Source organism: Mustelus asterias, chromosome 2, assembly GCF_964213995.1.
Source record: "Mustelus asterias chromosome 2, sMusAst1.hap1.1, whole genome shotgun sequence".
In the NCBI taxonomy this organism is placed as follows: Eukaryota; Metazoa; Chordata; class Chondrichthyes; order Carcharhiniformes; family Triakidae; genus Mustelus; species Mustelus asterias.
The window spans coordinates 123,381,523-123,525,701 of NC_135802.1; the positions used below are offsets into that span (position 1 = coordinate 123,381,523).

Consider the following 144,179-nt stretch of genomic DNA (forward strand, 5'->3'; position numbering starts at 1 on the left):
TCCTGGCATGGAGATTTGCTGGAGCCACTCGGAAGGGTTTAAACTAGTTTGGCAAGGGGGTGGGACTCAAAGCAGTAGGGAGACAGAAGAAAGGTTGAGGACAGCACAGAAGTTAAAGAGAGCACATTAAGTAGGAAAGGCAGTGTCAGTAATCCTAGTACGAGATAGATCAGGCAAAAGCAAGACAGAGAGCAAGGGAAGTCCTGATTAAATTGCATTTATTTCAATGCAAGAGGCCTGATGGGCAAGGCAGATGAACTCAGGGCATGGATGGGTACATGGGACTGGGATACCATAGCAATTACTGAAACATGGCTAAGGGAAAGACAGGACTGGCAGCTCAATGTTCCAGGGTACAAATGCTATAGAAAAGATACTGAGAGGGGATATTTCTGAGGGTTTGCCCACTGAGTCTATGGGTAGAACTGAGAAATACGAAGGGGGAAATCACTTTGATAGGGTTGTACCAGAGGCCCCCAAATAGACGGTGGGAAATTGAGGAGCAAATATATAAAGAGATTACATATAGCTCTAAGAAAAATAGGGTGGTACAAGTAGGGGATTTTAACTTTCCCAACACTGACTTCCCAGACTGCCATAGTATTAGAGGGTTGGATGGAGAGAAATTTGAGTGTATTCAGGAGGAATTTCTCATTCAGTATGTGGATGGCCCGACTAGAGAGTGGGCAAAACTTGACCTCCTCTTGGGAAATAAGGAAGGGCAGGTGTCAGAAGTGTTAGTGAGGGATCACTTTGGGACCAGTAACCATAATTCCATTAGTTTTAAGATAGCTATGGAGAATGATAGGTCTGGCCTGAAAGTTAAAATTCTAAATTGGGGCAAGGTCAATTTTGATGGTATCAGGCAGGAACTGAGGCTTTCAAAATGTGTTAACCATTGTTCAGGGTAAGCACATTCCTCTTAGAGTGAAGGGCACAGCTGGTAAGAAGTATGTAACTCTGGATGACTCGAAATATTGAGGCTCTGGCCAAGAAGAAGGAGGAGGCATATGACATGCATAGACAGCTGGGATCAAGTGAAGAGTATAGAAGGTGGAGGAGTAGAGTTAAGAGAGAAACCAAGAGGGCAAAAAGGGGAATGTGATTGTTTTGGAAGATTAGGCAAAGGAGAATCCAAAGAGCTTATACAAATACATAAAGGGCAAAAGAGTAACTAGGGAGAGAGTAGGACCTCTTAAGGATCAACAAGGTCATTTATGTGCAGATCCACAAGAAATGGGTGAGATCCTAAATGAATATTTCTCATCCGTATTCACTGTTGAGAAAAGCATGGATGTTAGGGAACTTGTGGAAATAACTAGATGTCTTGAAGAGTGTACATATAACAAGGAGGAGGTGCTAGAAGTCTTAAAGCGCATCAAGGTAGATAAATCCCCGGGACCTGATGAAGTGTATCCCAGGACATTGTGGGAGGCTAGGGAGTAAATTGTGGTTCCCCTAACAGAGATATTTGACTCATCGATAGTCACAGGTGAGGTGCCTGAAGATTGGAGGGTGGCAAATGTTGTGCCTTTGTTTAAGAAGGGCTGCAGGGAAAAGCCTGGGAACTACAGGCTGGTGAGCCTCACTTCTGTAGTGAGAAAGTTGTTAGAAGGTATTTTGAGAGACAGGATCTACAGGCACTTAGAATCTTAGAAACTCTACAGCACAGAAAGAGGCCATTCGGCCCATCGAGTCTGCACCGACCACAATCCCACCCAGGCCCTACTTCCATATCCCTACATATTTTACCCACTAATCCCTCTAACCTACGCAATCCAGGACACTAAGGGCAATTTTAGCATGGCCAATCAACCTAACCCGCACACCTTTGGACTGTGGGAGGAAACCGGAGCACCCGGAGGAAACCCACGCAGACACGAGGAGAATGTGCAAACTCCACACAGACAGTGACCCAAGCCGGGAATCGAACCCAGGTCCCTGGAGCTGTGAAGCAGCAATGCTAATCACTGTGCTACCATGACACAAGGACTGATTCGGGACAGTCAGCATGGCTTTGTGAGTGAAAATCATGTCTCACAAATTTGATTGAGTTTTTTGAAGGGGTAACCAACAAGGGAGATAAGAATCATAGAAACCCTACAGTACAGAAAGAGGCCAGTCGGCCCATCGCGTCTGCACTGACCACAATCCCACCCAGGCCCAACCCCCTTATCCCTACATATTTTACCCACTAATCCCTCTAACCTACGCATCTCAGGACACTAAGGGGCAATTTTGTAGCATAGCCAATCAACCTAACCCGCACATCTTTGGACTGTGGGAGGAAACCAGAGCACCCGGAGGAAACCCACGCAGACACGAGGAGAATGTGCAAACTCCACACAGACAGTGACCCGAGCCGGGAATCGAACCCAGGTCCCTGGAGCTGTGAAGCAGCAGTGCTAACCACTGTGCTACCGTGCCGCCCTAAGGGCACATAAGGGCAGTGCAGTTGATGTTGTCTACATGGACTTCAACAAGGCCTTTGACAAGTTACCACATGGTAAGTTGTTGCATAAGATTAAATCTCATGGGATCCAAGGTGAGGTAGCCAAATGGATACAAAATTGGCTTGATGACAGAAGATGAGGGTGGTTTTAGAAGGTTGTTTCTCAAACGCGAGGCCTGTGACCAGCGGTGTGCCTCAGGGATCGTTGCTGGGTCCACTGTTATTTGTCATTTATATTAATGATTTGGATGAGAATTTAGTAGGCATGGTTAGTAAGTTTGAAAATGACACCAAGATTGGTGGCATAGTTGCCAATGAAAAAGGTGATATTGGATTGCACCGGGATCTTAATCAATTGGGCCAGTGGGCTGACGAATGGTAGATTGAGTTTAATTTAGATAAATGCGAGGTGATGCATTTTGGTAGATTGAACCAGGGCAGGACTTACTCAGTTAATGGTAGGGCGTTGGGGAGAGTTACAGAAATAAAGATCGAGGGGTACAGGTGCATAGCTTCTTGAAAGTGGAGTCGCAGGTGGACAGAGTGGTGAAGAAGGCATTCGGCGTGCTTGGTTTCATTGGTCAGAACACTGAATACAGGAGTTGGGACATCTTGTTGAAGTCGTACAAGACATTGGCAAGGCCACACTTGGAATACTGTGTACAGTTCTGGTCACCCTATTATAGAAATAATATTATTGAACTAGAAAGAGTGCAGAGAAGATTTACTAGGATGTTACCGGGACTTGATGGTTTCAGTTAGAAGGAGAGGCTGGAGAGACTGGGACTTTTTTCTCTGGAGCGTAGGGGGCTTAGTGGTGATGTTATAGACGTTTATAAAATAATGAGGGGTATAGATCAGCTGGCTAGTCAATATCTTTTCCCAAAGGTAGCGGAGTCTAAAACTAGAGGGCATCGGTTTAAGGTGAGAGGGGAGAGATACAAAAGTGTCCAGAGGGGCAATTTTTTCACACAGAGGGTAGTGAGTGTCTGGAACAAGCTGCCAGAGTTGGTAGCAGAGGCGGGTATAATTTTATCTTGTAAAAAGTGTTTAGACAGTTACATGGGTAAGACGGGTATAAAGGGATATAGACCAAAAGTGGGCAATTGGAACTAGCTTAGGGGTTAAAAAAGGGGCGGCATGGTCAAGTTGGGCCAAGGGGCCTGTTTCCATGCTGTAAACCTCTATGACTATTACTCTAATTAAAAGTGATGACCAGGTTAATTCGTATTGTGCCACTACAGGTGAAATTCTTTAACTGACACAAGATGAACAAAAGCAAAGGCATTTACCAAGAATGTTCAATTGATCAAGAATGAAGGTCGGAGGTTTGAAGACTATCTGATAGCATCGTAGTTCTGACCATAAACAATACTAGCTAAGATCTGGCGGCATTATTCCCATGACCTGCAAAGCAACTTCAGGGTGACAAAAATCTTTGATTTCTGGGGGTGGTGTGGTTGCAAAACTGAAACTTGAAGACATTGACAAAAGGGCACCACCAGGAATGGAGACTGTGGCTTAATTTGAATAAACACAGTGAACATCACCCAGCCTGGACATGGAAAGGATTAACAATTTAATAGCACTTACTTAATTCTGTGCTTGGCTGTCCTTAGTTAGTGGAATGCTTTGTCTGGTTAATTCTAATAATTCTAATAATGAATTCCATGCTAAATAGTTCAGCGAACACCCTGCCTTCTTCCCCTCCCCCCCCCCCCCCCCCACCCACCCCCCCTCCCCCCCATAAGAACATAAGAAATAGGAGCAGGAGTAGGCCATCTAGCCCCTCGAGCCTGCCCCGCCATTCAATAAGATCATGGCTGATCTGACGTGGATCAGTACCACTTACCCGCCTGATCCCCATAACCCTTAATTCCCTTACCGATCAGGAATCCATCCATCCGCGCTTTAAACATATTCAGCGAGGTAGCCTCCACCACCTCAGTGGGCAGAGAATTCCAGAGATTCACCACCCTCTGGGAGAAGAAGTTCCTCCTCAACTCTGTCTTAAACCGACCCCCCTTTATTTTGAGGCTGTGTCCTCTAGTTTTAACTTCCTTACTAAGTGGAAAGAATCTCTCCGCCTCCACCCTATCCAGCCCCCGCATTATCTTATAAGTCTCCATAAGATCCCCCCTCATCCTTCTAAACTCCAACGAGTACAAACCCAATCTCCTCAGCCTCTCCTCATAATCCAAACCCCTCATCTCCGGTATCAACCTGGTGAACCTTCTCTGCACTCCCTCCAATGCCAATATATCCTTCCTCATATAAGGGGACCAATACTGCACACAGTATTCCAGCTGCGGCCTCACCAATGCCCTGTACAGGTGCATCAAGACATCCCTGCTTTTATATTCTATCCCCCTCGCGATATAGGCCAACATCCCATTTGCCTTCTTGATCACCTGTTGTACCTGCAGACTGGGCTTTTGCGTCTCATGCACAAGGACCCCCAGGTCCCTTTGCACGGTAGCATGTTTTAATTTGTTTCCATTGAGATAGTAATCCCATTTGTTATTATTTCCTCCAAAGTGTATAACCTCGCATTTATCAACGTTATACTCCATTTGCCATATCCTCGCCCACTCACTCAGCCTGTCCAAATCTCTCTGCAGATCTTCTCCGTCCTCCACACGGTTCACTTTTCCACTTATCTTTGTTTCGTCTGCAAACTTCGTTACCCTACACTCCGTCCCCTCCTCCAGATCATCTATATAAATGGTAAATAGTTGCGGCCCGAGTACCGATCCCTGCGGCACGCCACTAGTTACCTTCCTCCAACTGGAAAAACACCCATTTATTCCGACTCTTTGCTTCCTGTCGGATAGCCAGTCCCCAATCCACTTTAACACACTACCCCCAACTCCGTGTGCCCGAAATTCTTCAGCAGCCTTTTATGGGGCACCTTATCAAACGCCTTTTGGAAATCCAAAAACACCGCATCCACCGGTTCTCCTCCATCAACCGCCCTAGTCACATCTTCATAAAAATCCAACATGTTCGTCAAGCACGACTTTCCCCTCATGAATCCATGCTGCGTCTGATTGATCGAACCATTTCTATCCAGATGCCCTGCTATCTCCTCTTTAATAATGGATGCCAGCATTTTCCCTACTACAGACGTTAAGCTGACCGGCCTATAGTTACCCGCCTTTTGTCTCCTTCCTTTTTTAAACAGCGGCGTAACATTAGCCGTTTTCCAATCAACCGGCACTACCCGAGAATGCAACGAGTTTTGATAAATAATCACTAACGCATCCACTATTACCTCTGACATTTCTTTCAATACCCTGGGATGCATTCCATCCGGACCCGGGGACTTGTCCACTTTCAGTCCCATTAGTCTACCCAGCACTGCCTCTCTGGTAACATTAATTGTATTAAGTATTTCTCCTGCTGCCAACCCTCTATCGTTAACCCCCACCAACCCTCTATCGTTAACCCCCACCAAGCAGTCCGCATACAACTTCTTAGAGGGCTGGTGCCATACAACCACATGCAATTGAGCAAAAACAGGTCCGTGATGCCCTTTAGATGTTCTGGGCTACACTCATGTGAAACTGAATGGGTCAGCATATGCCTACCCTACACTGTCAGGTGCGGATAAGCTGTTGAACCTCATTACATAGAAACATAGAAAAGCTACAGCACAAAACAGGCCCTTCGGCCCCACAAGTTGTGCCGAACATATCCCTACCTTTTAGGCCTACCTATAACCCTCCATCCTATTAAGTCCCATGTACTCATCCAGGAGTCTCTTAAAGGACCCTATTGAGTTTGCCTCCACCACCACTGACGGCAGCCGATTCCACTCGTCCACCACCCTCTGTGTGAAAAACTTCCCCCTAACATTTCCTCTGTACCTACCCCCCAGCACCTTAAACCTGTGTCCTCTCGTAGCAGCCATTTCCAGCCTAGGAAAAAGCCTCTGAGAGTCCTCTCAACATCTTATACACCTCTAATAGGTCTACTCTCATCCTTCGTCTCTCCAAGGAGAAAAGACCAAGCTCCCTCAGCCTATCCTCATAAGGCATGCCACTCAATCCAGGCAACATCCTTGTAAATCTCCCCTGCACCCTTTCAATCTTTTCCACATCCTTCCTATAGTGAGGCGACCAGAACTGAGCACAGTACTCCAAGTGGGGTCTGACGAGGGTCTTATATAGCTGCATCATTATCCCCGGACTCCTAAACTCAATCCCTCGATTGATAAAGGGCAGCACACCATACGCCTTCTTAACCACCTCCTCCACCTGCGGGGCCGATTTTAGAGTCCTATGGACCCGGACCCCAAGGTTCTTCTGATCCTCTACAGTACTAAGAGTCTTTCCCTTTAGATTGGGCTCCTTCATCCCATTTGACCTGCCAAAATGGACCACTATGCATTTATCTGGGTTGAGGTCCATCTGCCACTTCTCCACTCAGTCTTGCATCCTATCTATGTCCCTCTGTAGCTTCTGACATCCCTCCAGACTATCCACAACCCCACCAACCTTCGTGTCGTCGGCAAACCTACCAACCCATCCCTCCACTTCCTCATCCAGGTCATTTATGAAAATGACAAACAGCAAGGGTCCCAGAACAGATCCCTGGGGCACACCACTGGTGACCGACCTCCATTTAGAAAAAGACCCATCTGTACCCACTCTCTGCCTCCTTTGGGCAAGCCAGTTCTGGATCCACAGGGCAGCAGCCCCTTGGATCCCATGCCCTCTCACTTTTTCTAGAAGCCTTGCATGGGGGACCTTATCGAATGCCTTGCTAAAATCCATATAAACCACATCTACCGCTTTCCCTTCGTCAATGTGTTTGGTCACATTTTCGAAGAACTCCACCAGGCTCGTAAGGCACGATCTGCCTTTGACAAAGCCATGCTGAGTATTACATTGCAATTATTTCCCATAATCTAGGAGTTCCCAGTGTGTGTCATAAGCTCACCTTGATTAAGTCCTTGCCCTTTCTAGTCAATGCCCATCATTTCGACTGGTTGTAAGGTCCTCGGATTGGCCCTGGTGGAGACAGAACGCCGAGAACACAATCAGACTTGATTATCTTGAGGAAGTAAATATCATACAGTTTCTGTAGGTGAATCATTCTCTCTCTCTCAGTCTGTGGCACGGAGGCCACTCCCTGCTTGCCTGGCAGGTGTGGGACATATCAAGTACCTTTTTCTGACAACACTCCAGAGCCCAAGTCTTTCTGATCCAGGCTTAGCCTGTTGATGGTGTGAGGCCGGTAGCGGCCCCTGGCTCATTGGGATTGAGTGTTCTCAGAGTCATGTTGCTCATGAATACAATGCAAAGCACACGATAAAGTCCAGCTATGGCTAAATACAAAGAAAAGAACAAAGAACAGTACAGCACAGGAAACATAGAACATAGAACATAGAACATAGAACATTACAGCGCAGAACAGGCCCTTCGGCCCACGATGTTGCACCGACCAGTTAAAAAAAAAAACTGTGACCCTCCAACCTAAACCAATTTCTTTTCGTCCATGAACCTATCTACGGATCTCTTAAACGCCCCCAAACTAGGCGCATTTACTACTGATGCTGGCAGGGCATTCCAATCCCTCACCACCCTCTGGGTAAAGAACCTACCCCTGACATCGGTTCTATAACTACCCCCCCTCAATTTAAAGCCATGCCCCCTCGTGCTGGATTTCTCCATCAGAGGAAAAAGGCTATCACTATCCACCCTATCTAAACCTCTAATCATCTTATATGTTTCAATAAGATCCCCTCTTAGCCGCCGCCTTTCCAGCGAAAACAATCCCAAATCCCTCAGCCTCTCCTCATAGGATCTCCCCTCCATACCAGGCAACATCCTGGTAAACCTCCTCTGCACCCTCTCCAAAGCCTCCACATCCTTCCTGTAATGTGGGGACCAGAACTGCACACAGTACTCCAAGTGCGGCCGCACCAGAGTTGTGTACAGTTGCAACATAACGCTACGACTCCTAAATTCAATCCCCCTACCAATAAACGCCAAGACACCATATGCCTTCTTAACAACCTTATCTACTTGATTCCCAACTTTCAGGGATCTATGCACACATACACCTAGATCCCTCTGCTCCTCCACACTATTCAAAGTCCTCCCGTTAGCCCTATACTCAACACATCTGTTATTCCTACCAAAGTGAATTACCTCACACTTCTCCGCATTAAACTCCATCCGCCACCTCTCGGCCCAACTTTGCAACCTGTCTAAGTCTTCCTGCAAACTACGACACCCTTCCTCACTGTCTACCACACCACCGACTTTGGTGTCATCAGCAAATTTGCTAATCCACCCAACTATACCCTCATCCAGATCATTAATAAATATTACAAACAGCAGTGGCCCCAAAACAGATCCCTGAGGTACACCACTTGTAACCGCACTCCATGATGAATATTTACTATCAACCACCACCCTCTGTTTCCTATCCGCTAGCCAATTCCTGATCCAATTTCCTAGATCACCCCCAATCCCATACATCTGCATTTTCTGCAGAAGCCTACCATGGTGAACCTTATCAAACGCCTTACTAAAATCCATATATACCACGTCCACTGCCTTGCCCCCATCCACCTCCTTGGTCACTTTCTCAAAAAACTCAATAAGGTTAGTAAGGCACGACCTACCTGCCACAAAACCATGCTGACTATCACCTATCAATTCATTACTCTCCAAATAACTATAAATCCTATCCCTTATAATTTTTTCCAACATCTTGCCGACAACAGAAGTGAGACTCACCGGTCTATAATTCCCGGGGAAGTCTCTGTTCCCCTTCTTAAACAATGGGACAACATTCGCTAACCTCCAATCTTCTGGTACTATACCAGAGGCCAACGACGACCTGAAGATCAGAGCCCTTCGGCCCTCCAAAATACTGACTCAAGACTGATTGTCAACAAATACCAGAAGGGAAAGTTGAAAAGGGAACTTTGAAGATTGCATGAAACCATTAAGAGGGTGAAGGCTGCTGGGGGGCTCACCACTGGAGCGATAAGCCACCTTCCCCAATGGCCTTGCCAGCCGACTCAGAGATGATGATGGCACACACCAGCAGAGGAAATGGACCTGGGAATAGCTGTGTCTGCACAGGAGGTGGTTCCAACAGAGGAGATCCGCCCAGCTTTGATGCATCTGACATGAGCGAACTATTTGAATCCTCCAGACTGCATGGACCCCATCCTTCAATGATTTTAGCATTTTGAGTGACTGGACACTTGTTTCCAAAATGGCTCTCACTGCTTTTGAGTCATTTTTGGGAAAGTCTTAAGATGGCGGCTAAATGCTTATCACAACAAGTGAAGCATTTTGATTGACTCCACACTCATTTCCAATGTGCTGTCTCTGCCTTTGAGTCAGTTTTGTAAAAAGGCTGATGGTGCTGCAAAGTGCTTACATCAACACATTTGAGTGATTCCACATTCATTTCAAAGTGACTCTCTGACTTTGTGTCATTTTCCTATTTCAGCAAAATGTGAAAATGCCAGCATTGGACTGGAGTGTGCACAGTAAGAAGTCTCACAACATCAGGTTAAAGTCCAACAGGTTTATTTGGTAGCACGAGCTTTCGGAGCGATGCTCCTTCATCAGGTGAGTGGAGAGTTGGGTTCACAAATGAGGCAGCATGATGGCACAGTGGTTAGCACTGCTGCCTCACAACTCCAGGGACCTGGGTTCGATCCCCAGCTTGGGTCACTGTCTGTGTGCAGTTTGCATATTCTCCCCAAGTCTGCGTGGGTTTCCTCCGGGTGCTCCGGTTGCCTCCCACACTCCAAAGATGTGTGGAATAGGTTGATTGGCCATGCTAAATTGCCCATTCGTGTCCCGGGATGCATAGGTTAGAGGGATTAGTGGGGTAAATATGTGGGGTGACGAGGATAGGGCCTAGGTGCGATTGTTGTCAGTGCAGACTCGATGCGCTGAATGGCCTCTTCTGTAGTATACGGATTCTATGAATATCCATGTCATGAGAACCTAAAGAATGTGTTTTGAATGCATTTGGCACCATATGAATAATGACTGTAATAACAAGCTGATCTTCTACTGCTCTCTTGGTATGAACACAGGCTTGGGTACAATAGACAAAGTCTCACATACAATTGTTTGTTTCATACTTTAAAATGGGGGCTTCGACCTGAGTATGTTGGACTTCACCTAGGGCCAGAATTGCGATTGATGCCAGGACCTTTCCAGCTCCAAACCAGCCATCGTTACCAGGTCCCCCGATGGGCAGAAGGGCACGAGACTCATTGCTTATATTTCTCTTATATTGTTTATTCTTTTGCAATAAACCATTATAACGGTGGCACAATGGTTAGCACTGCTGCCTCACAGCGCCAGGGACCCGGGTTTGATTGCCGGCTTGGGTCACTGTCTCTGTGGAGTTTCCACATTCTCCCTGTGTCTGTGTGGTTTTCCTCCAGGTGCTCCAGTTTCGTCCAACAGTCCGAAAGATGTGCTGGTTAGGTGGATTGGCCGTGCTAAATTCTCCCTCAGTGCACCGGAGTGTGGCAACTAGGGGATTTTCAGTAACTTCATTGCAGTGTTAATGGAAACCTACTTGTGACACGAATAAATAAACTAATAAATAAATAACCTCGAGATTATAATCCTAGTCTGTCTCTTATTTAACATTCTCCCAGATCATTAATTTGAGTCATTTTTGGACAACTCTTGATATTGCAGCAAAGTGCTTATCCCAATGAGTTAAGTATTTTGAGTGACTCCATATTCATTTTCAGTGTGACTCCCTCTGGCTTTGAGTCATTTTTGCCAGAAGGCTGATATTGCTGCAAATTGCTTATCTCAATGAGTGAAACATTTTGAGTGACTTGACACTCTTTACCAAAGTGTGGCTTTACTAAAGTCTGGCTTTTAGCGTTTTTTTTGACAAAAGGCTGATATTACTGCAAAGTGCTTATCTCAATGAGTGACTCAGCATTTAGAGTGACTCAGCACTCATTTCCAAAGTGGCTCTGTCAGTCTTTGTGTCATTTTGGGAAACAGCTTATATTGCGGCAAGGTGCTTATCTCAACGAGTGTAGCATTCTGAGTGACTCCACACTGTCAACGAATGAAGCATTTTGACTGACTGAAAGGTCCAATGCCTGGGCATACAGGGCATCCATCACCTACAGATGCACCTGTGCACTGAAGATTGCAAGATTCCACACATCTCAAGCCCTGGAATGATCCAATGGCAAGAAAGTTCAGAAATTCACAGAATTCCCACTCACCTGAAGAAGGAGCTTAAGGCTCTGAAAGCTTGAGGCTTTTGCTACCAAATAAACCTGTTGGACTTTAACCTGGTGTTGTTAAACTTCTTACAGCACAGCCATGACTTTCACAGCCACCACGAATGAGTGTCCTCCTTTTTGTCAGGTGGATGAGAACCTGGCACAGATACCTCACTGTGTCCCTGCGATAGCATTGTCATCAGCAACATGTGGACGGCACGGTGGCATAGTGGTTAGTGCTGCTGGCTGATAGTGCCAGGGACTTGGGTTCGATTCCCGGCTTGGGTCACTGTTTATGTGGAGTCTGCCCATTCTCTCCGTGTCTGTGTGGGTTTCCTCCAGGTGCTTCAGTTTCCTTTCACTGTCCAAAAGACATGCTGGTTAGGTGCATTGGCTAAATTATCCTTCAGTGTACGTGAACAGATGCCAAAGTGTGGCGACTCGGGGATTTTCACAGTAACTTCATTGCAGTGTTAATGTAACAGTAATAAATAAACTTTAAAGCCCACCACCTCTTGTAGACTCATGGCATGAATTTTGCTGTTGTCTCCTCCTTCCCCCTTGGCCTGATGGACAGCCGGCAGCTGAATCTCTGCTGAATTCAGTTAGAATAGGACCACAGAATCTCTACAGTGCTGAAAGAGGCCATTCAGCCCATTGATGCTTCTGGGCTGGCATCTGTGGTGCTAGTTCATGCCTCTGCTGGCCCTGGCGCTCTTGCCACCGCCAATTAATTTGGCAGCAGTCACCTGGTTTAATGGGAGTTGGCATGGCTTGAGTCCAAAAATCATCTTGAATCTGTTAGGATGTGGAAAGTAGAGGCAGAGAGGCATTCAGCAATGTTATCCATTCTTTAACCCTCAAGTTCTCCCTAATCCTATTGTGATTCAGCGTTTGAAGGCCGACCAACCCTTGCCCTTCCTGCTGCCTAGCATCAGGTGCTTCAGTTGCCCACTACAACTAGCTTGCACAGTCATGGAAACTGACCCATGGCCCCTCATCTTGGTTCATGGCCTCTGGCCCAGATCATTCCTTCCATCAATTGATTAGTTGGTGCGCATCATTTTCTGCTGAATCAATGGTCCCATGGCCATGAGCCTCAGGCAAGCTGTGACTGCCTCTTCCCATGAGCCTTAATGATGTTTAATGCCTGGGGTGATCGCTGAATTATCGCGTCTGATGGAGAGCTGATAGGAGAATCAGGGCAAGCATGAACATGAGAGGGCACAGCTGCTCTCTGGGGTGAGGAAGGATGCCTGATGGAACCTCCTGCCATCTTCTTCTAGGCAAGTGGCCAGAGATGGGCGAACATGTTTTGACCTAGCATATAAGGATCAAGTGCTGGGACACGATTCTGTCTATCACCTTTCCCAGTAAGAGTTTTAACAACACCAGGTTAAAGTCCAACAGGTTTGGACTTTAACCTGGTGTTGTTAAAACTCTTACTGTGTTCACCCCAGTCCAACGCCGGCATCTCCACATCATATCACCTTTCCCTCCATGCCTAAAACCCCAACCCTTTACAGGACATAGAGAGCTAACGTTACAACCCTGTACCATTCAGGGATTTGCTGGCCATCCCTTGGTCTAAAAAGCTACAGTGCTCACAATCCCTCCCACACACACATGAGAAACCAGTGGGCTCAACATTTTTTTGCAAAACGCTCTGTGGCCCTTTTCCTGAGTTTCCCTGGGAGTCCATGAAGGTCCCTTGTGCCTTTTTGTCAAAGCTGTGGCAGTTGTTTGTGTGGTGCAGATGTTAATTCCGTGCAGGCAGATCTCCTTCTGAGAATCTGATATGGTGCCACAGAGTGAAGAATTTTGTCACTGAGAGAAGTGTTCTTTTGCTGAAACCTTTACAGTGCTGAATGAAAGAGCCAATGTTCACAATAAGTGACTTGTCAGAAAGCACTTGTGATTGCCAAGAAGGGTCTGAGATTATCAATGTTATCCAACGGAATAAGGTTGAAGCCAGAGTGATCAGGTGCTGGGCAGAGGGAGAACACATAAACATTCACTGATTGTGTCAAATTTAGATTTTTGATGTGACATGGACTGTCTGCCAACACATCTTTCCACTGCTACTGCAATTCCTCTCCCTCATCTGCCATGGGGCTATCAATGAAAGGGGTTCCAAGAAGTCAACATCTTTGGCTCACTCAGGCTTGAAATGGAGAGACCCTCAGTTGAGACTAACATTTCCTGTGAGCGAAAGGGGTTCAGGAAGGGCTGCCAAGGGTCATGAAATGAACCAAGGGCTAGGACAGATTGTGAGTGGATTGCTGAAATAACCATGCAGGTTTCCAGATGGCTAGGGTACGTGGAGTTAGAACATAGAAAAAATACAGCACAAACAGGCCCTTTGGCCCACAAGTTGCGCCGGTCATGTCCCTACCTACCTAGGCCTACATATAGGCTTACCTATAACCCTCAATTCCATTAAGTCCCATGTACTCATCCAGAAGTCTCTTAAAAGACCCTATCGAGTTTGCCTCCACCACCATTGACGACAGCCGATTCCACTCACCCACCACCCTCTGAGTGAAAAACTTACCCCTAACATCTCCTCTGTACCAACTCCCCAGCACCTTAAACCTGTGTCTTCTCGTAACAGCCATTTCAGCCCTGGGGAAAAGCCTCTGACAATCCACCCGATCTATACCTCTCAACATCTTGTACACCTATATTAGGTCACCTCTCATCCTTCGTCTGTCCAAGGAGAAAAGACCGAGCTCCCTCAGCCTATCCTCATAAGGCATGCCACCCAATCCAGGCAACATCCTTGTAAATCTTCTCTGCACCCTTTCAATAATTTCTACATTATCACTGAGCAAGAGACCTCACAGCTGTTACAGGACACAACGAGGAATGAACACTTTTACCAGTCAGGTGCCTTAAGTTCTGCACTCTGATCCCACCATCTCGTGGTGTTCCATGTGCCCAAAGATAAGCAGGTCGAGAATTGACCTGTTCAGTCACATGAAGATCCATGGCAGAAACTCTGAGTGGACTTCATCCTCGAATGGAGGAACAGCCGACCACAAAGTCACCTTTTCAGTCCCAGTGTAACTCTAATTCAATTTTATTTTACATCTATGAGGTTTTATTTTCTCATTTTCGGTTTAAGTTGTATCAACTGATATTTTTTTCTACTTAATGTTAACTATCATAGTGCCTCTGTGATTTTGATACACATTTGTCCTTTTATCTCTGCATCTACAAAAGGTCGTGAATATAGTCCAATCCATCACGCAAACCAGCCTCCCATCCATTGACTCTGTCTACACTTCCTGCTGCCTCGGCAAAGCAGCCAGCATTATTAAGGACCCCACGCACCCCGGACATTCTCTCTTCCACCTTCCATCAGGATGTGTTGACTGGGAGTGTCTCGGAGGGGAGTGTTGAACCGTTGGAGAAAATCTCCATTACAAAGGAGGAAGTGTTAGGTTTGTTAGAGAATATAAAGACTGACAAATCCCCAGGGCCTGATGGAATCTATCCAAGGCTGCTCAGGGAGACGAGAGGTGAAATAGTTGGGCCTCTGACGCAAATCTTTGTCTCGTCACTGGACACAGGTGAGGTCCCAGAGGATTGGAGGATAGCCAATGTGGTCCCGTTATTTAAGAAGGGTAGGAAGGATAACCCGGGTAATTATAGGCCGGTGAGCTTGACGTCCGTAGTGGGGAAGTTGTTGGAGAAGATTCTTAAAGATAGGATGTATGCGCATTTAGAAAGGAATAAAGTCATTAACGATAGTCAACATGGTTTTGTGAGAGGGAGGTCATGCCTCACGAACCTGGTGGTGTTTTTTGAAGAAGTGACCAAAATGGTTGACGAAGGAAGGGCCGTGGATGTTGTCTATATGGACTTTAGTAAAGCATTTGACAAAGTCCCTCATGGTAGGCTAGTGAAAAAGGTTGGATCCCATGGGATAAAGGGGGAGGTGGCTAGATGGGTGGAGAACTGGCTTGGTCATAGAAGACAGAGGGTGGTAGTGGAAGGGTCTTTTTCCGGCTGGAGGCCTGTGACTAGTGGTGTACCGCAGGGCTCTGTATTGGGACCTCTGCTGTTTGTGATTTATATAAATGATCTGGAAGAAGGAGTAACTGGGGTGATCAGTAAGTTTGCGGACGACACAAAACTGGCAGGACTTGCAGATAGTGAGGAACATTGTCAGAGGCTACAGAAGGATATAGATAGGCTGGAAATTTGGGCAAGGAAATGGCAGATGGAGTTCAATCCTGATAAATGCGAAGTGATGCATTTTGGTGGGAATAATGTAGGGAGGAGCTACACGATAAATGGAAGAACCATAAAGGGTGTAGAGACGCAGAGGGACCTGGGTGTGCAAGTCCACAGATCTTTGAAGGTGACGTCACAGGTGGAGAAGGTGGTGAAGAAGGCATATGGCATGCTTGCCTTTATAGGACGGGGCATAGAGTATAAAAGTTGGGGTCTGATGTTGCAGATGTATAGAACGTTGGTTCGGCCGCATTTGGAATACTGCGTCCAGTTCTGGTCGCCACACTACCAGAAGGACGTGGAGGCTTTGGAGAGAGTACAGAGGAGGTTTACCAGGATGTTGCCTGGTATGGAGGGGCTTGGTTATGAGGAGAGATTGGGGAAACTGGGGTTGTTCTCCTTGGAAAGACGGAGGATGAGGGGAGACTTAATAGAGGTGTATAAAATTATGAAAGGCATAGATAGGGTGAACGGTGGGAAGCTTTTCCCCGGGTCGGTGGTGACGTTCACGAGGGGTCATAGGTTCAAGGTGAAGGGGGGGAGGTTTAACACAGATATCAGAAGGACATATTTCACACAGAGGGTCGTGGGGGCCTGGAATGTGTTGCCGGGCAAGGTGGTGGAGGCGGACACACTGGGAACGTTTAAGACTTATCTAGACAGCTATATGAACGGAGTGGGAATGGAGGGATACAAAAGAGTGGTCTAGTTTGGACCAGGGAGCGGCGCGGGCTAATTGTTCCTGGTTTCTCGTTTCAAGGCTTCATTCTACGATCATCTTGCTGGTGCCAGTACAGAGTGAGACTGCGGATAGTTGGGAACCTGTCTCGGGGGCAGGGAATTCATATGGTGTTCGTGGAAGTGGAAATGACTAGGGTTGGGAAGCATTTTCCGATCGGGGCCATTGTGATCTCCTGGACTCGTTTCGATCGCCTCAGGGGGTCGGAGAGGAATTTCCCAGATTTTTCTTTCCCCATATTGGCCCTGGGGTTTTTCACTCTGGGTTTTCGCCTCTCCCTGGAGATCACATGGTCTGGAATGGGGGGGTGGGGGTAAGTTAATAGGTTGTAATGAACAAAGCATCGTAGCTGTGAGGGACAGCTCGGTGGATAGGATATTGGTATGTAGATAGGCTGGAAAATTGGGCGGGGATCCTGGATCAGGATTCAATCCTGGACCGGGGAGCGGCGCGGGCTTGGAGGGCCGAAGGGCCTGTTCCTGTGCTGTATTGTTCTTTGAAAAAGATACAAAAGTCTGAGGTCACATACCAACTGACTCAAGAACAGCTTCTTGCCTGGGGCCATCAGACTTTTGAATGTTACTGAATGTTAAGTTAAGTTGATCTTTCTCTACACCCTAGCTATGACTGTAACACTACATTCTGCACTCTCTCGTTTCCTTCTCTATGAACGGTATGTTTTGTCTGCAGAGCGTGCAAGAAACAATACTTTTTACTGTATGCTACATGTGAATAATAATAAATCAAATCAAATCCAACTGCTGGGAAGCTGTCTCAGGGCGGATAGAGGCCAAGAGTTCCCAGAGCCCTCAGCGAGATGACAACCCCCCCCCCCTCGGGGCAGGAGGCAGCTCTGCGCATGCGCCAGAGGTCACTTGGTGCCGTGCAAGATGGCGATAGACTGGCTTGGTTTTGGATATGCGGCGTTGGTGGCGTCAGGAGGCTTGCTTGGTTATGCCAAAGCTGGTAAGAAGTTTGTGTTAATGAGCAACGGTGCCCCTCTTCTTTCCGTTTGTGACTTGGTGAAGTCTGTGGAGGGTTTTTCGGGTCTCCTCTTGCCCACTGATGTTTCCCTGATGTTGAATGAAACCCTGAATAGCTTAGCAAACATATAACGTGCAAAAAGGTTAACTAGGTAAATAGTTGTGCCTATTGAGAATCAAAACGGAAATCGTCGCGGTTAAAATATAAAATCAATTTTCGTAAATTTTCACAGAGGTGAATGATGTGATCATAAAGAGAGCAGAGGTAGGAGGCATCTTCCAAACCTCATTTACCGAAGTCAAGGCAGAGAATTACTAATGTTAAACCATCGTTTAAGTAAGGGGGGGGGGAAACATCAGGAAACTGCAGGCAGTCAGTCTTAAGTGCATCAGTGGTAGGAAAGTTTTGGAAACCGATATGAGGACAAGATAAAGGATTTTAAAAAAATTTTGCAACAAAAACAAAGTGGTTAGCACTGCTGCTTCACAGCTCCAGGGACCTGGGTTCCTGGCTTGGGTCACTGTCTGTGTGGAGTTTGCACATTCTCCTCGTGTCTGCGTGAGTTTCCTCCGGGTGCTCCAGTTTCCTCCCACAGTCCAAAGATGTGCGGGTTAGGTTGATTGGCCATGCTAAAATTGCCCCTTAGTGTCCTGAGATGTGTAGGTTAGAGGGATTAGCAGGAAAATGTGTAGGGATATGGGGGTAGGGCCTGGGTGGGATTGTGGTCGGTGAGACTCGATGGGCCGAATGGCCTGTTTCTGCACTGTAGGGATTCTATGATTCTATGAAAGAACAATACAGCACAGGAACAGGCCCTTCGACCCTCCAAGCCCGCGCCGCTCCCTGGTCCAAACTAGACCATTCTTTTGTATCCCTCCACTCTATGATCATGTTCTATGATTCTATGATTCCCACTCCGTTCATGTGGCTATCTAGATAAGTCTTAAACGTTCCCAGTGTGTCCGCCTCTACCACCTTGCCCGTCATTTACATTTGTAGAGAGCACAGGTTGGAGCAGGAGACAGTTACAGCTCACTTGTGTGGCCAGAAGGGATACTTCTCCAGTTTGGTTGTAGGGAAAGTATCGTTCAGATCCTCAATGGTCATCTGCTCAAATGGAACCATGCTGTTGAACTTGGGCCAGTTCCTTCTCATATTTAGAATTCTGTTCCTTAGAAGCTTAGGAAAGGACTGAGAACTCTTATCAGTTTCTTGTTCTGGATCTAGTTCTGGGAAATGAGCCTGGTCAGGTCGTCAAAGTTTCGGTTGGGGAACATGTGGCAAATAGTGACCACAACTCTGTTAACTTTAGGATAGTAATGGACAAGGACGAGTGTTGTCCTAAGGGTAGGGTGCTAAATTGGGGGAAGGCTAACTATAGCCGGATTAGGCAGGAATTGGTGGCCGTTGATTGGGAGAGGCTGTTCGGGGGTAAGTCCACGTCTGGCATGTGGGATCTTTTAAGGAACAGTTGATAAGGCTGCAGGAAAGGCATGTGCCTGTAAAAAGGACGGATAGGAAAGGTAGGATTCGAGAGCCGTGGATAACCAGGGAAATTGAGGATCTGATCAAAAAGAAAAAAGAGGCGTACGTTAGGTCCAGGCAACTGAAAACAGATGGAGCTCTGGAGGAATACAGAGAGAGTAGGAAAGAACTCAAACGGGGAGTTAGAAGGGCAAAAAGAGGTCACGAAATGTTCTTGGCAGACAGGATTAAGGAGAATCCTAAGGCATTTTATTCACATGTTAGGAACAAAAGAGTTGTCAGGGAAAATGTTGGACCTCTCAGGGACAAAGGAGGGGAATTATGCTTAGAACCCAAGGGAATAGGGGAGATCCTAAGTGAATACTTTGCATCGGTATTCACAAAGGAGAGGGACTTGTTGACTGGGAGTGTCTCAGAGGGAGGTGTTGACCTGTTAGAGAGAATCTCCATTACAAGAGAGGAAGTGTTAGGTTTTTTAGGTAACATTAAAACTGATAAATCCCCAAGGCCCAATGGCATCTATCCTAGACTGCTCAGGGAGACAAGAGATGTAATTGCTGGGCCTCTGACGGAAATCTTTGTCTCTTCATTGGACACAGGTGAGGTCCCTGAGGATTGGAGGATAGCGAATGTGGTACTGTTACTTAAGAAGGGTAGCAGGGATAACCCAGGTTATTATAGGCCAGTGAGCTTGACGTCCGTGGTAGGGAAGTTGTTGGAGAGGATTCTTAGAGACAGGATGTATGCGCATTTAGTACGGAACAATCTCATTAGTGGCAGCATGGTTTTGTAAGAGGGAGGTCGTGCCTTACAAATTTGGTGGAGTTTTTTGAGGAAGTGACAAAAACGGTTGACGAAGGAAGGGCCGTGGATGTCATCTATATGGATTTCAGTAAGGCATTTGACAAAGCCCCTCATGGCAGTTTGGTTAAGAAGGTTAAGGCTCATGGGATACAAGGAGATGGGTAGAAAACTGACTTGGCCACAGGAGACAGAGGGTAACAGTCGAAGGGTCTTTTTCCAGCTGGAGGTCTGTGACCAGTGGTGTTCATGATGTGGAGATGCCAGCGTTGGACTGGGGTAAACACAGTAAGAAGTTACTTCTTACTAGTGGTGTTCCACAGGGCTCTGTACTGGGACCTCTGCTATTTGTGATATATATAAATGATTTGGAAGAAGGTGTAACTGGTGTTATCAGCAAGTTTGCGGATGCCACGAAGGTGGCTGGACTTGCAGATAGCGATGAACGTTGTCAGACAATACAGCAGGATATAGATAGGCTGGGAAATTGGGCGGAGAAATGACAGATGGAATTTAATCCAGATAAATGCGAAGTGATGCATTTTGGAAGAGCTAATGTAGGGGGGAGTTATACAATAAATGGCAGAGCCACACAGGTACCTAGGTGTGCAAGTCCACAAATCCTTGAAGGTGGCAGCACAGGTGGTGAAGGTAGTGAAGAAGGCATATGGTATGCTTGCCTTTATAGGACGGGGTATAGAGTATAAAAGCTGGAGTCTGATGATGCAGCTGTATAGAACGCTGGTTAGGCCACATTTGGAGTACTGTGTCCAGTTCTGGTCGCCGCACTACCAGAAGGACGTGGAGGCGTTAGAGAGAGTGCAGGATGCTCCATACCAGGATGTTGCCTGGACTTGTTCTCCCTGGAAAGACGGAGAATGAGGGGAGACCTAATAGAGGTATACAAAGTTATGAAGGGCATAGACAGGGTGAACAGTGGGAAGCTTTTTCCCAGGTCGGAGGTGACGATCACGAGGGGTCACGGGCTCAAGGTGAGAGGGGCGAAGTATAACTCAGATATCAGAGGGACGTTTTTTACACAGAGGGTGGTGGGGGCCTGGAATGCGCTGCCAAGTAGGGTGGTGGAGGCAGACACGCTGGCATCGTTTAAGACTTACCTGGATATCACATGAGCAGTCTGGGAATGGAGGGATACAAACGAATGGTCTAGTTGGACCAATGAGCGGCACAGGCCTGGAGGGCCGAAGGGCCTGTTTCCTGTGCTGTACTGTTCTTTGTTCTTTTGTTCTTTGTTTGTGGGCATTGATCCTATCCTTCTGTGTCAACCATCATACCAACTTTCATAATCGTTTTCCGGCAATAGCTCCAGTCAATGGCCGGAGGTTTCTCCGGAAGCGACGTTAACCTGCTAGAAAGAGCATCGCTTCGGGTTTCCTTGTTGGGTGGGATCCGCTCACCAAACACCAACCAGTAACAACAACATAGCAACATCTTCGCAGTCTGTCCCCACCACATCTGAATCCACCAAGGGCGGCAAAGTAAATTATGTATGACTAATTTGTTTAAATTCTTAGAGGTAACCGGTTGCTCCAAGTAATGGAATAGATTCTTACGTGGACTTTGAAAAGTGTTAGTCGGTTAGGATTATATTCACTGGAGTTCAGAAGAGTGAGAGGGGATAGAAACATAGAAGATAGAAGCAGGAGGAGGCCATTTGGCCCTTCAAGCCTGCTCCGCCATTCATTACGATCGTGGCTGATCATCCAACTCAGTAGCCTAATCCTGCTTTCTCCCCATAACCTTTGATCCCATTCACCCCAAGTGCTCTATCTGTCTGCCCGTGTCACAGCACCAGGGACCTGGTTCACTGTCTGTGTGGAGTTTGCATGCTCTCCCCGTGCCTCTTGAACACACTCAATGTTTTGACATCAGCTACTTCCTGTGGTAATGAATTCCACAGGCTCATCACTCTTTGGGTGAAGAAATGTCTCCTCACCTCCATCCTAAATGGTCTACCCCGAATTTTCAGACTGTGACCCCTGGCTCTGGATTCCCCCACCATCAGGAACATCCTCCTTGCATCTACCCTGTTGAGTCCTGCTGGAATTTTATAAGTCTCTCTGAGATTTCCCCCTCATTCGTCTGAACTCCAGCGAAAACAATCCTACCCTCAGACATCAATATCTCCTCATACATCAGTCCCGCCATCCCTGGAATCAGCCTGGTAAACCTTCGTTGCATTCCCTCGAGAGCAAAAACATCCGTTCTCAGAAAATGAGACCAAAACTGCACACAATATTCTGGGTATGATTTCACCAAGGCCCTGAATAATTGCAACAACACATTCCTGACCCTGTACTCAAAACCTCTCGCAATGAAGGCCAACATACCATTTGCCGCCTTTACTGGCTGCTGCATCTGCATTCTTACGTTTAGCGACTGGTGCACAAGGGCACCCAGGTCCCGCTGCACACTCCCCTCTCCCAATTTACAGCCATTCAGGTAGTAACCTGCCTTTTTTTTTGCTTCCAAAGTGAATAACCTCACACTTATCCAAATTATATTGCATCTGCCATTGATTTGCCCACTCACCCAACCTGTCCAGATTATGCTGAAGGATCTCTGCACCCTCGTCACAGTTCATCCTCCCACCCAACTTGGTATCATCTGCAAACTTTGAGATGTTACATTTTGTTCCCTCATCCAAATCATTCATATATATTGTGAATGGCTGGGGTCCCAGCACCGATTCCTGCGGCACAGTAGCACAGTGGTTAGCACTGCTGCTTCACAGCTCCAGGGTCCCGGGTTCGATTCCCGGCTTGGGTCACTGTCTGTGTGGAGTTTGCACGTTCTCCTCGTGTCTGCGTGGGTTTCCTCCGGGTGCTCCGGTTTCCTCCCACAGTCCAAAGATGTGCGGGTTAGGTTGATTGGCCAGGTTAAAAATTGCCCCTGAGATGCGTAGATTAGTGGGTAAATATGTGGGGGTAGGGTCTGGGTGGGATTGTGGTCGGTGCAGACTCGATGGGCCGAATGGCCTCCTTCTGCACTGTAGGGTTTCTATGATTCTATGATTTCACCCCACTAGTTACTGCCTGCCAATTTGAAAAGGACCCATTAATTCCTACTCTCGTAGAATCTTATAAAATTCTGACAGGGTAGATTCGGAAAGAATGTTTCCAATGGTGGGGGAGTCCAGAACTAGTTTGAGGGTATCATAGAAACCCGACAGTACGGAAAGAGGCCATTCGGCCCATCGAGTCTGCACCGACCACAATCTCACCCAGGCCCTACCCCCATATCCCTACATATTTACCCACTAATCCCTCTAGCCTACACATCTCAGGACACTAAGGGCAATTTTTAGCATGGCCAATCAACCTAACCTGCACATCTTTGGACTGTGGGAGGAAACCGGAGCACCCGAAGGAAACCCACGCAGACACGAGGAGAATGTGCAAACTCCACACAGACAGTGACCCAAGCCGGGAATCGAACCCAGGTCCCTGGAGCTGTGAAGCAGCAGTGCTGACCACTGTGCTACCGTGCCGCACGGGGTAAACCTTTTCGAACTGAAGTGAAGAGAAATTTCTTCACCCAGAGTGTGGTGAATGTGTGGAATTCACTGCCACAGAATGTAGTTGAGGCCAAAACGTTGTCTGATTTCAAGAAGAAATTAGATATAGCTCTTGGGGCTAAATGGATCATGGGATATGGGAGGAATGGGCGATCAGAATATTGAATTTGATGATCAGCCATGATCAAAATGAATGTCGGAGCAGGATCAAGCTGTGTCTGCGTGGGTTTCCTCCGGGTGCTCTGGTTTCCTTCCACAGTCCAAAGATATGTGGGTTAGGTTGATGGTAGGCAAGGTGGCACAGTGGTTAGCACTGCTGCCTCACAGTACCAGGGACCCGGGTCACTGTCTGTGTGGAATTTGCACGTTCTCCCTGTGTCTGCATGGGTTTCCTTTGGGAGCTCCGTTTTCCTCTCTCAGTTCAAAGCTGTGTGGGTCAGGTTGATTGGCCATGCTAAATTGAGCTTAGTTTTAGGGTGATTAGCAGGGTAAATATGTGGGGTTATGGGGATAGGGCGTGGGTGGGATTGTGGTCGGTGCAGACTCGGGGCCGAATGGCCTCCTTCTGTTTCTATGACTCATATTTCTATAAAGGGCTGAATGGCCTACTCATTGCATGGGAGTCTTTCAAATGTCAGTTGATTTGAATTCAGGACCGACGGGTACCTGTGAGGATGAAGGATAAGTGTGGCAGGTATTGGGAACCCTGGATAACAAGGGATATTATGAGACTCGTCAAAAAAGAGAAAGGAAGCATTCATAAGGCTTAGGACAGGTGAAGCCCTTGAAGAATATAAAGGACGTAGGAAGGAACTTAAGGAAGGAGTTAGGAGGGCTAAAAGGGGTCATGAAAAGTCCTTGGCAAACAGGATTAAGGAAAATCCTAAGGCATTTTAGACGTATGTAAACTGCAAGAGGGTAGCCAAGGAAAGGGTTGGCCCACTCAAGGATAGCGGAGGGAATCTATGCATGGAACCAGAGGAAATGGGCGCGATACTAAATGAATACTTTGCCTCAGTATTCAAAGAACAAAGAACAGTACAGCACAGGAAACAGGCCCTTCGGCCCTCCAAGCCCGTGCCGCTCCTTGGTCCAACTAGACCAATCGTTTGTATCCCTCCATTCCCAGGCTGCTCATGTGACTATCCAGGTAAGTCTTAAACGATGCCAGCGTGTCTGCCTCCACCACCCTACTTGGCAGCGCATTCCAGGCCCCCACCACCCTCTGTGTAAAAAACGTCCCTCTGATGTCTGAGTTATACTTCGCCCCTCTCAGCTTGAGCCCGTGACCCCTCGTGATCGTCACCTCCGACCTGGGAAAAAGCTTCCCACTGTTCACCCTATCTATACCCTTCATAATCTTGTATACCTCTATTAGATCTCCCCTCATTCTCCGTCTTTCCAAGGAGAACAACCCCAGTCTACCCAATCTCTCCTCATAGCTAAGACCCTCCATACCAGGCAACATCCTGGTAAACCTTCTCTGCACTCTCTCCAATGCCTCCACGTCCTTCTGGTAGTGCGGCGACCAGAACTGGACGCAGGACTCCAAATGCGGCCTAACCAGCGTTCTATACAGCTGCATCATCAGACTCCAGCTTTTATACTCTATACCCTGTCCTATAAAGGCAAGCATACCATATGCCTTCTTCACCACCTTCTCCACCTGTGTTGCCACCTTCAAGGATTTGTGGACTTGCACACCTAGGTCCCTCTGTGTTTCTATACTCCTGATGACTCTGCCATTTATTGCATAACTCCTCCCTACATTATTTCTTCCAAAATGCATCACTTCGCATTTATCCGGATTAAATTCCATCTGCCACCTCTCCGCCCAAAGAGAAGGACTTGGTGGATGAGGAGCCTAGGGTAGGGTGTGTAGATGCTTTGGGTCATGTCGATATCAAAAAGGAGGTGGTGTTGGGCGCCTTGAGAAGCATTAAAGTAGATAAGTCCCCAGAGCCTGATGGGATCTACCCCAGAATACTAAGGGAGGCAAGGGTGGAAATTGCTGGGGCCTTGACAGAAATCTTTGTAACCTCATTGGCTACAGGTGAAGTTCCACAGGACTGGAGGATAGCCAATGTTGTTCCATTGTTTAAGAAGAGCATCAGGGATAATCCAGGAAATTATAGGTTGGTGAGCTTTACGTCAGTGGTAGAGAAATTATTGGAAAAGATTCTTGGGGACGGGCTTTACTCACATTTGGAAACAAATTGATTTATTAGTGATAGACAGTATGGTTTTGTGAAGAGAATGCCATGCCTCACTAACTTGATCGAGTTTTTCGAGGACATAACGAAGATGATAGATGAGGGAAAGGCAGTGGATGTTGTGTACATGAATTTCAGTAAAGCCTTGACAAGGTACCTCATGGTAGACTGGTACAAAAGGTGAAGTCACATGGTATTAGAGGAGAGCTGGCAAGACGGATACAGAACTGGCTTGGCCATAGACGACAGAGAGTAGGAGAAGAGGGGTGCTTTTCAGAATGGAAGACTATGACTAGCAGTGTTCATGATGTGGAGATGCCGGCGTTGGACTGGGGTAAACACAGTAAGAAGTTTAACAACACCAGGTTAAAGTCCAACAGGTTTATTTGGTAGCAAAAGCCACACAAGCTTTCGAGGCTCTGAGCCCTACGGACAAGCCCTCCGTATACACAGGATCTGCTCGGATGAGGAGGATCGCAACAGACACCTCCAGACGCTGAAAGATGCCCTCATAAGAACAGGATATGGCGCTAGACTCATTGATCAACAGTTCCAACGCGCCACAGCGAAAAACCGCACCGACCTCCTCAGAAGACAAACACGGGACACAGTGGACAGAGTACCCTTCGTTGTCCAGTACTTCCCCGGAGCGGAGAAGCTACGGCATCTCCTCCGGAGCCTTCAACATGTCATTGATGAAGACGAACATCTCGCCAAGGCCATCCCCACACCCCCACTTCTTGCCTTCAAACAACCGCACAACCTCAAACAGACCATTGTCCGCAGCAAACTACCCAGCCTTCAGGAGAACAGTGACCAAGACACCACACAACCCTGCCACAGCAACCTCTGCAAGACGTGCCGGATCATCGACACAGATGCCATCATCTCACGTGAGAACACCATCCACCAGGTACACGGTACATACTCTTGCAACTCGGCCAACGTTGTCTACCTGATACGCTGCAAGAAAGGATGTCCCGAGGCATGGTACATTGGGGAAACTATGCAGACGCTGCGACAACGGATGAATGAACACCGCTCGACAATCACCAGGCAAGACTGTTCTCTTCCTGTTGGGGAGCACTTCAGCGGTCACGGGCATTCGGCCTCTGATATTCGGGTAAGCGTTCTCCAAGGCGGCCTTCGCGACACACGACAGCGCAGAGTCGCGGAGCAGAAACTGATAGCCAGGTTCCGCACACACAAGGACGGCCTCAACCGGGATATTGGGTTTATGTCACACTATTTCACATAAATATTTCTGCTTTTTTCCTCCTGAGTCTTTATCATGCGATCCTAGAATCAGAATTTATGTCACACTATTTGTAACTCCCACAGTTGCGTGGACCTGCAGAGTTTCACTGGCTGTCTTGTCTGGAGACAATACACATCTTTTTAGCCTGTCTTGATGCTCTCTCCACTCCCATTGTTTTGTTTCTTAAAGACTGGATTAGTTGTAAGTATTCGCATTCCAACCATTATTCATGTAAATTGAGTCTGTGTCTTATAAGTTCTGTTTGTGAACAGAATTCCCACTCACCTGAAGAAGGGGCTCAGAGCCTCGAAAGCTTGTGTGGCTTTTGCTACCAAATAAACCTGTTGGACTTTAACCTGGTGTTGTTAAACTTCTAGCAGTGTTCCACAGGGATCAGTTCTGAGACCTTTGTTGTTCATAGTATATATAACTGATTTGGAAGAAAATGTAGCTGGTCTGATTAGTAAGTTCACGGATGGTACAAAAATTGGTGGAGTTGCGGATAGTGAAGAGGATTGTCAGAGGATATAGCAAGATGGGGCGGCACGGTAGCACAGTGGTTAGCACTGCTGCTTCACAGCTCCAGGGTCCTGGGTTTGATTCCCGGCTTGGGTCACTGTCTGTGTGGAGTTTGCACATTCTCCTCGTGTCTGCGTGGGTTTCCTCCAGGTGCTCCGGTTTCCTCCCACAGTCCAAAGATGTGCGGGTTAGGTTGATTGGCCAGGTTAAAAATTGCCCCTTAGAGTCCTGAGATGCATAGGTTAGAGGGATTAGCGGGTAAATATGTGGGGGTAGGGCCTGGGTGGGATTGTGGTCGGTGCAGACTCGATGGGCCGAATGGCCTCCTTCTGCACTGTAGGGTTTCTATGATTCTATGATATAGACGGGTTGGAGACTTAGGTGGAGAAATGGCAGATGGAGTTTAATCTGGCCAAGTGTGAGATAATACATTTTGGATGGTCCAATACATGTAGAAATTATACAGTAAATGGTCGAACGCTTAGGAGTATTGACAGGCAGAAAGAGCTGGGCATACATGTCCACCGGTCAATGAAAGTGGCAATGCAGGTGGATAAGGTAGTCAAGAAAGCATACGGCATGCTTGCCCTCATCAGTCGGGGTATTGAGTATAAAAATTGGCAGGTTATGCTGCAGCTATACAGAACCTTAGGCTTCATTTAGAATTTTGTGTACAATTCTGGTTGCTACACTACACTGTGGATGCTTTGGAGAGGGTACAGAAGAGGTTTACCAGGATGTTGCCTGCTCTGGAGGGTATTAGCTATGAGGAGAGGTTGGATAAACTTGGTTAGTTCTCACTGGAATGGTGGAGGTTGAGGGGTGACCTGATAGAGGTTTACAAGATTGAGTGGCATGGACAGAGTGGATCGTCAGATGCTTTTTCCTAGGCTGGAAAAGTCAAGAACCAGGGGACATAGGTTTAAGGTGCATGGGGAAAAGTTTAGAGGAGGTATGCAAGGCAAGTGTTTTACACAGAGGGTGGTGAATGTCTGGAAGATACTGCCTGGGGAGGTAGTGGAGCAAGTACGATTGCAGCATTGAAAGGGCATCTGGACGAATACGTGAATAGGATGGGAATGGAAGGATACGGACTCGAAGTGCATACGGTTTTAGTTTAGGCAGGCAGGCATGATCGGCGAAGGCATGGAGGGCTGAAGGGCCTGTTCCTGTGCTGTACTGTTCTTTGTCTTTGTTGAGGAAACTATTGGAGATTCTGTCCTACAGAATTTTCTATCTCCACTTGGCAAGGTTTAGTCAGCATGGCTTTGTAGATGGAGGTCATGCCTAATAAATATTTGTTTGAATTCTTTGAGGCCGTGACTAGGTACATAGATGAGGGTAGTGCAGTGGATTGTATGGATTTCAGCAAAGCTTTGGCAAGGTCTTACATGGGAGACTTACAAAGAAAGCAAATGCACATTGAATACAGGGTAATTTGATAAGGTAGATTCAAAATTGGCTTAGTTGTCGGAGACCGAGGGTAATAAGAACATAAGAAATAGGAGCAGGAGTAGGCCATCTAGCCCCTCGAGCCTGCCCCGCCATTCAATAAGATCATGGCTGATCTGACGTGGATCAGTACCACTTACCCGCCTGATCCCCATAACCCTTAATTCCCTTACCGATCAGGAATCCATCCATCCGCGCTTTAAACATATTCAGCGAGGTAGCCTCCACCACCTCAGTGGGCAGAGAATTCCAGAGATTCACCACCCTCTGGGAGAAGAAGTTCCTCCTCAACTCTGTCCTAAACCGACCCCCCTTTATTTTGAGGCTGTGTCCTCTAGTTTTAACTTCCTTACTAAGTGGAAAGAATCTCTCCGCCTCCACCCTATCCAGCCCCCGCATTATCTTATAAGTCTCCATAAGATCCCCCCTCATCCTTCTAAACTCCAACGAGTACAAACCCAATCTCCTCAGCCTCTCCTCATAATCCAAACCCCTCATCTCCGGTATCAACCTGGTGAACCTTCTCTGCACTCCCTCCAATGCCAATATATCCTTCCTCATATAAGGGGACTAATACTGCACACAGTATTCCAGCTGCGGCCTCACCAATGCCCTGTACAGGTGCATCAAGACATCCCTGCTTTTATATTCTATCCCCCTCGCGATATAGGCCAACATCCCATTTGCCTTCTTGATCACCTGTTGTACCTGCAGACTGGGCTTTTGCGTCTCATGCACAAGGACCCCCAGGTCCCTTTGCACGGTAGCATGTTTTAATTTGTTTCCATTGAGATAGTAATCCCATTTGTTATTATTTCCTCCAAAGTGTATAACCTCGCATTTATCAACGTTATACTCCATTTGCCATATCCTCGCCCACTCACTCAGCCTGTCCAAATCTCTCTGCAGATCTTCTCCGTCCTCCACACGATTCACTTTTCCACTTATCTTTGTGTCATCTGCAAACTTCGTTACCCTACACTCCGTCCCCTCCTCCAGATCATCTATATAAATGGTAAATAGTTGCGGCCCGAGTACCGATCCCTGCGGCACGCCACTAGTTACCTTCCTCCAACCGGAAAAACACCCATTTATTCCAACTCTTTGCTTCCTGTCGGATAGCCAGTCCCCAATCCACTTTAACACACTACCCCCAACTCCGTGTGCCCTAATCTTCTTCAGCAGCCTTTTATGGGGCACCTTATCAAACGCCTTTTGGAAATCCAAAAACACCGCATCCACCGGTTCTCCTCCATCAACCGCCCTAGTTACATCTTCATAAAAATCCAACATGTTCGTCAAGCACGACTTTCCCCTCATGAATCCATGCTGCGTCTGATTGATCGAACCATTTCTATCCAGATGCCCTGCTATCTCCTCTTTAATAATGGATTCCAGCATTTTCCCTACTACAGACGTTAAGCTGACCGGCCTATAGTTACCCGCCTTTTGTCTCCTTCCTTTTTTAAACAGTGGCGTAACATTAGCCGTTTTCCAATCAACCGGCACTACCCCAGAATGCAACGAGTTTTGATAAATAATCACTAACGCATCCACTATTACCTCTGACATTTCTTTCAATACCCTGGGATGCATTCCATCCGGACCCGGGGACTTGTCCACCTTCAGTCCCATTAGTCTACCCAGCACTGCCTCTCTGGTAACATTAATTGTATTAAGTATTTCTCCTGCTGCCAACCCTCTATCGTTAATATTTGGCAAACTATTTGTGTCCTCCACCGTGAAGACCGACACCAAAAACTTATTTAAAGACTCAGCCATATCCTCATTTCCCACTATTAACTCCCCCCTCTCGTCCTCCAAGGGTCCAACATTCACTCTAGCCACTCTATTCCTTTTTGTATAATGACAGAAGGCTGCTTAAGTGACTGGTAGCCAGAGCTCAGTGGCGTACTGCAGGGACCTGTGCTGGGTCCCCTGTTCGTCATTCATATACATGACATATAAATGACAATGTGGGAGTAGCATTAGTAAGTTTGAAGATGACACAAAGATTGGCCTGGTGGTTAACAATGAGGCTACGTGTCTAGGGCAACAGGAAGATAGAGACAGAATGGTCAAATAGGCAGCTAAGTGCCAGATAGAATTTAACCTTGAAATGTGTGAGGTGATACATTTTGGAAGGAGTAATTTGACAAGGAACAGCATGACCCTACCAAGATCTGAGGAACAAAGGGATCATGCCCTGTTTGTCCATAGATCTCAGAAGGTGGAAGGGCATGTTAGTGGGGTGGTGAAAAAGACACTTGACCATCAATCAGGCATTGATTAGAAAAGCATTAGGGGGGGCTTCTTCATGCAGAGAGTGGTGGGAGTGTGGAATGAGCTGCCGGATAAAGTGGTAAATGCGGGGTCACTTTTAACATTTAAGAACAACTTGGACGGGTTCATGGATGAGAGGGGTGTGGAGGGATATGGTCCAAGTGCAGGTCAGTGGGACTAGGCAAAAAATGGTTCGGCACAGACAAGAAGGGCCAAAAGGCCTGTTTCTGAGCTGTAATTTTCTATGGTTCTATGGTTCATGTTGGAGTTGTATAGAAGTTTAGTGAGGCCACAGCTGGAGTACTGTGTACAGCTCTGATTGCCACATTATAGGAAGGATGTGATTGCACTAGAGGAGGTGCAGAGGAGATTCATCAGGATGTTGCCTGGGATGGAACATTTAAGTTATAAAGAGAAGTTGGATCGACTTGGGTTGTTTTTGTTGGAGCAGAAAAGCCTGAGAGGCGACCTAATCGAGACGTACAAGATTGAGGGACATGGCCAGGGTGGATAGGGAGCCTTAGTTGAAGGGTCAGCTATGGGACAAGTTCAAGGTGAGGAGCAGGAGGTTTAGGGGGGATGTGAGGAGGATGGTGACAGCCTGGAGTGCACTGCCTGTCAGGGTGGTAGAGGCAGTTTCCTTCATCGTTTAAAAAGTATCTGGATGAGCACTTGGCATGTCACAACATTCAAGGCTATGGGCTAAGTGCTGGTAAAAGGGATTAGGTGTGTATGTTGAATGTTTCTCATGTCGGTGCAGACTCAATAGGCCGAAGAGCCTCTTCTGCACTGTGGATTGTGATACCTGATGCCACCACCATCTGGTGGGCATCACCTACCCTATCCACCTTGATAGGGTGGACAGGAAATTCTTGTTTCAACTTTTTTGTTTTACTTCATGTCTCCTGTAACCCTTCTACCAATCATCTTAGATCCAGATTTGATTTCGATTTGATCTGATTTATTATTGTCACATGTATTGGCATACAGTGGAAAGTATTGTTTCTTGTGAGCTATACAGACAAAGCATACCGTTCCCAGAGAAGGAAACGAGAGATTGCAGAACGTAGTTTTACAGTCATAGCTAGGGTGTAGAGAAAGATCAACTTAATGCAGGGTAAGTCCATTCAAAAGTCTGATGGCAGCAAGGTCGATTGAGTCCTTGAGTCGATTGGTATTTAAGTCGATTGGTACGTGACCTCAGACTTTTGTATCTTTTTCCCAACGGAAGAAGGTGGAAGAGAGAATGTCCAGGGTGCGTGGGGTCCTTAATTATGCTGGCTGCTTTGCCGATGCAGCAGGAAGTGTCGACAGAGTCAATCGATGGAAGGCTGGTTTGCGTGATGGATTGGGCTACATTCACGACTTTTTGTAGTTTCTTGCGGTCTTGGGCAGAACAGGAGCCATACCAAGCTATGATGCAACCAGAAAGAATACTTTCTATGGTGCATTTGTCAAAGTTGGTGAGAGTCGTAGCTGACATGCCAAATTTCCTTGGCCTTCTGAGAAAGTTTCTTAACTATAGTGTCGGCAATGGGGGGGACCAGGACAGGTTGTTGGTGATCTGGACACCTAAAAACTTGAAGCTCTCAACCCTTTCTACTTCATCCCCATTGATGTAGACAGGGGCATGTTCCCCTCTAGGCTTCCTGAAGTCGATGACAATCTCCTTTATTTAGTTGACATTGAGGGAGGGATTATTGTCACCGCACCAGTTCACCAGATTCTCTATCTCATTCCTGTTCTCTGGCTCGTCATTGTTTGAGATCCGACCCACTACAGTGGTGTCGTAAGCAAACTTGAAAATCGAATTCGAAGGGAATTTGGCCACACAGTCATAAGTGTATAAGGAGTATAGTAGGGAGCTGAGAAAACAGCCTTGTGGGGCACCGGTGTTGAGGATAATCGTGGAGGAGGTTTTGTTGCTTATCGTTACTGATTTGTGATCAGTGAGTTAGAAAGTTCAGGATGCAGTTGCAGAGGGAGGAGCCGAGGCCCAAGCCACGGAGGTTGGAGATGAGTTTCTTGGAAATAATGTGAAGGCTGAGCTGTAGTCAATAAATATGAGTCTGACATAGGTGTCTTTGTTATCTAGGTTGAGTGCAGGGCCAGGGAGATAGTGTCTGCTGTGGACCTGTTGCGGCAGCAGGCAAACTGTAGTGGATCCAGGTAGCCCAGGAGGCTGGAATTGTTTCGTGCCATGACTAGCCTTTCAAAGCTATAATGATGGATGTCAGAGTCACCGGCTGATGATCATTAAGGCACGCTGCTAGGTTTTTCTTGGGTACTGGGATGATGGGCATCTTCTTAAAGCAGATAGGGACCTCAGATTGTTGTAAAGAGAGGTTGAAGATGTCTGCGAATACCCCCGCCAGCTGATTCACACAGGATCTGAGTGCTCGTCCGGGTACGCCATCCGGGCCAGTCGGTTTCTGTAGGTTGACCTTCGAAAAAGCTGCTCTGACATCTGCAGTGGTGACCCCAGATACAGGTTCATCCGGGGGGAGGGCGTGCTTTCGCTGGCCTCTTGCTCAAAACAAGTGTAGAATGCATTGAGCTCATCAGGGAGGGGTGCATTGGAGCTGGCGATTTTACATGTCTTTATCTTGTCTTCATCTTCATCTGTGGTCAAATACCAGGGGCATAGATCTAAGGTGATTGGTAGAAGGGTTACAGGGGATATGAGGCAAAACAACAAGGTTGAAACAAGTCTTTCCTGTCTATCCTATCTAGGTCCCTCATAATTTTGTACACGTTAATTGGGTCACTCCTCAGCCTCCTTTGTTTTAAGGAAAGCAACCCAAGCCAATCCAATCTCTCCCGATAGCTACAATTTTCAAATGTTGTCAACATTCTTGTAATTATGTCCTTCCTGTAATGTGGTGACCAGAATTTTTATACACCATTCCAGCTGTGGCCCAACCAGCGTTCTGTACAGTTCCATCATTATATCCTTGCTTTTGCATTCAATACCTCGGTCAATAAAAAAACATTCCATGTTGAGCACCATGTCACCCCTCTGGCCACCTTCAGTGACCTGTGTAAATCTACTCCAAGGTCTCTCACTTCCTCGAGCCCTCTGAACATCTATCTGTTTATTGAATATTCCCTTGCCTTGTTTGCCCTTCCCAAAAGCATTAGAACAAAGAAAATTACAGCACAGGAACAGGCCCTTCGGCCCTCCAAGCCTGCACCGACCATGCTGCCCGACTGAACTAAAACCCCCTACCCTTCCGAGGACCATATCCCTCTATTCCCATCCTATTCATGCATTTGTCAAGATGCCCCTTAAAAGTCACTACCGTATCCGTTTCCACTACCTCCCCCAGCAACCAGTTCCAGGCACCCACTACTCTCTGTGTAAAAAAAAATCTGCCTCGTACATTTCCTTTAAACCTTGCCCCTCGCACTTTAAACCTGTGCCCCCTAGTAATTGACTCTTCCACCCTGGGAAAAAGCTTCTGACTATCCACTCTGTCCATGCCCCTCATAATCTTGTAGACTTCTATCAGGTTGCCCCTCAACCTCCGTCATTCCAGTGAGAACAAACCAAGTTTCTCCAACCTCTCCTCATAACCTTGTACTATTCCCATAGTATTTCCTCTCTTGTTGGACTTCTGTACTGGCTAAGACTGTTTGGTAGTGTATTTTGGGAGCATTCTCCCATTGTTAGAATTCATTGCTGTTCCTAAATATTTGTTCTTCTCTTCTTTCATGGGATATCAGCATCCCAGGCAAGGCCAGAATAGGCCTAATAAGTGATTGTTTATTTTCTTTGACATTTCTGAGTAAACTTCCCTTTCATTACAATGCCATATGCTACGGGATGCCGACTAATGATGTTTCTCTGAAGCTGAGGTCCTCACCCTTCAACAGGCTGGTGTTGACTCCCTGTGAGTAGGATTTGCTGGTTGAATTCTTGACCTGCTATATAGATCAGTCACTCCAAATCTCAGAATAAACGGCTGGTTTAATTTTCTCCTCTTATTTTGTCTTTCTTGTCTCCTCTGCCTCCCCTCCATATTGCATTATAATCTTCCATAGTTTAAGCATGTAAATTTAAATATACTTGACAGCACATTTATTTAGCTCTATCTGGTAGTTAAATGTGTCCCTGATGCTTCACTGAGTAAAATAGAGCAACAGGGTTTTGTATTTCATCTCAGACAATGGATGGGTAATTCAAACATAATTTGGAAAGCATTGGATGTACTTCAGTTAGCCTTGGGGTTTAAGCTGCAAGAAGAGTAACAGCGAAGAGGATTCCTGCGCTTGATCACTCAGGAGTTAACCCTGTTAGTAGCGTACCTGCTTGTAGATGATATGCTTAGTTGTAAATTTGGAAAGTTTGTTAGTAAGTTTGCAAGCAACACAAAGATAGGTGGAGTTGTGAGAGGTGCTGCACTTTGGGAGATCAAATGCTTAGGGTAAGTATACAGTTAACGGCAGGACCCTGAACAGCATTGATATACAGAGGACCTTGGGGTTAAAGCCCATACCTCCCTGAAAGTGGCCACACAAGTAGATAGAGTGGTAAAGAAAGCGTATGGCATGCTTTCCTTTATCAGTTGGGGCATTGAGTACACAAGTCAGGTTAAGCTGCGCTTAGATAGAGTGTTGCGTTCAATTCTGGTCGTCATATTACAGGAAGGATGTGGAGGTTTACCAGGATGCTGCCTGGATTAGACGATATGAGCTATATAAGGAGAGGCTGGACAAATTATGGTTGTTTTCTCTGGAGTGGCAGAGACTGAGGGGAGACCTGATAGAAATCTGTAAAATTGAGAGGCATAGATAGGGTTAACAGAATCTTTTTCCCAGAATTAAAATGTCAAGTACGAGGGGGCATGCACTTAAGGTGAGAGGGGGCACGTTCAAAGGAGATGTGAGGGGCAGGTTGTGAGCTGCCAAGGTGGTGGTGGTGCAGGCAGATGCGATAGGGGTGTTTCAGGGGCTTTTAGATAAGCACATGAATATGCAAGGAATAGAGGGATATGGACCAAGGGCAGGCAGAAGAGATTAGTTTAAATTGGCATCATGTTTGGCACAACATTGTGGGTCAAAGGGCCTGTTCCTGTGCTGTACTGTTCTATGTATATAAACAATTCTTTAACCAACATTGACTTTTTTTTCAAAATGGCCATTCAGTTGTCTGTGGTGCTGGTGCCTGTGCTTCATGATAACAGGAACAGACCCTTTGGTCCACCAAGTCTGTGCAGACACAGACGTCTCTCTAATATTTTCTTTCCTCTATGTGGCCCATATTTCTCTATTCCGTGCCTGTTCATGTATCTGTCCAGATGCCTCTTGGACGTTGTTATAGAATCTGCTTCCACCACTTCCTCCAGCAGTGCGTTCCAGGCATTCACCACCCTCTGTGAGATAAACCTGTCCATTACATCTCTTTTAAACTTTCCCTCTCTCACTTTCAACCTATGCCCCCATGTAATTGACCGTTCGACTTGGGAAAAAGACTCTGACTATCTACTCTATCCAAGCCTGTCATAATCTTGTAAACCTTTATCAGGTCACCCCATATCCTCCGACACTCAATTGCAAACAATCCAAGTTTGTTTAGCCTTTCTTCATAGTCCACGGTAGCACAGTTCCAGGGACCTGGGTTCGATTCCCGGCTTGGGTCACTGTCTGTGTGGAGTTTGCACATTCTCCTCGTGTCTGCGTGGGTTTCCTCCGGGTGCTCCGGTTTCCTCCCACAGTCCAAAGATGTGCGGGTTAGGTTGCTTGGCCATGCTAAAAAATTGCCCTTAGTGTCCTGGGATGCGTAGGTTAGAGGGATTAGTGGGTAAATATGTAAGGATATGGGGATAGGGCCTGGGTGGGATTGTGGTCGGCGCAGACTCGATGGGCCGAATGGCCTCTTTCTGTACTGTAGGGTTTCTAAGATATCCTCCAAACCAGGCAACATCCTGGTAAATCTCTTCTGCACCCTTTCCAAAGCATCAACATCTTTCCAATAGTGTGGCGACCAGAATTGTGGCCTAACACAGTCTTATACAGCTGCAACATGATTTTCCAATTCCTATACTCAATGCCCCGACCGATGAAGGCTAGCACGCCATACACCTTCTTGACCACCTTGTCCACCTGAGTTGCCACCTTCAGAGAACTATGGATCTGCACGTCTAACCAATGTTCTGTACAGCTCCAACATTACCTCCTTGCTCTTATGCTCTATGCCACAACTGATGAAAGCAAGTGTCCCATATGTCTTAACGACCCTTTTCACTTGCTGTGCCGCCTTCAGGAATCTGTGAATAAGTGCCCCAAGATCCATTTGTTCCTCTGAACCTCCTGGTGTCCTGCCATTCATTAAATATCCCCTTGTCTTGTTACTTCTTCCAAAGTGTATCACCTCTCACTTATCAAGGTTAAATACCATCTGCCACTGCCCATCAGACCAACCCACCCAGGTGATCTTGGAATCAATGACCACCTTCACTATTAACCACCCTACCAATCTTGGTGTCATCTGCAAACTTGCTTACCATTCACCCACATTATCATCTATATCTATATTATCATCTATTTTCACTATATCATGGGTGGCACAGTGGTTAGCACCGCTGCCTGACAGTGCGAGGGACCCAGATTCAATTCCAGCCTCGGGTGACTGCAAACTCCACACAGACATTCTCCCCATGTCGGCATGGGTTTCCTCCAGGTGCTCCGGTTTCCTCCCGGATGGGGATGGGGCCTAAGTAGTATTGTTGTCAGTATAGGCTTGATGGGCCTATACTGCACTCTAGGAATTCTATGATTATTTATACATATAACAAACAATAAGGGACCCAGCACTGAACCTTGTGATACGTTACTGGACCCCAGCCTCCAGTAAAACAAACAGCCTTCTACCACCATCCTTTTTGCCCTATTACTCAGCCAGTTCCACCGATTCCATCTTTTCAATTAATCTCCCATGTGGGACCTTGTCAAAGGCTTTGCTAAAGTCCATATAAACTACATCAACTGCACTTTCTTCATCCACACACTTGATCATGTTTTTGAAAAATTCGATCAGATTTGTTAGGCATGACCTTCCTCTGACAAAACCACACTGACTATCCCCATGACTTTCCAAGTGGAGATTAATTCTCTCCTTCAGAATTTTCTCCAATTGTTTTCCTACCACTGACATGAAACTCAGTGATCTGTAATTTCCTACCACCCTTCTTGATAAGTGGGACTACATTTGCTATCCTCCAGTCCTCTGGCACTTCCCAGTCCAACGCCGGCATTTCCACATCATGACTTCCCCTGCGGCCAGAGAGGAATTAAAAGTTTGTGTCAGAGCCCCTGTAATTTCCTTCCTCGTCTCCCACAGTAGCCTGGGATGCAATTTATCCGGCCTGGGAATTTGTCCATTTTTAAGCCCGTCAGAGCCTCCAATACCGCCTCATTTCCTATGTCAAACTATTCAAGTTACCCACAGTCCCTGTTCCTGAATTCTGTACCAAGGTTGGCCTTTTCCTGAGTGAAGACCGATGAAAAGTATTCATTTCACACTTGCAATATCTGGTGGTTTCACACACAGGTCTCTAATGGGCCCTACTCTTTGCCTGGTTAATGAATTTATAGAATTTCTCTGGATTTTCCCTAATCCCTAATTCGCAAGTCCTTTTTCATGCCCCCTTTTTACTCTTTTAATTGCTTTCTTAAGTTCTTTTTTGCACTTCCTATATTCTTGTAGGGGTGCAGCTGAATTACTCTCTTTGGCTGCTATAAGCCTTTCTTATCCAGTCCTGAATTCTCCTAGATATCTAGGGTTCCCTGAACTTATTGCTCCCCCTTATTGAACTTATTGCTCCCCCTTAAAGGGTAGATGTTAGACCTGAAGTCTCGCCATTTCCTTTTTGAATGCCCCCCGCTACTCCGCTATAGACATTCCCACAAGGTGATTTTCCCAGTCAACCTTGGCCATACCGCGTTGTGGTTGTTATCACTAAAATGCTCCCCCACTGTCACATTGAACATTTTTCCCGCTTCGTTCCCCAGAACCAGATCCGGCACTGCTCCATCCCTTGTTGGGCCTTCTACGTATTGATACAAAAAACTCCCCTGAATTCATTTCAAGAAATCCACCCCTCTAAACACCATGACAATCCCAATTTATGTTGCGGAAGTTGAAGTCCCCTAGTATTATTATTCTTACATACCTCAGTGAATTGACTATTTAGCTGACTCTTTGGGGCCTATAGTACACTCCGAGTAATGTGGATGCCCCTTTTATATTCCTAAGTTCTATCCACAAAGCCTCATTTGAATACCCTTCCAAGATATCATCTCCTTATTGCAGTAATTTACTCAATTAATAGTGCAGAACCACCTCCTTTTTACACCCTCCTCTGTCTCACCTAAAGATCCTATTCCATAGAATGTTGAGTTGCTGACCCTGCCCTTCCCTCAACCATGTTTCTGGGATGGCAACAATGTCAAATGTCTATGTATATTACATTCCAAGCATTGAAGTAAAGACCATCCAGCCTTGCCTTACTCTCTTGACACTAAATATAGCTGAACTCACTCTGACTTGCTTCATTTACTGAGCCATGATGTGTCTCTATTTTATTCATGTTCTGTGTCTTCTCCCCCTGCGAGATTAGTTTAAATTCCTCCCAAACTTGGTTAATGGTTGTCTTTGCATTGGCCCTCTATTGTTGGGTGGAAATCCCATCATGTTTCCAAGAAAAAATTCTTTTTCTCAGAAATGGAGTTAAGTAATTTTTCTAATGTGCGCTCATTGAATGTTATTTCACTCCAATAGCATTGCTACCGTATCTTTTACTTTGTTTTGTTGATGAAAATTGAAATTTAGTGCAAAAGTGACTTAAAAACTCAACGGTGTGCGTTAACTTGCTAGAGTGGTTGGGAGAGTTTAAACTAATATGGCAGGGGATGGGAATCTTTGTAAGGATTCAGAGCAGGGGAAATCAAGAGCAAGAGGAAAATACAGCAAAGAGAATAAGAAAAGTGATAGGCAGAGAAATCAAGCACCAGAATCCGATGAGGACAGAATAAAAAATAGTAGGAATGCGACAAGAAGCGTTAACAGGACTCCACCTTAAGGTTTTATACCTGAATGCTCAGAGCATTCAAAACAAAATGGATGAATTAGTTGCACAGCTAGATGTAAAGGGGTATGATATATTTGGCATTACGGAGACATGGCTTCAAGGTGACCAAGGTTGGGAATTAAACATTGAGGGCTATTCAGTGTTTAGGAAGGACAGACAGAAAGGAAAAGATGGTGGAGTTTCATAGAAACATAGACGATAGGAGCAGGAGGAGGCCACTTGGCCCTTCGAGCCTGCTCCACCATTCATTACGATCATGGCTGATTGTCCAACTCAGTAGCCTAATCCTGCTTTCTCCCCATAACCTTTGATCCCATTCGCCCCAAGTGCTATATCCAGCCACCTCTTGAATACATTCAATGTTTTGGCATTGTTGATTAAGGAAGATATGGATGTGATATTGAGGGAAGATGTTAGTCCAAATGATGTGGCATCTGTATGGGTCGAGTTAAGAAATACAAAGGGGCAAAAAAACATTTGTGGAGGTGCTATACAGAGCACCATACTGTATTAGTAATATTTGCATGTGTTAAAGAAGCATGATCTGTTTTGGGGCCACTGCTGTTTGTCATTTTTATAAATGACCTGGATGAGGACGTAGAAGGATGGGTTAGTAAATTTGCGGATGACACTAAAGTCGGTGGAGTTGTGGACAGTGCAGAAGGATGTTGCAGGTTACAGAGGGACATAGCTAAGCTGCAGAGCTGGGCTGAGAGGTGGCAATGGAGTTTAATGCGGAAAAGTGTGAGGTGATTCACTTTGGAAGGAGTAACAGGAATACAGAGTACTGGGCTAATGGTAAGATACTTGGTAGTGTGGATGAGCAGAGAGATCTCGGTGTCCATGTGCATAGATCCCTGAAAGTTGGCACCCAGGTTGATAGGGTTGTTAAGAAGGCGTACGGTATGTTAACTTTTATTGGTAGAGGGATTGAGTTTCGGAGCCATGAGGTCATGTTGCAGCTGTACAAAACTCTGGTGCGGTCGTACTTGGAGTATTGCGTACAGTTCTGGTCGTCGCATTATAGGAAGGATGTGGAAGCATTGGAAAGGGTGCAGAGGAGATTTACCAGGATGTTGCCTGGTATGGTGGGAAAGTCTTATGAGGAAAGGCTGAGGGACTTGAGGCTGTTTTCGTTAGAGAGAAGAAGGTTAATAGAGGCATACAAGATGATCAGAGGATTAGATAGGGTGGACAGTGAAAGCCTTTTTCCTCGGATGGTGATGGCTAGCACGAGGGGACATAGCTTTAAATTGAGGGGTGATATAGGACAGATGTCAGAGGTAGGTTCTTTACTCAGAGTAGTAAGGGCGTGGAATGCCCTGCCTGCAACAGTAGTGGACTCGTCAACATTAAGGGCATTTAAATGGTCATTGGATAAACATATGGATGATATTGGAATAGTGTAGGTTAGATGGGCTTTAGATTGGTTTCACAGGTCGGCGCAACATTGAGGGCCGAAGGGCCTGTACTGCGCTGTAATATTCTATGTTCTATGTTCATCTGTGCTTATAGGTGGCCATAATCTGCATATAGTCAAATTAGTCACATTACAATACAGGAAAATTTTTCGGAGTGTATACAGGATGGTTTTCTGGACCAATACGTTGAGGAACCAAGGGAACAGGCCATCTTGGACTGGGTAGTGCAATGAGAAAGGATTAGTTGGCAATCGAGTTATGAGAGAACCCTTGGGGATGAGTGACCATGATAGAATTTTTTTTTTTCCTGATCGATTGTGATGTAGTTGATCTGAGACCAGGGTCCTGAATCTCAATAAAGGTAAATGATGGTATGAGACACGATGGACTGTGAAACATTTCTGAAAGGAAAGACAGTGGACAGGCATTTAAGGAATGAATCAGTGAACTCCAGAAGTTGTTTGTTCCTGTTTGGTGCAAGAGTAAGAAGTTTAACAACACCAGGTTAAAGTCCAACAGGTTTATTTGGTAGCAAAAGCCACACAAGCTTTCGGAGCTCCAAGCCCCTTCAAGCTCCGAAAGCTTGTGTGGCTTTTGCTACCAAATAAACCTGTTGGACTTTAACCTGGTGTTGTTAAACTTCTTACTGTGTTTACCCCAGTCCAACGCCGGCATCTCCACATCATGATGCAAGAGTAGTCAGGGAACTGTGGCCAAAACATGGTTTACAAGAGCTAGTGTTAGATTCAAGGAAGAAGCATACAAATTAGCAAGAAAAAGCAATAGACCTGAGGATTGGGAGCAGTTTAAAATTCACCAAAGGAGGACCAAGGGATTAATTAAGAAATGGAAGATAGAGTATGAAAGTAAAATAGTGGGGAAAATAAAAACTGACTGTAAAAGTTTCTTCGGTACGTAAAGATTGACAAAAACTATGTTAGGTCCCTTATTCTCAGAAACGGGAGAATTCATAATCGGGGGCAAAAAAATGGCTGAGGAACTAAATTCGTGCTTTGCTTCACAAAGAAAGACATGAATAATGTACCAAATGTTCTGAGAAAAACAAGTTCAGTGAGGAGCTGAAGGAAGTCAGCATTAGTAGATAAATGGTTTTGGAGAAATTGATGGGATTGAAGGTGAATAAATCTCTAGGGCCTGATAATCTTCATCCCATTTAAGGAAGTGGACCTGGAAATAGTATCATAGAATCCCTACAGTGCAGAAGGAGGCCATTTGGCCCATTGAGCCTGTATCAATGACAATCCCACCCAGCCCCTATTATCCCCACAGCTCCTGCTAGTCCCCCTAACACGAAGGAGCAATTTACCATGGCCAATCAACCCGAACCCACACATCTTTGGACTGAGGGAGAAACCAGAGGAAACTCATGCAGACTCCACACAGTCACCCAAGGCTAGAATTGAACCCAGGTCCCTGGTACTGTGCAGCAGCAATGTTAACCACTATGCCCCCCAGTGGCTATCCATTGGTGGTCATCTTCCAAAATTCTTTGGACTCTGGACTGGTTCTTACAGATGGGAGGGTAGCGAAGAAAAATCTGCTGTTCAAAAAGGGAGGTTGAGAGAAAACGGAGAACTACAGACCAGTGAACCTAGCATCAATACTGGGGAAGTCGCTAGAGTCTGTTATCGAGGATTTCATAGCTCAGCCTATGGAAAGCAGTGGTTACAACCAAAGAGTCAGCATGAACTTACAAAGGGGAAATCATGCTTGATGAGTCTATTGGAATTCTTTGAGGATATAACTAGTAGAACAAAATGTATTATCTCCAAATTTGGATATGATATAAAGTTGGATGGGAGATTAAGCTGTGAGGAGGATGTAAAGATTCTTCAGTATGATTTGCACAGGATGAGTGGGCATATGCATGGCAGATGCAGTATAATGTAGATATTGCTCTTGGTGCTGAAGGGATCAAAGGTTAGAGGGAACATGAGGGGACAAGTTGAAACAAGTCTTTCCTGTCAACCCAATTAGGTGGATAGAGTAGGTGATGTCCATCAGAGGATGGTGGGCATTATGAATCACACAGTGCAGAAGAGGCTCTTCGGCCCATCGAGTCTGCATTGACACATGAGATACACCTTCGCTACCCTCTAATCTGTAAGAACCAGTCCAGAGATACACCTGACATCCAGATACTTTTTAACGGATGAGGCGATCTGCCTCTACCACCCTGGCAGGCAGTGCACTCCAGGCTATCACCTCTTCCTCACATTCACACACCCCCCACCCACCCAAAAAACCTCCTGCCCCTCACCTTGAACCCATGTCTCCTCATGACTGACCCTTCAACTAAGGGGAACAGCTGCTCCTTATCCACTCTGTCCATGTCCCTCATAATCTTTTACACCTCGATCAGGTCACCCCTCCGTCTCCTCTGCTTCAAAAAAAAGCCCAAGCCTACCCATCCTCTCTTCATAAATTAAATGTTCCATCCCAGGCAGCATCCTAGTGAATCTCCTCTGCACTCACTCCAGTGCAATCACATCCTTCTTATAATGTGATGACCAGAACTGCACACGGTACTCCAGCTGTGGCTTCACCAAAGTTCTATACAACTCTGTTACGGGGGTGTTACGATGGTTTCCTTGCACTTAAAGTTATCGTTCCCTTCAAGTAGCCAGACAAAGTCACAGATGAGTCACAGATTTAAGATGATTTATTAAAGACGACAATTGCTATAGGACTCTGAATGAAATCTTTCTGACCATTCAGAATGAAAAGTTTAGAAATGCAGTTTAGAAATAGAATTAAATTCTCAACTTCAATTACAAGTATTTAGCATATATCAATAAAATAATGAGTTAACTCTATTCAACCATATAAAAGTACAGTTTTTAAAACCAATCACAATCACCTCACACTTGCTTAATTATAATATCCAATTGATGTAAGGTTTTTACTTGCCTCAATTTGAGTACAACAATTGTTGTATTGTTTTCCTCTATCTTTTAGGCATTCCGACTGTGTCTGGATATTAGAACATGGATCATTCCCTTGTCCAATGCATGATTTAAAGGCCTTTTTCCAGCAGAGTAACTTTTTTTCTTCCTTATCCGAAGGTCAGGTGTCTGGAACTCGCTGCTTGCTATCCTGCAGTTAAACATTGCATAGGCTTTTATGATTTGTCTCTGTTAACCCTTTCACTGGACACAATTATTAATATGGCTACTATTTTCATCCATAATTATTAGTAGGGTATTAATCATCCTCAAACTCCAACATGACTTCCTTGCTTTTGTAACCTATACCTTGATTGATAAAGGCCACATGCCTTTTTCACCATCCTACTAACATGCCCTTCCGTCTTCACAGATCTGTGTACAAATACGCCAAGGTCCCTTTGATCCAGAGAAATTCCTAGTGCCCTGCCATTCATTGAATACTTCCTTGTCACATTACTCCTTCAAAAGTGTATCACCTCACACTTCTCAGGATTAAATTCCATCTGCCACTTATCTGCCCATTTGACCATTCTTGTAACCGAAGACACTCCGCCTCACTGTTAACCACCTGTCCAATCTTTGTGTCATCCGCAAACTTACCAATCCTACCTCCCACATAGTCACCTATGTCATTTATAGCAATGTCAAATAATTGAGTACGCCACTGGACACTGGCTTCCAGTCACTAATGATGTGGAGATGCCGGCGTTGGACTGGGGTAAATGCAGAAAGAGTTTTAACAACACCAGGTTAAAGTCCAACAGGTTACTTGGTAGCAAATGCCATTAGCTTTTGGAGCGCTGCTCCTTCATCAGATGGAGTGGATATCTGCTCATAAACAAGGCATACAGAGACACAAACTCAAGTTGGACTTTAACCTGGTGTTGTTAAAAGTCTTACTGTGTTTCCAGTCACTAAAACAGCTTTCTGTCTTCACTCCAATTCTCCTACGACTGAGCCAATTTTGAATCCACTTTATCAAATTGCTCTGTATCCCATGTGCATTTACCACCTTCACAAGTATCCCATGTTTGCTGAAAGCCATGTTCTTGTGCCAGTTTTTGAATTTATCATCTGAAAGCAGCTTTACAGATTTCTCGCCAGAGCTTTTACAGGAGGGTGTTTCTTTGTTATACCTGAGTACAGAACTGCCATTGATATTAGAGCACAAAAACTCAAAGTTGCTCTTTGTCAATGAATTGTTAAACTGAAGATTAATAGCTGAGTCAGATGTACAGATACAGCAAAATGAAATGTCTGTTTCGCCAACTCCCATTTACATGTATGACTGGCATTAACTACTAAAGTAAAATCAATCCATACATTTTAATTTTCATTGTTTATTTCAACAGTCCCAGTGTGAATTCACGATGTAAGTTAGACTTTTTATTTCAGAACAGGTGGACCTGATATTGAATGATGAGAAAAGTGTATTCAAAATACTGAAAGAACTTCTGTCCAGCTGGATTGCAGCCACATGTTATAGAAACATAGAAAATAGGTGCAAAGAGTAGGCCATTCGGCCCTTCGAGCCTGCGCCACCATTCAATGTAATTATGCCTGGTCATGCACATTCAGTATCCCACTCCCGCTTTCTCTCCATACATCTTGATCCCTTTAGCTGCATGGGCCATGTCCAGCTCCCTCTTGAACATATCTAACAAACTGACCCCAACAACTTTCTGTGGTAGGGAATTCCACAGGTTCACAACTCTGAGTGAAGAGGTTCTTCCTCATCTTAGTCCTGAATGACTTCTTTTATTATTTAGACCGTGACCCCTAGTTCCGGACTTCCCCAACATTGGGAACATTCTTGCCGCATCCAGCTTGTCCAGTCCCATCAAGATTTTATATATTTCTATGAGATCCCCCTCATTCTTCCAAATTCCAGTGAGTACACGTTCAGTTGATCCAGTCTTTCTTCATATGTCTGTCGTGCCATTCCAGGAAGCAGTCTGGTGAACCTTCGCTCGAGTCTCTAAATAGTAAGAATGTCCTTCCTGAGACGAGGAAACCAAAATGCACACGATGCTCAAACTGTGGCCTCGCCAAGGCCCTGTATAATTGCAGCAAGGCATCCCTACTCTTAAACTCAAATCCTCTTGCTATGAAAGCCAGCATGCCATTAGCTTTCCTCACCACCTGCTGTACCTCCATGTCAACCTTCAGCGACTGTTCCACTGTGACACCCAGGTCACATCGCACTTCCCCTTTTCCTAAACTGCCATCATTCAGATAATCTTCCTCCTTGTTATAGTCACCAAAGTGGATAACCTCACATTTATCCACATTTGCCAAGAATGTGCCCATTGTCAGCCTGTCCAAGTCACCCTGCAGTCTCTGAGCATCCTCCTCTCAGCACACACTGTCACCCAGCTTAGTGTCATCTGCAAATTTGGAGATATTGCATTCAATTCCTTCGTCCAAATTATTACTGTATATTGTTCTCATCGTGTCTGCGTGGGTTTCCTCTGGGTGTGCATGGGTTAGGTTGATTGGCCATGCTAAAGTGATCCTGGTGTCAGGGAGATCCAACCCCGGCATCTCCACATCATGACTACCATCGACACCGCAAACTGCCGGCTCCAAGTGGAGAGGATCTCCAAGAAAATCGCGCATATCGACACAGACATCTCCAAAGCCGGCATCTCCATGTCAGGGGGATTAGCAGGGGAAATATGGGGGGTTATGGGAAAAGGGCCTGGGTGGGATTGTGGTCGGTCTTGATGGGTCGAATGGCTTCCTTCTGAACTGTAGGGATTCTATGATTGTGAACAACTGGGGTCCCAGCACTGAACCCTACAGTACCCCACTAGTCACTGCCTGCCACTCTGAAAAGGATCTTTTTATTCCCACTCTCTGCTTCCTGTCTGCCAACCAGTTCTCTATCCACGTCGATACATCACCCCCAATACCATGAGCTTTAATTTTGCTCACTAATATCGTCTGTGGGACCTTATCAAAAGTCTTTTGAAAGTCCAGATACGCAATACCCTTGTCCACGCTACTGGTCACATCCTCAAAAAATTCCAGAAGATTTGTCAAACATGAATATCCTTCAGTGAATCCATGTTGACTTGGTCCGATCCTGTCATCGCTTTTCAAATGCTCAGTTGTTACATCCTTAATAATTGATTCCAGCATTTTCCCCACTACCGATGTCAGGCTAACCAGTCTAGAATTCCCCATTTTCTCTCCCTCCTTTTTCAAAAAAGTGGGATTACATTAGCTACCCTCCAATCCATTGGAACTCTTCCAGAGTCGATTGAGTGCTGGGAAATGATCACCAATGCATCCACTATTTCTAGGGCCACTTCCTTAAGTACTGTGGGAAGCAGAGCATCAGGCCCTGGGGACTTAACAGGTTTTAATCCCAGTAAATTCCCCAATACAATTTCCTGACTAATCAGGATTTCCTTGAATTCTTCCTTCATAGTAAGTAGCCTCACAACGCCAGGTTAAAGTCCAACAGGTTTATTTGGTAGTGCGAGCTTTCAGTACTGCCCCTTCATCAGGTGAGTGCAGGATTTGGTTCACAAACGGGGCATATATCGACACAAACTTAATTACAAGATAATGATTGGAATGCGAGTCTTAACAGGTAATCAAGGCTTTACAGGTGCAGACAATTTGAGTGGAGAGAGGGTAAACAACAGGTTAAAGAGGTGTGAATTGTCTCCAGCCAGGACAATTAGTGAGCCCAGGCAAGTCATGGGGGTTACAGATAGTGTGACATGAACCCAAGATCCCGGTTGAGGCCGTTCTCGTGTGTGGAACTTGGCTATCAGTTTCTGCTCAGCGATTCTGCGTTGTCGTGTGTCGTGAAGGCCGCCTTGGAGAACGCTTACCCGAAGACCAAAGGCTGAATGCCCTTAACTGCTGAAGTGTTCCCCAACAGGGAGGGAACACTCCTGCCTGGTGATTGTTGAGCGGTGTCCATTCATCCGTTGTCGTAGCGTCTGCATGGTCTCGCCAATGTACTATGCCTCGGGACATCCTTTCCTGCAGGGTATCAGGTAGACAATGTTGGCCGAGTCACAAGAGTATGTTCCGTGTACCTAGTGGATAGTGTTCTCTCGTGAGATGATGGCATCCGTGTTGATGATCCGGCACGTCTTGCAGAGGTTGCTGTGGCAGGGTTGTGAGGCGTCCTGGTCACTGTTCTCCTGAAGGCTGGGTAGTTTGCTGCGTACAATGGTCTGTTTGAGGTTGTGCGGTTGTTTGAAGGCAAGTAGTGTGGAGTTGACCTTGTCGAAATGTCTGTCTTCACCGATGACATGCTGAAGGCTCCGGAGAAGATGTCGCAGCTTCTCTGCTCCGGGGAAGTACTGGATGACGAAGGGTACTCTGTCCACCATGTCCCGTGTTTGTCTTCTGAGGAGGTCGGTGCGGTTTCTCACTGTGGCGTGTCGGAACTGTCAATCGATGAGTTGAGCACCATATCCTGTTCTTAAAAGGGTGTCTTTCAGCATCTGTAGGTGTCTGTTGCGATCTTCCTCATCTGAGCAGATCCTGTGTATACGGAGGGCTTGTCCATAGGGGATGGCTTCTTTAACATGTTTACGGTGAATACTGGAGAAGTGGAGCATCGTGACGTTATCCATGGGCTTGCGGTACAGTGAAGTGCTGAGGTGACCGTCCTTGAGGTGACCGTGCGTGTGTCGAAGAATGCAACCGATTCTGGCGAGTAGTCCATGATGAGTCTGATGGTGGGATGGAACTTGTTGATGTCATCATGAGGCTGTTTCAGTAATTGTTCGCCATGGGTCCAAAGTAAGAAAATGTCATCGATGTATCTAGTGTATAGTGTCGGTTGAAGGTCCTGTGTGGTGAAGAAGTCTTGTTCAAACCTGTGCATGAAGATGTTGGCATATTGAGGTGCGAATTTGGTCCCCATGGTTGTTCCATTTGTCTGGATGAAGAACTCGTTGTTGAAGGTGAAGACATTGTGGTCCAGGATGAAGCGAATGAGCTGTAGAATTGCATCTGGAGATTGGCAGTTGTCGGCGTTGAGTACTGAGGCAGTTGCAGCAATGCCATCATCGTGGGGAGATGCTGGTGTAGAGTGCCGAGACATCCATTGTGACAAGGAGTGTTCCTGCTTCAACTGCTCCATAGGTGCTGAGTTTCTGTAAGAAGTTCGTAGTGTCGCGACAGAAACTGGGGGTTCTTTGTATGGTGGGTTTCAGGATGCCCTCGACGTAGCCAGAAAGGTTCTCACACAGGGTCCCATTGCTTGATACGATGGGACGGCTGGGTGTGTTGGCTTTGTGTATCTTCGGGAGGCAGTAGAGATCTCCAACGCGAGGACTTGGAGATCTCTACAGCCTTTAGAGTCACCTGATGAGGGAGCAGTGCTCTGAAAGCTTGTGTTACCAAATAAACCTGTTGGACTTTAACCTGGTAGAATAGAATAGAATACCTACAGTGCAGAAGGAGGCCATTCGGCCCATCAAGTCTGCACCGACCACAATCTTCCCCACACCCAAGGCCCTATTCCCATAACCCCACATTTTTACCCTGCTAATCCCCCGACACCAGGATCAATTCAGCATGGCCAATCAACCCAACCCGCAGATCCTTGGACTGAGAGAGGAAACCGGAGCGCCCAGAGGAAATCCATGCAGGCACAGGGAGAATGCGCAAACTCCACACAGACAGCGACCCGAGGCTGGAACTGAAACCGGGTCCCTGGCGCTGTGAGGCAGCAGGACCAACCACTGTGCTACCGTGCCGTCCATTTAAGTGCAAATGATGGACTCTGTCAGTCGCACCAGGAAGGTGGCATCACAAAGACCAGCACCAAGGTTCACAAGACAGAGCTGGGCCTTCTGCTGGATGCCATCGAGGAGAGGAGGACCATCTTCTTCCCACGGGATGGGCAACAACCCAGGGGTCAGGCTGGCAATGAGGACTGGAAGGCAGCGGCTGTCAGTGCCCATGCACTGGCACAAAGGACCGTCGCCCAGTGCCTAAAGAAACTGAAAACTACTGGTGATGGGGCGTTCTAGCTTCAAAGAGCAAAGGAGTGGCAGATGATTAAAAGCTCTGAAATTGATAACGTGTTGGGAAGACAAATCTTCATGTTCAGCTGTAGCCCATTCGACTACATACAAAAAATCCTCTCAGGAAAGGCAGGTTGTCAACTTAAACATGTTCACACATAATTAACAGCTACTTTGACAGAGTTTTCCAATTTTAACTATTGGTGCTTGGATTTTTCACACAGATATTCCGTGTGCTACCTCCTCATTTCCCTAACTGTGGCATTTAACTGAGTGTGGCCCATGCTGCTGGCTGGCTGACAGCTCAACAAGGGACCCAGTAATGTATGTGGCTAGTATGTGTTCCAGCAAGTTTGGAGTTCTTAACAGCTCCTCAAGGCAGACAGTCCCTCTTAAAGGTAACTTGCACTCATTTAGAAGGAGATTGCTACTGTCTGCCTGTAGTGAAAGTAGTTGCAAGTGGATGCTAAACAAATAGAGCACATGGGACACTGATGTGGCGCAAGAAGCTTTAGTGATGGAGGTAGACAGGAGGAAAGAGGCTGTGTTTCCACAGGGGCCTATGAAGCACTCAAGGTTCATCCTTAGAAGGGAATGCAAACTGGTAGCTATTCTGCAGCACAGGTCTGGTTTGAGAAGAGAGCACAATAAGTGACCAATAGGACAGCTACTGCCAGAATTCAAGAATAGCAGAAATTCCCGTACCAACTCCTCCATTTACATGCAAAAAGAATTACATTGAGGCCTGGTTGATAAAAGTTGATGTGGAGATGCCGGCACATCTCTTTAGTCTGTCTTGATACTCTCTCCACTCACATTGTTTGTATCTTAAAGACTTGATTAGCTGTAAGTATTCGCATTCCAACCATTATTCATGTAAATTGAGTTTATATGGCCTGTTTGTGAACAGAATTCCCACTCACCTGAGGAAGGGGCTTAAGACTCCGAAAGCTTGTGTGGCTTTTGCTACCAAATAAACCTGTTGGACTTTAACCTGGTGTTGTTAATCTTCTTACTGATAAAAGTTGAAACAAGCATTGCGATTGCATGTCAGCCTGGAAGATGTAAATGTGTCGTTCTTTGGCACCTTTAATAGACTGGGCATCAAACTGACAAATTAAGATCTACGTTCATTGTCTCTGCAAACCCATTGAATTCTATTTTTATCTGCATATTTATTGCAATAAAAGTGTCAGGATCTGATTGAAAACCGGCATGTTTCTCTCCAAAGAAGGTTTTCTCTCCAGATTTAAGGGACTTCGTCAAAAAAATAACAGGAGGGCGTGTCTCATGCCATCTGGTGTTGTGAGACTACTTACTGTGCCTACCCGAGTCCAACACCGGCAACTCCACATCATGGCTACCAGACAGGATGTATAGTTGTTGAAGTGCATCCATGTGTTCTTTAAATGTCTGCCATTGCCTATCCACTGTCCATCCCCTTAAGTATCCTTTGCCAGCTTTTTCTAGCCAATGCACATCTCATACCATCAAAGTTAGCTTTCCTTAAGTTCAGGACCCTAGTCTCAGACTTAACTGTGCCACTCTATTTTAATGAAGAATTCAATCACATTATGGTCACGCTTCCCCAAAAGATCTCGCACCACAAAGTTTCTAATTAATCCTCTCTCATTACACAATACCCAGTCTAGAATGGCCTGCTCTCCAGTTGGTTTCTCAACATATTGGTTGAGAAAACCACCCCTTGTATGTTCCAGGGGTGGCACAGTGGTTAGCACTGCTGCCTCACAGCTCCATGGACCTGGGTTCGATTCCAGCTTGGGTCACTGTTTGTGTGGAGTTTGCACATTCTCCCCATGCCTGCGTGGGTTTCCTCCGGGTGCTCCGGTTTTCTCCCAGTTCAAAGATGTGCAGGTTAGGTTGATTGACCATGCTAAATTGCCCCTTAGTGTCCCGGGATGTGTAGGTTAGAGGGATTTAGCTGGGTAAATGTGTGAGGTTGTGAGGATAGGGCCTGGGATGGGATTGTTGTCGGTGCAGACTCAATGGGCCAAATGGCCGCCTCCTGTACTGTAGGGTTTCTATGATTTCTATGATCCTCCTTCATCGCATTGCTACCAGTTTGGTGAGCCCAATCAATTAGCAAATTGAAGTCACCCATGATAACTGCTGCATCTCTAATTTCCTGCTTGATGCCATCCCCAACCTCACTACTACAGTTTGGTAGTCTGTACACAACTCCCACTCACATTTTTTGTCTTTAGGTGTTCCGCAGCTCCACCCATGCATTTCCACATTGTCCAGGCTCATGTCCTTCTTTACTATTGCATCAATCTCCTCTTTGGCCAGCAACACTACTCCACCCCCCTTTTCCGTCTATCTTGACAAAATAAAATAATCTGGAGAAGAAATAGAAATGGTATTCTTGCACATACTTAATAATTCAGTTGAAAAGGGTGTAGTGCCAGAGGACCGGCAGGTAGCTGACATAAATCGTATTGAAAAAGGGGGACGGAACATGTTCAGGGAATTTAAAAAACAGTCATTTTAACATTGGTGGTAGGAAAATGATGGAAATCTTAGTTAAGGAGACAACAGAAGAAAATCTGGAATTCAGAAATATAGTCAGCTTGGATTTCAAAAGACCAAATGTTGCTTGAACTGCCTTATTGTTTGGGGAGGTGGAGAGAGTAGACAATAAGAATGCAGTAGATTCAATTTATCCGTGTTTTCAAAAAAGCCTTCAATGAAGCCATTAATTGACAAATTAATAAGGTTAGAGAATGTGGATTCGGGGAACAAATTGCAGAATAGAACATAGAACATAGAAAAGCTACAGCACAAACAGGCCCTTCGGCCCACAAGTTGCGCTGAACATGTCCCTACTCACCTATAACCTCTATTTTACTAACTTCCATGAACTTATCCAAAAGTCTCTTAAAAGACCCTATCGAATCCGCCTCCACCACCACTACCGGCAGCCGATTCCACGCACCCACCACCCTCAGTGAAAAACTTACCCCTAACATCTCCTCTGTACCTACTCCCCAGCACCCTAAAACTGTGACCTCTTGTGGCAACCATTTCAGCCCTGGGTAAAAGCCTCTGAGAATCCACTCTATCAATACCTCTCAACATCTTATACACCTCTATCAGGTCACCTCTCATCCTTTGCCTCTCCAAGGAGAAAAGACCTAGCTCTCTCAACCTATCCTCATAAGGCATGCCACCTAATCCAGGCAACATCCTTGTAAATCTCCTCTGCACCCTTTCTATGGCTTCCACATCCTTTCTGTAATGAGGCGACCAGAACTGGGCACAGTACTCCAGGTGGGGTCTGACCAGGGTCCTATACAGCTGCAGCATTATCTCCCGATTTCTAAACTCAATTCCTCTATTGATGAAGGCCAGTGTTCCATATGCCTTCTTAACCACAGCCTCCACCTGCGACGCTGCTTTGAGCACCCTATGAACCCGGACCCCAAGATCCTTCTGATCTTCCACACTGCCAAGCGTCTTACCCTTAATATTATATTCTTTCATCCTATTCGACCTGCCAAAATGAGCCACCACACACTTATCTGGATTGAAGTCCATCTGCCACTTCTCCGCCCAGTCTTGCATCTTATCTATGTCTTGTTGCAACTGCTGACATCCCTCTACACTATCCACAACACCGCCAACCTTTGTGTCATCAACAAACTTGCCAACCCATCCTTCCACAGTGTTCCACAATGTTCCTCATTGTTCCACAGGAGCAGGCTGAGGGTAAGAGAGTTTGTTTCTGCATTTTATTTATTTAGTTTTCAGTGAATTTTGTGTTAAAAATCGGAGGTTTTTTCCAAAACCGGAAGTAGGCCCAGGAGAAGCCTGGGAAGGTTTTTGGAAGGTTTAAAAGCAGGCCACACTTTTGAGTGGGCAGCGGAGTGAGCAGGGAGCAGAGTGTGAGCTGTAAGGGCTTTGGCTCACAGGGCTTTGGCGGAGGCGAGGAACGTTGTTTGTTTTTCTTCTTTTCTCTCCCCCCCCCCCCCCCCCCCCCTTTGTTTGATCTTCCAAAAACTAAAAAGGAAATGGCAGGCATGAGTGGGAGGCCAGTATACTACATTCGGTGTGAGATGTGGGAGTTCCTGGAGACGACTTGCCTCCCAGAAGTCCATATCTGTGCCAGATGCGTGGAACTGCAACTCCTGAAGGGTCATGTAAGGGAGCTGGAGCTGCGGCTCGATGACCTCAGTTTAGTTAGGGAACATGAGAGATTAATAGATAGAAGTTATAGTCTGTTAGTGACACCAGGGTCTCTGAAGGAAGACACGTGGGTCACAGTTAGGAGGGGTAGTAGTCAGAAGGGTGATGTGCCAGAAAGTACCCCAGTGGCAGTCTCCCATAAAAGAAGGATGGGCAACAGATGGGATAAGGGAAGGGAGTGAGCAGTCTGTGGAGGGATCCCCTGTGGTTGTCCCCCTCCAAAATAGATATATTGTTTTGGATTCTGTGGAGGGGGATGACCCTCCAGGGGTAAGCCACGAGGACCAGATCGCCTGCATGGAGACAGGCTCAGGGGTCCGGAAGGGAAAGAAGGGGTTTAGGAGAGCGATAGTGGTGGGGGACGCAATGGTTAGAGGCACGGACCGGCGGTTCTGTGGGAGCGAACGAGAATCCAGGATGGTAGTCTGCCTCCCTGGTGCCGGGGTACTGGATGTCTCCGAGAGGGTAGGAAGCATATTAAAAAAGGAAGGTAGTCAAACGGACATAATTATACACATTGGTGAAAATGATGTAGGTAGGAAGAGCAGGGGGGTCATACGAGAAAAATTCAGGGAGATGGGTGCAAGGCTAAAAAGTAAGGCCTCCAGGGTAGCAATCTCTGGACTGCTCCCGGTGTCTAGTACAAGTGAGGCTCGGAACGGGGAGATTCTACAGTTGAACGCATGGCTAAAGGACTGGTGCAAGAGGGAGGGTTTTAAATTCATAGATAACTGAGAAGTCTTCAAGTCAGGATGGCAACTGTACAGAAAGGATGGGTTACACCTTAACTGGAAGGGCACAAATATCCTGGCTGGGAGTTTTGCTAGAGTGTTTCGGCAGGATTTAAACTAGTGTGGCAGGGGGGTGGGGAACAAAACAGTAGGTCAGTAATTACTGAGGCTGGGGTTGAGCTGGGGGCCAGGGCAAGGCTAGCTAAGAAGAGGAGCACTCTGGAGGAGGATGACCTGAGTGGGCCTGGAGGTCTGGAGTGCATCTGCTTCAATGCGAGGAGCGTAACGGGTAAGACAGACGAACTTAGGGCCTAATGCTTACGCAGAATTTGGATGTGGTTGCGGTGACGGAGACTTGGTTAAAAGGACAGGACTGGCAGCTGAATATTCCGGGGTATAAGTGTTTTAGGCGAGACAGAGGAGGGGCTAAAAAAGGTGGGGGAGTAGCAATATTAGTTAGGGAGCATATTACCGCGGTGCAGAGGGTAGACAATTGAGAGGGGTCATGTACTGAGTCACTGTGGGTGGAACCCAGAAACAGGAAGGGTGCAGTCACTATGCTGGGGGTGTACTACAGACCACCCAACAGCCCACGGGAAGTGGAGGAAAGGATATATCAGGGGATTCTGGATAGGTGCAGAAAAAATAGGGTTGTTGTAGTGGGGGACTTTAATTTCCCTGGTATGGACTGGAAAGTGCTTAGAGCTGGGATTCCGGATGGGGAGGAATTTGTAAAATGCATACTGGAAGGTTCTTTGGAACAGTATGTAGATAGCCCAACTAGAGAGGGGGCTATACTGGACCTAGTTCTGGGAAATGAGCCCAGTCAGGTCGTCAAAGTTTCGATAGGGGAACATGTGGCAAATAGTGACCACAACTCTGTTAACTTTAGGATAGTAATGGACAAGGATGAGTGCTGTCCTACGGGCAGGTTGCTAAATTGGGAGAAGGCTAACTATAGCCGGATTAGGCAGGAATTGGTGGATGTTGATTGGGAGAGGATGTTCGAGGGTAAGTCCGCGTCTGGCATGTGGGAGTCTTTTAAGGAACAATTGATAAGGTTGCAGGATAGGCATGTGGCTGTAAAAAGGAAAGATAGGAAAGGTAGGATTCGAGAGCCGTGGATAACCAGGGAAATTGAGGATCTGATTAAAATGAAAAGGGAGGCGTACGTTAAGTCCAGGCAACAGAAAACAGATGGTGCTCTGGAGGAATACAGAGAGAGTAGGAAAGAACTCAAACGGGGAGTTAGAAGGGCAAAAAGAAGTCACGAGATGTTCTTGGCAGGCAGGATCAAGGAGAATCCTAAGGCATTCTATTCATACATTAGGAACAAAAGAGTTGTCAGGGAGAAAATCGGACCTCTCAGGGACAAAGGAGGGGAATTATGCTTAGAACCCAAGGGAATAGGGGAGATCCTAAATGAATACTTTGCATCGGTATTCATGAAGGAGAGGGACGTTTTAACCGGGAGTGTCTCGGAGGGAGGTGTTGACCCGTTAGAGAAAATCTCCATTACAAGAGAGGAAGTGTTAGGTTTTTTAGGTAACATTAAAACTGACAAAGCCCCAAGGCCTGATGGCATCTATCCTAGACTGCTCAGGGAGACGAGAGATGAAATTGCTGGGCCTCTGAAGGAAATCTTTGTCGCTTCTTTGGACACAGGTGAGGTCTCTGAGGATAGGAGGATAGTGAATGTGGTCCTGTTGTTTAAGAAGGGTAGCAGGGATAACCCGGGAAATTATAGGCCAGTGAGCTTGACGTCTGTGGTAGGGAAGTTGTTGGAGAGGATTCTTAGAGACAGGATGTATGTGCATTTAGAATGGAACAATCTCATTAGTGACAGACAGCATGGTTTTGTAAGAGGGAGGTCATGCCTTACAAATTTGGTGGAGTTTTTTGAGGAAGTGACAAAAACGGTTGACGAAGGAAGGGCCGTGGATGTTGTCTATATGGATTTCAGTCAGGCATTTGACAAAGTCCCACATGGCAGGTTGGTTAAGAAGGTTAAGGCTCATGGGATACAAGGAGAAGTGGCTAGATGGGTGGAGAACTGGCTTGGCCATAGGATGATAGTCATGAAGTGGAGATGCCGGCGTTGGACTGGGGTAAGCACAGTAAGAAGTCTCACAACACCAGGTTAAAGTCCAACAGGTTTATTTGGTAGCAAATACCATAAGCTTTCGGAGCTTGCTGCTCCTTCGTCACCGTAAGCTTTCGGAGCTTGACGAAGGAGCAGCAAGCTCCGAAAGCTTATGGTATTTGCTACCAAATAAACCTGTTGGACTTTAACCTGGTGTTGTGAGACTTCTTACTTGGCCATAGGAGACAGAGGGTAGCGGTCGAAGGGTCTTTTTCTGGCTGGAGGTCTGTGACCAGTGGTGTTCCGCAGGGCTCTGTACTGGGACCTCTGCTATTTGTGATATATATAAATGATTTGGAAGAAGGTGTAACTGGTGTTATCAGCAAGTTTGCGGATGACACGAAGATGGCTGGACTTGCGGATAGCGATGAGCATTGTCGGGCAATACAGCAGGATATAGATAGGCTGGAAAATTGGGCGGAGAGGTGGCAGATGGACTTTAATCTGGATAAATGCGAAGTGATGCATTTTGGAAGAAATAATGTAGGGAGGAGTTATACAATAAATGGCAGAGCCATCAAGAGTATAGAAACACAGAGGGACTTAGGTGTGCAAGTCCACAAATCCTTGAAGGTGGCAACACAGGTGGAGAAGTTGGTGAAGAAGGCATATGGTATGCTTGCCTTTATAGGACAGGGTATAGAGTATAAAAGCTGGAGTCTGATGATGCAGCTGTATAGAACGTTGGTTGGGCCACATTTGGAGTACTACCTCCAGTTCTGGTTGCCGCACTACCAGAAGGACGTGGAGGCATTAGAGAGAGTGCAGAGAAGGTTTACCAGGATGTTGCCTGGTATGGAGGGTCTTAGCTATGAGGAGAGATTGGGTAAACTGGGCTTGTTCTCCCTGGAAAGACGGAGAATGAGGGGAGATCTAATAGAGGTGTATAAGATTATGAAGGGGATAGATAGGGTGAACGGTGGGAAGCTTTTTCCCAGATCAGAAGTGACGATCACGAGGGGTCACGGGCTCAAGGTGAGAGGGGCGAAGTATAACTCAGATATTAGAGGGATGTTTTTTTGCACAGAGGGTGGTGGGGGCCTGGAATGCGCTGCCAAGTAGGGTGGTGGAGGCAGGCACGCTGACATCGTTTAAGACTTACCTGGATAGTCACATGAGCAGCCTGGGAATGGAGGGATACAAACGATTGGTCTAATTGGACCAAGGAGCGGCACAGGCTTGGACGGCCGAAGGGCCTGTTTCCTGTGCTGTATTGTTCTTTGTTCCATTTCCTCATCCAGGTCATTTATAAAAATCACAAAGAGCAAGGGTCCCAGAACAGATCCCTAGGGCACTCCACTGGAATAAAACATTATTTTTATTCATTCCAGGAATGTGGGCTTCGCTGGCTCAGCCAATGTTTATTACCCATCTCTAATTGCCATTGAGAAGGTGGTGGTGAGCTGCCGCCTTGAACTGCTGCAGTTCATGTGGTGTAGGTATCCCGCAGTGTGGTTAGGGAGGGGGTTCCAGGGTTTTGAACCAGTGATGGTGAAAGTACAGTGATATAATTTCAAGTCAGGATTGTGAATGTCTTGGAAGGGAAATTCCAGGTGGTGGTGTTCCCATGTATATGCTGCCCTTGTTCTTCTAAATGTTAGTAGGTTTAGAAGTTTCTGTCTAAGGAGCCTTGGTGAGTTCCTACATCTTGTAGATGGTACGCAATGCTACTACTGTGCGTTGGTGGTGAAGGGAGTGAATGTTTGTGGAAGTGATGCCAATCACGGGGTCCTGAAAAGTATCAAGCCTTCTTGTGTTGGAACTGCAGTCATCCAGCCAAGAGGAATGTATTACATCACATTGACTTGTGGCTTGTAGATTGTGGAGCCAGGAAATGAGTTACTACCGTAGGATTCCTAGCCTCTGACCTGTTCTTGTAGCTACAATAGTTATATGGATAGTCTAGTTGAGTTTCTGGTCAGTGGTGAATCCCAGAATGTTGACAGTGGGGGATTCCGTGATAATGCCATTGAATGTGAAGGTGCATCCTTGTTGGAGATGGTCATTGCATTTGATTTGATTTATTATTGTCATATGTATTGGTGTAGAGTGAAAAGTATTTTTTCTTGGGTGCTAAACAAGCAAAGCAGGCAGTTCACAGAGAAGGAAAGGAGAGGGTGCAGTGTTGCAGTCATGGCTAGGGTGTAGAGAAAGATCAACTTAATATAAGGTAGGTCCATTTAAAAGTCTGAAAGAAGCAGGGAAGAAGCTATTCTTGAGTCGGTTGATATGTGACTTCAGACCTTTGTATCTTTTTCCCGACGGAAGAAGGTAGAAGAGAGTATGTCCGGGCTGCATGGGATTCTTGATTCTGCTGGCTGCTTTTCCACGGCATGAAGTGTAGACAGAGTCAATGGATGGGAGGCTGGTTTGCATGATGGACTGGGCTTCGTTCACAACACTTTGTAGTTTGTTGCGGTCTTGGTCAGAGCAGGAGCCACACCAAACTGTGATACATCCGGAAAGGATGCCTTCTATGGTGCATCCGTAAAAGTTGGTGAGAGTTGTAGCGGGCGTGCCAAATTTCCTTAGCCTCCTGAGAAATTAGAGGCATTGGTGGGTTTTCTTAACTATAGCAAAGGCGTGGAGGGACCAGGACAGGCTGTTGGTGATATGGATACCTAGAAACTCGAAGCTCTCAACCATTTCCACTTCATCTCCGTTGAATTAGACGAGGGCATGTCTTCCACTATGCTTTCTGAGGTCAATGACTATCTTCTTCATTTTACTGATATTGAGGGAGAGATTGTCATCGCACCAGTTCTCTCTTTCCTGTATTCCGTCTCATCATTGTTTAGATCCGACCCACTATGGTGGTGCCATCAGTCAACTTGAAAATTGAGTTGGAGAGGAATTTGACCACACAGTCATAGGTGTATAAGGAGTATAGTAAGGGGCTGACGACACAGCCTTGTGGGGCATGGTGTTGTGGATCATTGTAAAGGAGCTTGACGTGCTTGGCACATTGTGTGGTGCAAATGTTACATGCCACTTGTGAGCCCAAGCCTGGATATTGTTGCATTTGAACATGGACTGCCTTGGGATCTGTGGAGTCATGAATGGTACTAACATTGTACAATCATCAGCCAACATTCCCAACTCTTATCTTATGGTGGAAGGAAGGTAATTGATGAAGGAGCTAAAGATGTTTGGACCTAGGATGTTAGTCCAAAGATCTGTGGGTTAGGTTGATTGGCCAGGTTAAAAAATTGCCCCTTAGAGTCCTGGGATGTGTAGGTTAGAGGGATTAGCGGGTAAAATATGTGGGGGTAGGGCCTGGGTGGGATTGTGGTCGGTGCAGACTCGATGGGCCGAATGGCCTCCTTCTGCACTGTAGGGTTTCTATGATTTCTATGATAGGACACTCCCCTGAGGAACTCCTGTCGTAATGTCCTGGTGCTGAGATGATTGACCTCCAACCACCCCAACCATTTTTGTTTGTGCTAGGTGTGAGTCCAACTAGCGGAGAGTTTTCTTTCCAATTCCCATTGATTTCTAGTTTTGCCTAGATATCAAGGGCAGTCATTCTCAGTGTTCTCCCCTCTAATGTTTAATTCTTCTGTCCATGTTTGAACCAAAGCTGTAATGAGTGGCCCTGATAGAACCCAAACTGAGCGTTATTGCTAAGTAAGTGCCGTTTATTGATAGCACTGTTGATGATTCCTTCCATCACTTTGCTGATGATCGAGTGTAAACTGTAATTGGCTGGGTTGGATTTGTCTAAATTTTAAATATTGGGCATACCTTGGCAATTTTTCACTGATGGATAGATGCCAATGTAGTAATTGTACTGGAACACCTTGGCTAGGAATGCAGCAAGTTTTGAGCGCAAATCTTCGTACTATTGCCGGAATATTGTTCAGACCATTTGCAGTATCCAGTGCCTTCAGCTGTCTCTTGATATCATGTGGAGTGAATCAAATTGGCTGGATACTGGCATCTTTGATGCTGGGGACCTCTGGAGGAGAACGAGATGGCTCATCCATTCAACAACTATGGCTGTAGATTGTTGCGAATGCTTCAGTCTTACCTTTCACATTGATGTACTGGGCTGCCCCATCATTGAGAAAGGGATATTTGTGAAGCCACCTCCACCAGTGAGTTGCCATTTACGCAGTATGTTGCTGGACTGCAGATCTTGAATCTGATCCATTATTGTGGTATTGGATATTGTTTGTCCCTCGTGGGGACCATGATTGGGTTTAATTGGAGTTGGCTTTTATGATTAGAAATAAAACACCAAAGGTACCTATTTTTTAAAAAAGGCAAGTAATCATGAGGGCAGAGGAAACACTACAAGACACTCTGAAAGTGTCCCTGAATAAGTGTAGCACCACCATTGACAGATGGGGGAATTGCTTTCCTTAGAATTCATAAACAGGAGAACAAGCATCTGCGAAGGCGCCAGTCACCTCAAGTCTCAGGTGGAGCACGCAGAGACCAAGTATAAACAGTGGAAAGAGAGCACAGAATGCGGAGCATCCCTCCCACCCACCTCATCAAACACCACCTGTCAAACCTGTGGCTCCAGGATTGGACTATTCAGCTACCGCAGAACCCACCTCCCCAGAGTCATCCTCGACCCTGAGAGACTGCCAAAGAAGAAGAGTTCAACATGGGAAGAGTGCTGATTTATCAGCTGAAAGGATATGTGATAATCATCAGGAGGTCTTCTTGCCTATGTTTGACCTGATGCCATGAGATTTCAGCTAGCTAGCCAGCTAGCAGATCACAGAGTGAATGGTAATGAGATGCAGAAGATGGGAAGTATTGCTCCACACTACTATGACTGTGTGGCCAAATTCCCCTCCAACTCGATTTTCAAGGTTGTTGACGACACCACCGTAGTGGGTTGCATCTCAAACAATGACGAGACAGAGTACAGGAATGGAATAGAGAATCTGGTGAACTGGTACGGTGACAATAATCTCTCCCTCAATGTCAACTAAATGAAGGAGATTGTCATCGACTTCAGGAAGAGAATATGCCCCTGTCTACATCAACGGGGATGAAGTAGAAAGGGTCGAGAGCTTAAAGTTTTTAGGTGCCCAGATCACCAACAACCTGTCCTGGTCCCCCCCATGCCGACACTATCATTAAGAAAGTCCACCAACGCCTCTACCTTAGAAGACTAAGGAAATTTGGCATGTCAGCTATGACTCTCACCAACTTTTACAGATGTACAATAGAAAGCATTCTTTCTGGTTGCATCACAGCTTGGTATGGCTCCTGTTCTACCCAAGACCGCAAGAAACCACAAAAGGTTGTGAATGTAGCCCAATCCATTACGCAAACCAGCCTCCCATCCAATCACTCTGTCTACACTTCCAGATGCCTCGGCAAAGCAGCCAGCAGAATTAAGGACCCCATGCACCCCGGACATTCTCTCTTCCACCTTCTTCCGTTGGGAAAAAGATACAAACGTCTGAGGTCATGTACCAACCGACAGAAGAACAGCTTCTTCCCTGCTGCAATCAGACTTTTGAATGGACCTACCCTGCATTAAGTTGATCTTTCCTAGCTATACTGTAAAACTACATTCTACACTCTTTCGTTTCCTTTTCTATGAATGGTATGTTTTGTCTGTATAGTGCGCAAGAAGTAATACTTTTCACTGTATGCTAATACATGTGACAATAATAAATCAAATCAAACAAGGATTTGTGCTGACATCGTTGCTGTTTACAATTTTCCTTTAAGACTTGGAATTTGAAATCAAAAGTACAATTTCTAAATTTACAGATGAAACCCAATTGTGGGCAGAATGGTTAATACTGAGGGCTGCAATAAATGACAGGAGGGCATTAATAAACATGCAGAATGAGCAAATAATTGGCTAATGAATCAATGTGACACAGTGAGGTGGTACATTTTTGTAGGAAGAATAAGAAGGTCGCTTATTACTTTAAAGGTGCAAGTCTTGCAGATAGTGAGGAACAGTGAGGGGCAGATAGAAAGGTGGACTTGCAGATAGTGAGGAACATTGTCAGAGGCTACAGAAGGATATAGATAGGCTGGAAATTTGGGCAAAGAAATGGCAGATGGAGTTCAATCCAGATAAATGCGAAGTGATGCATTTTGGTAGAACTAATGTAGGGGGGAGCTATACGATAAATGGCAGAACCATAAAGGGTGTAGATACGCAGAGGGACCTGGGTGTGCAAGTCCACAGATCCTTGAAGGTGACGTCACAGGTGGAGAAGCTAGTGAATAAGGCATATGGCATGCTTGCCTTCATAGGACGGGGCATAGAGTATAAAAGTTGGGGTCTGATGTTGCAGTTGTATAGAACGTTGGTTCGGCCGCATTTGGAATACTGCACCCAGTTCTGGTCGCCACACTACCAGAAGGATGTGGAGGCTTCAGACAGAGTGCAGAGGAGGTTTACCAGGAGGTTGCCTGGTATGGAAGGGTTTAGTTATGAGGAGAGATTGGGTAAACTGGGGTTGTTCTCACTGGAAAGACGGAGGATGAGGGGTGACCTAATAGAGGTGTATAAAATTATGAAAGGCATAGATAGGGTGAACGGCGGGAAGCTTTTTCCCAGGTCGGTGGTGACGTTCACGAGGGGTCATAGGTTCAAGGTGAAGGGGGGGAGGTTTAACACGGATATCAGAAGGACATATTTTACACAGAGGGTGGTGGGGGCCTGGAATGCGCTGCCGGGAAAGGTGGTGGAGGCAGACACACTGGGAACGTTTAAGACTTATCTAGATAGCGACATAACGGAGTGGGAATGGAGGGATACAAAAGAATGGTCTAGTTGGGACCAGGGAGCGGCGTGGGCTTGGAGGGCCGAAGGGCCTGTTCCTGTGCTGTATTGTTCTTTGTTCTTGGCAGAGTAGAGAATTTCAAAATACAAACATATACCTTTCACTAAAAGTTGCACCGCAGGTCAGCAAGATTTTGAAAAGGCAGGTCAAGCATTAGGCTTTATTTCTAGAGTGATAGAATTGAAAAGAATGGAGGTTATGTTAAACCTGTATCAAACTTTCATTAGGCCACACTTGAAATACTGCTTGCGGTTCTGATCATATTAAGGATAAGGGGAGGCAGTAGAAAGAAGGGACACCATTATCAGTATGAAAAAAGTAGAATCCGTATGGATCAATGTAAACGGTAATAAAGAATCAGTCACATGAGCAGGTGTTATCTACATATCAAATGTACTGATTAGGGAATTCAGTGAAGTGCATGGGGGATTTCAACCAGTTTATTTTTAAAATATTCTTTCATGGGATGGGACGTAAGGCCAGCATTTGCTCATCCGTAATTGCTCTTGAGATGTGGTGGTGAGTCCCTTTCCTGAACCGCTGGAGTCGATGTGATGTAGGTACACCCACAGTACTTTTAGGAAGAGAGTTCCAAGAATTTGACCCAATGACAGTGAAGGAACAATGATTTAGTTAGAGGTCTAGATGGTTGTGGCTGCAAGGGGAGCTTGGTTCAATGAGGCTGTGAATTAAACAACAAAGAAATTAGGGTTCTTGACTGATTCAATTTCTCAGTTTGCCTTATTTCAAAGATTAAGTTAAGACCTTGCATTTATGCAGTGCATTATCACCTCAGGACATCCCAAAGTGCTTTGCAGTCATCTTTTTTGAAAGTATATTTTCTATTGTTATATTGACAACACAATGTTTTACAAAGAATTGTACTTTTACCTTGATGGTTGCTTGATGATTAATGTAAGTTTCTTTTGCGTTCAGGTAGTGTGCCCTCTCTAGCAGCTGGTCTGTTATTTGGGAGTGCGGCTGGGTTTGGCGCCTACCAGACCACTCGAGACCCCAAGAACATATGGTTATCACTAAGTCAGTATTCCGACTACATTAATTATGTACTTATTTGTGTATTGAACTTATATTTAGCTGTAAGAAATTTAACTGAGTAGGTCCTGCCCCGACCCGATCTACCAAAATGCATCACCTTACATTTATCTAAATTAAACTTGATGGTTTGAGTTATAAGGAGAGACTGGATAGACTGGGACTTTTTTCCCTGGAGCATAGGAGACTTAGGGGTGATCTTCTTGAGGTCTATAAAATAATGAGGGACATAGATAAATCAATATCTTTTCTCAAAGGCAGGGGAATCTAAAACTGGAGGGCATAAGTTTAAGGTGAGAGGGGAGAGATACAAAAGGCTCCACAGGGCAATTTTTTCACACAGAGGGTGCTGAGTGTGTGGAACAAGCTGCCAGAGGCAGTAGTAGAGGCAGGACAATTTTGTCTTTTAAAAAGCATTTTGACAGTTACATCGGTAAGATTGATATAGAGGGATATGGGCCAAATGCGGGCAATTGGGACGAGCTTAGTGGTAAAAACTGGGCGGCATGGACAAGTTGGGCCGAAGGGCCTGTTTCCATGCTGTAAACTTCTATGACTTCTAAGTCCTGGTAACATCCTAGTAAATCTTTTCTGCACTCTTTCTAGAACATAGAACATAGAAAAGCTACAGCACAAACAGGCCCTTCGGCCCACAAGTTGCGCCGAACATGTCCCTATAGGCTTACCTATAACCCTTTATCTTACTAACTTCCATGAACTTATCCAAAAGTCTCTTAAAAGACCCTATCAAATCCGTCTCCACCACCACTACCGGCAGCCGATTCCACGCACCCACCACCCTCTGAGTGAAAAACTTACCCCATACATCTCCTCTGTACCTACTCCCCAGCACCCTAAACCTGTGACCTCTTGTGGCAACCATTTCAGCCCTGGGTAAAAGCCTCTGAGAATCCACTCTATCAATACCCCTCAACATCTTATACACCTCTATCAGGTCACCTCTCATCCTTCGCCTCTCCAAGGAGAAAAGACCTAGCGCTCTCAACCTATCCTTATAAGGCATGCCTCCTAATCCAGGCAACATCCTTGTAAATCTCCTCTGCACCCTTTCTATGGCTTCCACATCCTTTCTGTAATGAGGCGACCAGAATTGGGCACAGTACTCCAGGTGGGGTCTGACCAGGGTCCTATACAGCTGCAGCATTATCTCCCGATTTCTAAACTCAATTCCTCTATTGATGAAGGCCAGTATTTCATACGCCTTCTTAACCACAGCCTCCACCTACGACGCTGCTTTGAATGTCCTATGAACCCGGACCCCAAGATCCTTCTGATCTTCCACACTGCCAAGCATCTGACCCTTAATATTATATTCTTTCATCCTATTCGACCTGCCAAAATGAACCACCACACACTTAGAACATAGAACAGTACAGCACAGAACAGGGCCTTCGGCCCACGATGTTGTGCCGAGCTTTATCTGAAACCAAGATCAAGCTATCCCACTCCCTATCATCCTGGTGTGCTCCATGTGCCTATCCAATAACCGCTTAAATGTTCCTAAAGTGTTTGACTCCACTATCACTGCAGGCAGTCCATTCCACACCCCAACTCTGCGTAAAGAACCTACCTCGGACATCCTTCCTATATCTCCCACCATGAACCCTATAGTTATGCCCCCTTGTAATAGCTCCATCCACCCGAGGAAATAGTCTTTGAACGTTCACTCTATCTATCCCCTTCATCATTTTATAAACCTCTATTAAGCCTCCCCTCAACCTCCTCCGCTCCCACTTATCTGGGTTGAAGTCCATCTGCCACTTCTCCGCCCAGTCTTGCATCTTATCTATGTCTCGTTGCAACTGCTGACATCCCTCTACACTATCCACAACCCCACCAACCTTTGTGTCATCAGCAAACTTGCCAACCCATCCTTCCACTTCCTCATCCAGGTCATTTATAAAAATCACAAATAGCAAGGGTCCCAGAACAGATCCCTGGGGCATTCCACTGGTGACCGACCTCCATGCTGAAAAAGACCCATCTACAACCACTCTTTGCCTTCTGTGGGCAAGCCAGTTCTGAATCCATAAAGCAATGTCACCTTGTATCCCATGCCCCTTCACTTTCTCAATGAGCCTTGCATGGGGCACCTTATCAAACGCCTTGCTGAAGTCTAGTTTGATAAGATCCTTTCTATTATACGGTGACCAGAACTGTACACAGTATTCCAAGTATGGCCTTACCAATGTCTTGTACAACTTCAACAAGACGTCCCAACTCCTGTATCCAATGTTCTGACCAATGAAACCAAGCATACCGAATGCCGCCTTCACCACCCTGTCCACCTGTGACTCCACTTTCAAGGAGCTGCGAACCTGTACCCCTGGATCTCTTTATTCTATAACTCTTCCCACCGCCCTACCATTAACTAAGTAAGTCCTGACCTGGTTCAATCTACCAAAATGCATCACCTCACATTTATCTAAATTAAACTCCACCTGCCATTCATCAGCCCACTGGCACAATTAATCAGGATCCCATTGCAATCCTAGATAACCTTCTTCACTGTCCACTATGCCACCAATCTTAAGTGTCATCTGCAAACTTACTAATCATGCCTCCTAAATTCTCATTAAAATCATTCGTATAAATGACAAATAACAGTGGATCTAGCATTGATCCCTGAGGCACACCGCTGGTCATAGGCTACCCTCTGTCTTCTGTCATCAAGCCAATTTTGTGTCCAATTGGCTGCCTCAACCTGGATTCCATAAGTTCTAACCTTATGCAACAACCTACCTTTGCTCAAGTCCATGTGGACAACGTCGACTGCACTGCCCTCATCCACTTGATTACCCTTTCAAAAAACTCAATCAAATTTGTGAGAAATGATTTTCCACTCACAAAGCCATGCTGACTGTCTCTAATCAGTCCTTGCCTCTCTAAATGCCTGGTAGATTCTGGCTCTCAGAATACCGTCTACCAACTTATCCACTACAGACATTAGGATCACTGCCCTGCAGTTCCCAGCTTTTCCATGATGCCCTTCTTAAACAAAGGCACAATGTTTGCCTCCCTCCAATCTACAGGCACCTCACCTGTGGCTGTCGATGATTCAAAACTCCTCTAGGGACCCGCAATTTCCTCCCTAGCCTCCCACAACGTCTTGGGATACACTTCACCAGGTCCCAGGGATTTGTTTACTTTGATGTACTTTAAGACTTCCAGCACCACCTCCTCTGTAATATGTACACTCATCACTATTTATTTTTCCAAATTCCCGAACATCCATGCCTTGTTTTTCTAACAAAATTATTCAGAAGGAAACCTATTGAGAGCATGCTGGCTCTCTGTAGAGTAATCCAGTCAGTGTCTCTACATATGGTTGCCTCTGAATGAGTATTCCAACCACATTAGTAATGAACTTATTTGTGTATTGTATATTAAGTTTTCATTTGGCTGTGTAAGTTCCATTTGTCTCAAATGCCCATCTAATTTCCTTTTGAAATCATTCTTCATTTCCACATCCATTATCTTCATGGGCAGTGAGTTCTAGGTCATTACCCTCAGTGCATAGAGAAGTTCTTCCTTCCGTTACATATCTTGCCCAAGAACTACATCAGTGCCCTCTGTTCCTTGCTATTGGGAACTGCATTTCTGTGTGTACCTTTTTTAAACTTGCCATAATCTTGTAAACTCATCAAACCTCCCTTTGCTCCCAAGAGAAAATGCCCAGCCTCTCTAATCTAACCTTGTGGTGACCAGAACTGATTGCAGTTCTCTAGTAATTGCCTAACCAGAACTTTATAAAGATTCAGAAGAACCTCCTTGCTTTTATATTCAGAACATTTATTTATTAAGCTCAAGATCCCATATAATTTGCTAACGAATTTCTAAATATGTCCTACCACATTCATAGATCAATGCACATGCATCCCAATTCCCTCTGTTACTGTACACTCTTTAGAACTATACCATCAAGTTTATATTTCCCTCTAACCTGCCAAATTGCATCACCTCCCACTTATCTGGACCAAAGTCCATCTGCCCACTCTGCTAGACCAACTATGCTCAGTTGCAATTAATTGATATCATCCTCCATGTTTGCCAACCTCTCTGTTTGGCATTATCAACAAATTTTGAAATTTTAAACTACATTCCAGTATTCAGGTCATACAGCCAAAAAGCACTAATTTTCGGTTAACATTGTGGTTCAGTCTGAAAAACGACTATGTACCACAACTCGCTGATTTTGATCTGTAAGACAGTATTTTTACTCAAGTTCGCACTGACCCTTCTATTGCATGAGTCCCATTTTGTTAACCAGCCTTTTACATGATACTTTGTCAAGGATTTTTTCTTATTCATTTGTGGGACATTGGCGTCGCTGACTGGCCAGCATTTATTGCCCATCCCAAGTTGCCCTTGAGAAGATAGTGTTTAGCTGCCACCTTGAATTGCTGCAGCCCATGTGCTGTGGGTTGACCCACAATGCCGTTAGGGAGGGAATTCCAGGATTTTGACCCAGCGACTGCGAAGGAATGATAATATATTTCCAAGTCAGGACGGTGAGTGGATTGGAGGGGAGCTTGCAGGTGGTGGTGTTCCCAGTATCTGCTGCCCTTGTGCCTCTAGATGGATGTGGTCATGGGTTTGGATGGTGCTGTCTAAGGATCTTTGGCGAATTGCTGCAGTGCATCTTGTAGATAGTACACACTGCTGCTACTGTGCGCGGTGGTGGAGGGAGTGGATGTTTGTATATGTGGTGCCAATCAAGCGGGCTGCATTGTCCTGGATGGTGTCAAGCTTCTTAAATGTTGTTGGAGCTGCACCCATCCAGGCAAGTGGGGAATATTTCATCACATTCCAGAGTTGTGCCTTGTAGATGGTGGATAGGCTTTGGGGAGTCAGGAGTGAGTTACTCACCGCAGTATTCCGAGCCTCTGACCCACTCTTAGAACCACTGTGTTTATGTGGTGAGTCCAGTTGAGTTTCTGGTCAATGGTGACCCCAAGGATGTTGACTGCGGGGGATTCAGTGATGGTAATACCATTGAATCCCCCACTGTTTTCTTAAAACCCATATTGACAACATCTTTCAACTTGCTCAGTTACTTCCTCAAAAAAATAAATAAGATTAGTCAGGCACAATCCACCTGTCACAAATCCATGTTGGCTTTCCCTAATTAACTCAAACTGTTGATTATTTTTTTGCTCTCTGATTATTACTAAAACCTTACCACTGATAAATTTCCTGCAGAGTAATCTTTTATGTCTTTTTGTATTTGAAAGTTGCTTCAGGAGCACTGACTGGAATAATGGGAATGAGATTTTACAATTCAGGAAAGTTCATGCCGGCTGGTTTGGTTGCAGGAGCAAGGTAATATGATCACCCTGTGCACCCAACAGGAAAGTTTCTATTGCTGAAGAGCAGAAACAACTTTATTTATATATGATTTGAAAAAGTAATTGACTAAAGCTTGAAATGTAATCATTTGTGGAATGCTACATCACAACGTAGGTTATGGGAACTTCTTATCAATAGGTACAGCCCAAGGGAAAGGGCCAAGGGAAGCGGTGATAAAGATGCAAATAAATCCAACCATTAACTTAGTAAATTTTATGCTCTGAGGTAGAAATAAAAGTTAGATGGTACATAAACCATCTATGATTTCTTCAGAGACTTGCATTCAGAAACCTTTGTTTATCCCAATTCAGTGTTTACCATGCCTGTTTTGACCCTGCATTCCTTTACAAAGTCATGTATCTCTCCATGCCTGAGCTGAGAGTCTTCATTGAGTGAGCATTTGTTGGCTGCTTCCATGCTGCCTCTTATAGCTGAATCATGAACATTTAGAGAACATAGAACAGTACAGCACAGAACAGGCCCTTCGGCCCACGATATTGTGCCGAGCTTTATCTGAAACCATTTCCTGATTCCTGTATCATAAAGGCCATTTTTTAATGTTTTCGTAGTTTATCTCCCAGCTGCCTGAATTTTCAATCAAAGCAGAAAATGCTGGAAATAGAGGAAGAAACATTTAATGGTTCTGGTTACATGCCAATTTTTGTCAGATCAGGCACAAGTTAGAGATTTAATTTTTGAGTATGATTGCTTGCAAAGGCCCATCAGTCCTTCTGCACGAGTGAATCTGTATGGGGGAACTTCAAGACTGTTTCAGGATGGCAAGCACACTCTTTGGAGAGTTGACTGCAGAGGCAATCAGAGGTGGGGTCTGCTGAAACATGTTGTTATGCTGAGCCTGATGCTGCCACTCATGGATGCTTGCATTGGTCTGGCCTGCCTGGTGATTGAAGTATAGGAAGCATTTGTCCCACTCCTCGGAGTGGAAGGACAAACAGCGAGGGACCTTGCACCGATCCCTGAAGTATACCATTGGACATAACGTTCCAGTCACAGAAACAACATTTGACCATTACCCTCTGCCTCCTGCTAGTAAGCCAATTTTGGATCCAATTTGTAAAATTGCCCTGGATCCCATGGGATCTTGCCTTCTTGATCAGTCTCCCATGTGGGACCTTATCAAAAGCCTTACTGAAGTCCATGTCGACTACATCAGGTAGAACGGTGGCACAGTGCTTGGCACCATGGACCCTGGTTCAATTCTAGCCTTGGGAAACTGTGAGTTTGCAAATTCCCCCCATGTCTGCGTGGGTTTCCTCTAGTTCTCCAGTTTCCTCCCACACTCCAAAGATGTGTGGGTTAGCTTGATTGGCCATGTTCAATTGCTCCTGAGTGTCAGGGAGATTAGCAGAGTAAATACGTGGGATTAGGGGGATAGGGCCTACATGGGACTGTTGTCGGTGCAGGCTTGATGGGCCAAATGGCGTCTCTCTGCCCTATCGGGATTCTATGATCAGTATGTCAGACCAGAAGAGCTGTTTTCTGCGGCTGTGCCCATGACATGCCATATTGTTGGATTTTAATGTACGTTTCTTCCTGGATGTTATAGCTCGGTGCTTGGTTCCTTCATTCTGAATTAAAATACATTTTATCTCCACGAAAAAAACCCATAAAACTCCAAATTAACTAACCCACTAATTGGCATATGAGGCCTTTTACTTTACCAGCCAAGGACAATTGTCATTCCTGTGGTAACTTGAGACCACAAATAAGTATGTTGTTTAAAAGAAAGAACTTTGCTACGGCTCTTCAGGGGGGTTTAAACTAATTTGTCAGGGGAGTGGGAAAAGGAGTTGTAGTCCAGAAGTCAGTGTTGAGGGTGGTGAGGTATTGGGGAAGGTATCAAGGTCAAGGGTGAGTACCGGTAGACAGGAAGGTGGGTTGAGGTGTGTCTACTTCAATGCAAGGAGCATCCGGAACAAAGTAGATGAACTTGGGGCATGGATTGGTACTTGGGACTACGATGTTGTGGCCATTACGGAGACGTGGGTAGAACAAGGACAGGAATGGTTGTTGGATGTTCCGGGGTATAGATGTTTCAGTAAGTGTAGGTAAGCTGGTAAAAGAGATGGAGGAGTAGCATTGTTTATCAAGGATAGTTTAACGGTTGCAGAAAGGCACTTCGAGGGGGATCTGCACACTGAGGTAATATGGGCTGAAGTTAGAAATAGGAAAGGTGCAGTCACGTTGTTAGGAGTTTACTATAGGCCCCCAAATATTAATAGAGATGTGGAGGAAGAAATTGCTAAGCAGATTATGGATATGTATGGGGGTCACAGGGTAGTTGTCATGGGGGACTTTAACCTTCCAAATATTGATTGGAACCTTTGTAGGTCAAATAGTTCAGATGGGGCAGTTTTTGTGCAGTGTGCGCAGGAGGGTTTCCTGACACAATATGTGGATAGGCCAACAAGAGGTAGAAATCATAGAAACCCTACAGTGCAGAAGGAGGCCATTCGGCCCATCGAGTCTGCACCGACCACAATCCCACCCAGGCCCTACCCCCACATATTTACCCGCTAATCCCTCTAACCTACGCATCTCAGGGGCAATTTTAACCTGGCCAATCAACCTAACCTGCACATCTTTGGACTGTGGGAGGAAACCGGAGCACCCGGAGGAAACCCACGCAAACACGAGGAGAATGTGCAAACTCCACACACACAGTGACCCGAGCTGGGAATCGAACCCGGGACCCTGGAGCTGTGAAGCAGCAGTGCTAACCACTGTGCTACCGTGCCGCCCCTAACCACTGTGCTACCGTGCCACCCAGGTGAGGCCACATTGGATTTGGTACTGGGAAATGAACCGGGCCAAGTGTTGGATTTGGTTGTGGGAGAGCACTTTGGAGATAGTGACCACAATTCGGTGTCTTTTGTTATTGCAATGGCGAGGGATAGGGCCGTACGGCAGGGCAAGGTTTACAATTGGGGGAGAGGTAATTATGATACGATTAGGCAAGAATTAGGGGGCATAAGATGGGAACAGAAACTGTCAGGGAAAGGCACTAATGAAAAGTGGAACTTTTTCAAGGAACAAATACTGGGTGTCCTTGATAGATATGTCCCTGTCAGGCAGGGAAGAAATGGCCGAGTGAAGGAACCATGGTTCACGAAAGAGGTGGAATGTCTTGTGAAAAGGAAGAGGGAAGCTTATGTAGGGATGAGGAAACAAGGTTCAGATGGCTCGATTGAGGGTTACAAGTTAGCAAGGAATGAGCTGAAAAAGGGGCTTAGGAGAGCTCGGAGGGGACATGAGAAGTCCTTGGCGGGTCGGATCAAGGAAAACCCCAAGGCTTTTTACTCTTATGTGAGGAATAAAAGAATGACCAGGGTGAGGTTAGGGCAGGTCAAGGACAGTAGTGGGAACTTGTGTATGGAGTCAGTAGAGATAGGAGAGGTGATGAATGAATACTTTTCTTCAGTGTTCACCAAGGAGAAGGGCCATGTTTTTGAGGAAGAGAAGGTGTTACAGGCTAATAGGCTGGAGGAAATAGATGTTCGGAGGGAGGATGTCCTGGCAGTTTTGAATAAACTGAAGGTCGATAAGTCCCCTGGGCCTGATGAAATATATCCTCGGATTCTTTGGGAGGCAAGAGATGAGATTGCAGAGCCTTTGGCTTTGATCTTTGGGTCCTCGCTGTCCACGGGGATGGTTGCAGAGGACTGGAGAATGGCGAATGTTGTTCCTCTGTTTAAGAAAGGGAATAGAAATGACCTTGGTAATTATAGACCGGTTAGTCTTACTTCGGTGGTTGGTAAATTGATGGAAAAGGTCCTTAGGGATGGGATTTACGACCATTTAGAAAGATGCGGATTAATCCGGGATAGTCAGCACGGATTCGTGAAGGGCAGGCCGTGCCTCACAAATAACTAAGTGTGTTGATGAAGGTAGGGCAGTTGATGTCATATATATGGATTTTAGTAAGGCGTTTGATAAGGTCCCCCATGGTCGGCTTATCATGAAAGTAAGGAGGTGTGGGATAGAGGGAAAGTTGGCCGATTGGATAGGTAACTGGCTATCTGATCGAAGACAATGGGTGGTGGTGGATGGAATATTTTCGGACTGGAGGCAGGTTGCTAGCGGAGTGCCACAGGGATCAGTGCTTGGTCCTCTGCTCTTTGTGATTTTTATTAATGACTTAGAGGAGGGGGCTGAAGGGTGGATCAGTAAATTTGCTGATGACACCAAGATTGGTGGAGTAGTGGATGAGGTGGAGGGCTGTTGTAGGCTGCAAAGAGACATAGATAGGATGCAAAGCTGGGCTGAAAAATGGCAAATGGAGTTTAACCCTGATAAATGTGAGGTGATTCATTTTGGTAGGACAAATTTAAATGTGGATTACAGGGTCAAAGGTAGGTTTCTGAAGACTGTGGAGGAACAGAGAGATCTTGGGGTCCATATCCATAGATCTCTAAAGGTTGCCACTCAAGTGAATAGAGCTGTGAAGAAGGCCTATAGTGTGTTAGCTTTTATTAACAGGGGGTTGGAGTTTAAGAGCTGTGGGGTTATGCTGCAACTGTACAGGACCTTGGTGAGACCACATTTGGAATATTGTGTGCAGTTCTGGTCACCTCACTATAAGAAGGATTTGGAAGCGCTGGAAAGAGTGCAGAGGAGATTTACCAGGATGCTGCCTGGTTTGGAGGGTAGGTCTTATGAGGAAAGGTTGAGGGAGCTCGGGCTGTTCTCTCTGGAGCGGAGGAGGCTGAGGGGAGACTTAATAGAGGTTTATAAAATGATGAAGAGGATAGATAGAGTGAACGTTCAAAGACTATTTCCTCGGGTGGATGGAGCTATCACAAGGGGGCATAACTATAGGGTTCATGGTGGGAGATATAGGAAGGATATCAGAGGTAGGTTCTTTACGCAGAGAGTGGTTGGGGTGTGGAATGGACTGCCTGCAGTGATAGTGGAGTCAGACACTTTAGGAACATTTAAGCGGTTTTTGGATAGGCACATGGAGCACACCGGGATGATAGGGAGTGGGATAGCTTGATCTTGGTTTCAGATAAAGCTCGGCACAACATCGTGGGCCGAAGGGCCTGTTCTGTGCTGTACTGTTCTATGTTCTATAACTTCTTTGTATAAAAAATGAAGTTTAACAGTAACTCAGCAAAACAATAATAACTATGAGAACAGGAGCACAAGTAAAGCAGATCTTGTTTGCAAGCCTAAACATGTTCAGAACCCTCAACAGACACCAGTAAGACAGTTACATAGGAGAAAAGACTTATGCAAGCACTCTACTCAAAATGGCACTCAGTAACACTTCTCGTCCGCCCCCCCTCCCCTTAAATTTCCAAACTCCCATCAGAACACGAATAAATTGAAAGTAATGTCTTAACTACACGAAGGTCTGTCAGGAGCCTTGCGATTGGATTGCAACCTATGCAATACCACTGGTGAATCTTGTGACGGTTGATCTGGAATCATCTTGGAAGCTCGTTTTTCAGAGCTGGAGTGGTGGTGGCTGGGGACATTGTGGAGCATTTGTTAGGCAGGAAGTATTGTGGATAGCACGTGTAGAGAGGTGATCACACAGCAGTCTCAGACATCACAGGCAGGAAGGGAATGGGTAACCACCAGGCAGAGCAAGAGAGCTTAAGCAGGGAGTGCAGGAATCTGCTGTGGCTATTCCCCTGCGACACAGATGTACCATTTGGGTACTGTTGAAGGGGATGGCCTTTCAGAGGAGAATAGCAACCACCAAATCTGTTGCACCACGGTTGGTTCTGCTGCAAAGGTGAGAAAGAAATGTGAGAATGCAATATAGGGGATTCAATTGTAAGGGAAATATATGGGTGTTTTGTGGCCACAAACAAGACAGTTAGAAACGGAAGAATTCATAATGGGGAATAAAGAAATGGCAGAGGAATTAAATTGATACTTTGCTTCAGTCTTCAGAAAGGAAGACATGAATAATGTACTAGAAATTCTGAGAGAAACAAGTTTTAGTGAGGAGCTTACGCATTATTAGAGAAATGTTTTTGGGGAAATTGGTGGAATTGCAAGTGGATAAATCTCCAGGTCATAGACATAGAGTTTTATGGCATGGAAGCAGGCCCTTTGGCCCGACTTGTCCATGCCACCCCATTTTTAACCACTAAGCTAGTCCCAATTGTCCACATTTGGTCCATCTTAACTATGTAACTGTCTAAATGCTTTTTAAAAGACAAAATTGTATGGGCCTCTACTACTGCCTCTGGCAGCTCATTCCAGTTACTCACCACCCTCTGAGTAAAAAACCTGCCCCATGGACCCTTTTGTATCTCTCCCCTCTCACCTTAAATCTATGCCCTCTAATTTTAGACTCCTACCTTTGGGAAAAGATGTTGGCTATCTACCTTATCCATGCCTGTTGATGGGGTTGGTCCTGATAATCTTCATCCTACGGTACTTGGGGTACTGGAAATAGTAGATCCATTGGTGATGGTTTTCCAAAATTCTTTGGACTCTGACATGGTTCCCACAGATTGGAGGGTAGTTAATGTAAGCCCATTGTTCAAAAAGGGAGGTAGAGTGAAAACAGGAAACACTAGACCAGTGAGCCTAATGTTGGTACTGGGAAGTTGCTAAAGTCCATAATTTAGCATTTGGAAGACAGTGGTATAATCAAACAAAGTCAACATGGATTTACAAAGGGGAAATCATACTCGATGAATCTATTTGCAATTCTTTGAGGATGTAACGAGTAGAGTTGTTTGCAGAGAACCAGTGGATGTGGCTTATTTAAACTTTCAGAAGGCTTTCAACAAGGTATCACACAACAGACTACTATGTAAAGTTAAATCACATGGGGTTACAGGTAATGTCTTGAGATGGATAGAAAGCTGGTTAGCAGGTAGAAAACAAAGAGTTGGCAAAATTCATCTTTTTCTGATTAGTAGTCAGTGACTAGTGGGGTTTCGCAGAGATTTGTGCTCGGACCCCAACTGTTCACATAAATTGATGATTCGGAAGAGGGAACTAAATGTATTATCTCCAAATTTGCAGATGATACAAAGTTGGGTGGGAGGGTGAGCTGCGAGGAGGATGCAGAGATGCTTCAGTGTGATTTGGACAAGCTGAGTGTGAGGGCATGTGATTGGTAGATGCAGTATAATGTAGATAGGTGTGAGGTTATCCACTTTGGTAGCAATAATAGGAACAGATTATTAGTTGAATGGGTGTAAATTGAGAGAGGTAGATACTCAGCGAGACCTTGGAGTCCTCATGCATCAGTCACTGAAAGTAAGCGAGCAGATATGGGCAGGCAGTAAAGAAGGTAAATGGTATGTTGTCCTTCATAGCGAGTGGATTTGAGTATAGGTATGTTTTGCTGCAATTGTACAGGGTGTTGGTGAGGCCATACCTGGAGTATTGTGTGCAGTTTTGGTGTCCTTATCTGAGGACGGATGTCCTTGCTACAGAGGGAGTCGAGCGTAGGTTTACCAGGCTGATTCCTAGGATGGCAGGTCTACCCTATAAGAAGAGAAGTTGGTTAACATAGAACATAGAACATTACAGCGCAGAACAGGCCCTTCGGCCCACGATGTTGCACCGACCAGTTAAAAAAAAAAAAAACTGTGACCCTCCAACCTAAACCAATTTCTTTTCGTCCATGAACCTATCTACGGATCTCTTAAACGCCCCCAAACTAGGCGCATTTACAACTGATGCTGGCAGGGCATTCCAATCCCTCACCACCCTCTGGGTAAAGAACCTACCCCTGACATCGGTTCTATAACTACCCCCCCTCAATTTAAAGCCATGCCCCCTCGTGCTGGATTTCTCCATCAGAGGAAAAAGGCTATCACTATCCACCCTATCTAAACCTCTAATCATCTTATATGTTTCAATAAGATCCCCTCTTAGCCGCCGCCTTTCCAGCGAAAACAATCCCAAATCCCTCAGCCTCTCCTCATAGGATCTCCCCTCCATACCAGGCAACATCCTGGTAAACCTCCTCTGCACCCTCTCCAAAGCCTCCACATCCTTCCTGTAATGTGGGGACCAGAACTGCACACAGTACTCCAAGTGCGGCCGCACCAGAGTTGTGTACAGTTGCAACATAACGCTACGACTCCTAAATTCAATCCCCCTACCAATAAACGCCAAGACACCATATGCCTTCTTAACAACCTTATCTACTTGATTCCCAACTTTCAGGGATCTATGCACACATACACCTAGATCCCTCTGCTCCTCCACACTATTCAAAGTCCTCCCGTTAGCCCTATACTCAACACATCTGTTATTCCTACCAAAGTGAATTACCTCACACTTCTCCGCATTAAACTCCATCCGCCACCTCTCGGCCCAACTTTGCAACCTGTCTAAGTCTTCCTGCAAACTACGACACCCTTCCTCACTGTCTACCACACCACCGACTTTGGTGTCATCAGCAAATTTGCTAATCCACCCAACTATACCCTCATCCAGATCATTAATAAATATTACAAACAGCAGTGGCCCCAAAACAGATCCCTGAGGTACACCACTTGTAACCGCACTCCATGATGAATATTTACTATCAACCACCACCCTCTGTTTCCTATCCGCTAGCCAATTCCTGATCCAATTTCCTAGATCACCCCCAATCCCATACATCTGCATTTTCTGCAGAAGCCTACCATGGTGAACCTTATCAAACGCCTTACTAAAATCCATATATACCACGTCCACTGCCTTGCCCCCATCCACCTCCTTGGTCACTTTCTCAAAAAACTCAATAAGGTTAGTAAGGCACGACCTACCTGCCACAAAACCATGCTGACTATCACCTATCAATTCATTACTCTCCAAATAACTATAAATCCTATCCCTTATAATTTTTTCCAACATCTTGCCGACAACAGAAGTGAGACTCACCGGTCTATAATTCCCGGGGAAGTCTCTGTTCCCCTTCTTAAACAATGGGACAACATTCGCTAACCTCCAATCTTCTGGTACTATACCAGAGGCCAACGACGACCTGAAGATCAGAGCCAGAGGCTCTGCAATCACTTCTCTTGCCTCCCAGAGTTAGGATTATATTCACTGGACTTTAGACAAATGAGAGGGGATTCCGTAGAATCTTATAAAATTCTAACAGTGTTAGACAGGGTAGATTCAGAAAGAATGTTCCCAGCGGTGTGGGAGTCCAGAACTAGGGGGGGTCATAGTTTGAGGATAAGAGGTAAACCTTTTGGAACTGAGCTGAGGAAATTTCTTCACCCAGTGGGTGGTTTAATTCACTAGCCAGAAAGTAGTTGAGGCCAAAACGTTGTCTGATTTCAAGAAAAAATTAGATATAGCTCTTGGGGCTAAAGGGATCAGGATAGTGAATAGGTTGATCAGCCATGATCAAAATGAATGGCAGAGCAGGCTCGAAGGGCCAAATGGCCTACTCCTTCCAGTTTCTATGTTTCTCCCTCTCCCTTTGCAGGCTCAAGGGGCCAAGTGGTCTACTCAAAGAACAAAAAAAGTACAGTACAGAAACAGGCCCTTTGGCCCTCCAAGCCTGTGCCCTAACTAAACTAAAGAAAACACCTTCTGCCTTTACTCGGTCCGTATCCCTCTATTCTCTCTCTCTTTATGTAGCCATCCAGATGCCTCTTAAATGTTGCTGATGTGCCTGCTTACGCCACTTCCTCTGGTAGCACATTCCAGGCACTCTTTCCATGAAAAACCTCCCCCACACATCTCCCTCTCACCTTGAATCTGTGCCCCCTTGTAATTGACACTTCCACCCTTGGAAAAAGCTTCTGACTATCCACCCTGTCTGTGCCTCTCATAATTTTGTGGACCTCTATCAGGTCTTCCTTCATCCTCCGTCTTTACATTGAAAACAATCCTGGTTTATTCAACCTCTCCTCATATCCAGCACCCTTGACACCAGGCAACATCCTGATGAACCTTCTTTGCACTCTTTTCAAAGCTTCCACGTCCTTCTGGTCGTGTGGTGACCAAAACTGCACGCAATACTCCAAATGAGGCCCAACTAATGTTTTATATAGCTGCAACATGATTTCCCAACTCTGGTACTCAATGCTGATGAAAGAAAACATGATGTGGAGATGCCGGCGTTAGACTGGGGTGAACACAGTAAGAAGTCTCACAACATCAGGTTAAAGTCCAACAGGTTTATTTGGTAGCAAATACCATAAGCTTTCGGAGCACTGCTCCTTCGTCAGATGGAGTGGAAGTGTGCTCTCAAACAGTGCAAACAGACACAAAATCAAGTTGCAGAATACTGATTAGAATGCGAATCCTACAGCCAGCCAGGTCTTAAAGGTACAGACAATGTGGGTGGAGGGGACATTAAACACAAACACAGACAGACAGCTAGTGAGATTCTGCAAGCCCAGGAGGCAAGCTGTAGGGGTTACTGATAATGTGACATAAATCCAACATCCCGGTTTAGGCCGTCCTCATGTGTGCGGAACTTGGCTATCAGTTTCTGCTCAGCGACTCTGCGCTGTCGTGTGTCGTGAAGGCCGCCTTGGAGAACGCTTACCTGAAGACCCTGGGCTTGCAGAATCTCATTAGCTGTTCTGTCTGGAGACAATACACATCTCTTTAACCTGTGTTTAATGTTCCCTCCACCCACATTGTCTGTACCTTTAAGACCTGGCTGGTTGTAGGATTCGCATTCTAATCAGTATTCTGCAACTTGATTTTGTGTCTGTTTGCACTGTTTGAGAGCACATTTCCACTCCATCTGACGAAGGAGCAGTGCTCCGAAAGCTTATGGTATTTGCTACCAAATAAACCTGTTGGACTTTAACCTGGTGTTGAAAGAAAACATGCCATATGCTTTCTTAGCCACCTTGACCACCTGTGTTCCTACATTTAGGGAACTGTGGACCTGCACGCCCAGATCTCTCTGTATGTAAATGTTCCTAAGGGTTCTGTCATTTACAGGATAATTCAGACCTAAATTTGATCCTTAAATGCATCACCTCACATTTGTCTGGATTAAACTCCACCTGCCATTTCTGTGCCCAAGTCTTCAATCTATTGTATCCTCTGACAATCCCTGGCACACTCAGCAGCTCCACCAATCTTCGTGTCATCCACAAACTTACTAATGTGACCCCCACATTTTCTTCCAGATCATTTATATAGACTGCAAACAACAGAGGTCCCAGCACTGATCCCTGCAGAACACCACTAGCTACAGATCTCCATTCTTAAAAACACCCTTCCGCCGCTACTTGCTGTTTCCTATAACCAAGGCAGTTCTGTATCCATCTAGCCAGCCCACCTCAAATCCCATGTGATTTTAGTTTTTGTACCAGCTCCTGCTCATATTTCTTGTAATCTACCCATTCTGCTAGCACATCTGTGCCTGGTAGCACTTGGTTTGTAATATCCTCTGAATTTGCAAACTCAGCAAATTTTGAAGTCTTGCAGTGGTCCCAACACTGATTCTTGGTGAAGACCACCCTCGACCACCCTCCAGTCTGAAAAACAACCACAACTTGCTGTTTTCTGTCCTTAAACAATTATTTTTCTTCAAACTGACACAGACCCTCCTATTCCATGAGCCACAATTTTGTTAACCAGCATTTTGCGACACTCCAAGCCCTTACTTATCATCTATTGCATTCCCTTCATTAACCTTCTCTAAAATTTAGTTAAATTGGACACAATTTGCCATTTATAAATCCATGCTGATTCCCTTTAATTCAAACCTCTCTAATATTTGTTGATATTTTTCTCTATCACCACTAAAAGCTTATCCACTACTCATTTTAAACTGACAGGTTTGTAGTTACTAGGGCTGTCCTCACACTTTCTTGAATAAGAGCGTGACATTTATTTCTCACTATTCCTCCACCATCTCTCCACTTTGGAAGATTGTAGCAAGCCCTTCTGCTATCTGCATTCACACTTGCTTTAGCAATCTGGGATTCAAATCATAGGGACCAAATGACTTCTTCTTTCCAAGCATAGCCAGCCTTTCCAGTACCTCCTCCCTCTCAATTTTCATCCCATCACTTACATTTTCATCTTTGCTTTTACTGATATTTTGTCAGCTTCTTCCTCTGTAAATACAATACAAAATATTCAAGCATTCCAAACTTACTCTGCACCTCTTCGTCCCTGAAACAATGCACCCCATTTCTTACTACTTACATACTGGTGGAAGATTTTTGAATTTCCTTTTATATTATCTTTTGTCAGTCTTATTTTCCTCCATACTTCCTTCTCCTAATGTGCATCATTGCACCCTTGTTTACCGATTGTTACATTGCAGTGTTTCCACTCCATCTTTAGTTCCATTTCACCCTGGCAAATTGTTAATTGTGAATTAAATTGTTCCTTGCTCTTCTGCATTACTAGTCTAAGCATTATGATATACCAACTACTCTTACCAAGTTAAAGGCAAAATACTACAGATGCTAGAATCTGAAACAAAAACAAAAAATGCTGCAAAATCTCAGCAGGTCTGACAGCATCTGTGGAGAGAAATAGAGCCAATGTTTTGAGTCAGGATGACCCTATGAAACATTGCTCTATTTTCTCTCCACAGATGCTGTCACCTACTGAGATTTTCCAGCATTTTCTGTTTTTATTACTCTTACAAAGTGTTCCCCTAGAGATTCCTCTGTGAATTTCCTGATGATTTTCTCTTCTACCCCTTCTCACTATTTGGAGACTTTCACTGTCGAAGTGTGAAAGATGATATCAGCTGGACTATTTTATGTAGTCATTTTTTCTGTGCTGCTAAAAACTGAAAATTACTGAGCTGACAAATGGTTCAGCCAGTCATCTGATGCAGCCATTCAAGCTAACAGTGGCCAGAATGATGGGGAGTCTGGTTCAGCTAATTCAAAGGAAAAACTTGAGTCATATTCTCCCATAGTGGTGCAAAGCATTAGCAGTCTTCACACAACGGTTTTGACAAAGAGAGCAGCAGTTAGTTAAACCAACACCAGTGTCTCCAAAATAACAAAAGGAATCTTGACTCCAATTAAACACCTACATTCTAGCCTTGGGAAGATACATCCTGTGTCCAACATTGAGGAGGAATGCCATATGACCTTCTGCAAGCTGCATTGTGATACTGTTGGTTGGAACTGAATTCAAGCAGTTACTGCCTGACCTCTTGATGCGAACCAAACTCCAGGCAGCAGCCTGTGCTGACTACCATCAAGCCAATGGTTGCAGTAAGAACTTGGACACTCATGAAACCTACTAACTGCTGGAATCTTGGAACTCAAGCTTCCAAACTGACTCATTCTTCTTGTGCAAGGCTCACTCCGAAAAGATAAAGTATTCTACAATCAGCCAACCTCCTCTCGGAAGGAACATTCCAGTTGACATCTGATTCCAGACTCTGGAAACATGTAAAACTGATACTTGCATTTTTTTATTGCAGCCGTGCCCTGAACGCACTTCCTTTTTCCTTACCCCATCTATTGTGAGAGTGTAAAAACAGGTGGATTTTGAGAAGCTCCTCATGTGTGCGTGTAAAAATAAATCAACCCTTTTATTTTCATTTTATCTCAAGTTTGCTGTGCAAGAGGGTTGGGGAAAGTATGCCACCATTTATAAAGGATAATTTTTTTTTAAAAATGCTTTGTTTATAGATGGGTAGAGAGTGGGGAAATCAGGGCAGTTTAAGTCGACCCCCCTCCACCTGTGACAGACCTGTAGAATAATCATGCCCCTTTTCTTCCTTGCTTTCCAGCACTGCAATGCTTTTACTAATCATAGGGCCTTGAGTGAATATCTGCTGAGTTTGCACATTCTCCCTGTGTCTGTGTAGGTTTCCTCCAGGTGTTCCAGTTTCCTCCCACAGCCTAAAGATGTGCAGGTTAGGTGGATTGGCCATGCTAAATTGCCCTTAGTGTCCGAAGTAGTGTAGGTTAGGGGGATTAGCAGCGTAAGTGTGTGGGTCGTGGGAGTAGAGCAGGGCGTGAGCCTGACAAAGATCCACTGTCTGAGTTGGTGCACTATTTTTGCTTGTCGCTCACTAACCTTGTTCACTGTTGTGCTGTTACATATGTAACCTCTGACCCTGTCTTTGTATTCCTCTAGTCTGTCTTGGACTGCTCATATCTAACATGGTAATGCTCTTTATTACTATTCGAGTTCTTGCTTTATAGAAACATAGAAAATAGGTGCAAGGAGGAGCCATTCGGCCCTTTGAGCCTGCTTTGCCATTCATTATGATCATGGCTGATCATCCAACTGTAACCTGTTCCCACTTCTCTTTCTCTCTCCACCCCCATATCCTTGGATCGCTTTAGCCCCAAGAGCGATATCTAACTCCTTCTTGAAAACAGTGTTTTCACCTCAACTGCTTTCTGTGGTTCTTGACATTCCAAAGCTTTACCACTCTCTGGGTGAAGAAATTTTTCCTCATCTCAGTCCTAAATGGTTTTCCCCATATCCTTCGACTGTAACCCCTGGTTCAGGACTCACCATTGGGAACATCCTTCCTGCATGTGATGCTACTGTACCTTGAAGAAGTGTTTTCATAATGTTTCTGCAGTTTTTTCAAGCAGGCCTGGCCTTTTTATTATTGTTGCCATGGTGTCTGAGTGAGTGCCCTCTTAATTGTTGCTGAAGCACTATAATGGGCATCTTGTTTATTTTTAATCATGATCTAATGCAGTCTCCTGGAGTTTTATGACCCTTTGGATTGTTGCCTGGGGTTTGATTTGTGATACCTTGGGTCAGTTTTTTTTTACAGGGAAAATCCAAGGTGAAAAAGATTCAATGGCATTGAAAGAAACTTTGGAAACAAATGTGAATTTACTCAAAATGCTTAACTCATCGAGATATGCACTTTACCGCAATATCAGCTTTTTGGCTAAAAAGACTGCCATTGAGAGAAACTTTGAAGACAAACGTGGATTTACTGAAAATGCTTAACTCATTGAGATTTGCACTTGTTGCAATATTGCTGATTTTTCTTATTATAGTTCAACTGTATTCTTAAGTAAACTTTGTTTGATAAAAGCTTCTTAGAAGGTCATTCGAATCATACCTGGAGGGGAATATCATATGCTCACCTGTGCCAAATTCAAAGTGCAAAACTTAATGTCTTAGACTGACTTCATAAAACGCCTTGGAGTTTCGAACCTAGATTATAACAATACATCTACCCTATCTAGTCCTGTAAAAATTTTTATATGGTTTCTATGCGATCTGCCCCTCAATCTTCTAAATCCACTGAATATCATCCTAACTGACTTATCTAGACAGCTATATGAACGGAGTGGGAATGGAGGGATACAAAAGAGTGGTCTAGTTTGGACCAGGGAGCGGCGCGGGCTAATTGTTCCTGGTTTCTTGTTTCAAGGCTTCATTCTCTGATCATGACTGGTGCCAGTACAGAGTGAGACTGCGGATAGTTGGGAACCTGTCTCGGGGGCAGGGAATTCATATGGTGTTCGTGGAAGTGGAAATGACTAGGGTTGGGAAGCATTTTCCGATCGGGGCCATTGTGATCTCCTGGACTCGTTTCGATCGCCTCAGGGGGTCGGAGAGGAATTTCCCAGATTTTTTTTTCCCCATATTGGCCCTGGGGTTTTTCACTCTGGGTTTTCGCCTCTCCCTGGAGATCACATGGTCTGGAATGGGGGGGTGGGGGTAAGTTAATAGGTTGTAATGAACAAAGCATCGTAGCTGTGAGGGACAGCTCGGTGGATAGGATATTGGTATGTAGATAGGCTGGAAAATTGGGCGGGGATCCTGGATTCAGGATTCAATCCTGGACCGGGGAGCGGCGCGGGCTTGGAGGGCCGAAGGGCCTGTTCCTGTGCTGTTTTGTTCTTTGTTCTAACCAACTCAATGTGTCTTCGTACATCAGTCCTGCCATCCCACGAATCAGTCTAGTAAACCTTTGCTGCACTCTCTCCATAACAAGAGTATCCTTCCTCTGATAAGATAATAGAATCATAGATGGCACAGTGGTTAGCACTGCTGCCTTTCAGCGCCAGGGCCCCAGGTTCGATTCCAGACTTGGGTCACTGTCTGTGTGGAGTTTGCATGTTCTCCCCTTGTCTGCGTGGGTTTCCTCTGGGTGCACCAGTTTCCTCCCACACTCCAAAGATGTGCCATGCTAAATATACCCTAGTTTCGGGGGCATTGGCCATGCTAAATATACCCTAGTTTCGGGGGCATTAGCAGTGTAAATATGTGGGGTTATGGGGGTTGGGTGGGATTGTTGTCGGTGCAGCCTTGATGGGTTGAATGGCCCCCTTCTGTGCTGTAGGAATTCTATGTTTCTATGAAGATCAAAACTGCAGACAATGTTCCAGATGTGGTCCCACCAAGGCCTTGTATAACTGCAGCAAGACATCCCTGCCCCTGTACTTGAATCCTCTCGCTATGAAGGCCAGCATATGATTTGTGTCTTGACCACTTGCTGCACCTGCATGCCTATGCACCTTATTCCTTTAATGTACTTCTATGTGTTGGTTCTCATCTTATGGCAGGTGTGATTGTTATAATTTTAAAGAGGCTATTCCCTTTCACTAAATGTTTTGTAGTTTATACTCGAGGTTTATACTGAGTTGGCATCTTTGAGGATGTTGTGTATATTTTCCTTTGTTTAATAATACTTCTTTGTTCTTCCTGCAGCATTCTAATGTTTGGAAGACTCGGTCTGAAAATGTTTGAAAAGCCCCATGAATCATGAACCAATATCTTTTCAAAGGGAATTTCACGCACATGTTTGAAACCATTGATTATGTTTGGTCTTTTACCATGCAGACTTACAAGATGAAAACTTACTGACCTGAATCTAAGCAGAATTTGTACCAATAAACGACCTGATTCAAAATGCTTCAGTAGTTGCTATGCAGAAATGTTCTACTAATCCTATATGCAGATCCACCATCTCTTATAGCTTCATAGAATCCCTACAGTGTAGAAGGAAACCATTTGGCCCATCGAGTCTGTACTGACCACAATCTGGTTTTTCTAACTTCTTGACCTCCTTCCGAATATGAGTTACCAGATTGGTGTTATTCTCCAAAATATCTGACATTAGATGTAACATTTCGATCCAATTTAAGCACATGTTCCTCCTCTTGCTGCAAGAATGAAGTCCAACACCATCCCATTCTGTAGCACAACTGTACGCATTGCTACCATTTCAACATTGATTTGTGATAAAGCAGTAGCCGTGTCATTAGCTACCCTTTCTAAGATAGGTAATATTTTTCAATTCCATTGTCAGTCTTACATGTAAATATCCTGGCACCATTATTCCAAAGAAATAGTCTATGCCCACCGCAGTACGTCGGCATCTGGTAATTGATCAGTGTGGTAAGTATGTGGAATTACATATTAGAACTTAGAAAAACTACAGCACAAACAGGCCCTTCGGCCCACAAGTTGCGCCAATCATGTCCCTACCTACCTAGGCTTATATATAGGCTTACCTATAACCCTCAATCCTATTAAGTCCCATGTACTCATCCATATTCTAAGTAACAAACTTCTTTCCAACCTGTGGGCAGCCCTGGGTAAGATTTGTTTCTACGAATCCAATAAGTGTTGGGTATATTGAATGTTGCACATGTGATCATTCTCCGATGGGCTTCAGCAAATCCTGCTCCTGATGTCCATGGTGCAGACTTAATTTATTAATCCCAATATCTATGCTTCCCTGATCACCTTGATGCATAATATTCCTTGTTCCTCTAATCCTGTATTAATTAGAATCAAATTGGGTGCTCGTTTGGCTGTATTGAATACAGGTATCTATTCAAGTAAATAAAGCTGCACTTTCACACCCTTTTATAAATCCCACTGTCCTTCCTCTAGATTTCCTGAACAATTGGGTTAATTGATCCCATATTATTAATTCCTCCCACCTTAAAGGGATTGTCCACAAAGGAGACCTCTTCCCCGCATGAATTGATATATGAGTACCTACCTAACATTTATCTAAATCTACATCAGCTGTTCTGGCATAAATGTACGCCAAATACAAATAGGTGTTTCTGTTAAATGCCTGATAATCTACTTGCTTTATACAAAACATATTATTACAAGATGTAATATAATCATGTACTTATTTTAGCCAAGCTCTGTTTTTGTTCCTTGTCCAAAGATTGTTCTCGTTTGTTATTCACTGATGTTTTCTTTCTTCAATGATACAATTTAAGATACAATTCTGCAATTTTACACACAATATGGCCCTAAGGCATCGCAATTAGAATCAATAATCATAAATTTAACATTTTATTCTTAACATTTTCTAGATTGCCTCACTGTACCATCTGATTAGACTAAAAAGTCTAAAACATTTTTATACAAATTTATCCAGATTCTTTTTACCAATTCAATCCTTTGGGTAAGGTTTTAGCTGTGTCCAGTGACTCCATCTACGACCATGTTTTTCATCAACCAAAGCACCTGTTTCTCCTGCAATGATCATTTTAAATGGCCCCTCCCATCTAGTGCTTAATCTTTTTTTTCAGACATTAATTGTACCATAACCCTATATCCTGCAGTTGGCAAATTTGGATTTTCTTTCTCAGCTAATTTCATCCAATCTTTATATTGTTGTTTTAAAGGAATGTAATCAGGTTATTAAGTGTCTCATGCATTGATAGACTGCTTCTTTTCCATTCATTAACTCCCCACCTCCTGTGATAACATCTTCTGGGAGATGCATTGCTCTACCTGTCATCAGTTGAAATGTTCCTCGAGATGGAGTGGCTCCTTGTCTTAATAGAATTGCAGGTAACACCTGCACCCAATTATTTCCTCCTCCTAATATGGCTTTAGCCAAACTGTTTTTTCAATGTTCTGTTCATTCGTTCTACATCCCTGAACTCTGTGGATGATGTGGTAAATGAAATTTCTGTTTAATCCCAAACATTCTACATACTTCTCTCAGAGCTCTCCCAGTGAAGTGAGTTCCCTGATCTGAGTCCAATTGTAATTGCATTCCCCATTAGGGTATGATTTCATTGGCTAATGTCAAAGCTACAGTTTTGGCTGTTGCATGGGAATGCTTTTACCCATCGACTGAATTGATCAATAAATTTTCCCTTTCTTTCTTGGTAAAGGTCCTGTGAAGTTCATTTGTAAGTTTTCCCATGGTCCCTTGGGTCTAGGTTGGTATCCCATTTTTATTTTGCAATGTTGTCCTGGTTCTGTTTGAGCACACAATGCATTTTTGCAGAAGTTGGTGATCATTTCTCCATACCCATCCACCAGCAGCAATTCTTAATTAAGGTGGGCATTTTATCTCTGCTGGTGTGCTACTCCATGATATAAATTCAGTGTTTGATGTATTGCTTCCAGAGCTATTATTTTCTTATCTTTCCTCCATATTCCATCCCTTTCTTTCTTTCCTTCCAATTCTTTCCATCTGTTTTTCTCTTCTTCTGAGACCTGTTCTTGAATATGATTTATGTCGAATTCAGTGTCATCTTTGGTTTGTATAGCAGCTATAACAGTTAATTGGGTTTCCCTAACTTTTGTTCTAATAATCTTTTAGCTGCTAAATCTGCTTTGTAATTCCCTTCTTGGTCCTTTTTAGTGATTAATTTGTGCGCTTGAACTTTGGTCACAGTTGCTTGTATTCCTTCACTTTCTTGGCAAAAAATGTGAAATGATTTTGGTAATCCTAAAGCCTTAGCTAGGCTGATTTTATGTCAGTATATGTCAGTATTATGCCTGTATTTCCTTGTCTTTCCAATCTATTTTTTTCTCTACTAAGCCTTCCTCCATTGATCCAATCTTGAAATGGTTTTGCTGGTATTGCATAATCTTTTACAAAATTCTTACAATAATTGAACAATCCTAACACTTGTCTCACTCCTTTCACTGTGTGTGGTTGTGGTAAGCTTTCTTTCGATCTTCTGGAATTTCTTTCCTGCCTTGTGAAGCAATCAAAACATCATCTACATATTGTAGAATTGTGGTTCCTGCACATTTAATAGGCTTGATTATTTGTGCCATGTGTTTTTGAAAAATGGTTGGACTATTGTGAAACCTTTGTGGTAGACGAGTCCAAGTGTATTGTTGATTTTTCACTGAAGGCAAATTTGTACTCATCTTTTGCTATTGGAATAGGCGAAAATCCATTGGCCACATCTAATTCAGTAAAAATCATTTGACCAGTCCCAATTGTGTTTAGATCGCTAGCTGGATTTGGAACTATTGAGCATGCCCATGTTGCATATTTGTTTAGAAATGTGTAATCCACAGTTAACCTATAATTTCCATCTGTTTTTTGTTAATTGGCCGTATAAGTGAATTAGTCGAAGACACTGTCTTTGTCACTACTCGTTTTTCCAACTGCGTGATAATGCATCTAACAGCTTGAACTTCTCCCTGAATCTTTTCTGGTGGGACATTTAAACTTCCACAATCTTGTTTATTTCTAGCCCAAATTTGTGGGTATTGTGCAGCCATTTTTTTTCCAGATTGATCTCCTTTTCCAATCTGTTTGAAATGCTGCTAACCTAGAAATGCTACATTTCCTTTTCCCCTATTTATTCTGTTTGAATATGTAGTGCCATTTGATGTTTCCTGCTCTAACATCAATTACCACCCCTAACTAGACAGTAACTCTATCCGCAGAATTCTTCCTTCTTTATTTTGACACATTCAGATTTGAACATGTTTTTTTTAATTGTTGTTATACTGAGCAGTGCAACTTTAACTCTCCCAGTAACTCGATGTTATTCTATTGGTTGATCAATGGTTGGTAAATTCAAGTCTGTTAGTGATATAGTTGAACTCGTATCAATTATCTTGATACAATTCAGTCCTTCTAGCACTGTCTCTATATACATCCGGAAATCCATATCATCAGACTTTAGGGGCGCCAATTGTCATTTTGCAGTTAACAATTTACAAAGTTTCTCTGCTGTGAAACTGACTTTGATAACATTTTGGACTACCTATCTCATCCTCATCCTCATGATTAGTTTGCTGATTTTAAACTTCCACTCCTCACAATCTAATCAAAATGCTGTTAGGTCACTGCCATTGTTGAATAGCCTTAATTTAGTTGGCGCTGCGACCACAAAATATCCGATGGGGCAAATGTAAACTTCACACTTCCCCACCCACTCTATTTTGTGTAATTTCCACTAGACATTCTCCCTCTTTCCTATTATATCTTGATTTGGATTAACAATTCATATTAATTGCTACAAATTTTAAAATACAGATTCATCCTCTTTAGGACTGAATGGGTTAACTTTCTGCTTGTCTCAAACTTGGCTTGTTTGCAGAAATCTTTGCAATATGCCATTTTTACACAAAGCATTTTTTGATCTTGAAGCTGTATCTTTGTAAACCCATTTTTAAACAAAAAAGACTTCTTTTTAGTTATCTTTTTTACAAGTTCTGCATTGTTAAATTACCGTTTAACTCTTTCTCTTTTTCTTTAAGTTGTATATTCTATATTTTACAACTTATCCATCTCTTGACTACCATTTAATTCTCCAGTATTTTTAAATGGTCTGTTTCAACTAATAAGAGCACGGCATTGTTACACCGCTGTCTCAATGAAACTAACTCCAATTACCTTAGTTTCCTATTTTATGCGCCCTTCACTCTATAATCAGTGCTTCCTTGCAGAATCTGCTACATGTGGGTAAGTTGCTATCTCGACCCACACTTTTGCGCAGATACTCTTTTTTTAAAAATACATTTTTTTGCCTTTGTGACCCACGAGTCCGGATGTCTGCTGGATCCAGTGATTCAGAGTGCCTCCCCTCTACTAAAAATGGTGAGCAATATAAAGTATGTACTCACCATTCCAGGTGAAGTGTTCACCCGACCATCAGCTCCAAGTATCGTCCGTACCGTCGCCAAATTGTTGTGGGAAATTCTTTGATTAATTTAATAAAAAATTAAACATTTCATTTCACAAAGGCAAAGAAAATGTATTCAGTTCAATGAAATTTTTCAATTAAACTAGTTTTTATTAAAACATTGAAATGTTAGAATCAAATCATTACAAATTAACAATATTCAGACAAACATACAATTAGGACAAGACAAATCTCATTTTGGCCAAAATGGGAGATCAGTAGTTCCACCGACACAGCTAATGCGCTAGTAGGCTTTCACAGAAGATCTCAGATTTGATGCCAAAAAAGTAGAATGGTTATACTTTTTTATCAGATTAATCTGCCCAGCACTTAATTAACAGCAATTTTATTCATTCACTGATCTGTCAATCTACTGATGACATATCTTTCAATCAATAATTCTCTGACATCTTCAAATATAACTGTTATTCGTCAGTCTGTTTTACGGATGTTCTCTCCCAAAAAATGGCTTCTTATGATTCAATATTTTCTCGAACCAATTTAAACCGGTTCTATTGAAGGCACCTTTATCTATTGGACTTATTTTCCCCGGCTTAGATATGCATTGGTTATTTACTTTGTTGCATTATTTGTGCCTGACTTGTGCTGATATCTTTCATGAATACATCTTTAATTTTAATGACATGTTAAAAACATTTCTTAAAAACATGAAGATGTTACTTACATATTTTGTATTATTCTCAAACCACATATTAAAACATTAGCTGCTAATTATCCTCATGTTGGGTATTTAGAATTAATCAGAATTCTCAACTACATTTGAGAATGTAGGAACTATTGATACTCTTTAAATTAATCAGGCCACCTAAAAGAATTTCCCACAACAGTCCTATCCCCCTAACGCCACACATTTACCCTGATAGTCCCCCTGACACTATGGGGCAGTGTACCATGGCCAGTCCACCTAACCACATTTTTGGAGTGTGGGCGGAAACCGGAGCACCTGGAGAAAACTCATGCAGCCATGGGGAGAACATTCAAACTCCACACACAGTCAGCCAAGGCAGGAATTAAACTCAGGACCCTGGCGCTGTGAAGTAGCACTGCTAACCACTGTGCCACCGTGCTACCCTTAAGCATTTTGACTGACTCCACACATGTTTGCAATGTGGTTCTCACTGCCATTGAGCAGTTTCTGCTAAAGGCTGATATTGCGGCAAAGTGCATATCCGAACTAGTTCAGCATTTTGATGGAGTAGACAGTTGTTTTCAAAGTGGTTCTCAATGCCATTGAATTGTTTTGGTCAAAAAGGTGATATTGGGGTAAAGTGCGTATCTCAATGAATTCAGCATTTTGACTGACTCCACACTTGTTTGCAAAGTAGTTCTCACTGACTTTGCATTGTTTTTGCCAAAAAGCTTATGATGTGGGGTAAACTGAGATGACCAGTCCTGTTTTAATTTTAGACAATACAAAGCTCACAAGGCAGATATCTGTGGATAAAGACGTAACTTTTATTTAAAACAAGCAGCTGCAAGGAGATCATCAAAGGGTTTAGTGGCTCAGACACAGAGCAGCAAAACCTCTCCAATTAATCTAACATTACAATCCAAGATAAATTATAGTTTTTTTTCTTATCTATCATTTCCACCTTACAATAACTTTAAATCAATCATCTTTAACATACACTAATCGACAGTAATACCTGTCAAGTACTTTAGCCAACCGCATTTCACTTCCCAGCATTTCATTAGTCCATACAATCAGGAAGCGAACTCCAGTCTTGGCTAAACTCTCCCTCTGGTTGCTTAGCAGCCTAAGATGCTCCGTCCAAAGGTCAATAAACTTTCCCATAAGTTCCCTTAAAGTTCACTATCTAACCAGACCGACTCGTGACACTGCATCTGGGCACCAGTCCATCTGGATAGTGAATAAACCCTATTCATAAAGTGTTCTGCATGTTCCTTCCATCCAAAACTTTACTGATAATTCTAACATAACTTCAAGGTTTAAATTTTCTTCTGAAAATATGGTCTTGCCCCAGTGACATTTACTTTGACACTTAGCAGTAAACAGCTCTTGGCGAACCAAACAATATACCTTAAAATCAATATAATTATGATACATTTAGCACATTAGCATTATATTTTACAATCATCACTTATTTCAATCAATAACTGCATCCTGTATGAGTAAGTTATAGAGTCATAGAGGTTTACAGCATGGAACAGGCCCTTCGGCCCAACTTGTCCATGCCGCCCTTTTTTTTAAAAAACCCCTAAGTTAATCCCAATTGCCCGCTTTTGGCCCATATCGCCCTATGCCCATTGTACCCATGTAACTAAACGCTTTTTAAAAGACAACATTGTACCCGTCTCTACTACTTCCTCTGGCAGCTTGTTCCAGACACTCACCACCCTCTCTGTGGAAGAAATTGCCCCTCTGGACACTTTTGTATCTCTCACCTCTCACCATAAACATATGCCCTCTAGTTTTAGACTCCCCTACCTTTGGGAAAAGATATTGACTATCAGGCTGATCTATGCCCCTCATTATTTTATAGACCTCCATAAGATCGCCCCTCAGCCTCCGACGCTCCAGAGAAAAAAGTCCCAGTCTATCCAGCCTCTCCTTATAACTCAATCCATCAGGTTCATTAATTCAGCAAGGCCTTTGACAAGGTCCCTCATGGGAGGTTAGTTAGGAAGGTTCAGTCGCTAGGTATACATGGGGAGGTAGTAAATTGAATAAGACACTGGCTCAATGGAAGAGGCCAGAGAGTGGTTGTGGAGGATTGCTTCTGAGTGGAGGCCTGTGACTAGTCGTGTGCACAGTAAGAAGTTTAACAACACCAGGTTAAAGTCCAACAGGTTTATTTGGTAGCAAAAGCCACACAAGCTTTCGGAGCTCTAAGCCCCTTCTTCAGGTGAGTGGGAATTCTGTTCACACTAGTGGTGTGCCGCAGGGATCGGTGTTGGGTCCATTGTTGTTTGTCATCTATATCAATGATCTGGATGATAATGTGGTAAATTGGATCAGCAGGTTTGCTGATGATACAAAGATTGGAGGTGTAGTGGACAGTGAGGAAGGTTTTCAAAGCTTGCAGAGGGATTTGGACCAACTAGAAAAATGGGCTGAAAAATGGCAAATGGAATATAACGCAGACAAGTGTGAGATATTCCACTTTGGAAGGACAAACCAAAGTAGAACGTACAGGGTAAATGGTAGGACTCTGAAGAGTGCAGTTGAACAGAGGGATCTGGGAATACAGGTACAGAATTCCCTAAAAGTGACGTCACAGGTGGATAGGGTCGTAAAGAGTACCTTTGGTACATTGGCCTTTATAAATCGGAGTATCGAGTATAAAAGTTGGAGTGTTATGGTAAGGTTATATAAGGCATTGGTGAGGCCAAATTTGGAGTATTGTGTACAGTTTTGGTCACCAAGTTACAGGAAGGATGTAAATAAGATTGAAAGAGTGCAGAGAAGGTTCACAAGGATGTTGCCGGGACTTGAGAAGCTGAGTTACAGAGAGAGATTGAATAGGTTGGGACTTTATTCCCTGGAGTGTAGAAGATTGAGGGGAGATTTGATAGAGGTGTATAAGATTTTGATGGGTATAGATAGAGTGAATGCAAGCAGGCTTTTTCCGCTGAGGCTAGGGGAGAAAAAAACCAGAGGGCATGGGTTAAGGGTGAAAGGAGAAAAGTTTAAAGGGAATATTAGGGGGGGCTTCTTCACGCAAAGAGTGGTGGGAGTGTGGAATGAGCTGCCGGATAAAGTGGTAAATGCACTTTTAACATTTAAGAAAAAGTTGGACGGGTTCATGGATGAGAGGGGTGTGGAGGGATATGGTCCAAGTGCAGGTCAGTGGGACTAGGCAAAAAATGGTTCGGCACAGACAAGAAGGGCCGAAGGGCCAGTTTCTGAGCTGTAATTTTCTATGGTTCTATGGTGTGAGTACGTTGGTGATGGATGGGGGTGTGAGTACGTTGGTGATGGACGCAGGTGTAAATACGTTGGGGGTGGACGCGGGTGTGAGTATGTTGGGGATGGACGCGGGTGTGAGTACGTTGGTGATGGATGGGGGTGTGAGTACGTTGGGGATGGACGCAGGTGTGAGTACGTTGGAGGTGGATGCGGGTGTGAGGACGTTGGGGCTGGACGTGGGTGTGAGTACATTGGGGTGGACACACGTGGGTTCGTTGGGGGCGGACACGCATGAGAGTACGGTTGGGGTGGACGCGGGTGTGAGTACGTTGGGGGTGGGTGCGCATGTGAGTACGTTGAAGGACGGACACGGGTGTGAGTACGTTGGGGGTGGACGCGGGCGTGAGTACGTTGGGGGTGGACGCAGGCGTGAGTACATTGGGAGGACACGGGTGTGAGTATGTTGAGGGTGGCTGCGAATGTTCGTACGTTCGTGTGGACAAGGGTGTGAGTCTGTGGGGGGTGGACACGGGTGTGAGTACGTTGGGGATGGCTTCAGGTGTGACAACTTTGTGGGTGGACACGGGTGTGACTAAGTTGTGGGTGGACACGGGTGTGAGTGCGTTGGGGGGACGCAGGTGTCAGTACGTTGAGGGTGGACGTGGTTCATTGTTCCACAGGAGCAGGCTGAGGGTAAGGGAGCTTGTTTGTGCATTACATTTATTTATTTATTTTTCAGTTAAATTTGTGAAAAAAATCGGAGGTTTTTTTTTGAAAACAGGAAGTAGGCCCAGCAGCAGCCTGGGAAGGCTTTGGAGGGTTTAAAAGTGCTTACCTTGGAGGTTTCAGCCTCATTGTTCCACAGGAGCAGGCTGATGGTAAGGGAGCTTGTTTGTGCGTTATATTTATTTATTTATTTTCCAGTTAAATTTGTGAAAAAATCGGAGGTTTTTTTTCAAAACAGGAAGTAGGCCCAGCAGCAGCTTGGGAACGTTTTGAGCAGGCAGTGTTGTTAGCGGGCAGCAGAGTGAGCAGGGGCCAGAGTGAGAGCTGAAGGGCTTTGGCTCATTACTGACAAATGCGAGGAGATTCATTTTGGTAGGACAAATTTAAATGTGGATTACAGGGTCAAAGGTAGGGTTCTGAAGAATGTGGAGGAACAGAGAGATCTTGGGGTTCATATCCATAGATCTCTGAAGGTTGCCACTCAAGTGGATAGAGCCGTGATGAAGGCCTATAGTGTGTTGGTGTTCATTAACAGGGGGTTTGAGTTTAAGAGGCGTGGGGTTATGCTGCAACTGTACAGTACCTTGGTGAGACCACATTTGGAATATTGTGTGCAGTTCTGGTCACCTCACGATAAGAAGGATGTGGAGACACTGGAAAGAGTGCAAAGGAGATTTACCAGGATGCTGCCTGATTTGGAGGGTAGGTCTTATGAGGAAAGGTTGAGGGAACTTGGGCTTTTCTCTTTGGAGCAGAGGAGGTTGAGAGGAGACTTGACAGAGGTTTATAAGATGATGAGGGGGATAGATAGAGTGAAAGTTCAAAGACTATTTCCTCGGGTGAATGGAGTGGTAACGAGGGGGCATAACTATAGGGTTCATGGTGGGAGATATAGGAAGGATGTCCGAGGTAGGTTTTTTACTCAGAGTGGTTGGGGTGTGGAATGGACTGCCTGCAGTGATAGTGGAGTCAGAAACTTAAGGAACATTTAAGAAGCTATTGGATAGGCACATGGAGGACTTCGGGATGATAGGGAGGAAATAGCTTCATCTGGGTTTCAGACAAAGCTCGGCACAGCAACGTGGGCCGAAGGGCCTGTTCTGTGCTGTACTGTTCTATGTTCTGTGTTCTATAACGGGCTTCAGTGAGAACAGGCAGAGGCGAGAGTAGGTTTTTTTTCTTTTTCAGAAAGTTTATTCCTGTATTTCCCCCAGAGTAAAAAAAAATGCCAGGCAAGATGTTGGAATGCTCCTCTTGCAGGATGTGGGAGATCAGGGAGACCTCCGGTATCCCTGACGACAGCACCTGCAAAAGATGCATTCAGCTGCAGCTGCTCGCAAAGCATGTTAGGGAACTGGAGAAGGAGCTTGATGACCTCCATCTAATTCGGGAGAATGATAAGTATATAGACAGTAGCTTCAGGGAGATAGTTACACCTAAGCAACAGAGCACAGGAAATTGGGTTACTGTAAGGAGAGGAAATGGCAGTGTGAAAGGACAGGCAGAGCAGGGTTCCCCTGTGGCTATACCCCTCCACAACAGGTATACTGAATTGGATACTGTTGTGGGAGATGCTTTACCTGGGACAAGCTGCGACAGCCGGAACTCTGTTACTGAGTCTGGTTCTACAGCGCAAAAGGGTGGGATGAAGAAGAGGAGAGCAGTCGTGATCGGGGACTCAACAGTCAGAGGCACGGACAGGAGGTTCTGTGGTCGGGACAGAGACTCCCGCATGGTTTGTTGCCTCCCAGGTGCCAAGGTCAGCGATGTCTCTGATTGCGTGCACAGCGTTCTAAAGTGGGAAGGTGATCAGCCAGATGTAGTGGTACACATCGGTACCAATGACGTGGGAAGGAAGAGTGAGGAGGTCCTAAAGAGTGAGTACAAAGAGCTTGGAAGGAAGTTAAAAAGCAGGACCCCGAGGGTAGTAATCTCAGGATTGCTACCTGAGCCACATGCCAGTGAGGGCAGGAGTAGGATGCTTGGGCGGATGAACACGTGGCTGAGGAACTGGTGCAGGGGGCAGGGTTTCCAATTCTTGGATCATTGGGACCTCTTCTGGGGCAGGCGGGACCTGTACAAGAGAGACGGGTTACACCTAAACTACAAGGGGACCAATATACTTGCAGGGAGATTTGCGAGTGTTATTGGGGAGCATTTAAACTAGATTTGCAGGGGAATGGGAACCAGAGTGCCAGAGCAGATAGTGGAGCAGGGGTAAAAAGACAGGTTAGTTCAAGCAAAATCACAAATGGAAGGGTTGAGTGTGGTGGAAATAATCTTTTGAGGTGTGTCTATTTCAATGCCAGGAGTATTGTGGGGAAGGCAGATGAGCTGAAGGCGTGGATAGACACATGGAAATATGACATTATAGCCATTAGTGAAATTTGGCTACAGGAGGGGCAGGGCTGGCAGCTCAATGTTCCAGGGTTCCAATGTTTCAGGCGGGAGAGAGGCAGAGGCTTAAAAGGTGGGGGGGTAGCAAATCTCCCTGCAAGTATATTGGTCCCCTTGTTGGTCAGGGAAAATGTTACAGCGCTACTCAGGCAGGATAGATTAAGGAGCTTGTCTACAGAGGCCCTATGGGTGGAGCTGAGAAACAGGAAAGGTATGACCACATTAATGGGGTTGTATTATAGACCACCCAATAGTCAGCGAGAATTGGAGGAGCAAATCAGCGGAGAGATAGCTGACAACTGCAAGAAAGACAAAGTTGTGATAGTCGGGGATTTTAATTTTCCACATATAGATTGGGACTCGCATACTGTTAAAGTTTTAGATGGGGTAGAGTTTGTAAAATGTGTTCAGGAGAATTTTCTACATCAGTATATAGAGGTGCCAACTAGAGAGGATGCGATATTGGATCTCCTATTGGGAAATGAGTTAGGGCAGGTGATGGATGTGAGTGTGAGGGAACACTTTGGATCCAGTGATCATAATGCCATTAGTTTCAACCTGATCATGGATAAGGATAGATCTGGTCCTCGAGTTGAAGTTCTGAACTGGAAAAAGGCCAAATTTGATGAAATGAGAAGGGATCTGGGAAGTGTGGATTGGCACAGGCTGTTCTCTGGTAAGGATGTAAATGGAAAGTGGGAGGCTTTCAAAGGAGAAATTTTGAGAGTGCAGAGTTTGTATGTTCCTGTCAGGATTAAAGGCAAAGTAAATCGGAATAAGGAACCTTGGTTCTCGAGGGAGATTGTAACACTGATTAAGAGGAAGAGAGAGTTGTATGAAATGTACAGGCAGCAAGGAACAGATCAGATGCTCGAGGAGTATAAAAAGTGCAAGAAGCTACTTAAGAGGGAAATCAGGAGGGCTAAAAGAAGACATGAGGTTGCTTTGGCAGACAGAGTGAAGGAAAATCCAAAAAGCTTCTATAGGTATGTTAGGAGCAAAAGGATAGTGAGGGATAAAATTGGTCCTCTTGAAGACCAGAGTGGTAGACTGTGTATGGAACCAAAAGAGATGGGGGAGATACTAAATGGTTTTTTTGCATCCGTATTTACTGAGGAAACGGACATGGAGTCTACGGAAATAGGGCAAACAGGTAGGGAGGTCATGGAACCTTTACAGATTAAAGGGGAGGAGGTGCTCGCTGTCTTGAGGCAAATCAGAGTGAATAAATCCCCAGGACCGGACAGGGTATTCCCACGGACCTTGAGGGAAGCTAGTGTTGAACTTGCAGGGGCCCTGGCAGACATATTTAAAATGTCAGTATTCACGGGGGAGGTGCCGGGTGATTGGAGGGTGGCTCATGTTGTTCCATTGTTTAAAAAAAGTTCCAAAAGAAATCCGGGAAATTATAGGCCAGTAAATTTGACGTCGGTGGTGGGCAAGTTATTGGAAGGTGTGATAAGGGATAGGATCTACAAATATTTGGATAGACAGGGACTTATTAGGGAGAGTCAACATGGCTTTGTGCGTGGTAGGTCATGTTTGACCAATCTATTAGAGTTTTTCGAGGAGGTTACCAGGAAAGTGGATGAAGGGAAGGCGGTGGATGTTGTCTACCTGGATTTCAGCAAGGCCTTTGACAAGGTCCCTCATGGGAGGTTAGTTAGGAAGGTTCAGTCGCTAGGTATACATGGGGAGGGAGTAAATTGGATTAGACACTGGCTTAGGGAACGTTAAAACTGACAAAGCCCCAGGGCCTGATGGCATCTATCCTCGACTGCTCAGGGAGACGAGAGATGAAATTGCTGGGCCTCTGACGGAAATCTTTGTCGCTTCTTTGGACACGGGTGAGGTCCCTGAGGATTGGAGGATAGCGAATGTGGTCCCGTTGTTTAAGCAGGGTAGCAGGGATAACCCAGGAAATTATAGGCCGGTGAGCTTGACGTCCGTGGTAGGGAAGTTGTTGGAGAGGATTCTTAGAGACAGGATGTATGTGCATTTAGAACGGAACAATCTCATTCGTGACAGACAGCATGGTTTTGTAAGAGGGAGGTCGTGCCTTACAAATTTGGTGGAGTTTTTTGAGGAAGTGACAAAAACGGTTGATGAAGGAAGGGCCGTGGATGTCGTCTATATGGATTTCAGTAAGGCATTTGACAAAGTCCCACATGGCAGGTTGGTTAAGAAGGTTAAGGCTCATGGGACACTAGAAGTGGCTAGATGGGTGGAGAACTGGCTTGGCCATAGGAGACAGAGGGTAGTGGTCGAAGGGTCTTTTTCCGGCTGGTGGTCTGTGACCAGTGGTGTTCCGCAGGGCTCTGTACTGGGACCTCTGCTATTTGTGATATATATAAATGATTTGGAAGAAGGTGTAACTGGTGTAATCAGCAAGTTTGCGGATGACACGAAGATGGCTGGACTTGCGGATAGCGAAGAGCATTGTCGGGCAATACAGCAGGATATAGATAGGCTGGAAAATTGGGCGGAGAGGTGGCAGATGGAGTTTAATCCGGATAAATGCGAAGTGATGCATTTTGGAAGAAATAATGTAGGGAGGAGTTATACAATAAATGGCAGAGTCATCAGGAGTATAGAAACACAGAGGGACCTAGGTGTGCAAGTCCACAAATCCTTGAAGGTGGCAACGCAGGTGGAGAAGGTGGTGAAGAAGGCATATGGTATGCTTGCCTTTATAGGACGGGGTATAGAGTATGAAAGCTTGGGTCTGATGATGCAGCTGTATAGAACGCTGGTTAGGCCACATTTGGAGTACTGCGTCCAGTTCTGGTCGCCGCACTACCAGAAGGACGTGGAGGCATTGGAGAGAGTGCAGAGAAGGTTTACCAGGATGTTGCCTGGTATGGAGGGTCTTAGCTATGAGGAGAGATTGGGTAGACTGGGGTTGTTCTCATAGAAATCATAGAAACACTACAGTGCAGAAGGAGGCCATTCGGCCCATCAAGTCTGCACTGACCACAATCCCACCCACGCCCTGCCCCCACATATTTACCCACTAATCCCTCTAGCCTGCGCATCTCAGGACTCTAAGGGGCAATTTTTAACCTGGCCAATCAACCTAACCCGCACATCTTTGGACTGTGGGAGGAAACCGGAGCACCCGGAGGAAACCCACGCAGACACGAGGAGAATGTGCAAACTCCGCACAGACAGTGACCCGAGCCGGGAACCGAACCCGGGACCCTGGAGCTGTGAAGCAGCAGTGCTAACCACTGTGCTACCGTGCCGCTCCTTGGAAAGACGGAGAATGAGGGGAGATCTAATAGAGGTATACAAGATTATGAAGGGGATAGATAGGGTGAACGGTGGGAAGCTTTTTCCCAGGTCGGAGGTGACGATCACGAGGGGTCACGGGCTCAAGCTGAGAGGGGCGAAGTATAACTCAGACATCAGAGGGACGTTTTTTACACAGAGGGTGGTGGGGGCCTGGAATGCGCTGCCAAGTAGGGTGGTGGAGGCAGGCACGCTGACATCGTTTAAGACTTACCTGGATAGTCACATGAGCAGCCTGGGAATGGAGGGATACAAACGATTGGTCTAGTTGGACCAAGGAGCGTCACAGGCTTGGAGGGCTGAAGGGCCTGTTTCCTGTGCTGTACTGTTCTTTGTTCTTGTTCAATGGAAGAAGCCAGAGAGTGGTTGTGGGGGATTGCTTCTCTGAGTGGAGGCCTGTGACTAGTGGTGTGCCGCAGGGATTGGTGTTGGGTCCATTGTTATTTGTCATCTATATCAATGATCTGGATGATAATGTGGTAAATTGGATCAGCAAGTTTGCTGATGATACAAAGATTGGAGGTGTAGTGGACAGTGAGGAAGGTTTTCAAAGCTTGCAGAGGGATTTGGACCAAATAGAAAAATGGGCTGAAAAATGGCAAATGGAATTTAACGCAGACAAGTGTGAGATATTGCACTTTGGAAGGACAAACCAAAGTAGAACGTACAGGGTAAATGGTAGGACTCTGAAGAGTGCAGTTGAACAGAGGGATCTGGGAATACAGGTACAGAATTCCCTAAAAGTGACGTCACAGGTGGATAGGGTCGTAAAGAGTGCATTTAGTACATTGGCCTTTATAAATCCGAGGATCGAGTATAAACGTTGGAGTGTAATGGTAAGGTTATATAACCTGTCCCAAGGCCTGGTACATTGGGGAAACCATGCAGACGCTACGACAACGGATGAATGAACACCGCTCGACAATCACCAGGCAAGACTGTTCTCTTCCTGTGGGGGAGCACTTCAGCAGTCACGGGCATTCAGCCTTGGATCTTCAGGTAAGCGTTCTCCAAGGCGGCCTTGACGACACACGACAGCGCAGAGTCGCTGAGCAGAAACTGATAGCCAAGTTCCGCACACATGAGGATGGCCTAAACCGGGATGTTGGATTTATGTCACATTATCAGTAACCCCCACAGCTTGTTGGATTTATGTCACATTATCAGTAACCCCCACAGCTTGCCTCCTGGACTTGCAGAATTCCACAAGCTGTTCTGTCTGGAGACAATACACATCTCTTTAACCTGTGTTGAATGCTCCCTCCACCCACATTGTACATTTAAGACCTGGCTGGCTGTAGAGATTTGCATTCTAATCAGTATTCTGTAATTTAATTTCTGTGTGTGTACTGTTTGAGAACAGATATCCACTCCATCTGACAAAGGAGGTCTGCTCCGAAAGCTTATGGTATTTGCTACCAAATAAACCTGTTGGACTTTAACCTGGTGTTGTGAGACTTCTTACTGTGCTTACCCCAGTCCAACGCCGGCATCTCCACATCAAGGTTATATAAGGCATTGGTGAGGCCAAATTTGGAGTATTGTGTACAGTTTTGGTCACCTAGTTACAGGAAGGATGTAAATAAGGTTGAAAGAGTGCAGAGAAGGTTCACAAGGATGTTGCCGGGACTTGAGAAGCTGAGTTACAGAGAGAGATTGAATAAGTTGGGACTTTATTCCCTGGAGCGTAGAAGATTGAGGGGAGATTTGATAGAGGTGTATAAGATTTTGATGGGTATAGATAGAGTGAATGCAAGCAGGCTTTTTCCGCTGAGGCTAGGGGAGAAAAAAAACCAGAGGGCATGGGTTAAGGGTGATAGGAGAAAAGTTTAAAGGGAATATTAGGGGGGGCTTCTTCACGCAGAGAGTGGTGGGAGTGTGGAATGAGCTGCCGGATAAAGTGGTAAATGCACTTTTAACATTTAAGAAAAGCTTGGACGGGTTCATGGATGAGAGGGGTGTGGAGGGATATGGTCCAAGTGCAGGTCAGTGGGACTAGGCAAAAAATGGTTCGGCACAGACAAGAAGGGCCGAAGGGCCAGTTTCTGAGCTGTAATTTTCTATGGTTCTATGGTGTGAGTACGTTGGTGATGGACACAGGTGTGAATATGTTGGGGGTGGATGGGGGTGTGAGTACGTTGGGGATGGACACAGGTGTGAATACGTTGGTGATGGATGGGGGTGTGAGTACGTTGGGGATGGACACAGGTGTGAATACGTTGGGGGTGGACGCAGGTGTGAATACGTTGGTGATGGATGGGGGTGTGAGTACGTTGGGGATGGACACAGATGTGAGTACGTTGGGGATGGACACAGGTGTGAATACGTTGGGGGTGGACGCAGGTGTGAATACGTTGGGGTGGACGCAGGTGTGAATACGTTGGGGGTGGACGCAGGTGTGAATACATTGGGGGTGGACGCAGGTGTGAATATGTTGGGGGTGGATGCGGGTGTGAGTACGTTGGAGGTGGACGCGGGTATGAGGACATTGGGGCTGGACGTGGGTGTGAGTATGTTGGGGTGGATGCGGGTATGAGTACATTGGGGTGGACACACGTGAGTTCATTGGGGGCGGACACGCGTGAGAGTACGTTTTGGGGTGGACGCGGGTGTGAGTACGTTGGGGGTGGGTGCGCATGTGAGTACGTTGAAGGACGGACGCAGGTCTGAATACATTGGGGGTGGACGCGGGCATGAGTACGTTGGGGGTGGACGCAGGTGTGAGTACATTGGGGGGACACGGGTGTGAGTATGTTGAGGGTGGATGCGAATGTTAGTACGTTCGTGTGGACAAGGGTGTGAGTCTGTGGGGGGTGGACATGGGTGTGAGTACGTTGGGGGTGGTTTCGGGTGTGACAACTTTGTGGATGGACGCGGGTGTGACTAGGTTGTGGGTGGACACGGGTGTGAGTGCGTTGGGGGGACGCAGCTGTCAGTACGTTGAGGGTGGATGTGGTTCATTGTTCCACAGGAGCTGGCTGAGGGTAAGGGAGCTTGTTTGTGCGTTATATTTATTTATTTATTTTTCAGTTAAATTTGTGGAAAAAAATCGGAGGTTTTTTTTTCAAAACAGGAAGTAGGCCCAACAGCAGCCTGGGAAGGTTTTGAGCGGGCAGTGTCGTTAGCGGGCAGCAGAGTGAGCAGGGGGCAGAGTGAGAGCTGAAGGGCTTTGGCTCATAACTGACAAATGCGAGGAGATTCATTTTGGTAGGACAAATTTAAATGTGGATTACAGGGTCAAAGGTCGGGTTCTGAAGAATGTGGATGAACAGAGAGATCTTGGGGTTCATATCATAGATCTCTGAAGGTTGCCACTCAAGTGGATAGACAAATTTAAATGTGGATTACAGGGTCAAAGGTAGGGTTCTGAAGAATGTGGAGGAACAGAGAGATCTTGGGGTTCATATCCATAGATCTCTGAAGGTTGCCACTGATGCGCTATTCAGACACGAGGCTTGAAGCTCAGTAAATGAAAGGCTTTTATTTACTGTTAACGAAGCTACCAGAACTTATATACACTATCCCAGACTGAAGGGGTCCCGGCCAGAGCAGGGACTCTTATACCTCTCCCAGGAGGCGGAGCCCGACTGGGATGTGCCACAACACTACAGTACAAAGGTGTAACAACCCCACCCTAACCCCAACAGCAACAATAGCACAACCCAACAGTAACATATGTACATCCTTGTAGTACTGGCCAGCCCCTGGCTCAGCACTATCCAGTGGGAACCAACGATGGTTCACCACATTCACCCCTCCTTTGAGAACCAAGGCCGGTGGGGTACAAAAAAACAGAATAAAGTGTCAGCAGTCTGTAAGTTCAGATGGTCAGGGGGACCGCACCGTCGTTGTGACCTCCTCAATACCGGCGGTGACACCGGAGTAGGCACTTGCGGTGGCGTTCTCCCCAAAGCGGCGTCCAGCTGTTCTTCCACGGACTCTCAGGCCGGTTGACCCTGAGGTGACGGTAGTCCAGGGGATCCTGACACGCCCTGCGGTGGCAACCATCTTCTGGGCTCAGGCAAGCTGTACATGGGAGTTAAAATGGTTAAGCAATGGTCCCGATGCTGTCCGCGCCGTGTCTGGGGAAGAAACAAGAGATAAAGGGTTCGTTACAGGGGTTATGGGAGCGACAGGGGTTGCTATGTCCCCTGCTGGCGCCAGGTCTCGGATCGAGACCGTGTCCTCTCGCCCATCAGGGTATGCCACATAGGCATACTGAGGGTTGGCGTGGAGGAGATGGACCTGTTCGACCAACGGGTCGGACTTGCGGGCCCTTACATGTCGCCGCAGGAGGACGGGTCCTGAGTACGTCAACCAAGACGGATTGAGGTCCCCGAGGAAGACTTCCGAGGGAATGAGAACATCCTCTCATGGGGAGTAGCATTGGTTGCCGTACACAGGAGGGAGCGAATAGAATGGAGCGCATCAGGGAGCACCTCTTGCCAACGGGAGACTGGAAGACCTTTTGACTTCAACGCCAGTAAGACAGCCTTCCAGACTGTAGCATTCTCGCGTTCCACCTGTCCATTACCCCTAGGGTTGTAGCTCGTGGTCCTACTCGAGTCAATCCCGTATGAGAGCAGGAATTGCCTCAAGTCACCGCTCATGAACGACGAGCCCCTGTCGCTATGGATGTAGCTGGGGTACCCGAACAGGGCAAAGAGATCACGGAATGCCTTGATAACCGTGGCAGCGGATGTATCAGAGCAGGGAACAACAAAAGGGAACCGAGAGTACTCGTCAATGATATTGAGGAAGTACACATTCCGATCTGTTGAGGGAAGGGGGCCCTTAAAATCGACACTCAGTCTCTCGAAGGGATGAGTGGCCTTGACTAAATGTGCCCGGTCAGGTCGGTAAAAGTGCGGTTTGCACTCTGCGCAAACCCGACAGCTCCTTGTTACTGACCTGACGTCCTCCACCGAGTAAGGCAGGTTGCAGGCTTTTATAAAGTGGTAGAGCCGAGTGACCCCAGGATGGCACAGGTCATTATGGAGGGCGTGCAAACGGTCCTCCTGTATACTAGCGCATGTTCCACGCGAGAGGGCTTCCGAGGGCTCATTGAGTTTCCCTGGACGATACATGATGTCGTAGTTATAGGTGGAGAGTTAAATTCTCCACCGCAAGATCTTGTCATTCTTGATCTTGCCCCTCTGCATGTTGTTAAACATGAACGCCACGGACCGCTGGTCCGTGATCAGGGTGAACCGTTTTCCTGCCAAGTAATGGCGCCAGTGCCTGACGGCCTCCACAATGGCCTGGGCCTCCTTTTCCACCGCTGAATGCCGAATTTCGGGGCCTTGGAGGGTGCGGGAAAAAAATGCGATGGGCCTGCCCGCCTGGTTAAGTGTGGCGGCCAGGGCGAAATCGGATGCATCGCTCTCCACCTGAAAGGGGATGGACTCATCTACAGCGTGCATCGGAGCTTTCGCGATGTCGGCTTTCAATTTATCGAAGGCCAATCTGGCCTCTGGCGTTAAGGGAAAAGTCGTGGACTTAATGAGCGGACGAGCTTTATCCGCGTAGTTGGGAACCCACTGCGCATAATAAGAGAAGAAGCCCAAGCATCTTCTCAGTGCTTTTGCACTAGCAGGTAAGGGAAGTTCAGAAAGGGGGCGCATACGGTCTGGATCAGGGCCAATGACCCCGTTTTCCACCACGTATCCTAGGATAGCTAATCGGCGTGTACGAAACACACACTTCTCCCTGTTGTAGGTCAAGTTCAGGCGAGATGCAGTGCATAGGAAGTTTAGGAGATTCGTGTCGTGGTCCTGCTGGTCATGGCCGCAGATGGTGACATTATCCAGGCACGGGAAGGTAGCCCGCAGCCCGTTCTGGTCCACCATTCGGTCCATAGCATGCTGGAAGACCGAGACCCCATTGGTGACACCAAAGGGAACCCTGAGAAAGTGATACAAGCGACCATCCACCTCAAAAGCCGTGTATTGTCGGTCCTCTGGGCGAATGGGGAGTTGGTGGTAGGCAGACTTGAGGTCTATGGTGGAGAACACCCGGTAATGCGCAATCTGATTGACCATATCAGATATGCGCGGGAGGGGATACGCATCCAGCTGCGTATATCGGTTAATGGTCTGACTGTAGTCAATGACCATCCGGGGTTTGTTCCCGCTCTTGACCACCACGACCTGCGCTCTCCACGGACTAGCACTGGGTTGTATGATCCTTTCTTTGAGGAGCCGCTGAACCTCAGATCTAATGAAGATCCGATCCTCAGTGCTGTAACGCCTACTTTTAGTCGCGATGGGCTTGCAGCCTGGCACGAGATTCTGGAACAGGGAGGGTGTGGTGATTTTCAGCATCGAGAGGCTGCAGGACAATTTGGAGGCTGCTGCTGTTTTCCCACTGCCAGTGAAGGGAGTGGCCCACCATACTGTAGGATTACACTCCTCAAGTGGACCATGAAGTTTAGTCCGAGAAGTATTGGCGCGCAAAGATACGGCAACACAAGGAGCGTGAAACGCTCGTAAACTGTGCCTTGCACCTTCAAGGTTACCACGCAACTCCCTAGCACGGCAACAGACCGGGACCTTGATGCCATAGAGATTGTCTGTTTGGCAGGTTGAATCTGGAGTCCACACCGCTTCACAGTGTCTGGGTGGATAAAGCTCTCAGTGCTCCCGCTGTCAAACAGACAATAAATCACGTGGTCATTTACCTGGATATTCATCATAGATTTGTCAAGTTTATGAGGCTTGGCCTGGTCCAGGATGATCGACGCCACCGTTGGTTCATGAGCGCCACTGCAGGCAGCTGAAGTCGATGAGGAGGACCCCTGCTGGTCGTTTGTGGTCAGTGTCGACCAACATGGCTGCCCCCATGAATCGCACGTGGGTGAGGGCACCAAACTCAGCGACCCCTGAGTCCGTAATGGCGTCACCCTGGTCTCGCATGTGGACGAACCCCGCGACGACTTCGACGACGAAGACCCGAGCTCTGAAGAATCGCAGGCCGCACTGCCGTTCCTGGGTTTAGATCGGCACACTTTTGAATAATGCCCTTTTTTACCGCATGCGGTGCACAACATAGCTTTAGCGGGACACTTTTGCCAAGTATGCTTCGCTCCTCCAGAGAAATAGCACCGCGGGCCGCCCGGGGCTGCTGCCGTCGTCTGGCCCGAATGGGAGCACGCCATTACACAGCATTTCGAACCCGAGGGACGAGGAGGGATTTGCGACTGCTCCTGCCACGTTGTTTCCACATGATCCTCCGGATATAACACTAAGCTTTTGGAGGCCGACTCGGGCATCTCTGCTAACTCGATGGCCTGGGTAAGATTAAGGTTACCCTTCTCCAACAGTTTAAGTCGAATGAACGACGATCCGACCCCGGCCACAAACGCATCTCGGGCGAGGTCGTACATGCTCTGCTCAGCCGACACAGCTTTGCAGTCACAGCCCCTGGCCAGCTGTAAGAGCTCGTTCACATAGTCCTCCATCGTTTTGCCAGACCGCCATCGTCGAGTGGCTAGGAGGTAACGAGCATGTATCTCATTAGGTGGTTTGGTATAGCGCTTCTTTTGAAGCTCGAGGGCCTTAGGATAATCGGTGGCCGCACGGCTCGCGAGGTAGACCGTGTCGCTAACCCTCGCATGGAGGACCCGGAGTCTGTCATCATCTGTGGTGACCGCTGCGGAGGCTACCAGGTAGTCTTCGAAACACTTCAGCCAGTGGTCGAAGGTGTTAGAAGCGCCCCCGCACGTGGATCTAGCATAAGGTGTTCCGGCTTCAGAATTTGCTCCATACTCTCTTTTTTTCTCGACGAGAGTTTAACGACAGTAAATAAAATTGATGCGCTATTCAGACTCGTGTAAGCTCAGTAAATGAAAGGCTTTTATTTACTGTTAACGAAGCTACCAGAACTTATATACACTATCCCAGACTGAGGGGTCCCAGCCAGAGCAGGGACTCTTATACCTCTCCCAGGAGGCGGAGCCCAACTGGGATGTGCCACAACACTACAGTACAAAGGTGTAACAACCCCGTCCTAACCCCAACAGCAACAATAGCACAACCCAACAGTAACATATGTACATCCTTGTAGTACTGGCCAGCCCCTGGCTCAGCACTATCCAGTGGGAACCAACGATGGTTCACCACAGCCACTCAAGTGGATAGAGCCGTGAAGAAGGCCTATAGTGTGTTGGTGTTAATTAACAGGGGGTTTGAGTTTAAGAGCCGTGGGGTTATGCTGCAACTGTACAGGACCTTGGTGAGACCACATTTGGAATATTGTGTGCAGTTCTGATCACCTCACTACAAGAAGGATGTGGAGACACTGGAAAGAGTGCAAAGGAGATTTACCAGGATGCTGCCTGGTTTGGAGGGTAGGTCTTATGAGGAAAGGTTGAGGGAACTTGGGCTTTTCTCTTTGGAGCAGAGGAGGTTGAGAGGAGACTTGATAGAGGTTTATAAGATGATGAAGGGGATAGATAGAGTGAACGTTCAAAGACTATTTCCTCGGTTGAATGGAGTGGTAACTAGGGGGCATAACTATAGGAGAGGGAATGGCAGTGTGAAAGGACAGGCAGAGCAGGGTTCCCCTGTGCCAATACCCCTCCACAACAGGTATACTGAATTGGATACTGTTGTGGGAGATGCTTTACCTGGGACAAGCTGCGACAGCCGGAACTCTGTTACTGAGTCTGGTTCGACAGCGCAAAAGGGTGGGATGAAGAAGAGGAGAGCAGTCGTGATCGGGGACTCAACAGTCAGAGGTACGGACAGGAGGTTCTGTGGTCGGGACAGAGACTCCCGCATGGTTTGTTGCCTCCCAGGTGCCAAGGTCAGCGATGTCTCTGATCGCGTGCACAGCGTTCTAAAGTGGGAAGGTGATCAGCCAGATAGAACATAAGAACATAAGAAATAGGAGCAGGAGTAGGCCATCTAGCCCCTCGAGCCTGCCCCGCCATTCAATAAGATCATGGCTGATCTGACGTGGATCAGTACCACTTACCCGCCTGATCCCCATAACCCTTAATTCCCTTACCGATCAGGAATCCATCCATCCGCGCTTTAAACATATTCAGCGAGGTAGCCTCCACCACCTCAGTGGGCAGAGAATTCCAGAGATTCAACACCCTCTGGGAGAAGAAGTTCCTCCTCAACTCTGTCTTAAACCGACCCCCCTTTATTTTGAGGCTGTGTCCTCTAGTTTTAACTTCCTTACTAAGTGGAAAGAATCTCTCCGCCTCCACCCTATCGAGCCCCCGCATTATCTTATAAGTCTCCATAAGATCCCCCCTCATCCTTCTAAACTCCAACGAGTACAAACCCAATCTCCTCAGCCTCTCCTCATAATCCAAACCCCTCATCTCCGGTATCAACCTGGTGAACCTTCTCTGCACTCCCTCCAATGCCAATATATCCTTCCTCATATAAGGGGACCAATACTGCACACAGTATTCCAGCTGCGGCCTCACCAATGCCCTGTACAGGTGCATCAAGACATCCCTGCTTTTATATTCTATCCCCCTCGCGATATAGGCCAACATCCCATTTGCCTTCTTGATCACCTGTTGTACCTGCAGACTGGGCTTTTGCGTCTCATGCACAAGGACCCCCAGGTCCCTTTGCACGGTAGCATGTTTTAATTTGTTTCCATTGAGATAGTAATCCCATTTGTTATTATTTCCTCAAGTGTATAACCTCGCATTTATCAACGTTATACTCCATTTGCCATATCCTCGCCCACTCACTCAGCCTGTCCAAATCTCTCTGCAGATCTTCTCCGTCCTCCACACGATTCACTTTTCCACTTATCTTTGTGTCGTCTGCAAACTTCGTTACCCTACACTCCGTCCCCTCCTCCAGATCATCTATATAAATGGTAAATAGTTGCGGCCCGAGTACCGATCCCTGCGGCACGCCACTAGTTACCTTCCTCCAACCGGAAAAACACCCATTTATTCCGACTCTTTGCTTCCTGTCGGATAGCCAGTCCCCAATCCACTTTAACACACTACCCCCAACTCCGTGTGCCCGAATCTTCGTCAGCAGCCTTTTATGGGGCACCTTATCAAACGCCTTTTGGAAATCCAAAAACACCGCATCCACCGGTTCTCCTCCATCAACCGCCCTAGTCACATCTTCATAAAAATCCAACATGTTCGTCAAGCACGACTTTCCCCTCATGAATCCATGCTGCGTCTGATTGATCGAACCATTTCTATCCAGATGCCCTGCTATCTCCTCTTTAATAATGGATTCCAGCATTTTCCCTACTACAGACGTTAAGCTGACCGGCCTATAGTTACCCGCCTTTTGTCTCCTTCCTTTTTTAAACAGCGGCGTAACATTAGCCGTTTTCCAATCAACCGTCACTACCCCAGAATGCAACGAGTTTTGATAAACAATCACTAACGCATCCACTATTACCTCTGACATTTCTTTCAATACCCTGGGATGCATTCCATCCGGACCCGGGGACTTGTCCACCTTCAGTCCCATTAGTCTACCCAGCACTGCCTCTCTGGTAACATTAATTGTATTAAGTATTTCTCCTGCTGCCAACCCTCTATCGTTAATATTTGGCAAACTATTTGTGTCCTCCACCGTGAAGACCGACACAAAAAACTTATTTAAAGACTCAGCCATATCCTCATTTCCCACTATTAACTCCCCCCTCTCGTCCTCCAAGGGTCCAACATTCACTCTAGCCACTCTATTCCTTTTTATATATTTATAAAAACTTTTACTATCATTTTTTATATTAATTGCTAGCCTAGCTTCATAGTCTATCCTTCCTTTCTTTATCGCTTTCTTAGTCTCTCTTTGTTGTTTCTTAAATTTTTCCCAATCACTTGTTTCTCCACTATTTTTGGCCACTCTGTACGCAGCTGTTTTTATTTTAATACTCTCCTTTATTTCCTTCGTTATCCACGGCTGGTTCTCCCTTTTCTTACAATCCTTGTTTTTTGCTGGAATATATTTTTGCTGAGAACTGAAAAGGATCTCCTTAAAAATCCTCCACTGTTCCTCAGCTATCCTACCTGCCAGCCTGCTCTCCCAGTCTACCTTAGCCAATTCATCCCTCATCCTATCATATTTCCCTCTGTTCAAACAGAGGACACTGGTTTGGGACCAAACTTTCTCCTCTTCCATCTGAATCAGAAATTCGACCATATTGTGGTCACTAGACCCAAGAGGGTCCTTCACAATAAGATCCTTAATTCTACCTACCTCGTTACACAATACCAGATCCAAAATAGCTCGTTCCCTCGTCGGTTCCGTAACATGCTGTTCAAGGAAACTATCCCGACAGCATTCTAAGAACTCTTCCTCCATTCCACCCTTACCGACTTGAGTCTGCCAGTCAATGTGCATGTTGAAGTCCCCCATGATTATTGCCGTTCCGTTTTTACACGCATCCCTTATCTGCTTGTTTATAGCCCTCCCTACCTCAACATTATTATTCGGGGGCCTATATACCATACCTACTAGTGTCTTTCTCCCTCTACTATTCCTCATCTCTACCCATAATGATTCCACGTTTTGTTCCTCAGAGCCTATGTCATCCCTCAGTACTACCCTGATATTATCTCTTATTAATAGCGCGACCCCACCACCTTTTCCTTCCTGTCTATTCTTCCTAAACGCCTGATACCCCTGGATATTCATCTCCCAGTCCTGGTCACCTTTCAGCCACGTTTCTGTAATGGCCACTAGATCGTACCCACTTGTGCTGATTTGCACCATCAGCTCATTTACCTTGTTCCGAATGCTTCGTGCATTCAGGCAAAGTGTCCTTATTCCAGCTTTTATCTGGACCCACTTTGATGAGTCGCGAACACCCTCTCCCTCTACTCCCTTATCTAAATTAGCACCTTCATTCACTTGCACCCTCTCCTCTACCATTAATTTTGTAATTCCCCTTACCCCTGCATCCTCCCCCCCATCAATTAGTTCCTTGATCCTAGTCAACTCTTCTAGCTCCCCTCCCCCCAACCTATCGAGTTTAAATTCTCCCCAGTAGCCTTAGCCAACCTACCGGCCAGGATATTGGTCCCCCTGTGATTCAAGTTCCACCCGTTTTTTGTATACAGATCACCCCTGCCCCTAAAGAGGTCCCAATGGTCCAGGAACCTGAATCCCTGCCCCCTGCACCAGTCCCTCAGCCACACATTCATCTTCCACCTCACTCCATTCCTGCCCTCACCTTCCCGTGGCACAGGCAGTAATCCTGAGATTACGACCTTTGCATTCCTCTTTCTCAGCTGTCTCCCTAATTCCCTGTACTCCCTTTTCATGACCCCTTCTCCCTTCCTACCCACCTCAGCGGTACCAATATGTACCGCTACCTCAGGCTCCTCTCCCTCCCACCTCAGGATTTCCGGGACGCGACTAGCGACATCCTGGATCCCGGCCCCAGGGAGGCAGACCACCATGCGAGAATCCCGCCTACCTCCGCAGAAACGCCTGTCTGTCCCCTTCACCATCGAGTCCCCGATTAATACCGCCTTCCTCCTCTTTTCCTTAGCCCTCTGAGTTACAGGGCTGGACTCCACTGCGGAGACACGGCCACTGCTGCTTCCCCCAGGCGGGCTGTCCCCCCCAGCAGTACTCAAGCAGGAGTACTTGTTGTGCAGGGGCAAATCCACCGGGGTGCTCTCAACCACCCTAGCCTTACCCTTCCTGGCCGTCACCCACTTGGCCTCCTCCCGTGGCCCTGGTGTGACCACCTGATGATAGCTCTTGTCTATCACCTCCTCATTCTCCCTCATCAGCCTAAGATCCTCGAGCTGCAGTTCCAGCTCCCTAACACGGTCCGTCAGGAACCGCAGCTCGACACACCCCTCACAGATGTGGATGTCCGGGAGGCCAGATGCCTCCAGGACCTCCCACATCCTACACTGGGAACAACACACTGGTTTCACACTCATACTGGACACTTTATGTCAAGTAAGACAGTGAAAAGTTAATAAGAATGTAAGGAAACAAAAACTCACCCCTGCTCGTCCAAGCCCTGTGAGCCAAAGCCCTGACAGCTCACTCAACTTCCCACTCACTCTGCTGCCCGCTACGATGCTGCCCCCTGTATACGATGTAGTGGTACACATCGGTACCAATGACGTGAGAAGGAAGAGTGAGGAGGTCCTAAAGAGTGAGTATAAAGAGCTTGGAAGGAAGTTATAAAGCAGGACCCCGAGGGTAGTAATCTCAGGATTGCTACCTGAGCCACATGCCAATGAGGGCAGGAGTAGGATGCTTGGGCGGATGAACACGTGGCTGAGGAACTGGTGCAGGGGGCAGGGTTTCCAATTCTTGGATCATTGGGACCTCTTCTGGGGCAGGTGGGACCTGTACAAGAGAGACGGGTTACACCTAAACTACAAGGGGACCAATATACTTGCAGGGAGATTTGCGAGTGTTATTGGGGAGCGTTTAAACTAGATTTGCAGGGGAATGGGAACCAGAGTGCCAGAGCAGATAGTGGAGCAGGGGTAAAAAGACAGGTTAGTTCAAGCAAAATCACAAATGGAAGGGTAGAGTGTGGTGGAAATAATCTTTTGAGGTGTGTCTATTTCAATGCCAGGAGTATTGTGGGGAAGGCAGATGAGCTGAAGGCGTGGATAGACACATGGAAATATGACATTATAGCCATTAGTGAAACTTGGCTACAGGAGGGGCAGGGCTGGCAGCTCAATGTTCCAGGGTTCCAATGTTTCAGGCGGGATAGAGGCAGAGGCTTAAAAAGTGGGGGGGTGGCATTGTTGGTCAGGGAAAATGTTACAGCGGTACTCAGGCAGGATAGATTAAGGAGCTTGTCTACAGAGGCCCTATGGGTGGAGCTGAGAAACAGGAAAGGTATGACCACATTAATGGGGTTGTATTATAGACCACCCAATAGTCAGCGAGAATTGGAGGAGCAAATCAGCAGAGAGATAGCTGACAACGGCAAGAAACATAAAGTTGTGAGAGTAGGGGATTTTAATTTTCCACATATAGATTGGGACTCACATACTGTTAAAGGTTTAGATGGGGTAGAGTTTGTAAAATGTGTTCAGGAGAATTTTCTACATCAGTATATAGAGGTGCCAACTAGAGAGGATGCGATATTGGATCTCCTATTGGGAAATGAGTTAGGGCAGGTGATGGATGTGAGTGTGAGGGAACACTTTGGATCCAGTGATCATAATGCCATTAGTTTCAACCTGATCATGGATAAGGATAGATCTGGTCCTCGAGTTGAAGTTCTGAACTGGAAAAAGGCCAAATTTGATGAAATGAGAAGGGATCTGGGAAGTGTGGATTGGCACAGGCTGTTCTCTGGTGAGGATGTAAATGGAAAGTGGGAGGCCTTCAAAGGAGAAATTTTGAGAGTGCAGAGTTTGGATGTTCCTGTCAGGATTAAAGGCAAAGTAAATAGGAGTAAGGAACCTTGGTGCCGGAGGGAGATTGTAACACTGATTAAGAGGAAGAGAGAGTTGTATGAAATGTACAGGCAGCAAGGAACAGATCAGATGCTCGAGGAGTATAAAAAGTGCAAGAAGCTACTTAAGAGGGAAATCAGGAGGGCTAAAAGAAGACATGAGGTTGCTTTGGCAGACAGAGTGAAGGAAAATCCAAAGAGCTTCTATAGGTATGTGAGGAGCAAAAGGATAGTAAGGGATAAAATTGGTCCTCTTGAAGACCAGAGTGGTCGACTGTGTATGGAACCAAAAGAGATGGGGGAGATACTAAATGGTATTTTTGCATCCGTATTTACTGAGGAAACAGACATGGAGTCTACGGAAATAGGGCAAACAGGTAGGGAGGTCATGGAACCTTTACAGATTAAAGGGGAGGAGGTGCTCGCTGTCTTGAGGCAAATCAGAGTGATAAATCCCCAGGACCGGACAGGGTATTCCCACGGACTTTGAGGGAAGCTAGTGTTGAACTTGCAGGGGCCCTGGCAGACATATTTAAAATGTCAGTATTCACGGGGGAGGTGCCGGATGATTGGAGGGTGGCTCATGTTGTTCCGTTGTATAAAAAAGGTTCCAAAAGAAATCCGGGAAATTATCGGCCAGTAAGTTTGACGTCGGTGGTGGGCAAGTTATTGGAAGGTGTGATAAGGGATAGGATCTACAAATATTTGGATAGACAGGGACTTATTAGGGAGAGTCAACATGGCTTTGTGCGTGGTAGGTCATGTTTGACCAATCTATTAGAGTTTTTCGAGGAGGTTACCAGGAAAGTGGATGAAGGGAAGGTGGTGGATGTTGTCTACTTGGATTTCAGCAAGGCCTTTGACAAGGTCCCTCATGGGAGGTTAGTTAGGAAGGTTCAGTCGCTAGGGATACATGGGGAGGTAGTAAATTGAAATAGACACTGGCTCAATGGAAGAAGCCAGAGAGTGGTTGTGGGGGATTGCTTCTCTGAGTGGAGGCCTGTGACTAGTGGTGTGCCGCAGGGATCGGTGTTGGGTCCATTGTTGTTTGTCATCTATATCAATGATCTGGATGATAATGTGGTAAATTGGATCAGCAAGTTTGCTGATGATACAAAGATTGGAGGTGTAGTGGACAGTGAGGAAGGTTTTCAAAGCTTGCAGAGGGATTTGGACCAACTCGAAAAATGGGCTGAAAAATGGCAAATGGAATTTAACGCAGACAAGTGTGAGATATTCCACTTTGGAAGGACAAACCAAAGTAGAACGTACAGGGTAAATGGTAGGACTCTGAAGAGTGCAGTTGAACAGAGGGATCTGGGAATACAGGTACAGAATTCCCTAAAAGTGACGTCACAGGTGGATAGGGTCGTAAAGAGTGCCTTTGGTACATTGGCCTTTATAAATCCGAGGATCGAGTATAAAAGTTGGAGTGTTATGGTAAGGTTATATAAGGCATTGGTGAGGCCAAATTTGGAGTATTGTGTACAGTTTTGGTCACCTAGTTACAGGAAGGATGTAAATAAGGTTGAAAGAGTGCAGAGAAGGTTCACAAGGATGTTGCCGGGACTTGAGAAGCTGGGTTACAGAGAGAGATTGAATAGGTTGGGACTTTATTCCCTGGAGCGTAGAAGATTGAGGGGAGATTTGATAGAGGTGTATAAGATTTTGATGGGTATAGATAGAGTGAATGCAAGCAGGCTTTTTCCGCTGAGGCTAGGGGAGAAAAAGACCAGAGGGCATGGGTTAAGGGTGATAGGAGAAAAGTTTAAAGGGAATATTAGGGGGGGGCTTCTTCACGCAGAGAGTGGTGGGAGTGTGGAATGAGCTGCCGGATAAAGTGGTAAATGCACTTTTAACATTTAAGAAAAGCTTGGACGGGTTCATGGATGAGAGGGGTGTGGAGGGATATGGTCCAAGTGCAGGTCAGTAGGACTAGGCAAAAAATGGTTCGGCACAGACAAGAAGGGCCGAAGGGCCAGTTTCTGAGCTGTAATTTTCTCTGGTTTTATGGTGTGAGTACATTGGTGATGGACGCAGGTGTGAATACGTTGGAGGTGGACGCGGGTGTGAGGATGTTGGGGCTGGACGTGGGTGTGAGTATGTTGGGGTGGACGCAGGTATGAGTACATTGGGGTGGTCGCACGTGCGTTAGTTGGGGGCGGACACGCGTGAGAGTACGTTTTGGGGTGGACGCGGGTGTGAGTACGTTGGGGGTGGGTGCACATGTGAGTACGTTGAAGAATGGACGCGGGTCTGAGTACTTTGGGAGTGGACGCGGGCGTGAGTATGTTGGGGGTGGACGCAGGCGTGAGTACATTGGGGGGACACGGGTGTGAGTATGTTGAGGGTGGATGCGAATGTTCGTACATTTGTGTGGACAAGGGTGTGAGTCTGAGGGGGGTGGACACGGGTGTGAGTACGTTGGGGGTGGCTTCGGGTGTGACAACTTTGTGGGTGGACACGGTTGTGACTAGGTTGTGGGTGGACACGGGTGTGAGTGCGTTGGGGGGACGCAGGTGTCAGTACGTTGAGGGTGGACGTGGTTCATTGTTCCACAGGAGCTGGCTGAGGGTAAGGGAGCTTGTTTGTGCATTATATTTATTTATTTATGTTTCGGTTAAATTTGTGAAAAAATCGGAGGTTTTTTTTGAAAACAGGAAGTAGGCCCAGCAGCGGCCTGGGAAGGTTTTGGAGGGTTTAAAAGTAGACCGCACCTTTGAGCGGGCAGTGTCGTTAGCGGGCAGCAGAGTGAGCAGGGGGCAGAGTGAGAGCTGAAGGGCTTTGGCTCATAACGGGCTTCAGCGAGAACAGGCAGAGGCGAGAGTAGGTTTTTTTTCTTTTTCAGAAAGTTTATTCCTGTATTTCCCCCAGAGTTAAAAAAAAATGCCAGGCAAGATGTTGGAATGCTCCTCTTGCAGGATGTGGGAGATCAGGGAGACCTCCGGTATCCCTGACGACAGCACCTGCAAAAGATGCATTCAGCTGCAGCTGCTAGCAAAGCGTGTGAGGGAACTAGAGAAGGAGCTTGATGACCTCCATCTAATTCGGGAGAATGAGAAGTATATAGACAGTAGCTTCAGGGAGATAGTTACACCTAAGCAGCAGAGCACAGGAAATTGGGTTACTGTAAGGAGAGGAAATGGCAGTGTGAAAGGACAGGCAGAGCAGGGTTCCCCTGTGGCCATACCCCTCCACAACAGGTATACTGAATTGGATACTGTTGTGGGAGATGCTTTACCTGGGACAAGCTGCGACAGCCGGAACTCTATTACTGAGTCTGGTTCTACAGCGCAAAAGGGTGGGATGAAGAAGAGGAGAGCAGTCGTGATCGGGGACTCAACAGTCAGAGGTACGGACAGGAGGTTCTGTGGTCGGGACAGAGACTCCCGCATGGTTTGTTGCCTCCCAGGTGCCAAGGTCAGGGATGTCTCTGATCGCGTGCACAGCATTCTAAAGTGGGAAGGTGATCAGCCAGATGTAGTGGTACACATCGGTACCAATGACGTGGGAAGGAAGAGTGAGGAGGTCCTAAAGAGTGAGTATAAAGAGCTTGGAAGGAAGTTAAAAAGCAGGACCCCGAGGGTAGTAATCTCAGGATTGCTACCTGAGCCACATGCCAGTGAGGGCAGGAGTAGGATGCTTGGGCGGATGAACACGTGGCTGAGGAACTGGTGCAGGGGGCAGGGTTTCCAATTCTTGGATCATTGGGACCTCTTCTGGGGCAGGTGGGACCTGTACAAGAGAGACGGGTTACACCTAAACTACAAGGGGACCAATATACTTGCAGGGAGATTTGCGAGTGTTATTGGGGAGCGTTTAAACTAGATTTGCAGGGGGATGGGAACCAGAGTGCCAGAGCAGGTAGTGGAGCAGGGGTAAAAAGACAGGTTAGTTCAAGCAAAATCACAAATGGAAGGGTTGAGTGTGGTGGAAATAATCTTTTGAGGTGTGTCTATTTCAATGCCAGGAGTATTGTGGGGAAGGCAGATGAGCTGAAGGCGTGGATAGACACATGGAAATATGACATTATAGCCATTAGTGAAACTTGGCTACAGGAGGGGCAGGGCTGGCAGCTCAATGTTCCAGGGTTCCAATGTTTCAGGCGGGATAGAGGCAGAGGCTTAAAAGGTGGGGGGGTAGCAAATCTCCCTGCAAGTATATTGGTCCCCTTGTTGGTCAGGGAAAATGTTACAGCGGTACTCAGGCAGGATAGATTAAGGAGCTTGTCTACAGAGGCCCTATGGGTGGAGCTGAGAAACAGGAAAGGTATGACCACATTAATGGGGTTGTATTATAGACCACCCAATAGTCAGCGAGAATTGGAGGAGCAAATCAGCAGAGAGATAGCTGACAACTGCAAGAAAGACAAAGTTGTGATAGTCGGGGATTTTAATTTTCCACATATAGATTGGGACTCACATACTGTTAAAGGTTTAGATGGGGTAGAGTTTGTAAAATGTGTTCAGGAGAATTTTCTACATCAGTATATAGAGGTGCCAACTAGAGAGGATGCGATATTGGATCTCCTATTGGGAAATGAGTTAGGGCAGGTGATGGATGTGAGTGTGAGGGAACACTTTGGATCCAGTGATCATAATGCCATTAGTTTCAACCTGATCATGGATAAGGATAGATCTGGTCCTCGAGTTGAAGTTCTGAACTGGAAAAAGGCCAAATTTGATGAAATGAGAAGGGATCTGGGAAGTGTGGATTGGCACAGGCTGTTCTCTGGTAAGGATATAAATGGAAAGTGGGAGGCCTTCAAAGGAGAAATTTTGAGAGTGCAGAATTTGTATGTTCCTGTCAGGATTAAAGGCAAAGTAAATAGGAATAAGAAACCTTGGTGCTGGAGGGAGATTGTAACACTGATTAAGAGGAAGAGAGAGTTGTATGAAATGTACAGGCAGCAAGGAACAGATCAAATGCTCGAGGAGTATAAAAAGTGCAAGAAGCTACTTAAGATGGAAATCAGGAGGGCTAAAAGAAGACATGAGGTTGCTTTGGCAGACAGAGTGAAGGAAAATCCAAAGAGCTTCTATAGGTATGTTAGGAGCAAAAGGATAGTGAGGGATAAAATTGGTCCTCTTGAAGACCAGAGTGGTCGACTGTGTATGGAACCAAAAGAGATGGGGGAGATACTAAATGTTTTTTTTGCATCCGTATTTACTGAGGAAACGGACATGGAGTCTACGGAAATAGGGCAAACAGGTAGGGAGGTCATGGAACCTTTACAGATTAAAGGGGAGGAGGTGCTCGCTGTCTTGAGGCAAATCAGAGTGAATAAATCCCCAGGACCGGACAGGGTATTCCCACGGTCCTTGAGGGAAGCTAGTGTTGAACTTGCAGGGGCCCTGGCAGACATATTTAAAATGTCAGTATTCACAGGGGAGGTGACGGATGATTGGAGGGTGGCTCATGTTGTTCCGTTGTATAAAAAAGGTTCCAAAAGAAATCTGGGAAATTATAGGCCAGTAAGTTTGACGTCGGTGGTGGGCAAGTTATTGGAAGGTGTGATAAGGGATAGGATCTACAAATATTTGGATAGACAGGGACTTATGAGGGAGAGTCAACATGGCTTTGTGCGTGGTAGGTCATGTTTGACCAATCTATGAGTTTATCGAGGAGGTTACCAGGAAAGTGGATGAAGGGAAGGCGGTGGATGTTGTCTACTTGGATTTCAGCAAGGCCTTTGACAAGGTCCCTCATGGGAGGTTAGTTAGGAAGGTTCAGTCGCTAGGTATACATGGGCAGGTAGTAAATTGGATTAGACGCTGGCTCAATGGAAGAAGCCAGAGAGTGGTTGTGGGGTATTGCTTCTCTGAGTGGAGGCCTGTGACTAGTGGTGTGCTGCAGGGATCGGTGTTGGGTCCATTGTTGTTTGTCATCTATATCAATGATCTGGATGATAATGTGGTAAATTGGATCAGCAAGTTTGCTGGTGATACAAAGATTGGAGGTATAGTGGACAGTGAGGAAGGTTTTCAAAGCTTGCAGAGGGATTTGGACCAACTCGAAAAATGGGCTGAAAAATGGCAAATGGAATTTAACGCAGACAAGTGTGAGATATTCCACTTTGGAAGGACAAACCAAAGTAGAACGTACAGGGTAAATGGTAGGACTCTGAAGAGTGCAGTTGAACAGAGGGATCTGGGAATACAGGTACAGAATTCCCTAAAAGTGACGTCACAGGTGGATAGGGTCGTAAAGAGTGCCTTTAGTACATTGGCCTTTATAAATCGGAGGATCGAGTATAAAAGTTGGAGTGTTATGGTAAGGTTATATAAGGCATTGGTGAGGCCAAATTTGGAGTATTGTGTACAGTTTTGGTCACCTAGTTACAGGAAGGATGTAAGTAAGGTTGAAAGAGTGCAGAGAAGGTTCACAAGGATGTTGCCGGGACTTGAGAAGCTGAGTTACAGAGAGAGATTGAATAAGTTGGGACTTTATTCCCTGGAGCGTAGAAGATTGAGGGGAGATTTGATAGAGGTGTATAAGATTTTGATGGGTATAGATAGAGTGAATGCAAGCAGGCTTTTTCCGCTGAGGCTAGGGGAGAAAAAGACCAGAGGGCATGGGTTAAGGGTGATAGGAGAAAAGTTTAAAGGGAATATTAGGGGGGGGCTTCTTCACGCAGAGAGTGGTGGGAGTGTGGAATGAGCTGCCGGATAAAGTGGTAAATGCACTTTTAACATTTAAGAAAAGCTTGGACGGGTTCATGGATGAGAGGGGTGTGGAGGGATATGGTCCAAGTGCAGGTCAGTGGGACTAGGCAAAAAATGGTTCGGCACAGACAAGAAGGGCCGAAGGGCCAGTTTCTGAGCTGTAATTTTCTATGGTTCTATGGTGTGAGTACGTTGGTGATGGATGGGGTGTGAGAGTACGTTGGGGATGGACGCAGGTGTGAATACGTTGGGGCTGGACGCGGGTGTGAGTATGTTGGGGATGGACGTGGATGTGAGTGCATTGGGGATGGATGGGGTGTGAGTGCATTGGGGTGGATGGGGGTGTGAGTATGTTGGGGGTGGACGCGGGTGTGAGGATGTTTGAGGTGGACGCAGCAATGAGGGCATGGGGTTGGATGCAGGTGTGAGTATGTTGGGGGTGAACGCGGATGTGAGTACATTGAGGATGGATGGCGTTTGAGTATGTTGGGGATGGATGGGGATCTGAGTACATTGGGGGTGGATGCGGGTCTGAATACGTTGGCGGTGGATGCGGGTGTGAGTATGGTTAGGGTGGACCTGGTGTGAGTTCGTTGGGGGCGGATGCGGGTGTTGGTCCATCAAGGGTGGACTTGTGTGTGAGTACGTTGGGGGGGGGGGGGGATGCTTGTGTGAGTACGTTGAGGGAGGACGCGTGCATGAGTACATTGGGGGTGGTCGCGGGCGTGAGTACGTTCGGGCTGGACGCGGGTGTGAGTATGTTGGGGATGGACGCGGATGTGAGTGCGTTGGGGATGGATGGGGGTGTGAGTGCATTGGGGGTGGATGCAGGTGTGACAACGTTGTGGGTGGACGCGGGAGTGAGTACGTTGGGGTTGGACCGTGGGTATGAGTATGTTGGGGATGGACATGGATGTGAGTAAGTTGGGGATGGATGGGGGTTTGAGTGCATTGGGGTGGATGCGGGTGTGACGATGTTGGGGGTGGATGTGGGTCTGAGTACGTTGGCAGTGGACACGGGTGTGAGTATGTTGGTGGGTGCGGGTGTGAGTACATTGGTGGTGGACGTGGGTGTGAGTGCGTTGGGGGCAAATGCAGGTGTTAGTGCATCAAGCGTGTACGTTGGGGGTGGATGCGGGTGTGAGGACATTGGGCGTGGACGCGGGTGTGAGTACGTTGTTGGTGGGTGCGGTCGTGAGGACTTTGGGGATGGATGCGCATGAGAGTATGTTTGGGGTGGATGCAGGTGTGAGGACGTTGGGGTGGACACGAGTGTGAGTACAGGTGTAAGTTCCTTGGCGGTAGACACGGTGTGAGTTTGTTGGCGGTGGGTGTGAGTACGTTGGGGGTGGACTCGGGTGTGAGTACGTTCGGGGTGGCTTTTGGTGTGACAGCGTTGTGGTTGGACGCGGGTGTGACTACGTTGAGGGTGGACGTGGTGTGAGTACGTTGGCGATGGATGGGGGTGTGAGTTCATTGGGGGTGGACGTGGGCGTGAGTATGTTGGGGGTGGACACGGGTATGAGTATATTGGGGTGGCCACAGGTGTAAGTTCGTTGGGGGTGGACTTGGTGTGAGTTCATTGGGGACGCATGCAGGTGTTAGTGCATCAAGGGTGGACTCGTGTGTGAGTACGTTGAGGGTGGACGCGGGCATGACTACATTGGGGTTGGACGCGGGTGTGAGTATGTTGGGGTTGGACGCGGGTGTGAGTATGTTGGGGATGGACGCGGATGTGAGTACATTGCGGGGGGATGCGGGTGTGAGTATGTTTGGGGTGGACCTGGTGTGAGTTCGTTGGGGGTGGATTTGGGTGTCAGTGCATCAAGGGTGGACTCGTGCGTGAGTATGTTGGGGGTGGATGCTCGTGTGAGTACGTTGAGGTGGACACGGGTGTGAGTACGTTGGGTGTGGACGCGGGTGTGAGTACGTTGGGTGTGGACGCGGGTGTGAGTACGTTGGGTGTGGACGCGGGTGTGAGTACGTTGGGGGTGCACGTGGGTGTGAGTACGTTGGTGGTGGAAGCGGGTGTCAGTACGTTGGGGGTGCACGTGGGAATGAGGATATTGCGGGTGCGAGTACGTTGGTGATGGATGTGGGTGTGAGTACGTTGTTGGTGGACGCGGGTGTGAGTATGTTGTTGGTGGATGCGGGCGTGTGTACGTTGGGGGTGGACGCGGGTGAGAGTACATTGGGGGTGCACGTGGGTGTGAGTACGTTGGAGGTGAATGTGGGAATGAGGACATTGGGGGTGGACGCGGGTGCGAGCATGTTGGTGATGGATGCGCGTGTGTGTACGTTGTTGGTGGACACGGGTGTGAGTATGTTGTTGGTGGATGCGGGCGTGTGTATGTTGGGGTGGATGCGAGTGTGAGTACGTTGGGGGCGGATGCGGGTGTGTGTACGTTGGGGGTGGACGTGGGTGTGAGTACATTGGGGTGGACACAGGTGTAAGTTTGTTGGGGTGGACTTGGTGTGAGTTCGTTCGGGGCGGATGCGGGTGTTAGTGCATCAAGGGTGGAGTCGTGTGTGAGTACGTTGGTGATGGATGTGGGTTGGAGTCCGTTGTTGGTGGACGCGGGCGTGAGTATGTTGTTGGTGGATGTGGGGGTGTGTGCGTTGGGGTGAGTACGCGGGTGTGAGGATGTTCGAGGTGGACGCAGAAGGGAGGACATAGGATTGGACGCGGTGTGAGTATGTTGGGGTGGACGCAGATGTGAGTACGTTGGGGATGGATGGGGTCTGAGTGCATTGGGGTGGATGCGGGTCCGAATACGTTGCCGGTGCACGCGGGTGTGAGTATGGTTGGGGTGGATGTGGGTGTGATTATGTTTGGGGTGGACCTGGTGTGAGTTCGTTGGGGGCGGATGCGGGTGTTAGTCCATCAAGGGTGGACTCGTGTGTGAGTACTTTGGGGGTGGACACGGGTGTGAGGATGTTGGGTGTGGATGCAGGAGTGAGGACGTTTGGGGTGGATGTGGCATTCAGTTCATTGGGGTGGACGCGGGTGTGAGTACGTTGTTGGTGGACGCGGGTGTGAGTACCTTGGGAGTGGATGCAGGTGTGAGTACGTTAAAGGTGGACGCGAGTGTGAGTACGTTGTGGGTGGATGTGGGCGTGAGTACGTTGGGGGTGGACACGGGAGTGGCTACCTGCTTGTGGACGCAGTGGTCAGTTCGCTGTGAGTGCACGCTGGTGTGAGTACTGGGGCGGCACGGTAGGACAGTGGTTAGCACTGCTGCTTCACAGCTCCAGGGTCCCGGGTTCGATTCCCAGCTCGGGTCACTGTCTGTGTGGAGTTTGCACATTCTCCTCGTGTCTGCGTGGGTTTCCTCCAGGTGCTCCGGTTTCCTCGCACAGTCCAAAGATGTGTGGGTTAGGTTGATTGGCCAGGTTAAAAATTGCCCCTTAGAGTCCTGAGATGCATAGGTTAGAGGGATTAGTGGGTAAAATATGTGGGGGTAGGGCCTGGGTGGGATTGTGGTCGGTGCAGACTCGATGGGCCGAATGGCCTCCTTGTGCACTGTAGGGTTTCTATGATTCTATGATTCTATGATTTGTGGGTGGACACGGGTGTGAGTACGTTGGGGGTCGACGCTGGTGTGAGTACGTTGAGGGTGGACGCGGGTGTGAGTACGTTGGGGGTGGACGTGGGTGTGAGTACATTGGGGATGGACACCGGTGTGAGTACGTTGGGGGTGGACGTGGGTGTGAGTACGTTGGGGATGGACGCGGGTGTGAGTACGTTGGGGGTTGACGTGGGTGTGAGTACGTTGGGGGTGGACGTGGGTCTGAGTATGTTGGAGGTGGACACAGGTGTAAGTTCGTTGAGGGTTGTCTTGGTGTGAGTTCGTTGGGGGTGGACATGGGTGTGAGTATGTTCGGAGTGGACACAGGTGTGAGTACGTTGGGCGTTGACAAAGTTCGTTGGCTGTGGACGCGGGTGTGAGCACGTTAGGGGTGGGTTCAGGTGTGAGTACATTGGAGGTGGCTTTGGGTATGACAACGTTGTGGGTGGACGCAGGTGTGGCTACGTTGTGGGTGGACGAGGGTGTGAGTACGTTGGCGATGGATGGGGGTGTGAGTACGTTGGGGGTGGACGCAGGCCTGAGTACGTTGGGGGTGGACACAGGCCTGAGGACGTTGGGGGTGGACGTGGGCTTGTGTACATTGGGGATGGACGCGGGTGTGTACGTCGGGGGTGGACGTGGGTGTGAGTACGTTGGGGGTGGACACGGGTGTGAGTACGTTGGGGTGGACGCGAGTGTGAGTACATTGGGGGTGGATTGGGGTGTGCGTACCTTGGGGGTGGATTCGGGTGTGACTACATTGGTGGGGGACGCGGGTGTGAGTACGTTGGGTGTGGAGGCGGGTGTGAGTACATTGGGGGTGGATGCGGGTTTGAGTATGTTGGGGTTGGACGTGGGTGTGAGTATGTTGGGGGTGGACGTGGGTGTGAGTATGTTGGGGGTGGACGTGGGTGTGAGTATGTTGGGGGTGGACGTGGGTGTGAGTATGTTGGGGGTGGACGTGGGTGTGAGTATGTTGGGGGTGGACGTGGGTGTGAGTATGTTGGGGGTGGACGTGGGTGTGAGTATGTTGGGGTTGGACCCGGGTGTGAGTACTATGGGGGTTGACGTGGATGTGAGTACTATGGGGGTGGATGTGTATGTGAGTACTAAGGGGGTGGATGTGTATGTGAGTACTAAGGGGGTGGATGTGTATGTGAGTACTAAGGGGGTGGATGTGTATGTGAGTACTAAGGGGGTGGATGTGTATGTGAGTACTATGGGGGTGGATGTGTATGTGAGTACTAAGGGGGTGGATGTGTATGTGAGTATGTTGGGAGTGAACGCAGATGTGAGTCCGTTGGGGATGGATGGCGGTTTGAGTATGTTGGGGATGGATGGGGGTGTGAGTGCATTGGGGTGGATGCGGGTGTCAGTACGTTGGGGGTGGACGCGGGCCTGAGTACGTTGGGGATGGACGCGTGCTTGTGTACATTGGGGATGAACGCGGGTGTTAGTATGTTGGGGGTGGACCCTGGTGTGAGTACATTGGGGGTGGACGCATGTCTGAGTTCATTGGGAGTCGATGCGGGTGTTAGTACGTTGAGGGTGGACGCGAGTTTTAGTACATTGGGGGTGGACGCGGGTGCGAGTCTGTGGGGGAGGACGCGGGTGTGAATACGTTGGGGTTGGACGCGGGTGTGAATACGTTGGGGTTGGACGCGGGTGTGAGAACATTGGGGTTGGATGCAGGTCTGAGTACATTTGGTGTGGACACGGGTGTGAGTACGTTGGAGGTGAATGCGGGAATGAGGACATTGGGGTTGGACGCAGGTGTGAGTACGTTCAGAGTGGACGCGGATGTGAGTACGTTGGGTGTAGAAACAGGTGCAAGTTCCTTGGGGTGGACTTGGTGTGAGTTCGTTGGCGGTGGATTTGGGTATGACAACGTTGTGGGCGGACACGGGTGTGACTACATTGTGGGTGGACAAGGGTGTGAGTGCATTGGGGGGACGCGGGCATGAGTACATTGAGGGTGGACGTGGTGTGAGTACGTTGGCGATGGATGGGGGTGTGAGTGTGTTGGGGTGGACACGGGCGTGAGTACGTTGGGGGTGGACGCGGGCGTGAGTACGTTGGGGATGGACGCGGGTGTTAGTACGTTGGGGGTGGACACAGGTGTGAGTACGTTGGGGGTGGACGTGGATGTGAGTATGTTGGGGATGGACGTGGATGTGAGTATGTTGGGGATGGACGTGGATGTGAGTATGTTGGGGATGGATGGGGGTGTGAGTGCCATTGGGGGTGGATGCGGGTCTGAGTATGTTGGGGTGGATGCGGGTCTGAGTACGTTGGCGGTGGACACGGGTGTGAGTATGGTTGGGGTGGACACTGGTGTGAGTATGTTGAGGGTGGATGCGGGTGTGAGTATGTTGGGGTGGATGCGGGTGTGAGTATGTTTGGGGTGGACCCGGTCTGAGTTCGTTGGGGGCGGATGCAGGTGTCAGTGCATCAAGGGTGGACGTTGGGGGGTGGATGCTCGTGTGAGTGCGTTGGGGGTGGACGCGGGTGTGAGTATGTTGGGGGTGGGCGCGGATGTGAGTATGTTGGGGGTGGATGCAGGTCTGAATACGTTGGCGGTGGACGCGGGTGTGAGTATTGTTGGGGTGGACACGGGTATAAGTATGTTCAGGGTGGATGCGGGTATGATTATGTTTGGGGTGGACCTGGTGTGAGTTCATTGCGGGCAGCTGCAGATGTTAGTGCATCAAGGGTGGACTCGTGTGTGAGTACGTTGGGGGTGGATGCTCGTATGAGAACATTGGGGGTGGTCGCGGGTGTGAGTACGTTGCGGCTGGACGTCGGTGTGAGTATGCTGGGGATGGACACGGGTGTGAGTATGTTGGGGATGGGACGCACGTGTGAGTGCATTGGGGGTGGATGCGGGTGTGAGTATGTTGGGGTGGATGCGGGTCTGAGTACGTTGGCGGTGGACATGGGTGTGAGTATGGTTGGGGTGGACACTGGTGTTAGTATGTTGAGGGTGGATGCAGGTGTGAGTATGTTGGGGTGGATGCGGGTGTGAGTATGTTTGGGGTGGACCTGGTCTGAGTTCGTTGGGGGCGGATGCAGGTGTTAGTGCATCAAGGGTGGATGTTGGAGGTGGATGCTCGTGTGATTGCGTTGGGGGTGGACGCGGGTGTGAAGACATTGGGGTTGGACGCGGGTGTGAGTACGTTTGGGATGGATGTGGGTGTGATGACGTTGGGGATGGATGCGTATGTGAGCACGTTGTTGGTGTACGTGGGTGTGAGTATGTTGTTGGTGGGTGTGGGCATGAGTACGTTGGGGGTGGACGTGGGTGTGAGGATGTTGGGGTGGACACGAGTGTGAGAACGTTGGGGGTGGACGTGGGTGAGAGTGTGTTGGGGTGGACGTGGGTATGAGTACATTGTGGGTGGACACAGTTGTACGTTCGTTGGGGGTGGACGTGTTGTGAGTTCGTTGGGGGCAGACGCAGGTGTGAGTATGTTCGGAGTGGACGGGGGGGTGAGTACGTTGGGCGTGGGCACTGGTGTAAGTTAGTTGGCGGTGGACGCAGGTGTGAGTACGTTGGTGGTGGACGCTTGTGAGAGGACGTTGGTGGTGGACGCGGATGTGAGTACGTTGGGGATGGATGGGGGTGTGCGTACATTGGGGATGGATGGGGGTGTGCGTACATTGGGGATGGATGGGGGTGTGCGTACATTGGGGATGGATGGGGGTGTGAGTGCATTGGGGGAGGATGCGGGTCTGAGTACATTGGTGGTGGATGCGGGTGTGAGTATGGTTGGGGTGGACACAGGTGTGAGTATGTTTGCGATGGATCTGGTGTGAGTTCGTTGGGGGTGGGTGCGCATGTGAGTACGTTGAAGGACGGACGCGGATCTGAGTACATTGGGGGTGGACGCGGGCGTGAGTACGTTGGGGGTGGACACAGGCGTGAGTACGTTGGGGGTGGACGCAGGCGTGAGTGCATTGGGAGGACACAGGTGTGAGTATGTTGAGGGTGGATGCGAATGTTAGTACATTCGTGTGGACATGGGTGTGAGTCTGTGGGGGGTGGACATGGGTGTGAGTACGTTGGGGGGACGCAGGTGTCAGTACGTTGAGGGTGGACGTGGTGTGAGCACGTTGAGGGTGGATGGGGGTGTGAGTAAGTTGGGGATGGACGCAGGTGTGAATACGTTGAGGGTGGATGCGGGTGTGAGTACGTTGGAGGTGGACGCGGGTGTGAGTACATTGGGGCTGGACATGGGTGTGAGTATGTTGGGGTGGACGCGGGTATGAGTACATTGGGGTGAACACACGTGAGTTTGTTGGGGGCGGACACGCGTGTGAGTACGTTGGGCGTGGCTTCAGGTGTGACATCTTTGTGGGTGGACGCGGGAGTGAGTACGTTGGGGGTGGACACAGGCGTGAGTATGTTGTGGGTGGACATAGGTGTGAGTACGTTGCGGTTGAACGCGGGTGTGAGTATGTTGGGGATGGATGGGGAGTGAGTGCATTGGGGTGGACACGGGTGTGAGTATGTTAGTGGGTGCGGGTGTGAGTACATTGGTGGTGGACGCGGGTGTGAGTGCATTGGTTGCGAATGCGGTTGTGAGTGCATTGGGTGCGAATGCGGGTGTTAGTGCATCAAGGGTGGACTCGTTGGGGGTGGGCGCTCGTGTGAGTACGTTGAGGGTGGATACGGGTGTGAGTACATTGGGGGCGGATGCATGTGTGAGTACCTTGGGGGTGGACGTGAGTGTGAGTACGTTGGGGGTGGACGTGGGTGTGAGTACATTGGGCGTGGACGCGCGTGTGAGGATGTTCGAGGTGGACGCAGGAGTGAGGGCATGGGGTTGGACGCGGTGTGAGTATGGTTGGGGTGGACCTGGTGTGAGTTCGTTGGGGGTGGATGCTCATGTGAGTACGTTGAGGGAGGACGCGTGCATGAGTACGTTGGGGGTGGTCGCGGGCGTGAGTATGTTGGGGGTGGACGTGGATGTGAGTACGTTGGGGATGGACACGGGTGTGAGCATGGTTGGGGTGGACCTGGTGTGAGTTCGTTGGGAGCGGATGCAGGTGTTTGTGCATCTTGGGTGGACTCGTGTGTGAGTACGTTGAGGGTGGACGCGGGTGTGAGTACGTTGGGGGTGGACGCGGGTGTGAGTACGTTGGGGGTGGACGCGGGTGTAAGTGTGTTGGTGATGGATCGGGTGTGAGTACGTTGGGGTGGACACAGGCGTGAGGACGTTGCGGGTGGACACGGGTGTGAGTACGTTGGGGGTGGACGCGGGTGTGAGTATGTTGGTGATGGAAGCGGGTGTGAGTATGTTGGGGATGGACGTGGGTGTGAGTATGTTGGGGATGGACATGGATGTGTGTACGTTGGGGTGGATGCGGGTGTGACGATGTTGGGGGTGGATGCGATCCTGAGTACGTTGGCAGTGGACACGGGTGTGAGTATGTTGGTGGGTGCGGGTGTGAGTGCGTTGGGGCAAATGCAGGTGTTAGTGCATCAAGGGTGGACTCGTGTGTTAGTAGGTTGGGGGTGGACGTTTGTGTGAGTACGTAGAGGGTGGACACGGGTGTGAGTACGTTGGAGGTGAATGTGGGAATGAGGACATTGGGGGTGGAGGCGGGTGCGAGTATGTTCGTGATGGATGCGGGTGTGAGTGCTTTGGGGGTACATGCGGGTGTTCGTGCATCTTGGGTGGACTCGTGTGTGAGTACGTTGGGGGTGGACGCTCGTGTGAGTACGTTGAGGGTGGACGCAGTTGTGAGTGCGTTGGGGGTGGATGCTCGGGTTCATGGATGAGAGGGGTGTGGAGGGATATGGTCCAAGTGCAGGTCAGTGGGACGAGGCAAAACATGGTTTGGCACAGACAAGGAGGGCCGAAGGGCCAGTTTCTGAGCTGTAATTTTCTATGGTTCTATGGTGTGAGTACGTTGGTGATGGATGGGGGTGTGAGTTCGTTGGGGGTGGATGCGGGTGTGAATACGTTGGAGGTGGACGCAGGTGTGAGTACGTTGGGGCTGGACGTGGGTGTGAGTATGTTGGGGTGGACGCGGGTATGAGTACATTGGGGTGGACACACGTGAGTTCGTTGGGGGCGGACATGCGTGAGAGTACGTTTTGGGGTGGACGCGGGTGTGAGTATGTTGGGCGTGGACACAGGTAGAAGATTGTTGGTGGTGGACGCGGGTGTGAGTACGTTGGGTGTGGCTTCAGGTGTGACAACTTTGTGGGTGGACGCGGGAGTGAGTACGCTGGGGGTGGACGCGGGCGTGATGACGCAGGGGGTGGACATGGGCGTGAGTACGTTGGGGTTGGACGCGGGTGTGAGTATGTTGGGGATGCACGTGGATGTGAGTATATTGGGGATGGATGGGGTTTGAGTGCATTGGGGTGGATGGGGGTGTGAGTATGATGGGGGTGGATGCGGGTCTGAGTACGTTGGCGGTGGACACGGGTGTGAGTATGTTAGTGGGTGCGGGTGTGAGTACATTGGTGGTGGACGCGGGTGTGTGTGCATTGGGTGCGAATGCGGGTGTTAGTGCATCAAGGGTGGACTCGTTGGGGGTGGGCGCTCATGTGAGTACGTTGAGGTTGGATGCGGGTGTGAGTACATTGGGGGCGGACGCATGTCTGAGTATGTTGGGGGTGGATGCGGGTGTGAGTTCGTTGGTGGTGGACACACATGCTTGTACGTTGGGTGTGGACGAGGGTTTGAGTCCGTGTGGGTGGACTCGGGCGTGAATACGTTGGGGTGGATGCGGGTCTGAGTACATTGGGGATGCACGTGTGTGTGAGTACATTAGACGTGCATGCGGGTGTGAGTACGTTGGACATGGACACGTGCGTGAGGATGTTTGAGGTGGACGCAGGAGTGAGGGCATGGGGTTGGACGCGGGTGTGAGTATGTTGGGGGTGGACGCGGATGTGAGTACATTGGGGATGGATTGCGGTTTGAGTATGTTGGGGATGGATGGCGGTTTGAGTATGTTGGGGATGGATGGGGATCTGAGTGCATTGGGGTTGGACGCGGTTGTGAGTACGTTGGGGGGGGACGCGGTTGTGAGTGCGTTGGGGGTGGACACGGGTGTGAGTACGTTGGGGGTGCACGTGGGAATGAGGACATTGGGGGTGGACGCGGGTGCGAGTACGTTGGTGATGGATGTGGGTTGGAGTACGTTGTTGGTGGACGCGGGCGTGAGTATGTTGTTGGTGGATGTGGGGGTGTGTGCGTTGGGGTGAGTACGCGGGTGTGAGGATGTTCGAGGTGGACGCAGGAGGGAGGACATAGGGTTGGACGCGGTGTGAGTATGTTGGGGTGGACGCGGATGTGAGTACGTTGGGGATGGATGGCGGTTTGAGTATGTTGGGGGTAGATGGGGTCTGAGTGCATTGGGGGTGGATGCGGTTGTGCGTATGTTGGGGTGGACGCGGGTCTGAATACGTTGGCGGTGGACGCAGGTGTGATTATGTTTGGGGTGGACCTGTTGTGAGTTCGTTGGGGGCGGATGCGGGTGTTAGTCCATCAAGGGTGGACTCGTGTGTGAGTACTTTGGGGGTAGACATGGGTGTGAGGATGTTGGATGTGGATGCAGGTGTGAGGACGTTAGGGGTGGATGTGGCATTCAGTTCATCGGGGTGGACGCGGGTGTGAGTACGTTGTTGGTGGACGCGGGTGTGAGTACCTTGGGAGTGGATGCAGGTGTGAGTACGTTAAAGGTGGACGCAAGTGTGAGTACGTTGTGGGTGGATTTGGGTGTGAGTATGTTGGGGGTGGCCACGGGAGTGGCTACCTGGTGGTGGACGCAGTGGTCAGTTCGCTGTGAGTGCACGCTGGTGTGAGTACGTTGGTGGACGTGGGTGTGAGTACGTTATGGGTTGACCCGGGTGTGAGTACGTTTTGGGCGGACATGGATGTGAGTACATTGGGGGTGCATGCAGGTGTGAGTATGTTTGGGTGGACACGGGTGTGAGTACATTGGGGGTGGACACGGGTGTGAGTACATTGTGGGTTGACGCGGGTGTGAGTATGTTGCTAGATGTGGGTGAGAGTACGTTGGTGGAGGACGCGGGTGTGAGTCCATTGGGTGTGGCTTCGGGTGTGACAACGTTGTGGGTGGACGCGGGTGTGAGTACGTTGTGGTTGGACGTGGGTGTGAGTATGTTGGGGATGGACACGGGTGTGAGTATGTTGGGGTTGGACATGGATGTGAGTGCGTTGGGGATGGATGGGGGTGTGAGTGCATTGGGGTGGATGCGGGTGTGACGATGTTGGGGGTGGATGCGGGTCTGAGTACGTTGGCAGTGGACACGGGTGTGAGTATGTTGGTGGGTGTGGGTGTGAGAACATTGGTGGTGGACGCGGGTGTGAGGGCGTTGGGGGCAAATGCAGGTGTTAGTGCATCAAGGGTGGACTCGTGTGTGAGTAGGTTGGGGGTGGACGCTCGTGTGAGTACGTTGAGGGTGAACACGGGTGTGAGTACGTTGGGGGTGAATGTGGGAATGAGGACATTGGGGGTGGACGCGGGTGAGAGTACGTTGGTGATGGATGCGCGTGTGTGTATGTTGTTGGACGCGGGTGTGACTATGTTGTTGGTGGGTGCGGGTGTGAGTACATTGGTGGTGGACGCAGGTGTGAGTGCTTTGGGGGTAAATGCGGGTGTTCGTGCATCTTGGGTGGACTCGTGTGTGAGTACATTGGGGGTGGACGCTCGTGTGAGTACGTTGAGGGTGGATGTGGGTGTGAGTACGTTGGGGGTGGATGCAAATTTTAGTACGTTGGGTGTGGACGAGGGTGTGAATACATTGGGGGTGAACGCGGGTGTGAGTATGTTGGGGATGCACGTGGACGCGGGTGTGAGGATGTTCGAGGTGGACGCAGGAGGGAGGACATAGGGTTGGACGCGGTGTGAGTATGTTGGGGTGGACGCGGATGTGAATACGTTGGGGATGGATGGCGGTTTGAGTATGTTGGGGATGGATGGGGTCTGAGTGCATTGGGGGTGGATGCGGTTGTGAGTACATTGGGGGTGGATGCGGGTGATGGATGGGGGTGTGAGTTCGTTGGGGGTGGGCGTGAGTACGTTGGGGGTGGATGCAGGCGTGAGTACGTTGGATGGACACGGGTATGAGTATATTGGGGTGGCCACAGGTGTAAGTTCGTTGGGGGTGGACTTGGTGTGAGTTCGTTGGGGGCGGATGCTCATGTGAATACGGTGCGGCTGGACGCGGGCATGAGTACGTTGGGGTTGGACACGGTTGTGAGTATGTTGGGGATGGACGCGGGTGTGAGTATGTTGGGGATGGACGCGGGTGTGAGTATGTTGGGGATGGACGCGGGTGTGAGTATGTTGGGGATGGACGCGGGTGTGAGTATGTTGGGGATGGACGCGGGTGTGAGTATGTTGGGGATTGACGTGGATGTGAGTACGTTGGGGGTGGATGTGGGCCTGAGTATATTGGCGGTGGACAGGGTGTGAGTATGGTTGAAGGTGGACGCGGGTGTGAGTGTGTTGAAGGTGGACGCGGGTGTGACTATGTTGGGGTGGATGCGTGTGTGAGTATGTTTGGGGTGGACCTGGTGTGAGTTCGTTGGGGGCGGATGCGGGTGTTAGTGCAACAAGGGTGGACCCGTGTGTGAGTACGTTGGGGGTGGATTCTCATGTGAATACGGTGCGGCTGGACACGGGCATGAGTACGTTGGGGTTGGACGTGGGTGTGAGTACATTGGAGGTGAACGTGGGAATGAGGAAATTGGGGGTGGACGTGGGTGTGAGTACGTTGGTGATGGATGTGGGTGTGAGTATGTTGGGGATGGATGCGCGTGTGTGTACGTTGTTGGTGGACGTAGGTGTGAGTATGTTGGTGGGTGCAGGCGTGAGTACGTTGGAGGTGGACACGGGTGTGAGGACGTTGGGGTGGACGCGAGTGTGAGTGCGTTGGAGGTGGATGTGGGTGAGAGTGCGTAAGGGTTGGACACAGGTGTAAGTTCGTTGGGGGTGGACTTGGTGTGAGTTCGTTGGGGGCAGACACAGGTGTGAGTACGTTCGAAGTGGACGCGGGTGTGAATACGTTGGGCGTGGACACAGGTGTAAGTTCATTGGCGGTAGACGTGGTGTGAGTTTGTTGGCGGTGGACGCGGATGTGATTACATTGGGGGTGGAGTCAGGTGTGTGAGTACATCCAGGGTGCTTTTGGGCGTGACAGCGTTGTGGGTGGACGCGGGTGTGAGTACATTGGGGTTGGACGTGGTTGTAAGTATGTTGGGGGTGGACGCGGATGTTAGTACATTGGGGATGGATGGGAGTGTGAGTACGTTGGGGGTGGACGCGGGTGTGAATACGTTGGTGTGGATGCGGTTATGAGTACGTTGGGGGTGGACTCGTGTGTGAGTATTTTGGGGGTGAATGCTCATGGGAGTACGTTGAGGGTGGACGCGGGCGTGAGTATGTTGGGGATGGATGTGGGTCTGAACACGTTGGGGGTGGATGCGGTTGTGAATATGTTGCGGATGGATGGGGGTGTGAGTGCATTGGGGGTGGATGCAGGTGTGAGTATGTTGGGGGTGGATGTGGGTCTGAGTACGTTGGCGGTGGACACGGGTGTGAGTATGGTTGGGGTGGACACTGGTGTGAGTTCGTTGGGGACGGATGTGGGTGTCAGTGCATCAAGGGTGGACTCGTGTGTGAGTACGTTGGGGGTGGATGCTCGTGTGAGTACGTTGTGGGTGGATGCAGGTGTGAGTATGTTGGGTGTGGACGCGGGTGTGAGTACATTGGGGATGAATGCCCATGTGAGTATGTTGTTGGTGGAAGCGGGTGTGAGTACGTTGAGGGTGGATGCGGGTGTGAGTACGTTGGAGGTGGATGCGGGTGTGAGTACGTTGGAGGTGAACATGGGATTAGGAGATTGGGGGTGGACGCGGGTGTGAGTACGTCGGTGATGGATGTGGGTGTTAGTGCGTTGGGGATGGATGAGCGTGTGTGTACGTTGTTGGTGGACGCAGGTGTGAGTATGTTGTTGGTGGGTGCAGGCGTGAGTACGATGGGGGTGGACGCGGGTGTGAGGACGTTGGGGTGGACGCGAGTGTGAGTACGTTGAGGATGGACACAGGTGTGAGTTCGTTGGGGCTGGACTTGGTGTGAGTTCGTTGGGGGCAGACGCAGGTGTGAGTACGTTCGAAGTGGACCCGGGTGTGAATACGTTGGGCGTGGACACAGGTGTGAGTTTGTTGGCGGTGGACGCGGGTGTAAATACGTTGGGGGTGGAGTCAGGTGTGAGTACGTCCGGGGTGGCTTTAGGTATGACAGCATTGTGGGTGGACGCGGGTGTGACTACATTGTGGGTGGACGCGGGTGTGACTACGTTGTGGGTGGACGAGGGTGTGAGTACATTGGGGTTGGACGCGGCTGTAAGTATGTTGGGGTGGATGCGGATGTTAGTACGTTGGGGATGGATGGGAGTGTGAGCACATTGGGGGTGGACGTGGGTTTCAATACGTTGGGGTGGATGCGGTTATGAGTACGTTGGGGGTGGACTCGTGTGTGAGTATTTTGGGGTTGGATGCTCATGTACGAGTACGTTGAGGGTGGACGCGGGCGTGAGTATGTTGGGGATGGACATGGGTGTGAGCACATTGGGGGTGGATGCGGTTGTGAGTACGTTGGGGGTGGACGCGGGTGTGAGTACGTTGTGGATGGATGGGGTTGAGAGTGCATTGGGGGTGGATGCGGGTGTGAGTATGTTGGTGGTGGATGCGGGTCTGAGTACGTTGGCCGTGGACACGGGTGTGAGTATGGTTGGGGTGGGCACGGGTGTGAGTATGTTGAGGGTGGACGCAAGTGTGAGTATGTTGGGGTGGATGAGTCTGTGGGTATGTTTCGTGTGGGCCTGGTGTGAGTTCGTTGGGGGCGGATGCGGGTGTTAGTGCGTCAAGGGTGTACGCGTGTGTGAGTACGTTGGGGGGTGGATGCTCGTGTGAGTACGTTGGGGGTGGACGTGGGAATGAGCACATTGGGGGTCGATGCGGGTGTGAGTACGTTGGGGATGGATGCACATGTGAGTACGTTGTTGGTGGACGCGGGTGTGAGTGTTGTTGGTGGGTGCGGGCGTGACTACGTTGGGGGTGGACGTGGGTGTGAGTACATTGGAGGTGAACGTGGGAATGAGGAGATTAGGGGTGGATGCGGGTGTGAGTACGTCAGTGATGGATGCGCGTGTGTGTACGTTGGTGGGCGCAGGTGTGAGTATGTTGTTGGTGGGTGCAGGCGTGAGTACGTTGGGGGTGGACGCAGGTGTGAGGACGTTGGGGTGGATGTGAGTGTGAGTGCGTTGGTGGTGGACGTAGGTGAGAGTGTGTTGGGGTGGACGCGGGTATGAGGTCGTTGGGGGTGGACACAGGTGTCAGTTCGTTGGGGGTGGACTTGGTGTGAGTTCGTTGGGGGCAGACGCAGGTGTGAGTACGTTCAAAGTGGACGCGGGTGTGAATACGTTGGGCGTGGACACAGGTGTAAGTTCGTTGGCGGTAGACGTGGTGTGAGTTTATTGGCGGTGGACGCGGGTGAGAATACATTGGGGGTGGAGTCAGGTGTGAGTACATCCGGGGTGGCTTTGGGTGTGACAGCGTTGTGGGTGGACGTGGGTGTGACTACGTTGTGGGTGGACGCGGGTGTGAGTACATTGGGGTTGGACGCGGCTGTAAGTATGTTGGGGTGGACGCGGATGTTAGTACGTTGGGGATAGATGGGAGTGTGAGTACGTTGGGGGTGGACGCGGGTGTGAATACGTTGGTGTGGATGCGGTTATGAGTACGTTGGGGGTGGACCAGTGTGAGAGTATTTTGGGGGTGGATGCTCATGGGAGTATGTTGAGGGTGGACGCGGGCGTGAGTACGTTGGGGTTGGACGCGGGTGTGAGTACGTTGGGGGTGGATGCGGTTGTGAGTACGTTGGGGTTGGACACGGGTGTGAGTATGTTGGGGATGGACGCGGGTGTGAACGCGTTGGGGGTGGATGCGGTTGTGAGTACGTTGGGGTGGACGCGGGTGTGAGTACATTGCGGATGGATGGGGGTGTGAGTGCATTGGGGGTGGATGCGGGTGTTAGTGCATCAAGGGTGTACTCGTGTGTGAGTACGTTGGGGGGTGGATGCTCGTGTTAGTACGTTGGGGGTGGACGTAGGAATGAGGACATTGGGGGTGGATGCAGGTGTGAGTACATTGGGGATGTATGCACATGTGAGTACATTGTTGGTGGACGCGGGTGTGAGTATGTTGTTGGTGGGTGTGGGCGTGAGTACGTTGGGGTGGACGCGGGTGTGAGTACGTTGTGGGTGGGCGCTCATGTGAGTACGTTGAGGGTGGACGCGGGCATGAGTAAGTTGGGGTTGGACGCGTTTGTGAGTATGTTGGGGATGGACCCGGGTGTATGTTGGGGATGGACGCGGATGTGAGTACGTTGCGGATGGATGGGGGTGTGAGTGCATTGTGGGTGGATGCGGGTGTGAGTATGTTGGGGGTGGATGTGGGTCTGAGTACGTTGGCAGTGGACACGGGTGTGAGTATGGTTGGGGTGGACCTGGTGTGAGTTCGTTGGGGGCAGATGTGGGTGTCAGTGCATCAAGGGTGAACTCGTGTGTGAGTACGTTGGGGGTGGATGCTCGTGTGAGTACGTTGAGGGTGGATGCGGGTGTGAGTACATTGGAGGTGAATGTGGGAATGAGGAGATTAGGGGTGGACGCGGGTGTGAGTACGTCGGTGATGGATGTGGGTGTGAGGAGATTGGGGGTGGATGCGGGTGTGAGTACATTGGAGGTGAATGTGGGAATGAGGAGATTAGGGGTGGACGCGGGTGTGAGTACGTCGGTGATGGATGTGGGTGTGAGTACGTTGGAGATGGATGTGCGTGTGAGTACGTTGTTAGTGGACGCAGGTGTGAGTATGTTGGGGGTGGACGTGGGAATGAGGACATTGGGGGTGGATGCGGGTGTGAGTACGTTGGAGGTGAACGTGGGAATGAGGAGATTGGGGGTGGACGCAGGTGTGAGTACGTCGGTGATGGATGTGGGTGTGAGTACGTTGGGGATAGATGCGCGTCTGTGTACGTTGTTGGTGGACGCAGGTGTGAGTACGTTGGGGGTGGACGCGGGTGTGAGGACGTTGGGTGTGGACACAGGTGTAAGTTCATTGGGGGTGGACTTGGTGTGAGTTCGTTGGGGGCAGACGCAGGTGTGAGCACATTCGAAGTGGACGCGGGTGTGAATACGTTGGGCGTGGACACAGGTGTAAGTTTGTTGGCGGTTGGACGCGGATGTGAATATGTTGGGGGTGGAGTCAGGTGTGAGTACGTCTGGGGTGGCTTTGGGTATGACAGCGTTGTGGGTGGACGCGGGTGTGACTTCGTTGTGCGTGGATGAGGGTGTGAGTACATTGGGTTTGGACGCGGCTGTAAGTATGTTGGGGGTGGACGCGGATGTTAGTACGTTGGGGATGGATGGGAATGTGAGTACGTTGGCGGTGGACGCGGGTGTGAATACGTTGGTGTGGATGCGGTTATGAGTACGTTGGGGGTGGACCAGTGTGAGAGTATTTTGGGGGTGGATGCTCATGGGAGTACGTTGAGGGTAGACGCGGTTGTCAGTACGTTGGGGTTGGACGCGTCTGTGAGTACGTTGGGGATGGACGCGGGTGTGAGTACATTGGAGGTGAACGTGGGAATGAGGAGATTGGGGGTGGACGCGAGTGTGAGTACGTCGGTGATGGATGTGGTTGTGAGTACGTTGGGGAAGGATGTGCGTGTGTGTACGTTGTTGGTGGACGCAGGTGTGAGTATGTTGTTGGTGGGTGCAGGCGTGAGTACGTTGGGGGTGGACGCGGGTGTGAGGACGTTGGGGGTGGACACAGGTGTAAGTTCGTTGGGGGTGGACTTGGTGTGAGTTCGTTGGGGGCAGCCACAGGTGTGAGTATATTCGAACTGGACGCAGGTGTGAGTACGTTCGAAGTGGACGCGGGTGTGAATACATTGGGCGTGGACACAGGTGTAAGTTTGTTGGCGGTAGACGTGGTGTGAGTTTGTTGGCGGTTGGACGCGGATGTGAATACATTGGGGGTGGAGTCAGGTGTGAGTACGTCCGGGGTGGCTTTGGGTATGACAGCGTTGTGGGTGGACGCGGGTGTGACTTCGTTGTGGGTGGATGAGGGTGTGAGTACATTGGGTTTGGACGCGGCTGTAAGTATGTTGGGGTGGACGCGGATGTTAGTACGCTGGGGATGGATGGGAGTGTGAGTACGTTGGGGGTGGACGCGGGTGTGAATACGTTGGGGTGGATGCGGTTATGAGTACGTTGGGGGTGGACCAGTGTGAGAGTATTTTGGGGGTGGATGCTCATGGGAGTACGTTGAGGGTAGACGCGGTCGTGAGTACGTTGGGGTTGGACGCGTCTGTGAGTATGTTGGGGATGGACGCGGGTGTGAAGACGTTGGGGGTGGATGCGGTTGTGAGTACGTTGGGGTGGACGCGGATGTGAGTACGTTGCGGATCGATGTGGGTGTGAGTGCATTGGGGGTGGATGCGAGTGTTAGTGCATCAAGGGTGGACTCGTGTGTGAATACGTTGGGGGGTGGATGCTCGTGTTAGTACGTTGGGGGTGGACGTGGGAATGAGGACATTGGGGGTGGATGCGGGTGTGAGTGCATTGGGGGTGGATGCGGGTGTGAGTACGTTGGGGATGTATGCACATGTGAGCACGTTGTTGGTGGACGCGGGTGTGAGTATGTTGTTGGTGGGTGCGGGCGTGACTACGTTGGGGGTGGATGCGGGTGTGAGTACGTTGTGGGTGGACGCTCGTGTGAGTACGTTGAGGGTGGACGTGGGCATGAGTAAGTTGGGGTTGGACGCGTTTGTGAGTATGTTGGGGATGGACCCGGGTGTGAGTATGTTGGGGATGGACGCGGATGTGAGTACGTTGTGGATGGATGGGGTGTGAGTGCATTGTGGGTGGATGCGGGTGTGAGTATGTTGGGGGTGGATGTGGGTCTGAGTACGTTGGCGGTGGACACGGGTGTGAGTATGGTTGGGGTGGACCTGGTGTGAGTTCGTTGGGGGCGGATGTGGGTGTCAGTGCATCAAGGGTGGACTCGTGTGTGAGTACGTTGGGGGTGGACGCGGGTGTGAGTACGTTGAGGGTGGACGCGGGTGTGAGTATGTTGGGGATGGACGCGGGTGTGAGTATGTTGGGGATGGACGCAGATGTGAGTACGTTGTGGATGGATGGGGGTGTGAGTGCATTGGGGGTGGATGCGGGTGTGAGTATGTTGGGGGTGGATGTGGGTCTGAGTACATTGGCGGTGGACACGGGTTTGAGTATGGTTGGGGTGGACATGGGTGTGAGTTTGTTGGGGTGGATGCGGGTGTGCGTATGTTTGGGGTGGACCTGGTGTGAGTTCGTTGGGGGCGGATGTGGGTGTCAGTGCATCAAGGGTGGACTCGTGTGTGAGTAC

The 144,179-nt window shown here is 47.4% G+C and overlaps 1 protein-coding gene and 1 pseudogene across 1 annotated transcript; one reads left to right on the forward strand and one right to left on the reverse strand.

The window, feature by feature from the left end:
- Positions 1–17,532: 17,532 nt before the first annotated feature.
- LOC144511020 (transmembrane protein 14C-like) lies at positions 17,533–87,764 on the forward strand. Its single transcript, XM_078240998.1, has 4 exons — positions 17,533–17,646; positions 65,490–65,591; positions 70,862–70,949; positions 87,561–87,764. Exons 1-4 carry the CDS (start codon positions 17,571–17,573, stop codon positions 87,616–87,618), a joined length of 324 nt encoding a protein of 107 aa, XP_078097124.1. The 5' UTR covers positions 17,533–17,570; the 3' UTR covers positions 87,619–87,764.
- Positions 18,697–21,402, reverse strand: LOC144504312 (ATP synthase peripheral stalk subunit d, mitochondrial pseudogene; annotated as a pseudogene).
- Positions 87,765–144,179: the final 56,415 nt, after the last annotated feature.

Coding starts and splice junctions, on each gene's coding strand:
- LOC144511020 (XM_078240998.1), top strand. CDS start 17,571: ATGGCGATAGACTGGCTTGGTTTTGGATATGCGGCGTTGGTGGCGTCA. Junction 17,647..65,489: donor GCTTGGTTATGCCAAAGCTG/GTAAGAAGTTTG, acceptor TTTTGCGTTCAG/GTAGTGTGCCCTCTCTAGCA. Junction 65,592..70,861: donor GAACATATGGTTATCACTAA/GTCAGTATTCCG, acceptor TGTATTTGAAAG/TTGCTTCAGGAGCACTGACT.